The 121896-nt window shown below is 39.5% G+C and overlaps 2 protein-coding genes and 1 long non-coding RNA gene across 16 annotated transcripts in view; all 3 read left to right on the top strand.

The window, feature by feature from the left end:
• Nucleotides 1–961: 961 nt before the first annotated feature.
• On the top strand, nt 962–31104 carry KEL (Kell metallo-endopeptidase (Kell blood group)). Of its 9 annotated transcripts, none has more exons than XM_026112894.2 (19): nt 6875–7066; nt 7170–7323; nt 12486–12627; nt 13681–13884; nt 14676–14800; nt 15763–15909; nt 16460–16525; nt 17518–17706; nt 18075–18220; nt 19785–19908; nt 20429–20539; nt 21633–21731; nt 22284–22361; nt 22790–22893; nt 24172–24282; nt 26287–26354; nt 26602–26768; nt 27685–27780; nt 29092–31104. In XM_026112894.2, exons 1-19 carry the CDS (start codon nt 7038–7040, stop codon nt 29266–29268), a joined length of 2337 nt encoding a protein of 778 aa, XP_025968679.1. In that variant the 5' UTR covers nt 6875–7037; the 3' UTR covers nt 29269–31104. The 9 variants fall into 9 exon arrangements, 8 of the variants coding, with proteins under 8 accessions (XP_064374979.1, XP_025968680.1, XP_025968677.1 ...); XM_026112893.2 differs by having other exon boundaries at nt 26584–26768; XM_064518909.1 differs by lacking the exons at nt 6875–7066; nt 29092–31104 and adding exons at nt 962–1107; nt 2025–2268 and having other exon boundaries at nt 26584–27814.
• A 22553-nt stretch (nt 31105–53657) lies between these two features.
• Nucleotides 53658–83456, top strand: LOC112990871 (transient receptor potential cation channel subfamily V member 6-like). 4 transcript variants are annotated; one of them, XR_003261178.2, is made up of 16 exons: nt 53658–54255; nt 64774–64871; nt 65469–65591; nt 66493–66633; nt 67161–67259; nt 67511–67686; nt 68601–68747; nt 73853–74065; nt 74358–74444; nt 75597–75673; nt 75990–76155; nt 76451–76517; nt 77127–77395; nt 78460–78566; nt 80080–80688; nt 81584–83456. XR_003261178.2 is itself a non-coding variant. In XM_026112899.2 (15 exons), the coding sequence occupies exons 1-15, from the start codon at nt 54125–54127 to the stop codon at nt 80351–80353; spliced, it is 2001 nt and encodes a 666-aa protein (XP_025968684.1). In that variant the 5' UTR covers nt 53658–54124; the 3' UTR covers nt 80354–83456. The 4 variants fall into 4 exon arrangements, 3 of the variants coding, with proteins under 3 accessions (XP_025968684.1, XP_025968682.1, XP_064374937.1); XM_026112899.2 differs by having other exon boundaries at nt 73853–73891; nt 80080–83456; XM_026112897.2 differs by having other exon boundaries at nt 80080–83456.
• Nucleotides 83457–116698: 33242 nt separating this feature from the next.
• The window catches only part of LOC112990858 (uncharacterized), a 10005-nt gene continuing 4807 nt past the window's right edge, over nt 116699–121896 (top strand). The window contains exons 1-4 of one of the 3 annotated variants that reach the window (XR_010391220.1): nt 116699–117632; nt 118102–118236; nt 120504–120639; nt 120752–120845. This is a non-coding gene — a long non-coding RNA (uncharacterized LOC112990858). The remainder of the gene's footprint in view (nt 117633–118101; nt 118237–120503; nt 120640–120751; nt 120846–121896) is intronic. The other 2 variants (XR_010391222.1, XR_003261175.2) reach the window with 2 other exon arrangements.

Below are 121896 nucleotides of genomic sequence, written 5' to 3'. Positions count from 1 at the left end.
CCTGCCAGTCAGAGGTGCAGTTCCACAGTATCTGAGCAAAGATAGCATAACTATGGGTCAGCTAGGGTCAGTCAGCAGTCCAGTAGTTGCCAGACAAGTCCATAGTGGTGAGACAGGTTTAAAATCAATCTAGGAAGTCAAGTCTGCAGGTCAGGGTCTGGGTCCAGATCAGCTAAGCACATAGAAAGGCACAGGCATAGCTGCAAGATAGCTCAAGTAGAAGCCAAGGGCAGAAGCCCAGCTTTAGAGCAGCTCCTGAGAGGAGGGGCAAGCACTCGCTGAATCTTCTCGCATGTCTTTGATTCAAGCTCAGACAACTGCACTGTGAAAGCTGGCCTTGAACCCAGGCAGCCAAATCCCAACAGCAGTAGAGAGGTAATGCACTCAGGACAATATGCACTATGGCAGTTTCTGGGAATCTGTCAATGAGTCCATTCCAGTACCATCTTTCTACCATCCGATGGTTAAAATGCATGATACCAGTGCTATTCTACACAGATAAATCCCAAGGGTTTGACCAAGAAAACAGCATGTTTGAATAGAATTAACCACCAAAGTAGATAGGTAGTTGTGTGCATACATTCATTAGGTAAGTGCACAGCTCTGTTTAGTTTTTCTTTCAGTGTGGTGTGATAAGTAACTGATAACTGTGCTAACTGATAAGTTAGCAGTTCGCTCAAGACCACACATTAAGTCAGAATCAAACATGGGAGTGGAACGTGAAATTTCCAGAATCCTGAATGTAGATCTTAACGACTGAAACACAGTGCAATAGCTTGAGATTCTGAATAGAATAAAAAGGGTAGGAAGAAAAGATCTAAAATGACCACTTGGTGGAAGCAGAGATCAAGGAAAGGGAAGTTTCTCCTCAGCAGTGATGATGTCACTTCTTTTTTTTTGGGGGGGGGGGGGAGAGAATACGTCAATACCGTCTGTATTTCACAGGCATTATTTGTGATATTGCAAAGAACTGTAGTGATATTGAAGAGCTGCAGTATTACGTATGATCTGAAAGACAATGGGGAACACAAGATTTGGGGACTGAACAGGAGGGAAGAATTTTTGTGACTGAAGACACTGATATCTGGTCCTCAGTGGTAACCAAAGGTAAATAATATGGATATACCGCTATCCAATAAAATATTGAAAAACAGTGTTCTTGCTGACACCTGCTAAAGCATGGGCAATGGCCTTGGATTTGTTATAACATCTAATTTAACTGTAAATACTGTGCTTTTTCATAATTTCTTGTTGTGGTGCTACAGTTAAATTATGAGTGTTGGGACAAGTCTCTGAGTTCATTAACTTTTATACAAATGACTATTGCATTTTAACAGTCATGACTCAAGTCAGCTTAGTCAATAAATAATAGAATAGCTAAAATGTGCATGTACTCAAGGTCGAGTACCTGCAAAAAGCATATATGCAGGCTGAGGGTTCTATCACTCATTTCCTGTTGAAGCCTCTTGGCAGAAAAGTACTGCCAAGTCAGAAAATACTATCCATGTGCCTGTGTGCCCTCTGTTCTGCTACTTAGAGTTATTAGGTTGTTTTTGAAGTGCGTTAGTGGATGCTTAGCACTTAGTCTAAGTCAATTGCCTGTTGGCAAGGTATTAATTTTCTTGCAAAATCCTTCTGGGCTTTCCCTCTTTTTTTCCTGGAGATTGTCCTGCTCGACTTTTGTCCCTCTGGTAACAGAGCCTCTAAAAGGCTCCTAAGGATTTCCAGTAGCTTCTTAAGAAACTAAGTCAATTGCTTTCTTTTGCTGTTCATAAACATTTTTTTTCTGCAACACAGGCATTCTGTGACAATGTTTGGTATTTGCAGTGATTCAAAGAGCTTTGAGATAATTGCTGTTTGTATTGTTCATCCTGCATTCCTATTCCTGCACATCCAGTTCTCGAAACCCCTTGCTTCCTTCCCATATGTAATACTAACTTTTGCCAGATGAACAGTGATACCAAGTAGGGAAAAATTAACTCCTCTCAAGCCCTGTCCTTCGCTAATTCTCAGTTTATTAACAGGTACAATGTGAGGAACTTACTTAAACTATACTGCTTTATGAATTATTGGTCATGACCATGACCTTAAGAACATAGATCTCTCCTGAAATGTCTCTTGAAATGTCTCCGCGATGGAAGTGATTGACTATACTACTAGTGGAGTAAACAAAACTGAAATGTTTTCAAGTCTGAACTCCAAACAAGTGCTTTTCCTCTACAGTTTTGCCGCAATCAGAGAAACAAAATAAAAAAGCAATCATATTATGTAAGTACTCAGCAAAATCTAATTTACAATAGATTTAATATATGGGTGTGATTCTCACCTGAGAGTGCTGTTACATCAGGACAACTCTTTTGACAACAGTGATATTATTCGTTAAATACACTTACACTGGCAAAATAAGAATATGAACTGATTTGTGGGTTTTTTTGAAACTTTGATGCTTTCATTTTGATTCATGAAGTGCCATTTCACAAAATTTCAATATCAATAATATCAGAGCTACAGAAATGCTGTACTTCTCTCCTCATGTTCTTTTTCATCTACTGTTTAGAAGTATACATCCCAGGAAATGACTGATTCAAGACAACCAGCTTAAATTGCTCTTGTAATTGAAAAGTGACTGTGTTTAAATGGCATAATTATGATTCCAATTTATGATTTTCTAGTGGCTCTGCATCAGAAGAGCTTACTGTACTTGTGAAATATAATTGTTTCTTCTTTTCAGCCCTTTAATCTCTGAAATTCAAGGCCCTTTTCTCCTCACACATTAACATCAGTGCTCCTAGCTTAGGTTATAAAGCTTAGTTCTATTTTACTCTCACCTGCACAGCTCCTTAATCTGAGTTTGCCACAGGTAGAAATCAGTGAACAATTCCGTACCTGATGCATAAGACCACTCATTTTGTCTCTCATCTGAACTATAGATCTGTTTACTGCGTAAACACAGTAAAACACTTGATGTACCTGTTGTACTATTAAATTCACCATTTTTGATTCTGTTGAATATGAAGAGGAACATTTATTTTCCAGTGACTTTTCAGGATAAGAACTGAGTTTTAGAGCAAGTATTATTTCAAATCAGCCTGTAAACAACTGTGAAACACAAAGTATGCTATGTGTAGGTAGATGTACTTTAAAGAACCATAGAAAATGATTTGCTAGGATGTGTTTCTGGAGGTGCACTCCAGAAGTGGTGCACTGTGAAGAAACAAGAACAGAGTTAGTACACACTCCGCAATTCTAATTGAGTCCCCCTAGCTGATCTGCTGGGCACAGACATTTCACTTACCTCTTTCTTTATTCAGTTTCTCTGTCTATGGCTTGAAACAATATTTTTTATCTACTGCACTTGTAGCTTTCTAGAACCCCTTCAGAGACAAGGATCTATTTTATCCTTAGAGCAGCCACACTGCCTGTTATTGAGGAGACATGAACAAATGTGTCTGCTTATTCAGGGATTATGTTTTTGTTCTTGCTTGTCCTCTTTAATGTAAACTAAAAGTTTCAAAGGATAGGGTTTGCTTTTCTGAACGGAAAATGATGCCTCAGGGACATCTTGGCATGGCTTCAGAGATAAGAAGGGAATTAGCCGATAAGGACTAATTTTGACGCCTCCTCCTCACACCACCTTAACTCCTCTTCCTACCTCAGTAGTTAGAAAAAGTATCCAGGGAAAACTTTTTGTCTTTGTATTCACTTTCAGTTGTTGATAAAGGCATCTTCAAAGCAATTCATGTGCTAGCAGGAAAAAACAGCATCACAAACACAGCACCTTTCAGTGCACAAGATCCCAAAGCTTCGTAAGCTGTATATTCAGTAAAGACATTAGGCTGCACATTGCCGACATGCAGTCTCCTTTGGGCTAAACCTTTTTCATGGCTTAAATGCATATACAGACATTACACTGTCCTGTGGTACCTAACCTGAAGAAGAGTTCCATACCCAATTTGTTGTGTGGAAAATGTAAGATATGTTTACATGTTTTTTTGTTAGCAGATGCAAATGTACTCTGTCCTTACTCTATATTAGATAGATGCAAGCAAGCTCTGCTTGAAAAGGCACACACCTACAGTATGCAAATTACTGAGCTTCAGGTAATGACCCCAGTCAAATAGATTTTTATGAAGTGTGAGACATGCAATTTTTGGATAAAATACAGCTTATACCTGGATGTCTCAGAGCACAAGCAGAGAGATCGTGTCTATGCGCAATGAATATGTAGATGTAACTTGAGAGACACACATGAATTTTGGAATAAATAAAAGATTTAATGTTCTGATTCTCTCTATAACAGTGCCACTTTCCTGTTGAAGTATTTAGTGAACCCTGTTGCAGCAGAATGCATGAGCATGCTCTCCAGAAGAAACTGAGTGTTCGTTAGCTCCAGTATTCAATATTGTGGTCTGTGATGAATTAGGAGAGGAAACATCACCTCCTGCATCATTTATACCAGTCCTTGCAAGACAGCTTTCTCAACGTCACAGTACCATTGAAACATGTACTAATTCAAAGAGTAGTGTTCTTCACTGAAAAAGTAGCACCACTTTCTGAAACATCCTATGCACACTTACAGTAAGGCTGTGATCCAAGTACTTTTCAAGAGCTGTCCTACTTAGTTTACAAGGTCTGGAAAAACTGACCCATATACATACACATTCAAAGTATTTCTAGATAGTATGTGGGGGAGGATCCATATGGTGTGGCAATAACAATGCAACTTTTTGTCAACTTAAGTGGTACAATTACATTTAACCATGAGGAGGCGGAGAATCTGTTTAAAAGATACTGGCTTATGAGACCGTATTAACTCCAATAACATCCCATCAGCATATTGTCCAAAAGCTTTCTTGGTCTTCTTAAGTTTCATTTCTAAACTGAATACCTCTGAGGTTTCATTTTTACAACTGTTGAACAGTTATATACCTTTCGTCTTCAAATAAAATCATCAGAGTCCAGCACCTCTAAAGGGCAGACTCCTCTTGCCTTATGTTGTGTATGTTTGTAATAGTTTGTGTTAGCTCTTTTCCTTTAAACTGTGTAGTCATCTTACTTTTGTTTAACAAAGAAGTGGACAAATCTCAAGAAAAGGAGATGAACTTTTCTTTAAAATGCAATTAGAAACTAAATTACTGTGGAGACCTATAGTCTAGGATATTTGCTGCAGATCGAAACTGTCCATAATTGCTTAGCCAAGGTTTCGTTACTCCATTTTAATTTAAATTACATTGTGTTCAAATTGATCATACTCATTGTAAAATCCAAAAGGAAATAAATTCCTTGCCCAAAGAGCTTAAAAAGCCTAGATACTGTTCACTAGAGGAGAGAGATAAAGTTAACTTCATTACTTACAGTTTGTGAGCTACTAAATGTCATAGTTATGAAGATGGAAAACTTCAAACACATAGCTGACAGATGAATAAACTGTATATTGCCATGAACAAATTTGTCCAGTCAGTTGACAAAGATGCCTCCACTGTAAAGTCACTTACAGTTAAATCTAGTCAGCTCTCAACATACATTTTCATACTGGTTCTGTGCCTATACTAATGCAACTAATGAAAAACATTTTTGAAAGTGAGCTAGAGCTGTAGCTACTGTAAGAAAAGATGTAAAATAGGAAAGACTGGAAAAGCCACAAAGGGAAAGGTGGAAGAAATACATGAAATACTTGAAGATGTGTTAAAGCAAAGGATTACAGGGCAGAAATTTGTTACATAATCCCAGTTCCTCATTCAAGCTCTCAGTTTGCATAAAGATCTGCGATTGGACCAGCTATAAATTACTTTAGGCCACAATGAGCAAAGCACTTCTGCATCTGCTGGACAGATTAGATCACATCAATGCCCCTACCAGTGAAACAGGAGTTGTGACTATCTGGATGTTTTGTTACTTACACTAAGTTAGAGCTCAATCATTTACTCAAAGAGTATTTGCAAAATAAGCTAAAGGAAGCTGGCCTATTGCAAGGAGTGTTGGGTCAACAAGGACCTTTTTCACATGAGGGTTGTTTGGTAAGTGTAGAAATATATAATTACCAGTGACCTAAAAGGTGGAAAGAAGATGGAATAAGGAACTGGCTTGAGCCATATAAGAAGTATTTTGTCACACTATAATCAAAGTAAGATGTTGAGAAGTAAGATGTTGGGAAATTATGCAAGCACTTTTGGGATAAGGAAGTAATATGATTGGTGGAGCTGGGAAGAAGATTTGTATTTTAGAAAACACACCAAAAATTAGGGAAGCACTGAACAATTGAACAGCCCTCTATTTATCTTCAGACTACTGAACCAAGACACCATAGTCCCATGAGAGACTAGCCAGGTGGGGAGGTAAACAGTCCTGTCCTGGCCTTCTGCTTGTTTCAGTCATTTTGTAAGCTGACTCCAGACTGGTCCCCATGAACTCTCTGCAGCAGGTCTCAGCTGCAAACTTTCACCACTCAGTTTCTAAGGTCTCAGGGAACTGATCCCTGTTCTCAGTCCTTAAAGTAGAGAAAATTCCCTCCTAAATCTTTCCTATATACATCCTTAGGGAAGCAAAGACACATAGACTGCAGTCTCCTGAGAAGCAGCAAACAGTGGAAATAAGATCACTAATCAATGATTTTTTTTTTTATGTCTCTCAGTGTAAAAGAAAAGAACCAGAAGCAGATTTCTGTTCTATCTCAAACGGATTTTTGGGTGCAGTTGAGAGCAAAATGAAAGTCAGCACATCAGACTTTCCCCTGGGGGAGGAGGAGCACTAGGATGCAAAACCCACATTATCTTGCAATAGACAGAGGCCTCCGGGCCCCAGAGCAGCAGGTTGAAACAGGCTACTAGCAGTAGGAATATCAGAGCAAAACAGGCTCGCTGGGTGGGGAGGGTAGGAGGACTGTTGGAGCAAAAAGCAGCAGGAAATAGTTGAGAAGAAAGGTTGGGGGAGATAGAGAATCTCATACTTAGGTTCAAAAAGTTTTACCTGTAGCTTGAAGAGACAGAAACACACAGGAGTTCCAAGGAAAGGCAAAAGAAAACAATAAAGCCAGTTTTATGGGAGACAGAGGTGTTAGGGGGAGAAAGTGGGTGGAAAGATACAGAAATGTGTCCATTTCTCTCCCTCTCTCCTGTTTTCTTTAAGGGTGTTCTTCATTGAGCTTTTTCTCTCTTTTCTCCTCCCCACAGCAATCAGCCAAGCTGGGAAAGAGAGATTGTCTCTGATCTCAGCAGCGTATCTTGGGCATGGGAGACTGATGGTAAACAAGTAAGCAGAGGTGAGAGCTGCGGTAACCACGGAGGCAAAGCCTGCTCAGTGAAAAGAATGGCGACTCTTCCAGAGGTAGGGAATGGCTTTGTCTCCTGGTCTGATGAATCACCTTTGTTGCACCCACTCTTTTTCTTCTCCTCTCATAGCTTTGCTACTTACTGCCCTAGGGAACTGGAGCAGTTGATTTTTCGAGAGTTGGTGCCCAGAAAAGTCCTTCCAAGATCTCAGAATTAGTGATGTGGGGTGTGGCATAAGGATCTGGGACTTCTTGCCCTATCTATTGGTCATCTTAAAGGCCATCCAGACGTTTCAACTATTTCTAATAAATAGTAATAACAGTCTGATTATTTTATTCTTTTATTGTATCCTCATCTTTCAACAAACAAATTATTTTCAGAAACTCTTTATATAGAAATATGTGCAACTTTTTTCCCCCACAAATAACTGTGAGTGAAGATGGTATAGTTTTCTGAATGTGAGAATGACATGGCAAGGCTAATTTCTCCCCATGTAGTGTGGTGCGATTTACCTGATTTGATGTCTTATATAAATAGAGCCAGTAAAGTGTTAATTGCATATTTACAGACAACACACACTGAGCTGTTAGCTCAGGGTTGCTAAAATGCACAAGATATTCAAATACAATAGATGTAGTAATATTTGTTATGTAACTAAATTATAATAAAGATAAAAGGTTTTTTTTTATATTGTATGCTGTTCAATGCTGCAAAAGCTGTGGTTTTATTGCAAATGGTCATTCACTTCATATTTATCTCAACTGCATTTTGCTGGCTCAAGAATTTGCAGAAATGTTTGGTTTGTATATACATGTTCATATTCCTGTAAGAGGAGTCATCAGTCATAATTTTAAATAGTTATTGGCTCTTGCTATGCTTCTAACTTTTAGTAGTCCAGACCATAATTCAGCAAACTCTCTGTTTAGTTTCACATGTTAGCAGGTATTTTAGTTTCAACACAGGCTTAAACATTACTTCTCAAATGGAATTTAATATGCTTAATTTTATGTACTTAAATGATTTGCTTAGAAAAGATAGATTTAAGAAAATGCTTAAGTTCTTTGAAAATTAGTCTGAAAACATCATCCACATGACTAATGTGGTATACATAATTTGGGCAACAGTCAGAAGTGAGTAATTTGTAAGTAATCTACTGGCTGAAAAATTATACCCTTAAATTGCCTGGCAAATAATTATGGATAACAGCTCCAAATCTCCCTGCCCTTGATCTCTTTATTTCATTTGCTTTTCCTCAAAGTTAGATGCTCAGTGCTTCTTTTCTGCAGCAGTACAGAACACTGGTGAAATGTGAGGTGAGGGAGAACTGGGCCAAAGAACTTTAACCTCTCTGCAGAATTCAGGACTGGCTTACAAACAGAAAGAAAGAGATGTTGATGGAAAGTCAAATTCTTTGCCTGATTCAGCTGCATCAAACAGCTTGCTTTAATCAGTATGGACCCTGTCCAGATTCTGCTAGCCTAAGTCATGCTCTCATTTGCATTGGATGATTCATGGAGTAGACTATTGCAACACAAATTCAGTTGTTCATTTTACAGTCAAGAGGACAATTAGAAATCAGCCTTTAGTGATTTTACAGGCATTTGATCTCACAAACTTAGCTACAGTGAAGCTTTTTAAATCTGAGCACTTGCACATTCTTAAAAGAAAAGCGTGAAAGAACTGAAGCTATAATGGAAATAACATTCATCTTCATGTAAATACTAACTTCTTGCTTACTCATAAACGAAGCTCATATGGAAGAACTTTGTCAGAGATTAAAGGCTCTTTATTCTCTTCCATAGCCTCCTTCAAACCATTTGCCTTTCTCTTTATGTCGTGCATGTTGGATAAGGCAACCAAGCTATGAAACATGCCATAAAAAGTGCTTCTGTTTCCTACAAGCTGTGTAACATTCCTTCATCCTCTGCCCTGAACATTTGTATAGCCCATCTCCAGTTCCATCTAGTTAAATCCATGCCTCCTTGACCAAGGTCCACTGAATTTGGAAGGGCTCTGTATTCCATTGCCTCTGTTTTGAAAACCAGGTAGTTCATTTGCAGCATAAAAATAAGATTCATAGCAGACTAAGAATCTGACAGGGATATTGCCTAAGTTAGTGTCTTTATCAGTGTACTGAAAGAGCAGTATGTGCCTATATGGATTTCTCCAAGCTGTTGTCCTGACAAGGATATAAAATATGATTTCCCTCTTCTTTTTCTCTATTTATGTAGGTCCAGAAGTTCTCTCAAACCCAAACATAGTGACAAGGGCCAGATTAGAAAGGCATTTCTTAGGAAAGGTGAGGCACTTGAAGAACAGTTTTTATCTTATGGCTCACAGAACATAGACCTTAGAATCCAGTTTCTGAGCAAGAAGTATACTACCAGCTTACACTCCCCTGTCTGTTCTCTTATGATATGCTATAATCTGCTGTTCTCAGCCAGGTACACGCACACTTCTCTAGTTGTTTCAAATTGGAGTCTTGAAGGGGAAAATCTAGTTTTCTTACAGCTTTTTAAAAAAATCTACTATTTGATGCATTTTCCATTTCAAAAAAACCATAATGTATAGGCTTGATGTAGACCTACAGTTAATCAGAAGTTGCGGAAATTGCAGCAACAGTTTTACAGTATTCTCATTTCTCAGCTTCATTAATATCTGCACAGCCATGCCATTCAGTACTTGAAAGAGAGAAATAGACATCCTCCAACAAAATGAGATCAAAGAACTCCAAAGTTGTAAATACTTCATAACTGGGATAGGTCAGATTTCCAGTGTGAAAAAAAGCAAGTCTGTTGTGTCAGAGAAGCCAAGAACACAGTGAATGATTTAGGTGAGAGTTGAAGGCTCACACATCAAAGGATACTTGTTCTTCCCCCTTTTCAGCTGGACAAATTTTCTTTCCCTCTCTTCCCCTGCCTTACTCTCCACTTGGAGAGTAAAAGCTAAAATGTTTAACTGCAAGGGCATATGAAAGGAATTCAGATTTCTTCCTTTATGTTCCCCACAGTGTACTGTATGTACGGTGCCAGTATGGTCATGTTTTGTATTTTGCACCTTTTAACATCAGGGTTCACTTGTATGTGCTTGCTCTTCACCTAGTTATTCTGTACCCTGCTTTATGTAGTCAGAAATAGAATTTTAAAGGGACAAAGGCAGTTAGGCACCCAACCATTGTTAGAAGTTCGCAGGAGTCAAGTAGGTTGCCATTTGCTTTTCAGAGGCCTCTATTAATACTCAGAACAACTGCCTGTTTGAATGATATCACATATTAAGCTCTGCTTTTCTGTTTCTTTCTGTGTTCTCTGTTCTGTTAAAGCTTTTATACAGGAATCCCCACCATAGTGTCTGAGCATCCTCCATGCTCAGTACAGTAGTATATTAGGCAGGATGATTAACAGCAGACTCATTCATTTTCCTAGCCTTTCCTCATGGGAATGGATATATGCTGAGAGGTGCTTCATTTCTTGTAGGGTTTTGCTTCATTTCTTCTTGCTATTTTTGTACAGATCATGTGTTCTGTTTTTGTGGTGAAGAAGTTAAATACTGAGCCTGATGACAAATGAAGTTTAAGATAATCTTTAACTGCTTTGTGTAAGGGAGCAGCAAGGACAGGCAAGGGAAGATTTGCTGGGGGCTGAGAGTCCACGACAAGGCAGGCAAGGAGCAATGACCTTACCTATAAGGGATGCAATCCCACAGTACTGGAATGAGGGGAGTAAAGCAGATCTGGTGATTGCAGCCAGGTTCAGCTATGAGTCCAGATCACCAGGCAAGTCCACAGCAAGGAGGTAGGTCCAAGGTCAAGCCAGGAAGTCAAGTCTGCAGGTTAGGGTCAGGGTCCAAATCAACGGGGTACACAGCCAGGCATAGTCATGGTTTTAATGCTGCTGCAGCATATCTCAGATGGAGTTCAATCATGAGAGCTGCAAAAAGCAGCTCCCAAGTGAAGGAGTAGGTGCCTCCACTGAGGCTTCTTCTAGTTTTTTTCTCAGAGAGTTGCAAGGACAGCCAAGGTTCCTCAAACAGCTTTCTCTTGTCAGATAGCTAGTCATAAGCATTGGAAGCTAAACTTCTAGGAGAGGAGGAGTGCACAGCAGGCCCTGACCCTGCGGGAGTCCATGTGAGTCTCAAATTAGCATGTCTATCAGCTCCCATGCCTACTAGAGTTACCCCTTACTTGCTATACTCTTTCTTCCCTATCCCTCTTCCTCAAGGCTTTTCTATTATCTTCTCTTTTCTTTTTTCCCTTCTCACTCCTTTTCCTCACTGGGTAGTATCATCCAGTCATTCCACATTTTGTTTTTTAGTTCTTTCACTTTCCTTATACCACCAGCTTCTATTCCCATGTCTATTTTCTTGTGATATGCTGTTGTCCTCCAGCTATATGCACATCAAAATAGGTGGAAGCAGTGGACAAACACAGTAAATTTAATCTTATTGAACTCTTAAATCAACTTATTTAACTTTTAGGAGAGTAGCCTAGCATAGTCATACAGCTTCCCTTGTAGTCAATGGAGAAAAAGATCAATATCTCTGAATGATGCTTCAGCTTATCCTAAGACAGATGTCTGAAATAGAAGGGCTACTCATAAGGAGCCGAGGCTCCTCCACTGACTAAAAAGACAGACCTAGATTACTAAATACAAATAAATTTAAGTGAGATAAAACCTGTCTGTATATAAGACATCATTTGTGACTTGCAGCTTACTGCAGTTTTTAGAATGTGATAAGTCTTTTCTCCCATGTGAACTGTACTCCAAGGCTTAAGATGCAGGAGTTACATCTTGCAGAAAGACCTCAAATGAATGATCAGCCTGGAAAACTGTAACAGAGATGGTGAGCAATCATTTCTGAAGCCATCAGACACAAAAAGGCTTTGATACCTCCGGGAGGTATATGCAAGGTGATCCCATTAACCAGAACAGAATTATGGGGAGACAGGCCCTCACATAGAAATTTTTATGGTTTTCAGATGCATAATTTTTAATGTTGTGCAATAGCTTTATCTGGAAAAGCAAGGGAAATGAAGCAAGTGAGGAAGCCTCTAGGAATAGACTCACCTTGGAGACTTGGACCATTATAGGGCTCTTGCACTAGTCCTATCAGTCATTTCCCATTAAAATAGGTGAAAGTTAGAGTGTATGACCAGTACTAACCTTAATAGCAATTTTTCTCTCTTCATTTTTTTCTGCTTGTCTCATTTTCCTTCTTCAGACCTGTGACCTGGAGCTGAGAGCAGATGCAAAGAAGGAGCAATGTCTTCGGGGGAAAAGCCTACTTCTGTGTGCTCTGATTCTCAGTATTGTCCTGGGCTTTACACTGCTTATCACCCACATAATGATGAGCTGTGGTCTAGGTATAATACATGATATCCTTTTCCCTGCCTCCTCATCCACCCCATTTATAAAACCCCTTCCTCTTATCTCCCTCCAGTGCTCATTGGGCTTAGCATGTGTGTGAGAATCAGACTTTCAGAATCTCAAGTAAACTTAAGAAGATAATAACTGTAAACAAGGTATATTGTTTGACCTCCTCCCTGGGTCATAGCTCCTACCTGAAGATCTCCCTCCTCCATCTCTCCTCCTCTGTCTGCCTTTTAATATGCTTGGGCCCAGCTTTGAGGGAGAGCAGCATTATACTGCCCAGCAAATGGGGTTTTTTTTGAATATCATGCTCCTGACCTACAACTTCTGTGTGACACTGTAGCGTCTTGCTTTGTCTTTAGTTGCCGCCAGGAAACTGAGGCTGAATCTGAGGTTTGGCGGTCCTCCACTTTTCCATCCCTGACTTCATAAGTCCAGTCCTAGTTTTCTAGCACCAACCAGTGTAGTCATATTATAGAGAGAAAAGTAAGAGTCTCCTGCTCAATGGGGGAGCTGTGAAGAGAGACCGGAAACATTCAGTTCCCTTTCAAATTCACTAAACAGTTATTTGCAGAGTGGTTCATGGACATGTTTTAAATTTATCTCCTCTACCTTCTCTGTGCTATGTCCTTCTCTTGTTTCATGTGTTGACACCATCAGTAGCTTCTTGTTTATATTTGGCCAAATCAGTGAATGCTGAATCAGAGAACATACATTCAGAAGGCCAAGTAATCCAGTTTGTGATTGCCTAGATAGTACCAACACAGGACACTAGCTCTGGATGGACAGTCTGTCCTTTATTTATAGAATCTCCCTTATAAAGTGCAAAAGCAATCTTCCCATAAAGTCAAAGATAGCACATGCTTTATTCCATATTCAGCAAAAACTTAGAGGGAATTCAGCACTCCACATTCAAAGGAGTTTGTACCAAAAATAAATCTTTGGAGGGAAATGTCCCACAGATAACTCCTTCTCATTTTTGGTTTGGAGTTGTTCTTGCTCACCATTGTTGCTACTCAGTTCTTTCCTGTTTTCTTCTTGAGCAGGATCCTGTGATGCTGAGGTGGGTCTTGCACTGTTGGCCAGACTCTTGAATTCTAGGAATGACACAGTAGACCCCTGCAAGGATTTCTACAAATATGCCTGTGGCAGCTGGGAAGGCAAACGCTCAAGCAGAACCACAGAAGAATCACTAAATGTCTTTGATGTGTTGTTGGAAGAAAACCAGCTGATCCTGAAAAAACTTTTAGGTAGGGACAGGAGATGACTGGTGTTACCTTCAGCATCTTCCTGAGTTAGAGCTGAGAGTACTGATAACTAAGAGCACAATCATTCCCAACAGAGACTGATTCCAGTCTCTTCATTCCTCTATCATTACAGGTACAGATATATTCCTGAACATGTCGTATCATAGCAGCCACATTTCAAACATTTGAGTTCCTCTTGCTGAGTGTTATAGAAGTCATACTCCAAATTCTGACAGAAAACCAAGCCATTTTTCTGTTGCCTTGTGAAAGTAGCCCCTTTGGCTGTCTTTGAATCTATACTCGGGCCCTGTCCTGACTCCATGTTGGACTGAAGCCTAGATATGAACCATCTTCCTGTTGTACTCCAGTTTCAATGCAAAGAGACCCATGTGTTTGGCCTCAGGAAGAGTCATGGCAAACACTGGAAGATCTCTTGCTCTGTGTGCCTGGGGGAAGAGGATCCTTCATGCATTCTGACATGCCCTAGCAGTAGTCCAGGCACAGATTTAAGATGTGGACATTATTTCACAATGCTAGATGGATTTCTAGAAAATAGAAGGCAGCTTTTTCCTTATTCATAGTTAGAGTTCCTTGAGCTTGGATGGTCACAGATTAACTTTCCTGTTTCCTGAAGGTTCTATAGTAGTGACCAGTGTGGATGTATTTGTTGAATTGTTCTGAATCACAGTGCAATGTAATATTTTATTATATCCTTTTTCTGCTCTAATAGTGCCCCTGGCTTTCTTAATTGCTGCTTTTGTAGTTTTTTTACCTACTCTTTTTTTTTCTCTCAGAGGCCCCACAGTTTGGGGTAAGAAGCTTATCTAAGGAGAAAGCAATCTTGTTCTATCAATCCTGCATGGATACTCAACAGATAGAATCCCAAGGAACTCAGCCATTGAAGGACCTCCTAAATCAGGTGAATGAGTATGTTATTTTCTCTCTCTATGGACGTCAATTCTTGTAAGGAAAAGGAAAGAGTGAAGTGTTGACTAGATATTCCTGTATTTTCTATATTCCAGATATTCCTATATTTTTTTTCCTATGCATTTTGCTAGCATCTGGCCCTGAAATAAGCTGACAGTTCACAGCCCAACTGCTAAGTAATAATAGCTTCTTGCTTTAAATGCTGTCTCCCAAACTTGCCTTTCTGGCATTATGTCCCTGAATTTGTCCTCATGACCTTACATATTACTTTAGGATCATGCAACAACCAAGACTACAGAGAGGATAGCACTTTAAATCTCGGAAGCTCAGTTCAGTAGGATACAACTTACAGGTCAGGGAACATCATGGAAAATGGGTGAGCTTTTGTGCTAAGATCTGATAGCGCTCCACTACTGTAGGCTTTGGGGAAGCTTGCTTGAAGAAGAAAATACTGCTCTTCCCAGGCTGAGTAGCAGGGAGGAGTGTCCCTCTTCCTGTCAGCAAGGGACATTTATGCCCTGTCTCCAAGTAGGATGGGGGAACCTTTCAGCAGAAGGAACAGCAACTGCAGGCCCATCTGTGAATCTGCTGTTAGGGAGGTGGGACCCTTAATCCCTGATTACCACTTGTCATTCTCAAAGGCTTTAAAAAAAATGACCTCTTTCCTCTTTCACTCCCTTCTTTCCTGTACCCTCTGTTCTGTTGATAATTATCAGCCCTTTTCCATGTACTGTGTCATTTTGCAGTTTGTCACTTTGCTTAAGTGAAAGTGACAGGTCATTTTAAAGCCAACAGGTTATATGGAAATTTTCATGGATTTCACCTGTTGCCCTTTGCCTTATTTTTTCTCAGTTGTCATAATGACTGAGCTCACAGGAGTGAAAAAAAAAAAAGTAAATAAGGATCAAACAAGTATGTTTTTCTCCTGCTCTCATGCTGCGTCTCTCTCTCTAGGTTGGCGGATGGAATATCACAGGCATTGGGAGAGCAAAAGATTTTAACAAAACTCTTCAGACTCTCATGGGCAAATACAACACCTTTCCCTTTTTCAGAGTCTATGTGGGACCTAGCCCTTCTGACTCAAACATCAATATAATTCAGGTGAGTGGACTGAGAAAATAGGACTATCAGGAAGCACTGGGAATAAAGAGTCAGTTACACAGCCAATGGGATCTAGGCTCACTCATGTTAATTCTGTGTTCTTCTCTGAAATAAAAAAGTTTCTAAAATTTTCTGATAACTTCTTACTTTTTAATTACCTAAAAAAACCCCTTTATATCTTCTGCAAAATTAGGAGATGATGAAGAATAAATTACTTCCTTTCTCCTATCTCTTCTGCCTGGCCAGTGTAGATTGTATTTTGTCATGGAAGGAACTGGTTCTTCTTACGTGCATGGGTATGAGTAGTGCAATAATGGTGCAATAGTGCAGTAGTGCTACTGACATAGTGCTACTACTTTTAGTACTGTGTCCCATATAGAAATATTTAACAATGTGACTTACATTTGTCACAGCAGATTTAAGCAATTTATAACAGTTGACATTTCAAATTCTGTGACACAGAAATAAACAAAGACTGCTGAACATATTATTTTCATGTTTCCAGTGTTTCTGGAAATAGTCAGATGTTTTTCCTTCACTCCTTTTGCAGATTGACCATCCTGAGTTTGAGATGCCACCTGAGAATAAATTCAAAGAGAAAAAAAGTTATCTTGAGGTAACATATCAGAGGCTGAAGCAAGGTAAAAATAGCTGTTTGGTGTAGGGATCTGCTTGAATTGCCTCCTGGTTCAGAGTGGCCTGTTTCCATGGGGTATGGACAGTGACCTCTAAAAATGTCTCCAGAAGGAATTTGTTACAAAATTGTCTACTTCACTAAGAAGTTATTTTGTAAAAGGTAACCTATTTTTGTCTGACAAGTTTTAAACTTCCAGAAAGCACTTGTTACAAGTTTAATATGTGTTTGCTAAGTAATAGGAATCTAGGCTTCCCCTTAGGTTTCATACTGAGTAAATCTTGAGTATATCTCTCAAAAAATTTTTCTTGTCCACAGCAAGGCTTTATAACATATTAATTAAAATGTGTGTGTATTGGGGGAGGGGTAGCTAATTTTAAAGCTAATTGTAAAAGTTTTAACCTTAAGCTGGGTGGAAAAAAAGCTCTTTGACCTTGGGAGTCATTGCAACAAAATTTATTTCATCACAACCTTCTCATTTTTCCAAACTGCATAAAAACTGAGTTGATTTCAGTTTCTGAGCCTCACTCTTCCAGAGTCCTTAAAAAAGGAGCCTGCTCACCCATCACAAACATTTCCTTGATAGCTCATGAAAACAGAAGCAAGAATCTGCCATTTCATCTCCTTCCAAAATACTGACTCCTTGTATCACTCTCCACTACATTTCTCTCTCTATTCCAGAGATGGCAGAGCTGTAGCCCTAAAATAATACTGGTATTTAAAATGATAGTAAGGTGAGACAAAAATAAGATTATTATTCGTTGGGAATTCAGTGTTCTTCATTGAGAAAGCAGCTGTGCTCAGCAAACTGTGCACATAAAGAATTAGGTAAGGATTTTGCAGTGAAAAAGACAGTTTTACAGGCAGGACTGAGGCAGTTTCGAGAGACTGAAGCTTATGTGGTTGAGATGGACAGATGGGGTCACTTAATTTCAGTCATGTTTCTCCCACTGGTCATGTGATCTGTATTGCAGGTTCTCCGTGTGTATCTCTCATATTTGGAGAAACTAGGGCACTTACTTGGAGGGCCACAGGATGTTCCCCCTGACTCCTTTTCCCTTACCTTGTCCTTCATCTCTAACCTCCAGCGAGTTGTCACTCCACTGCAGGAAAGACGGCAGAGAGGGATGCTGTTCTATCGCACCACCATTAGGGAGCTACAGGTATTCATATCTGGAAGATCCAGATCAAAAGAGATATAAGATACCTTGTTTAGATGCCATTTCCTTGCAACTTGTATGTGGAATCTGTTGAAGTCTCATGAGCTCTCAATAACCCATTAACTTACTGTCTCTTATTGGTAGCATGTTGGGCTTTTCAAACTCCCAGCCCCACCATGCCCCCCAGTTAATTTGATAAAAATATGTCTTCTCTCTTTTTCTACTACAATCAATACCCATCCGATAACCACAGCTCAGCTGGTTTAAAATATCCCTTACTGGTATTAGGGAATGTATCCCAGTTTCCCTATTAATTCTTATCAGTTAATCCGGGTGTATAGTTCAACATGTAAGCTTTGTTTTACTTTTAGGAAAAGGCACCTGCGATTGACTGGCTGCTGTGTCTCCAGGCAGCCTTCCATCCTGTGCCAGTGAATCTCTCTCAGCCAATTGCAGTGCATGACATGGATTACTTGCAAAGCATGTCACGGCTTATTGAACAATGGCAGAAGGAAAGGTAGGAGTTAATATCTGTGATAGTAGCTGTTCATGCCTCAAAAAATATTAACTTCAGATACCATAAATTAAAGAGGTCCGTGGTAGAGGTTGCTGAATTCAGTAGCATAATGGATGTAAGGCAACTGTGGCTCCATATCCCCAGGTTCAGCCAATCATGAGGCTTAACACATACTCCCAATAGGCTTGCACATGCACACACTATATATATAGATATAAAAAATATATATATTATTTTGTGTATATATATATATAAACAGATGGACACATAGATGAAGAGAGACAAAATGCAGTGCCTTTATTGCCACTCACACTCACAACACTCATAAAAACATGAACAGTCCCAAGTGGCCCAGTCCTGTTCCTAATCTCCAGCTGATCAGGACTGAAGTCTGCTAGTGGAATATCTATTTGTCTCTCTATCTGTCGGGATAGATATATACATACAATACAGATCACTCCGGTAGCTGATCTTTGATACTTAGTCTAACCAGTAGCTGGTCCTAGACCTCCTGGTCTCCCCAGTGCTGGCACTTGGACTTAGTCTCCCAAGTTTCATGATCTGACTGCAGCTGAGGGTACTCAGACCTCTAATCCTACTCACTGGCTGGTCCACTTGAAGTTCACTAGCGTTCTTACATACCTGCTCAGAACAAAAAGCACACCCACACAGAAGATAGTTAGAAATGGAATTTAATGAGTAGATAGGACAGACTGCAGTGATCATGTGGGGGGCTCAATCAGGCAAATATATTAGCAAGCCACATGTTTACACTCAGCCAACCCCTCTTATCCTCTTTGCCATATATTTTCTCATGCTTGTTCCTCCCAATCCACCGTGATACCTCCTTTTCTCCACCTTTGGTCCTTCCTCCAAACACCCCATAGCAAGTCTCACAGATTCCCACAACCCACTTAAAACAGCCCATAGTAAGTTTTGCACTCCTTAAAAGATGCTCTTCCACCTGCCTCCCGTAATGAATCCTATAGACCTGTAGGCAGTAACCCCCTTTAGACTTCAAGGCATTCCAGGGAGAGAGTTTCTGTCGTTGGGTGATGTCCCTGGATTTCACACCTCAGTCAATCGGCCAGCTGTCCTCCTTTGATAGCCCTAAGACTAGCCCATTCAGGGTGCTCTGTTTTCACTGATTTGGCTAATGGGGTAGCTCTGCCTGTCACTGTTCCTCTTAAACCCAAAGGCTTTGTGAGTTTTTATGGTGATTAGCCTTCAGTCTCATAACCTAACAATCTAGATGTGGCTGTTAGTAAAAAAAATTCACCATATTGATCTTGAGCTCCTCTTGTAGTCTGGCACTCTCCGGCACTTCCAGTAAGCTTAAACACTGTTTTCTGCCCAGCATTATTCATATTCATGTGTAATTCATAACATTAAATACTATTTGCTGTTCTGTGCTGAGGGGTTTCTTCTCAGTTTTTTAGACCTAGATTGTTAATGGTATTACTGTTTAAATACTTACCTTGGTCCAGCCAGGAAGTGACCTCACTTTAATATGGGCTTAAGTGGGCCTTTTATATTGGTCTTTTTAAATGCCCTTTTCTTACAGGGTCCTTCACATCTATATGATTGTTTGTCTGGTTGGGAATCTCTCCCCAGCCCTTGACAGTCGATTCCAAGATGCACGCCTGGAGCTATCTAAGATTCTTCATGGAAAAATGGAATCTAGAGTGGTAAGTTAGCCTTCCTCCAACTTCTTCAGCCTTCACAGCAGCTGAACACCCTAGGACACTCCTTCTGGATGTTCTCTTCATGTGTCTTCTGGATGGAGTTTCTTAGATCTGGGGAGGAAAACCACTCTCACTCCATGCCAGTAAATTCTTTCTGTTTCTCAAAGAAATGATAATGTGGAATTTGATGTGACACCCGAACCTTTAGAGAGCTGGTTGCTCTATATCATGGGGCAGGAAGCAACATATAGAGGTCCATCTTCCTTCTTTGTATTTGTCTCAGCTCCTATATGAGTCCTCATCATGTATGAAAGTAAGTAGGGTAAATCAGTTGTTTTACTTAAATAAAATTTTCTGAGGTGCCTTAGATGGAACTACATCACTTATTATTTGTGGCTGTCATTTCTAAATAACAGCATATATGCCACTGATTCTCTGTTTACATATCTTTCTACTGTCTTCCATCTTCCTATCTATTCTTTCTCACTCTCATGTGTCCCTATTTCTTTCTGTATTCTTATAGATCCCAGAAGAGCGCTGGAGGAAGTGCTTGAGTGAAACCAGTTCTTTCTTTGAACCAGTCCTAGGGCAGATGATTGTGCAAGAAATTTTCCCTGAACAGAACAAGAAACTTGTAGGTATTCATCCTCTTCTCCTCCAAGCACAGCTCAGCTTTATCTCTTTCTTTCTTTGCCATGCCAGCTTAGAACAATATCAAGGAAGCAAGGTTGTGTGTAGGTTGTATACCTGTTTAGATGTTCCTGTGCATACATACCTCTCCTGCTCCTTTGGGAAGGAGAGCTGTTGTCAGAACATCAGTACTTTTATTGCTAGAATAATCAATACTAAAATACCAGTAATTATCTTCATTATGTCTGCTAACAAAGTCATGCATGCAGCCCCAGCACCTATGAGAACCCTACAAATGCATGCAGTTTCCATGTGCTTCCTGGAATTAGTTATTATGAACAGTGTTCATGACCAGTCCCAAAATATTAAAATACAGGTTGCAATATCAACCCAGCAAGCCATCCCATGATAGCTAGCATCGGCTACATAAGCTTTATGAACAGTTATACAAAAACACGTCAATGACAAAATGTTCTGAGTGGATCCACGATAGAAGGAACATCTGCCATCTTCTTTTCTTTTCCTTTGAGAATGAGAGTTCCTTTTTTAAAGGAAAATTAATATAGTCAGTGAGGTTCATGAGGCATTTACAGTGTATAAATGTAACAAAAAACAATAACCCCCCAAAAAGATAGTGGGAAACTAAAACTTTGTGTACTTGAAGCACAAAGCTGAATGAACAAAGTGTAACTTTGTGAAGGAGAGTATCACATTGCTCTAACTTTGGAAAGGGAGACACCAATATGTAATACTTGTGGATCTCAAATTTTCATTTCACTTAAGAAGTGGGGAGAACTTCTGGTTCAGTGGCATCCCAATAGGGATTGAATGCAAAGCAATTATGCGTCCCTCTCACAGTGAGAGGCAAGAGGAAAAGGTGTATGGGAGAGAATGCTGAGCCCAATGAAGAACCACAGTATGCCTAAGAAACCTTAGAGTAAACAGATGTAGAAACTGAATTGCCTCTCTTCTTGAGAGAAGAGGAATCATCCCCCATTTGTTTTGTGGTTGAATTGTCAGAACATAGGAAGACATCAGCTAAGGCTAAACAAATGTTTTTCTGCAGTCTTGACAGTACTTTCTTTTCTCCATGGCAGGCTGAGCAGATGTTCTCTGAGATCCAAGATGCCCTCTATGGCCAACTATATCAGTTGGAGTGGATGGATGAGCAGACCCGCCTAGAGGCTAAAGTTCTGGTACGTGCAGAAGGTATAAGTTACTGAGGCTTTCCTTTCCCTGAAGCCTTTAGAGAAGAAATGGAAGGGACCTGCACCTTCACACATCCCTAACTGCTTCTACAGACACATGATATTAAACAGATCCCTTAAACACACTAAAAATTGTAGGTGGCTTTATAAGTGCAATCACATACATGCGATCATTCACTGATGGATAGATAGATACAGAGAGGCTCAGTGTTTGACCATGGACACCCCTAATTAATTGTATTGAGATACATTGCACCTGTAGATTTGCACACAAGGAGAGGTTAAAAACTATAAAGCCGAATATCAGAAAACAATGTTAAAAAAAAGAGTAGAGCTCCACTAGGCCTCAGGCCATTTAGTTCAGAAAGCAGAGTAGCAAAAGGAGATGTATTGCTCGAAACAGTGTAGCTGACATTTTAAAGGACTGATTTGTAGATCATATTTATATTATTCAGAAATAAAGCTTAAAAAGGACTTCCAGAATGTAAAGCCTTCTATTGGTCATGTTTCTTTATTTTTTTTTATTTAATATGTTTTCAGGTTTCCAGACTACAAGTGGAAATTGGCTATCCAGCTCACATACTCCAGACTGCCAAAGTGAACGTGGAATACCAGAATGTGAGCTATGTAATGTAAACATGCCTGCCTCATTACTGGCACTTTACCGGTACCAATTGCCTGTCACTGAAAGCAGCTAGGATCTCTGCAGCAAGGCACATACTCTACTGTTCTCTTTCTGAGAACAGACTGTCCAGAGAACCTGTGTCTATTGCTTCTGCTTTGTTGTCTATGCTTTCTTCTACTGAGAGGTTAGGAGTGTGAGGGATTTACAATTTGGATGTATGTTCTGTCTGGCCTGTGGATATCTTTCCTGTCATACCTTAAATCAAAGTTCTTTAGAAGTGGGAGAGGAAGAAAAGTATTTTAATGGTTTGTCTTTTGATGAGCTCCTTTCTTTTCTTCTGGGACTTTGCTCTTTCTCATACTGTCCAATTCGTTCTTCACTTATGCCCTGTGACAGTCACATTGCCTGTCTCTTCCCGTAGCTGGAGATAAACCAAGAAACTTTTCTTCTCAATGTGGTGGCTTGCTTGAAGGCACTGAGGGAGAATTCCTACCAGAGACTCCTTCAGCATCGCTCAGAGGATAAGTAAGTTTCAGACACTGAACGGAAAAAAAAATCACAGAATCAAAGACTCACAGACTTGCAGATCAGTTGAGTTTGGAAGGGACTTGTAGAGATCATCTAGTCCAACCCCCTGCTCAAAGCAGGGTCAACTATAGGAGGCTACTCAGGACCATGCCCAGCCAGGTTTTGGACATCTCCAAGGATGGAGACTCCACAACCTCTCTGGGCACCTGCTCCAGTGTTTGACCACCCTCACAGTAAAATATTTTTTTCTTATGTTTAAATGGAATTTCCTATATTTCAATTTGTGGCCATTGGCTCTTGTCCTTTCCCTGGATACCACTGAGAAGAATCTGGCTCCATTGTCTTTACACCCTCCCATCGGGTATTTATGCACATTGATAAGATCTCCCTGGATCTCCTGAAGGCTAAACAATCCCAGCTCTCTCCACCTCTCTTTGTATGACAAATGCACCATCCCTTAGTCATTTTAGTGGCCCTTAACTGGACTCCATCTGGTATGTTTCTCTCTTGTACTGCGGGGCCCAGAAATGGATGCAGAACTCCAGATGTGGTTTCACAAGTGCTGAATAGAGGGGCATAATTAACTCCCTTAACCCACTGGCAACAGTTCTCCTAATGCAGCCCAGGATGCTACTGGCCTTTTTCACTGCAAGGGTGCATTGCTGACTCATACTCAAAAAAGCGTTTTGTCTGGCAGCCTCTCTTGTAGCCAATTTGCATTCAGTCTGAGCTCATGCTACCAAAGGTGCCACGGTTGTGGAGGGAGCCTAAGACCCTGAAAAAAACCCTAACTTTTTCTGCCAATTATCATAAAGCCTCGAGTAAGGGGGATAGCTGGTGGTCCTGGACTTAGTTATCTGACAGCAAAGCACTGCACTGATATGAATATTGGTGTGGTTACCTCAAAGACAGCATACAGGATGTTTTTGAAGGCAGGCAGTATAGACAGGCATGCTTAGGACCTGAGGCTGCCTGAACAGTAATCTATGCAGCATATTACAGGGGGTTAATAATTATGACTTACTTGACAGGGAAGCTGTGAAGGGGGAATCCATTAACATGTATGAAGACTAAGGTACTAGCAGTGACTGTGTGTAAACAAGTGAAGATTTATTTTAAACACCTTTTACTCTAGATGATGTGAATTTCAACATTTGCCTCTGCTGCATGTAAGTGGTATTGAGGAGACCATTCCTGCACACTCAATGGAGGAAAGGAGCAAGGTATGAAGTAAGGAGTTAATATGTTCTCTTATTTCTCTTTTTCTGCCTCTAGCTGGAAGATTTTCCCCTGGGATGTCCATTCATACTATTCACTAAGGCACCACATGGTGGTCTTCCCTGCCGGAATGTTTCGCAGCCCTTTTTTCAACCCAGAGTTTCCCAGGTATGGAGAGACTGAAAGGTGGAAGCTGAACACAGTTCCCTTTGCTGCACCGTGTTTCCAGGAAGAATCTTAATGAGTCTGTCTTTACCTCTTTTTCTTATTGCATCTCAGAAAGAAACCTCCACTAATAGAGGAAAGAAATAAAATTTAGCTTTTTCTAAGGCCAGATGGTTACTGTTTATCAGTTCTGCCCTGATAAACTCTGAAAGAGTTTGACCATTGACTCTGCTGGAGCAAAATCAGAATCTAGAAACTAAGCTGAGCCTATTTGCATCTGTCACTAACTGCTTTCGGACTCTTAGATTTCTTGGCATTAAGTATGAGTCCAGAGCAAAAAGGCAGACATCTCATGCAGGTTAACAGCAAAGAAGATAGTTCACCTCTGCCCCTTATTTTCTAGATTCAAGAATTCCTATGAAACCCATAGAAAATAGGACACTCACAGAGTAACTTCTTGTCAGATGTCTCTTCAAATAGATCAAATACAGTTCTGCTCTTCTCTTTTTTTAAAGAAACCTCCTCTAATAAGCAAACGCGTTTTGCATTCTGAGGCTTCCCTTGCAGCAATGATTCTTATGCAGTTCTTATAGTTGGGTTCTTTCATCATATTGAACAGTTCTGTTTAGCAATATTTTTTCTGATGTTAAAATCACTAAAAATAGTTGATCATAAGTCTTGTTTGTCCTTTCTTCTTACATGATAATGGATAAAGACTTGTCAAAATCTGATTTTATTCCAGACATAAGCTCACACTGTGGGAAGAGGCTTAAGTTTGAAAGAAACAGATGTCTCAGTTAAAATAATTCTTCTTTTTCCGTGGTGATCTTCTACCACTAGTTGTACAACATCCTCTAGTGCTTGCAGTGTTTCAGAAATTCATTATCACATCAAGAATAAGACACTGTGAAAGAATAATAGCAAAAAAAATGTTTATAGTGATATATGGATTCTCAATTGCCATATTCTTTCTGTCTGAAAAAGTGTCTGCAGCATTCAGTGTTAGCAAAATACATTTTTCTCACTGTCCTTCCAGTTCAGTAGACTCAGAAGTCAAACTTGATCAGCTTTTGGTGGGTTGGCACACTAGCATGTTTTCAGGTGATGCTCCAAATGTTAAACTTTACTGCCAAAAAGAACTCTCCAATTCAGATGACTCAGGATATTTTTAAAAATAACAATTCAGTAAAGCAGCACTATTGTTATAAGCTACAGAGCTTTTGAAAGAGCAGCTCTGAGAGAAGATGAGCTGTTCTGTTTTTGTCAGTGCTTTATTGACTTCTTAGTGATATAATAATGATCATCTACTTTCATTTAATGCTTCTGCAGTGTGAATCAGTTCATGTGAGGAAGAAATGAGCTCATCATTTTATATTATGGAAATACATTTCAAGTGGACTCTTGCTCGTGAGAATATTTGTAAATTCGTGGCATAGAATCATAGATGACCTCTGAAGGTCTCTAGTCCAACCTCCTGCTTGTAGTGGGACTATCGCCAAGGTGCAGTCAGAGTATTTGTAGTCAAACCTTCATGATTTTAATTTGTCTTGCCAGTTATATGTGCCATTTTTAACTACCCTATTGTTGCAAGATTATTTGTCCAACTGTGCTGCCTTTGACAATTATCATTGCCAGTTAATGTTAATGTAACAGTTCAGCAGGTAGTGGGTAACTAAGGACACATCTCAACAACAATACATTTCATTAGTCAATGTTTCAGACAGACTCTCACGGTTTCTCAACAGACTATTATTATTATGGCTTTCAAGCTGGAAATACTTTAACTCAAACCCATGGGACAATGTTAAGCATTGGTAGAGTAATTTGTACTTTTATTTGGATTTGACAGTGTGCTGCATCTGAGAGACAATGAATAGAAAGTGTGTCTGTGTTCTTTCAGAGCTGAATGCTCCTGCACAGCACATGGTTGTGCTCAGTGGCACAGAAAAAACACTTACCTATCCTCCTTTTCTTTTCAAAAGCATTCTTTTCATGTTTATTTTTCAGTGCTGTGAACTTTGGAGCCATTGGGGTCTTCATGGCACATGAACTTCTTCACACATTCTATAGTTATGGTGGGTACTGCCTGGGGGTGAAGCTTACCCTCTTCGTTTAATCTCCAGGCCCCCAGTGGTACTTTCCCTCAAGCGATTTAAATCCTGGTCCCTATATCAATGCATATACATATTATTATAGCAGGTGAAGCTAAGGAAAACCCATTCCAGATCAAGTGGACTACTAAGAGGATCTCAATGATTAGTGTGGGGAACATAAGTGAACAGCAGAAATAACTTTACTTTCTAGGATTTTTTTCCCCTGCAGTGCTACCTGGGGGCTGTCCTACCTGCAACAGGAGTGCACTACAGCAAGCTATAGATTGCTTGGTAAAACAGTATGAAAGCTACTCCATGTTTGGCTTTAAGATCAATGGGACTTTTACTCTGTTGGAGAATATAGCTGACAACGGAGGGCTTGCCATTGCTTACCAGGTATTGCAATCTACGTACTTCTCTAATCTTACAGTCTCACCACACAGCTCTACCAACATGCCGCAAGATTGCCTGTGCATCTCTGTCTTACATGCTGCTGCAGACATAGGCTTCTTGCACATCTCTGCCAGTGCAGTGTGTGCCCTGCATGTCCTCTGCTCTTCCAGTCATAGGTTTACCTCACTACTACCATATAAGGCCACTCCTCCCCTTCACCTATTTCGGGGTGGGCCTTTTTTTACTTCCCCATGCATACAAAAGCAGGTAATTATTATGTCACGCTTATGTCATGCCTAAGGAACTCAGATGAGACATTTGAATTCATTTAAATTACCCCCAAGAACTAGAATTCTGTGTGGTGTTAAAACAACTCCATAATAATCCTTTCAGCATTAACTTCTGTCTAAAAAGAATCTTTGACTTCTTCATGCAGGAGTTCAAAAGTTTAATTAATTAATAGGCACAGTGTGCTCTGAGATCTCTTAGGTCTCAGATGGTACTTTCTTGCACAAAGAATGTTGAGATGGTTCACATGCACAAAGGTTTATTGGTGGCATCTGTGGCAACAACATGCAAAATATTTTAATTTTTATTCAAATATTGGTGACTCATTTTGAAAGTAATTTTCATTCTTTCATAGTGCAGTTACCACATGTCCTCTTCTGACACTCTGTGTGTGGTGGAGTCTGAAATGGGAAGCACAGGAGTTGTATTGATATTTCCCTTCTTAGACCTATTAGGAGCATGGTCATCACCATGGTACTTGAGAGTGAGCAGAGAGAGATACATACATACTCGTTAAATGAACTCGTTAAATTAAATATTCATTAGATTGATATATTTAATCAATGGAAGACATGTTTTGGGGAAACTGTCTGAAGAGGGGGTTATTATTATTAATTTTCTTTGTCCACAGGCCTATAAGAACTGGCTGAAAAAGCACAGACAAGAGAAGGATTTACCTAAGATTGGACTTTCACATGATCAGCTCTTTTACCTCGGTTTTGCTCATGTAATGAATTCCAGGCTAGTCAGGCATCTGCCTCCCTCTCTATTGTCCTCCACATTGTTATAGTCTTTCTTTCTTAATGTTCAGGTCTCTTTCACCTTCTTTACAGAAATGGGCATGATTAATGTTGTTGGGAGATTCAGAATCTCATTTAGAAAGCCAAAATTCACACATGGGACCCCTATTCTGTAGTGAGTCTCAAAGCTAACAAAAGGCCTGTGTATGAACATATCCTAAACAAAGCTCTGAAATCTACCAAAATTAAATTGTAGTAGACAAGTTGTGTCAGAGGAAGTGTGCATCATAGCCAGCCTCTGAGTACTTCTTTGCCATCATGTTCAATCTTACAAATTGAAAGTAGAATTTTACGGGAAAAAGCACATATCCATCTGTACTTTTTTTTCCATCCACCACTCTGTCACAGTAAATGACTAGATGTCATTCAGAGTGAATGATGGTGAAAAAGAAGGTTTAGAATGTCATTTAGAGACAAGGAGCTAGAAGTACATGAGCGCATAGATGGTGATTTCTGAGGAAATCTCTTCTTGTTTAAAGATTTGTGCATAGATGTGCAGTTGAGCTGCTGATCACAGATCATTGGACTTCTGTGCTCAGAAAAGTCATTCCCTTATTAGTTGCTGTAATTCTGTGAAGGAAAAACTTTTGTGCATGTAGTGACCTGAGGTCAGAGCAGTGTATAGAAAAGAACTAATCCAGTCCTGAAATCAGATGGTTGGATCTCTGTGGCAAGACTTGCATTTCAGAGGCTATGTGGCAGCTAGTGCATCATTTGTCAGTGAAAGAAGAATGTACTCACCGGAGTGATGACCTGGATTTTCAGCTGTAACACCAGTAAAATCATATAATATCCTCACCACCACCTCTCTAGTCATAATAGGATGTCATGTAAGCCCTCCTCTTTCTCAATGAGCATTAATTGCTTTTATGTAAGAAACTAAAGATACTGAGGCTTCATCTATATTGTCACATTAGATGGGGTCATCCAAGATTGCATGAGTCTGAGCTCCTAGATACTCAACATTCCCTGTGTTCTGGACTAGCTAGTTTAGGAAGAGAGCAGATGGCTTGTCAGAAAGGGAAACTGAGACACAGAAGTGTAGAGAAAGGAAAGACAGTGGGAAATTGTGATTGTGAAGGGAAGGATCTGAACACTGTTGGCCCCCATGTGTGTTTCCTTGCCTACTTCAGCGGCCTCAGGCATGCAGAATGTGTGGAGACACAAAGGGGACCCTTAAGACTTGTTCACATGAGGACTTTCAGGCAAACTGACTTTTCTGTTTTGCTTCTCTTCAGACAATGTGTGGACACCAGGACCCGGAGAAACCGCAATCTTACGTGCACACAGATCCACACAGCCCCTTGCCACTTCGTGTCTGTGGGCCTGTCAGCAATAGCCAGGACTTTGCCAAACATTTCCACTGCCCCAGCAGATCACCAATGAACCCAGTTAAGAAGTGCCACATCTGGTAATCTGCATGGCAAAGGAGGAAGAGAGATATGACTCCGGAGAGATGAAAGCCTGAACTGTGAAACTATGGCCATCTTATCTGGGCTCATGGAGAGACATAGTGCTCTTATTCATTCATCTGAATTCCTTTTCTTGTTATCCTTTCCTCAGCCTCAACTTGCACCTCTCTCAGCAGTTTATTGTAGCAAACATTCCAAGCTGAGTTCATATGAGAAGAGGGTCTCTTCCTACTGTTCCCAGCACTGTGTCCCAGCTGGGACAGCTCTGGAGTCCAGCAAGTCCCAAGGTAGCAAGACGACTAGCCAGTCACCTTGGGGTGAACAGTCCAGAAAAGGACTGTTACACTTGTAATTCCTCTGTTCAGTGTGTTTCCCTGTCTGTTCCAGCAGCCCCACAGCCATGTTGAATGGGCAGGCCAACAAGTTTTAACCTAAGACCTGTTAATATCAGAGAGGATCTTAGGGAGATCCTACGGGTTACTACACAAACCACACATTTACACTACCGGAGAAGGAAGAATCCTCTTCTTCTGCCAACAAATGGAGACAAAGAATAGGAAAGACTCAATAGCTGCAGCTTCTAGACTGGCAGATGAGTCACATAATAATGCAGATTACTAAAGGCCCTTCCTGGTCTCTCTTTGTTTCATCAGCTGACACGAATGAAATGTAGCAGAGTTTTAGCTTTATGCATCATCTGTGCCCTTTTGTCCAAGTTCACTGAGACCAGTCATTCCCACATATGGTCATGCCAGACTCAATGTATTGTGTTGTGCAGGAAGTGTTTTCCTCTTGCTAAGTCCTCTACGAAGGTGGCAGCAAACAACAGAAGTTGTAACAACAATACTGTTGCTTGCCTTTCTGTAAAGGAAGGCAGAAAGGATAGTCTGAGAGAAAAGAGAGACCAAAACTCCTAGAATACAGAAGAGAAAAGAGAAAGGCATCCCTGTTGGTGGGAGAGGGATTAGGAGCTGAGAAGAGAGTACTGCCCAACAAGATTCTCTTTCTTCTCAGTCTTTAATTTAGGGTGAGGATATGTGTGAAGGTGGAGTAGGGGACAGACACAAGATCTCTGAAGACTGTTAGCCTGAACACTCGGAATTCCTTGAGAAATTCTTGACAGATTCTCTCATCCCTTCAGGTTCTCTAATCCCCACATTTGTAAATATTTACCCTCTAAACAGGGGAGTTCAGCTGATGTAGGTTTTTACTATCTAATCAAAACTGAATTTTAGAGATTAATATAAGTACAATGCCATCATTATGAAAACTGAAAATCATAATAATTCTCTTAATTCTTACCAAGTACTGACCAATGCGTCAGAAAAATTTCCAAGAACAGACTGTTCTGTGATTTTATTTTCATTAATTAAAGACTAAAATATTAATAAAGTACTATTTGCTTCAGAAAAAAACAATATCACTTTGATTATAAACTCTTTATGGCCAGGTCTGTTTCTTTGTTTTATGTTTGTACTGTGCCCAGCATGACCGGAGTTCTTAGCTGATATTTCAACACAAATAATAAATAATAGTATCTTAAAATATTGTGATTTATTTAGCCATCATAGAAATAACAAAATTAGGCTTGTGCTTTTCTTTCCAAGGTCACTTTTAAACAATGTACACTCTTCCACCACTCTTTTAATCAATTTTTTCCCCAGAAACATGTTTATAGCGTTCGGTCTTTCTTTCAGATGCTATAATAATTAATGATCTATAACATTATACCAGACTTTGTGTGTAATATATCAGTTAATTCACTATATAAAGATTTGGCTTCTTTGTTTGTAACGTATATAGAAAGCAAAAGCTGTTTACAGTCTGCATTTTGATGAATTTTTAACTTTTCCTGTATTTTGTTAAGTAGAAGGGGGAAACATTTCTCTGGAATATGCAGTTTTTTCCTGCTCTTACAATGTATGACAAATTTAAGAATTTGCTGTTTCAAAAGCAGGATCGCCCTTGAAGCTGGGTGAGTTGAATCCATTCTTGTTTGTTACTGATGATGGTTTTACATGAAGAGTGGATGGGAGGTACAAGAAGGGAGATCTGACGTAGAAAAAATTGCGTGAGCCTTGGACTGAGGGTATATTGTGTTTCTCAAGAGAGGATGGAGAAGAAGCGCTTTCAATATTTGTGCAAAGTTCCTGCTCTTGTCCTCAGTGTTGGAGGTTCCCTGGGAGATGTGGATGGTTGAAGAGAAGCTTTGTTGCCTAGTAGGTATTATGAAATGCAAGTAGATATTCAAATTGTCTTCATCTGTGATGATAGCAATGATTTCAGGCTCTATGTCACACATAAAAGGAACAGCACAAAGCTGCCAGTGTTCAGGGAGAGGGCCAGATCCAAAAGCATATCCTTCACTGCTGAATTTCTCAACCTTTCAGAGTCCTCATCCTGCACCATGTCAATCACCTCCATGCCTTCCCCTGTTGATGAGGCCACAAATGTTTCTTCCATTTGCTCCCAGCCTGCAAGCCGGGGGGAGGGGGTGGGGAAGGGAGGGGAGTGTTGCAACATAAGTTTTCTTCTCATTCTCTCCTTTCATACTTGGACTCCTTTGACCTCTGATTTCTTCTCTTTCTTTTTTCTCTCTGCTTTCTAAATTTTCAAGTCCGTTTTACCCTTACTGTGTGTCGCATATTCCTCCATGCTCACCCTCCCCATAGTGTTCTCAGAATTCCCAAGTGTGGTTCCTTGATGTGTGTGGATATGAGTGTGCAAACCTGGCATAAACCTCTCTCCTTTTGCCCTAATAAATGCATGCTATTGCTGCAGGGTAATAAGTCACTCATTCAGGAAGGGAAGATCATCATCACTGCTTTGTAACATGAGGAACTGAGCTACAGGGAAGCAAGGCACTGGAAGAACTGGGACTGGAATCTGGGTCTTGTGGTTCAGCACTCATTCTTCTCCTTTTTCCTGCAGTATTTTTTTCCCCTCTTCTCTCAATACAGTCTTTCCCATCATCTTGCCAAAAGTGTCTGTCTTTCTTCTACTGATTTTCTCTTTCCTTATTTTCTCACTCTTGCATTTGGCCAACTTCCCCACTTCATCCTCTTCAACGCACTTTGTCCCTGACTTTTGCCTATCTTGCTGTCTCTCTTCCCATGTTGGTCCTACTCCTCGGACTATTCTCCCTGAATTAATGCACTTTGGTCCTATTTCCTGGGTAGGTGTGTGCTAGGACAACATCTCATTATTCTTGCTCAGTTTCATTGCTGCACGGCAGCCAAGAGAAGGGTGGCCAGTGGAGGGAGCAGAAAGACAGAAAGAGGGAGAAGGGAACAGAAACTTGTCTCTGACACTTTCTGGTATACAGTGTTTGAATAGGCAGCATGTCACAAGCCACAACCTCTGTTTTTTAAAGATGGACCCATTGTCACTTCAAGAGGAACTGACCTCTTCAGGAAGGGCTCCAGCTATTGGAGCCATTGCTCCAAATTTAGCACACACAGCTGGGAATTCTTGTCTTTTTCAGGGCACAGCCAGTCAGGTTTTTTTTTCAGGCATTAGAGGCAGTGGTTACTGGTTTGCCACAGGGCAATTTCAACCATTTAAGATACTGCTCTGTCAAGCTGTAGTGTGATCTCAGAGGAAGTTGTATGTTGGGAACGCTGCTTCACACCATAGGTAGGATCTTGTGAGAATTTTTCTCCTCCTTAGAAAAGCTCTTAACTCTTGCCCCAAAGACTCTCACAGGACTCCTGGCTCCCTTGTTCCAGCACACTGTGAAGAAGCTGTGCTTTGAACCCAATGCCTACTTAACTGAGAAACTTCCAGTTTCTGGGCAGAAAACTTTAATATTAGACTGCGTTCCATGAGTAGTACTAGGAGAGGCAGCATGAGAAAGAATGCATTTGCAGTGGCAAATGTGACTATCTCCCCCAAAAGAATGAGAAACTCATCAGGAGTAAAAGACATTGTACCAGACAAGTACAGGGCCCAATGGAAAGGGCACCCTCTAAAAGAAAAAGAGCCATTTCTTGGCTCTAAGGAAGCTGTTTGAAATCTCCTTTTTTCTCACTTTATCCTCACTTTCCTTCCTTTACATATTCTTCTTTCCTTGTCTTCTTGCACTTTTCCATTACAACAATTGTCCCAGATTCTTTCTTTCATCTTCTCAGGGCCCTGAGTGCACTAATAGGCCTTAATGGCTCTATCCAGCCTCACCTGGAGCCTCTACCCCCAGCTTCTGACCATTCATTAAGGTCAGGCCTGGATCTTCAGTCCCTCTCTGAGGTATTTGTAGGTGTACCTCTCTCCAGCTCCAGCTCCATCACCATCACAGCTGTGCTTGGTCATGGACCCTGTTGATCCAGACCCTGACCTGCAGACTGCCTTCCTGGCTTGACCTTGGACCTCCCTCATCATTCTGGACTTACGTGGCAGTCACTGGGCTGTGTCTGACCCTGCATTCCCAGCTTGACATTGGACCTGTATCATAATCATGGACTTGCCCGATGATCTGGATACTTGACCGACCCTGATTACCTTCCTTAGGACTGCCCTGCTTGCCTTGCTCAGGGGCTGTGTGGACTGGGCCCTGACTGGTGAGGCCCTTGCCCTGTAGGCCTTGTTATCACGCTTGGCTACCGGCTCTCCATCACTTAGCAAGCAGCCAGCCATTGCTGCTGCCTGACATGTCTCTTTTTATCCCTCTTCTGTTTTTTTCTTTGCAAAACCCATCTTCTATGTCCAGCCCCCATCTCCAGCTTAAGTGTCTCTCACCCATCTCGTTTTCTGTCTTTATTTGCTCTCCTCTTCCTCACCCTCTCACTTCAGCCCCTCCTCTCACCTGCTGAAGGACTGTTCCCCTGTTTTTTCAGTGCTAGGAAGGCATCAGAGAAGACTAGGCAGTAAGTTGCCAGGAACACGGCCATCAGATAGACTGTAAATCGCAATGAAAGCATCAGGGTTGGATTACCCCTCATCCAATTTTCCTGTCCAGTAGGAGATACTTTTGCTCCTCAGCCTGTTGAGTTAATGGAGTCAGGATTTCTCTAGCACTGCAGTCTTCCTCGTGGCACATTGTGACATCACTGGGCTCTCTGACATACAAAGATTTCATACTCTGTTAGGCAGAAACACTACAGACTTTGCCTTACAGCTAGCTAAAAAGATCCTAAGGCACAGAAGGAATATGAAAGCATTTGTGGACCTGTGAGAGTATGTTTTTGTTCAAAGTTAAGAAGAGATAAAATAAGAAAAACCTACATATGATAGGATCATAGCAACAGGAGACCATCTGATGTGAAAAATCATGCTTCATCCTGAATACTTTGGGAGTGACTCCTTAAAAGTAATGCCTATGAATAACTCTGAATGAAACTGGAAAATGGTATTTTATGATGCAGGTGGAGAGGGATGAGGGGAAGGGAAGATTGTTATGCATTTCCCACTTCTACACTTAACTAGTTACTAGTCTTTTGTGCTGTTTGTGTCACACAGCCTCAGTGGAGAGACATAAACTGAGAAAAAAGTCAAATAACAAGCTTGGGTTTTAAAATGTCCTCTAGACGGCGATCTAACACCATCAATGCAGAAACAGAGGCTCTTACAAAGCACCTATTCTGTAGATGAAAAAAAAAAGCAAACAACTCATGTCGTATTTCCCCCTTGCCATTCACCTTTCCTAGAATGAAACTGCCCACTTCTATCTGGACTACCTTTTAGGATTCTGTTGATGACTTTACACCATGTAGCCTGGGGGACAATTCCTTAATTATTTTCAAACTCACATTTAACCCCACTACCATTTGTTGTACCAAGTGTCTTCCACACTTTCTGACTTTACAAACAGCTTTATGTTATCACTGACTGTATTGTCCCTTTCTCTCCCTACTCTTAATAATGGTATTTCTTTTCAAGATCTTCATTTTTTTTCTGAAGTGCTCGAACTTGTCTGGAATTTAGGCTTGTCAAATCAAGATAATAATTCTTCCAGGCCTATGAAATTCAGTCCAGAACATTGAGACCTCGATGCCAGGTTGTGGTCTTGGGTCATCTTCAGCTTGCTGTCCAAAACATTCAAAGGATTTTTCCAGTCAGTTTTCAAAAGATTTTAAGCTTAGTCTAGAGGGTGCTGATCAGAACAAGATTTCAGGAATTTAAGATTAATTTTTCAGAAACACTCATTGAGCTGAATGGCATACTTAGCTGTGTAAATTTCTCAGATACTGTCCCCTACCGAGTGGTGTGTTGTATGGAGTGAGATCAATATTCCAAATATCAGTAGGTATACACTTTAATACAGAGGAGGGCAGAAGGCTCAATAGATCTGAAGACAGTTCATTGGACAAGGTAAGAGAGAGTAGGATAGGAACACGGAATTTTCAGTCCTGCGGTATCTTGTAAAGTAACTTCCCGGGGCATGCTCCCTAAAGTGTTCTCTGTGGAGCTAAAGGCATCTGTACCTAAGTCAGTGTAAGACTGTATACCTAAGGTGTTGTGCATTCCTCACAAGGAATGTGGAATACTTTTGAAGCCCTCACCTGCACCTCTGAAATTCTTTATTTAGCCGAAGTAGGTAAGTAAATAGATCCCAGATCTGAAAACTCACACGAGTACTGAGATCATGGTGACACATTTACTCTGGCGTATGTCTAGGTTCCTGCCTCAACAAGGGACCCTGCGACAGGGCACTTCTTCATACATCTTTTCTTATTTGACATGAGTGTTTGTGTGGCTCAGTTAATGAGACAGATCAGGTGACCAAGACATTTTAAATACAGGGATTTATGTTAGTTTTCTGATGGGTGAGTTTTGGATGCAGTTCACTTGTGCAGTCACACAAACACTAATCTGGGGCTATGCAGTAGAAACAAATGATTGCAGAGGAAAAGAATTAGGCTAGACTGCCCTTACATGAGCAGTGTACACTATAAATTAATAGGAAGCTGTGGCCTTAAAAAGAGCTAGGGAAAATATGCACACCTCCCCTAAGTTTAAAGAGTTCTAACTCTAGTTTTCGTTCACTCGCGGTTACATATTTGTCAGCAAAGAATACATGTTACTGAAATAGAAAAAAGATGTACTGAGATGAAATGCAGAATGACAGAGTTTCAAGCTAATAACAGAGCTCCTTAAATACAGCTCCACAGCTGATGAGTTTGTAAAATCAGAAAGTAAAATTCCTAAAAGAAAAAAAAAAGAAAAAAAGTACAGAACAGAACTGGACTGTCTAGCAAAGGGGTTATTACTCAGTGTGGCTGTCAGTAGTAGGATATTCAGCTGTCCCTTTCAGACCTTGTTTGTGTATTTCTCCAGGATCATCCTTGATACAAAGTGGTTTACATGTGTATATGTGTGCGGGGGTGTACATGTGAACACTTCTGTCTATTCAATTTTAATGCATTCAGCACAAGAAAGAATTAAAAAAAAGTTTGAAAGGAAAGATTTAAAGTACTATTGACTTTTTTTCATGTCGCTTCTATTCCTATAATGAAATCACACTTCTTCAGTACTGCCATCCTGTGTGAAGGCAGAGATTCCTCTATATTATACAAATCTATGTACAATAGATTCTACTGATGAAAAATAAGCCTCTCACTCAAATAACTAGCCAATAACCAAACAAAATTAGATCAAAAATTATTTTTAGGTGTAAATAAGTCTAAGAGAGAGGTTGAGTTATAAGTGATAAATGGATAATAATGTTTAAGAAACAAAGTGATGTTAGGATACAGGATGGAGAAGGAAACTCCACTGGTTATAGCACTGAAGAAGGAATAGAAAAATGTAGGTAATTTGACACTAATGGATACTGAGTCTGAGCTAAACATACGTGGAAATTAATCTTTGGGGGCTTGGGCTCCCCTGGTCTGCACACTGGCAGGTTAACACCACTTTCTGCTTCTGAAGAGGATTGGCTTCCATTCACATCTCACATCACCTCTCCTGGTCCTTCTCTCATCATAGCCTGTTCTGCTTATAGCCACACGAACTGTACTGGACAATTGATTTCCATCTACATCTGGTCTTTTCTAACCAGACCAAGAGACACAGCTGCATTCCTGTACCCAATAGAGTGGATTCTTGGTGTAGTCTGAAGGACTGCACTTGGATGCCTCTCAAGTAGATCCTCCGACACAGAAAAGAAGCTTAGATGAATTCTCCTGTCCCTACAGTAGTTCGAGAGGAGCTGGGGGTTAGCAACCTATGAGAGAGATGAAGAAATGAAAACAATTGGATAAACCAGAGCCATAGCAATAATTTCTCATTCTAGGGGATTTTATTTCATATTTCATGCTTTCCTGCCTTAGCTAACTCAGCAATGTGACCCAGTGTGAGGTGCAAAGAAAATCAAAATATCCAAACCAATACAGCATATTGGCAACTGCTCTCAGCTTGGGCTGGGGGGAGGGGGATAAGACAAACTAGTTAATGTATGCTTTTCCCCCTGCCAGGCTGAAAGAGCTGGTGCATGAAATCTAGTAAAGCAGCTCTCCGGTCCAGTGAAGCACAGGACCAGTGGCAGCACCAGGAAGGTTATCGCTGTCTACATCAGATGACTCCCCTATGTGAGGTCAAACCCCCACTGGATTTGTAATGGGGAGGTGGAGGAGGCTGTAAAGTCATTCCCAAGATGGAGCAGTGAGGGCCTTGAGGCAAGAAGGAGCCAATGGAGGGAAGAAAGGAAATGGACCGAAAGATCACAATCAGTGAATTTCTGCATCCTACCCCTAGGCTGTACTCCTCAGGGGACAGGATAGTGCCAGGCAACTAAAGACACACCCACTGGCTGATTTTGATGCCACAGATCAGAAAACTGATAGTGATAGAGAACTGGGGGACACTCCAGCCTGTAATGGTGGACTCTGGAACGTTACTGAGAACATATTTGGGAGTACTCAGAACTAGAAAAAACCAGAGAATAAGGTAAGAGTGAATATCCTAGAATAGAAATAAGTGGAGGGATGCAAGGCAGGAAAAATAGGAATTGGAAGATATTTTTGGGGATCACAGGGCAGAAATATGTGGACAGCTGCAAGACAGGAATGATGGATATTGGAAGTTCTGGGTTTGAAATGGATGAAGTGCTGCAGGTCAGATGGCAGACTGTTGTGAATGGAGGCAGTCAGAAAGTGTGGTGAAGTGAATGCAGACAGTTTTGCATTATGACTACTGATCTGGTGTTGCAAGGAGTCAACAAGTGCACTGCAAAGTCTGAGCAACTGGTTCCCCTCTGGCAGACAGTCCCTTACATTTTTCTATCATGCTTATTATCAGGACGGTAAGCAGTTCTGCTGGAATCTGTTTTTTCATGACTTGCATATGCATTCCACATCCAGGTATGCACTCTCGTTCTTTGCTTTCTCATGCAGAATTCTCAGCTCCTAAGGTCATCAGTACACAGTGTACTTGGGAAGGAGAGGTGAAAAGGGGCAGGAACCTGATGGGGTTTTCAGAGCATGGCCCTTTTACATGACTAATACTGTATCCTGAAAATGAACATGTCCTGCTTCTTCTAACATAACAGATGCTGGCAGTCAGGTGGTATTCTTCTAATGCAAGAGTTGAGCATAAGACTCCATCTTATCGCAGAGCTTGCATCTGTCTCACCACACACAGTAACAAGAAACTGAAAGCTCCTAAGCTGGCAGTGAAAGTAACAATGGCTGATGGTTATTTCTGATATTTGCAAATTAGACTTCCACTGAAGAACAGGCTGTAATTCCACTTTCTTTTCTCATTCTGTGCTTGTGCCATTTCTGTTTTCATCTTTAATTGCCTTGATTGTTTTTAATTATTTAAAATAATAACAGTGGAAGCATGTGAAAGCTACTTAGTATGACTTATGGAAAAGGAAATAAGACTATCTACAGAGCTTCACACTTGTGTCTATCTCTCATTGTGGTAGCAGCTTTGAAAATTATATGGCATTTATAATTTGTGCTGAAGAAAAGTAGTTTGGTTTTTACTCAAGATGCTAAGTCAAAAGTTGACTTGGGAACTTAGAAATATGTACAAAACATTAACGAATAATTGGACTTAGCATTTTACATGCTTTAGACAAATGATGGTCCTTAGGGCCCAAAGCCATCTCCTGAAAATTTAGATGTGTATTTGTTGGTTGTTCGAACCTGCGTTAATCACCTAGTCTTTAATAGCAAGGGGAGAGTAACAGTCACATTCAGGGGATGACCCTTCCCAGCTAGCTCAAACAGCTGTATCAAGACAGGATAAATTACTCTGTGGACTAAGTCAGACTTAGCTAATTTTTAAATATCTGGATTTAGGTCAGCTGAGCACCTCTCCTTGGAATTTTGAAAAAGCAAATTCAGTCAAAGGAGAAAGTCCGTTCCACAACTGGGAGCTACTAAATTAGACTACTCGATTGCCAGGCCCCTCTCCCTTAAATGAATGAAGAACCTGATGCCTTTACCAGCAGCAGAGGAGCCAGTGTAGCCTAACAAGAAGAATCAGTCTCCCATACAACAGCTTTAACTGTTGAAGCACTTTTCTGTATGGTATGTCAAGCCCCACATCACTTATCTCGGTATCTCTGTGGCAATCATCAACCACCTTCCTATGCTAGCAATAAAATTTGGAATCTTCTTTACAATGGTTTTATTATGTTTGCTTTAAAACATTCCTATGGTTTTGTTCTAAAGTACTTCAGTACCCTGGCCAAATTTAGACACAAGGTAAAACCTAACTGACTTCAAAGGAGGTTCAGGTTCTTATACTCCTTCACTCAGAAAGCCACAGTTCTTAAGCAAATTCTTAAGAAAATTAAGAAATTATCTGTAAGATTATAAAAAACACAATCTGGGAACTTTCTATTTGCCTTCTGCTCTCTGAATCTGCTAGCTTAATATTTTCAGGATTCTTTTTTTTCACAAAGAAATCTAAAAATTCATGCATTAAAAAGCCTGAAAAATTCAGGGACTCAGTCCAATATGCACTGTAGGCCTCCAAAGCTTTGTTGCAGGATGCATTGCTTGTAGGACTCAAGATGTGTTCCATTTCCATGGAATCTGCATGTCTCCTCTGTCTTTGGTTCACCATCAGTAAATAATGCAGATATTAATAGTTTTTTTTTCATTTGTGAAGAGGTCTAAGGTCTGTGTGGGAAAAGATACAATTTCATGATTATTTCATTAAATTAATGAATATCCTTAGTAATTATTTTTATTCAGTAAGTTAAGATATGTCATTACAGCAATAGAATGAATCCTTTACATAAGTGGATGCTACGTATTCCTGGGGTTCTTGCAGATTAGGATGTGAAGCAGCTCTGCATGTGCCTACAGATATGGCAGAGGAGATGAAGGATACAGCTATCTTGGGAATGCAAAAAGTAATTTGGTGCATTGTCAGGGTCCTGTATTCATTTCTCCCCAGGCAAAACATCAGTGACATTTTTCTGACATGTTTCCTTTATGAACGGGCAATTATACTAGATTCTGTCTTAATTTCTCTTGAACCTGTTCCAGAGTTGACCACATGATATAACTATTCATTTGATAAGCTACACAAATCACTGCTGCAATCTCCTTCCAGGCTGTAATTTGGTTTGGGATAAATGAGGGCAGTAGAATGATAAGATTGAGAGCCAAGACAATTAAGTTGTTCGAAAGAGGGGCTGTGATGGTTCACTGCTGCCAAAGGTGTTACTGTGAACTGCCCCTGAAGCTGCAAGATCTCTGTATCATGCTATATATTTCAGTCACTTTTACTAGGAAGGAAAAATATTTAGTATTCAGAGAACTAAATAAACAAATAATTATGTGTTGAAAAAACTAAATATGACTATTAGAAGATTATTCTTATTACTTTAATGTTTTCTACATAGCCATGGAACACTGTATGTTATCCCCAGTGACTTTCACTTCTGAATTTGCCATGGAATAGATACCATTCTAGTTTCTCTCTGTTCAGAGAAGTTCCATTCTTTCAGTCTCCACTGGAAATCCACTATTTCTTGCTTCTGTATTCATAAGCCTGTTTGCAAAACTAACTTTTTTGTTATGGAAACAACATATTTGTTCTTTGTAATGGAACAAGCAAATGTAAGGGATTCCCACTGCCCCTTTTAATATAACTGAATCTTGATTTTGAAAAGAAGTAAATAATTGCAAAATACCAATGGCTTCATTTAGAGCCAAGATTTTGCTTAAGTAGTATCTGCATGTGTATTAGCTAAGTGGGAGTATTACAAATAGTATTCAAGATGTCTGACGCAGGTAGTTACACAACATACTACTCTAGAAATTTTTTTTGCTTTCACTTTGGTGAAACAAAACCAGTCAAACCACAATTGAGTATTTTAATATTATTGCTTGGTAAATAATTTGAATTGTGTAAACAGAGGTGTCTGAAGAGGGAGAGAGAAATATCTGTGTCCCACTGTAAAGCCTTTTGACTGAGAGGACTGCTTGGCAGGATGGACTGGACAAATAATGGCTGCAAATGCAAAGATATGATCTTAGATGTTTTGCACTATCTACATCTTCTCTAATGTGCTTGACCGTCTCTTTATCTACCTCTCATAAAGCTGGGGCCCTGCCTTCTACTGATATTTCTTTCAAATAAGCATAATAAATATATAATAAATAATAAATAAGCATGTACTGATACTGCCAACAAATTTTATTTCCTGTTTATAAGGCAAGTGAACATGTTCTGGAGGTGTAGTTATGGCAGAAGTACTCCCCAGTATTAAAATCCTTTTACGCTTTCTCAGAGAGCAGAACTGGCCAGAATATACATTCTTCCCGTAATACTCTTGATAACGTGATGCCCAATCTCTAATGTGATCTGTGCATTTGGAATGTGAACCATACTCATCACTGTGGCACTTGGACTCAGCAATATGTTGAGTTTCTTTGTGTGTGCCTTGCAGTCTAGCCCTAGGAAACAAATAGCAGAAACTGTTTTGAAGATTTTTTGCTGTTGTTCTTCCTTCGTTCCAAAGATAGCAGATTCAAAAGTGTTTTTGTTGAGATGATCCCCAAAGGTGGGGAAGTTCAAAAGCCTTATATTTAGTAACTTATGTGACTGCCCTCTGAGCTTGTTTTCATGTTAAATGACAGCTGAAAACCCTATGGTTCTGCATAATTAAAAGGTATATTCATAGTGTTTTCTCTCCATGACTTCCTAGTTATAGTTTTAAAAGTTCGCTGTTTCTGCGCAATATAATAAAGATGCTTTTAATAGAAAAAACATTTTATGTGGTTTCATAGGAAAGAAGAGCATTATACAGAACATAGGCAATATTAAAGAACTGACACAAAAGATAAAGTTGATTCTAAAATACCAGAACAATATTAGCTCACTAGTAGCAAGAGGTGTTCTTAAAATTGCAAAATGATTTATCTTTTCTTAGTCTGATAGTAAGTTATTCCTGTTTTTTAAAGTCATTTTTTCATTTGGGTAGGGTTTCTATGTAAATCACTCCTCAAGGATAGATACAGCTGGGCAAAAATCTCTGGCCATTTAAACGATTTAGTTTTAAATTATTTATATTATCATTTATTATCAGGTTGTTTATTGTTTCCTTATTTATAATAAAGAAATATATCTCACACAGGTAATACATAAAACCAGAAGTAGCTGAGAGACTCCCCCAATTTTTACTTCATAGAATCATCACCCACATAACTTCTTGAAATATTCACTGTTTGGCAGCACATGAACTAAAAATGCAGCTAAGAGTTTGCATTATACCAAGGCAAAGAAATCAGTATAGGTAGTTTGAGACATAACTGCAGTAGCTGAAGGAAATGTAACAGTGCAGTTGAGAAGTTTAGTGGTACAGTTTAAATTTATACTGTCAATACCACTGGCTGCCAGCTTTTTAAAAACAATGACTATCAATCACCATTTTCTCCTCGACCAGAATGTAACCTTTTCAACACACTTTTAAACTAAAATGGTATAGAGGTGAAAATGTCCATGAACTATCTACAGAGCACTGTATGGCTCTGCAAATCAGCAGGGTTTTGTGAACTGTGCGAATGACCTGGCAAATTAAAGCCTACAGATTTTATAGGCATTAGAATATTGATTATATGTCCATGCTTCCCATACCACATAAAGTTCTGATTACATTATTTTTGAAAAGGAAACAGATACCAGAGTTTCAGTACTGGATGGTGAAAATGAAAATGTCTCAAAATGTTGGAAAAAGGAAATTCCTAGATGAAGAAAGTTTAAGAAGACTTTAGAGTCAAAAAAAAAAAAAAAAGAAAAAGAAAAAAAAGAAAAGAAAAAAAAGAAAAGAAAAAAAAAAGAAAAGAAAAAGAGCAAGAGATGACATTACAAACATTTTTTAAAGATGGGAACCAAAACACGAAACCTATGATCTGATCTGCAATAGAAATAATTAGGTTTCAAGTTAAGTTTATATATGGCATCAGATGAGAATGGATTTGGAGTCAATTATAGTTGCCTTCAGAAGGTGCTTAAGAGGCAGAGAAAGCTTTCACACAGATAACACATTTCTCTGGCAATCCCACATAGAGGAGGAGCCAAATGAAGTAAGTGTATTCAGTCAGCATTTCTTTCTCAGTAAACTTGGTGACTCCACAGGACAAATTATGGAAAAATGCCGTGGGTGCACAGGGGATGTTCAGGTGGAAAAATACTTTGTGGTCTTTCCTCAGGGTCTGGATGAAGGTCACCCAGACGCTGTATTCTTATAGTAGTGCTAGAGAAGTGGCCTCTGATCTTACAGCCTTGAAATCACAAGATGGGCAAAGAGAGAGGCCCTAATGCTGGCTACTCTACTGTATTAATGGGAAATCAAGTATGTATGAGCTTCAGCTGATCTGATTGAGTATTTGTGAAAGTCCAATGGGAGGTTGCACTGGAGACCTCCAGAGGTCTCTTATGAAGTGGGATTCTACCATTATATTTTCTGGAGAAAGATGGGCTTGAAGCTGCAGCAACTTAACTCTGAAATCATGAGGAGCAGGTAAGAAGTTGCTTCTTCCTGACTAAAACTATGGAGGTTACACATATTTCAAGAGACATCAGATTAAAAAGCAAAATGGATCATAAGACACTCTTGTATGTAGAGAAAGCTGGAAAGGGTCTTTGATGGAGTAGGTGTCTGCAGTGGTGAGATATATGAGCTAGCTTTAAATTAGCTGGCTTGGGTGGTGGTAGCAGCATCAGTTAGTTTACACTGAATTCTGTGCTGCTGTGGCTACTTTGTGACAGGTTCCTGTTCCAATTCCTTTAACTAATATGCAGAGATACCACACTGACTATAGTGAGGTTGTACCCTGAGTGTGAATATATTCCAAATAGGTCATGGTTAAAATTATTTTGTAGAGGAACCAGGGATACCTCATAGGAAAACAGTAGTTTTTCTAGTGTTAGGGAACTCCTCTTTCTCTCCTGTGCTGGGGAGCAGTCTTCCAGATGCAGCCTCACCCCTCTCGAATGCAGGGAAATAATAATTTCTCTTGACATGCTGGCTATGCTCTTGTTTACGCAGCCTGGCCTGTGGTTGACCTTCATTGCGGCAAGGGCACACTGCTGGCTCCTGTTGAACTTCCTGTCCATCAGGACTCCCAGGTCCTTATCTGCAGAGATGCTCCCCAGCCAGTCAGTCCCCAGCTTGTACTGATACACAGAGCATTTCCATCCAAGGATATAGGACTAGGCATTTGTCTTTGTTGAACTCCATGGAGTTCCTATTTGGCCCATTACTTCAGCTTGTCAAGATTCCTCTGAATGGTAGACCTGCCCTCCAGCAGATCAACCACTCCCCACAATTTGGCGTCATCTGCAAACTTAGTGAAGGTGTCCTCTGTATTTCGAATGTATTTGTAAGAAAACCATTAAAAATCAGAGTGAACTCTCAGCAATCCATGGAGCACAGAAGAATGTCGAAGGATACAATTCCACCTCTGCAGCAGCAATTGTTATGTTTCATAGCTAAGTACATTAAAAAACTAGAGACTGTTAGGAATTACATTGGATCTTGAGCTTGTGTTTAGTCATAGTCAACGTACAGTGACCACACCTCGCATAAGGGTCGGAACTAAATCAGGGAGAAACTAGGCTCCTACTGAGTCACCTCCTAATGCCATTTTGTGGTATCAAATTTGTGCTGCTTAATTATGTTGTGACCTTTGTGTCATATAATCTACACTCCTTTCAGCACCAGCAGAAATATTTTTGTTGTTCCCTCAAGAAAAAGCATGTCATTTTGGATAATCTAAACAACAAAAGAATGAAATCCTTGGTTGATATGTAGTTCAAAGAAGTTTGAAATTTATATTTAATTGCTTGGTCCATGCCCGTTCACAATACGAGGCTTCAGAGTGTGCCTGGAAAATGCTATGAATCATACGTGAATATGGGAGCGTAACTTCTTATTTCAAATTCTGTTCTCAGAAGCCCTCAGAAAGACAGAACACTTGCTGTAATAATTTATTTTCTAAAACTCTGCCCTATTCAGAGTTATATGAGTGAAGACCACCTCTTCCTCCTTTAGGAACCTAGCTAGTGCTTTCTGCAAACATATCCTTCAGGAGACTTTTCATAATAGAAAAACTTCAAAAGTTCATAGAGAAAAAATACCCAGAAGCAACTGGATATAAACTTGGCTCAGCCCAAGTAACATCTGGAGTATATGCAAGTACCTGAAGATTTGCTTCAATTCAAAAGCTTAGAACTTTTGCTCTGTACTTTGTTTTCAGTCAGTGCAGGTTTGTTTCAGGGAGCAGCTTTCCAGGATGTTTGCCATTTTCAGGGGGCAGAAGGGACAGTGTCTAATTTTGATGATTCATCATGTTCCTAGTTATGTGGTTGTAATGACAAGTTGTTTCTGCTATAGAGTTAAACTCAACTTAAAAAAAAAAAAAAGTCAGCAATGGAAATAGAGCTCTTCTGGCTCTTTGGGTGTCATAGTAGCTCAGGCTCATATTTAATTAGCTGATGAAGTCTAATTGGATAGCATGAATGTGAGGAGAGCCTTAACATATTGCAAAAAGTGCAGAAGAATTATAATGAAATGAAACTCTCTGATCCAACACAGTGGTAAAATGACAAAATAAATAAATATCAAGTTTTTGGTTGTGACATTAGGCACACACAGAAATATCAGCTAAAGAGCCCAGTAAAGTTCTTGCTGTCAGCATGCACTCATATGCCTGTTTCTTTAAAAGTAGAATTCTGCATTATTGAACTGGGTGAAACCAACAGAATCCAAGGGAAAAAAAAGAAATTCAAAGAAAGGAAAGTAAAAACCCACCACAACCTCAAATATCAACTTACTACTGTAGCAGAAACAAAGAGAAAAATAACTAGATAGTAATAAATGAATAAATAAGTTTACAAATAAATATTAGTAAATTATTTTAAGAAATACATTAAATAGAAAACAACTAATTCTCTCTTACTGAAGGTTTGTCATTTCCTTTCACAGTGCTGTCAAAAATTTCATATAGTGTTTAGTTCAGTGCTTTCTTCTTCAATCAGTTCTGCTTTGCATTCACCACTCTGCAGTTTCTACCATAAAATTTTCCATGAGGTGTATAACGGTCCTTTTCCCAGAAGCACAGGATAGTGAGTGCTACAGCTAAGTAGAGTCTGTCTTAACTACTGTTGTACTATATCTGCACAGAAGGAACAGCTTTACTCACCCAGTAACACAATAACCTGGACCTTCCCCAGGCTGACTAACCAAAGCTCATGAACAAACAAAAACTTCCTGTCTATAGGCAAGTCCCTTGATAGATGGCCTTCTCTGAGGATAATCTGCCTGAGAGAAACATTTCTAGCCTCTCTACTCTTACCTGGAAAGGACCTTTAAGTCTCTCTGCTTGGGATCGGGTTCTGATATGTCACCTGATCAAAAGTCTTTCACTGGTTAATGCAATAAATGTGGGCTCCTTTGTCACTTCTCTACCGGGCAAATTCTGTAAACAGTCTTTCAGATGCCTTAAATGGATATTACAATTTTCCACTGGGTATTTCTTTTGCATTGATGAAAGCAACAAGTTCACATATGCAGAGATATTTGTTTCTATTTTAATACTGCTTGTGGGAGTGGTGGGTTAACCAAATTATTTTTTTTTAAGATAACCAGTCATATCTAGCCTCTTCCTGTGATCTGTTGCTGCCAAAACTTTCACAAGAGGTCAAGACCTCACTAGGACAATCTTCAATACTGTAATTTGAAGAATAAGAAGCCCAAAGGTGTTTGGAAGAACTTCCCAGTGAGGGAAGGCAAGTCTGAGGTCAAGCTGGGAAGTCAATCAGTGGGTCAGAGTCTGGATCAATGAAGTCTATAGACAAAAAGAAGTATAGCTAAGCTAGAAACTAGTACTCCTATAATATAGCTGAGACAGGGACTGAAGGCTCAGTCCTCAATTTAAATTGGGCTTCTGTGCCATAGACGGGGTGTGTGGGTGTAGAGCCCAGGTGAGGCTGGTCAGGGCCATTATGGCCTATTAGTGCTCTCAGGGACCTGACAGTATTCTCCCCTCTCAGAAAGGTGTGTCCTCATGCCTTACAGGTATCTGTATTCAGAAGGGACTTATGGAGTGTTTTAATTGTTGTGGGTTGTCATGGGGCTATTTCAGGAGACACAGAAACAGGGAACTGGGAAAGGGACATGGCAGAAGAGACTTGGGGCTGGGTGGTGGTGGTGGTGGGGTTCAGACTGCATATGACATCCCTAGAGGCTGGAGAAGCTTGGGAGCAAGCAGGTATGTTCAAGTCACCCTTGACAAGTCCTGGAGGACAGGTGGGCTTGGTGGGAAGAAGGATCCAAGCCACTCCTGGGGAGCCCTGGAGGCTGGGCAAGCTTACGGAGAAAGGTCCAACCCAGCTCTGGCAAGTGCTGGAGGCTGGTGTGTGGGTGGAAGCCCCAGGTGAGGCTGGTTAGGGCCATTAAAGCCTATTTGTGTATTCAGGAACCTCATGGGGCAGGGCAAAGACTGAAATTTTCTGGATCTACTCTGGGATTTCACAGATTATAGAAGTCTGTGGCATGTCCTGTAACCTGTGATGTACAGTTGAAAGACTCCACCAAGCAATCAGCCAGCAGTGAATCTTCCTGACAGAAATTTTAACAGGGCCCAGATTTCCCATATTAGTCAGGATAAAAGCTGAGCTCTTGTAATCAATGCTTACCTTCAGAATTCTCCCTCCTCCCTCTCCCACCAAAACATATTTTCAGGAGTTCCCTAATGATGACTTAGACAACAGCATAAGTCAGAGCTGTGGATTCCAAGTATTGGGTTACATCATGTATTGTAATAAAAATAAACCAGACATAATTCAAATTTCATTTCCTGATATCTGTGCTGACATGGTAACACATTTACTACAACATGGGCTAGGACTCAACCAACTCAAATCAGGAAGGTTTCATTTCTCAGAGGTCTCAGAGTCTTTCAAGCCTGATGCAAGCTACAAAATCAGGAGTCAGCCTACTAGACCCCAGTTTTAATTCAACGCTATAGGATATGAACATCAAGCAGCTGTTACACTAACCTCATCATTTTTCCTAAATGCAAAAAAGTTGCTGGCTGTAGAATTTGGGTTAACTTTCCAGTAGATGAATCCCAGATACATGCTCTGATCCACTTGTAGAGCAATGAGGTCTTCTACTAATATTTGTAGAAAATGAAGTTCTACCAATTGTTAGACTTACACACAGAACTCCCCAGTTACTGAATTAAAGATTGGCTATTTTTGTGGCACTCCTGACCATCAAGTAAAACTAGTGAGGTGTTCTCTGCTAATGCTTTCTTTCACTGTGTTACAGGTTGGTTTAGAGATTCCTCATAACACCTGGGGATGTCTTAAAGTCCCAGTCCTCCTCTGAGGAAACCCAGATGAGAAGGGTCTCATAGCCTGATTTCAAATTCTTACAACTTCAAATCCTACTGTCTCAATTTTTCTGCTAGTTTACAGTTCAGGTGATGTTCAAACTCCTTTTCCACCAGTATACTACCTCTTTGATGTTAGGATCCACTTCCAGGTCCCTTTGTGCAGGACTAGGAAATCTGCTTCATGTTTACTCATCTCACTTTTTCCAATGGAATATGCTGCTGCTTTTATTGAGTATGTGAGTCCCTGAGACACTATTCCAAAGCAGGAGGCTGGGTGATTGATCTCCAGTCTAAATCACCAACAGTAAGTTTCCCAGTTCACCAACAGAAAGCTTCCTGACTTAAGCCAATAGCCCAAAACACAGCAATAGGAAAACATCCAGGCCATTTTTCTGAGCTTCCTCAGTGAGAATCATACTGACTCACTCATTTAAGGTTACTTATGGGTTAGCACTGATCCCTCTCCAGGAAATTTCCTTGGTGACCTCAATTTATTATGGGTTCTCCTAGAAGTACCTATATAGCTGCACTCACCAGAGGTCTTCAGTTCTTGCTGTCATCCCTTTTGGCTTTTCCTGGAAATGCTATGACTGTAACTGTGCCAAAGTCTGCTGCATATGTTCACAGAACCAGTCTTATAATGTCTAGTGATATCTTTGCTGCTGCATCAGAACTTTCTATAACAGCTGGTGGAACTACTGCTGATCCCTCACCCAATTCATCAGTACCTTTGGAATGCATTTTTCAAAGGAATTTGTGTCTCTGCTGGCATTCTACACCACAAGTAGCTGGACTTGCTTTCTGCTACCTCAAACCAAGAAGTGCAGAGCCACTCCACTTTAACTCTCTTCTTAACCAGGCTTATTGCATACGCTCATTCACACAGAACACACACAATTAATTAAGATGGTCCAGCGTAACATTGAACTAAAACAAAGCTTACCTCCAACCTTCTGCAGTCTTTCAGGCCATGAGACTGATTTCACAGAATTGCATATCAGAGCTAGTTGTGTAAAATATAGTAGATCCTTGAAGGACCCCTATGCCCTGATACAGTTTATAATGCATTGTTATGTCACTTCTGCTTCTGCGTTATCTGTGATATACCGGTGGTTAAGTAATTCAATTTTACATAGTAGATGAGGTCTCATGAAGATAAGAATTTCTCAGAACTGGTGGAGATAACATTACTAATATGCTTCTCTGGGAATGGCTAGTTATTTTCCCATGTTGCTTAGTTTTGCTTTACATAGACATATATCATCATTCAGTTGCATGATGTGAAACTGTACATAATATGGAGCATTTTCATACAATCATCCACAACTTTGTTTTGCACTGCTACACAAGTATGATGCTATAACTTGAATGACTGGAAATATCATGGTCCAGTAGAATTCCCTGACATATCTGCAACATGCCAAGCAGTCATTGGCTAGTCACTATTACATTTTCAGATGGAAGATTATCCATTGTATATATGGAGAAATTATACTACTACTTGCTGAAGGCATGTGTCTGAGCAACAAGAGGATCATAAGCTGACCTCATGAGTTCTTGGCTTCCTCTCCTGTTTTTTGCTTGTTCTCAGAAACTGTTTTTTATTGCTTTTTAATGCACTGTTGCTTCTCTCATTCTTTTCTCTCATGACTCACATCTTAGAGCCTTTCCTGGATGCCACTCTTCCAGAAAAAGAATTGCAATGCAACCGGAAACGTACAGCGGAGCTGTTAAAAGACCGATGGAAGTCTGTTTGTAGGCTGCACTTCCACTCTTGCTCTAAAGATGGTAGCCTAAGCTTGGGTATACAGATCTGTGCCTGTGTGCTTTGCTTTGCTGATGCTGGACTGATAGAATTTCTCTTGTCATCTCTGAAGTGATGATTTTTTAAAGAGGAAACTTTTATGAGAGGCAAGGTAAAACGTATTTGTTACTTGCAGCAAAAAATAGAAAATATCATTTTATTTTTAAGATTTGAATGTATACCTTCAGAAAGAATGTATGGAACAAGAGATAGAGAAAGATGCAGTGGAAGGATAAGAACTTCTGAAATAGCCTGTAAGCTTTTGGCTCTGATGCTCTCTCCCTAAGACAGCAAAACAGGCAAATCTCTGTGCTGAAATTTGTCCAAGCAGAAGGGATGAGATGATACTTATCTCTGATACAGACAACTTGGGTGCTTGCTAGCTGCTGGTTATGCAATACTTTGAAGATGTGTTAGATATCTGGGCAGCAAATGTGGAAGGCAAATGTGGGGGCAGATTTCAAATCACCATAAACAGTAAAGAGGTTGACTTCACTTTCCCCCTAAAGCCAAGTTGTATAAGTTTTGCTGATACCATTCTTTACTCACTTTTCTGTGCTAAATAGAAACCCTTAAAATCTTTTCAGGAGATATAAATGAGGGACTTTTACCATGTGCAGCTTTCTCCCTTAGGTTGAACAACCTCACTTTTGCAATGCCTCTTATCATCTCTACTTCCTGGTAACCACATTTCACATCATTGTGGATTTTGTGAAAGAATAGGGTTACATTTGTTTCTTCAGAGTAACCTTGAAACATCACCTGGCTCTTGCAATTTTCACCCTCTAAAGAACCTGTAAGTGAAAACCAAAGAAAGAAATGAAAAAGAACATGCACTTCCATCATGACTTGTCACCAGATAAACATATTGGATTCAATCCTACATACCTTTGCCACTCAAAATTTCCAGGAAGATTAACAGGAATTTTGTGAGAACATGGAATGCAAGGGTCAGGGCCATTCAGAAGGAAAGGAATCCATGCCACGTACTGTGCAAATCATGCCTGTCTCTACATTAACACTGAAATTACTTTTATAACAGCCAAGGTAATAGCCATTTTGATTTATATTTGAAAGAATGAACAGAAGAGTTGAGCAGGACAGAAAAAAAATGGTGACAATGTAATAATTGTTCCTGTAACTTTTTCCTGTAATTTTTGTGTAATAATTTTTTCTTTTCAGCTATACTGCTATAAAGGGCTAACTGGAGCTCCAGGGTCACTAAAACTCAGTTCATTCATATTCAGGCTGTTCAAATTTAGGATATTGGTTTGAAAATGTATCCTGACCTGAAAGAAATACAGTGTGGTATATGGAAGTGTAGGGCAGTGTCTCTGGCAGTATGACACTTTTCAGTGGCCAAAGTGGCTTTCTGCTTCCCTTTTATTTGTAGCAGATGTGTGAAAATGGGCACTCCTTGGTAACTGCTGCAGTATTGGGTTTTTTTTTTTCCTTTCTCTCCACATATTGGCTTACACATGCAGTCTCCACAGTTCCACAAAGGGCAGCATGTACTGACTGTGCCATATGCAATGTTCATACATCCCCTAGAACCACAGGGGGACTGAGCTGCAAAGAACCAACACCATCCTATCATTACTACTCAGCTCCTAGTTTTGCGTTGTTAGACAATGTGGTGTGAGGAATACATTTGACCAAGTTGTGCTTGGTATTTTTCATCCTTACTTTGCTACTAATGGCCTATAGATATAGGAGAGAAAGTGTGTGTAAGGACATTTTGACATCAACTGTCATATTTTTTTGATACGGCCAAGCTGGAATCAAAAGATGAAGCCAAATTTTGCAGTCAGAATGAGCCAAAGTCAGAAACAAGAGAAGTCAAGATGCATACAAGGAAAGAGCACGACTGACAGCCAGCCTAAGGACCCTACTAGCAGTAGGAGTTTGGAACAAGAAACAAGTAGAGGTAGAATAATGTCAGGAGTTGAAGGCAGACCTTGAAAAGCAAGGCTAGGACCTATAGTCACAGTATGACTCAGTTGCAGTGAAAAGCATAGCATACTTCAGGAGCTTGCAGAAGTTTGGATGTGAATCCTGGTTTGACAAGTCTGCATAACCTCTAAATAAACCTGAAGTTCTGAAGGGATAACTCTGTTTTATGGTTATCTCATTGTTTTACATATTTTCCTCTCTTACCTACTAATTCTGTGTAGGTTCAGGCACCCTGAACTCAAGCAAAACCCTGTTCCACTACAGCAGTATTAAGGATGAGGGAAAATTTCTGTTGATCCAACCTACAAGAATATTAGGAGAATTATTTAGGAGAAGAAGATTAGAAGACTAGGAAGGTAAAAAATGGTTCCCCTCCTCCCAAATTTTCTTCTAGATTCTTCACAGTTCAGCTAGAAAGATCTCTCCTCTTTCAACTTTGAAATATTGTCTGCTGCTTCACAGACTTCCCTAAGAGCTGGCTGATGCTTTTTTATACCAAAAATTAGATTGGTTAAATAGAAATTTTAATTCATTTCCCAAATATGCTTTTCTGGAACAATAATATGAAGAAACAATGAGAGGATACAGGAATTAAAGGAAAAAATGCAAAGCTTCCACATCAATCTACATAAACTCTGCTTTCAGCCGCTAAAGTGAATGTATTTTGTTTGTGTGAAGCTGAGAAGGTAGGATCTATAACGACTGTGTCTTTAATGGGATTTGCAGACAGCTGCGGTGGGAGGTGTGTCCTCCTCTATACCGCCTTCCTAGAGCACAGTGTCTTTTAGGGCACGTTCCCACAGGTTCATTCAGGTAAAAGGTGTTTCGCCTGGCTTGTTCAGCTGCCTGTTGCAAGGTTCCTTATGCTTATGTGTTGCGTTTCAGAGGGAGCCACAGATGCATGAGAGGGAAGATTACTTTAAATTCTGGACTTTAGAAACAGAACAGAAATACTAGAAGCCTAGGACATTGGTCATGTACTGACATCCTCAGTGCTGTATAGGGTCTTTGTGAGGGGAAGGCTGCTGGTGAACTATTTCTAAATCAGACACACCTTTGGGTTGGGCTATTTTGGAAACTAAGTATCTGTTGATGAGGCTAGAGGTATGGACTGCTAGGCAGAAGTGATTTTATTTTGTGTTTTTACATGTACTTTGATCAGCTGATGCATCTGAAGGACAGTCTCCTGTGAGAGAAGAGCAGTGCTGCCTTGTAGTGAGCCTGTCCTGATTTTTATCAAAGTGAGGATTGCTGACTTTCAGGCAGCTGGGCAAGACAGGAAAAGGGACGTGCAATGGGGTTTCCTTTATTTGGGGACAGCAAGTCCTTCTATTTCCGGATGTGGAATGGACTGAGTCAGATGTTGCAAGGCAAAAAATCCTGGGATAAACATCTGGACGAAATCTACCTCCTCCAGCAGAAAAGGTACAGTGCACTTCAGGTTTCTTGTCTTTCCCTTTCTTCCTGCTGCCTCTCCCTCTTTTCACTTAGGCTTTCCTGCCAGCAGATAAGCTTTAAACTGTTTGGGTGCACTTTTCTGTATAGGATTTCTTTTTTCAAGTTGGAATGTTTCTGGAGTTCCAGTCTTATTTTCTTTCACAGCTAGGTTTACTAGCTCTCAACTGAGTCATCCTGAGTGCAGCATTTCCATCACAAATTCAAAATCTATGCTCTGTCTTTCCTGCTTTCACTTGTAAAGCTCACAAATTTGTGAGCTTTATATAAGGGGCTTTCACAATTAAGAGTGTATGTGACTTGTTCATGCTACATAGAGCTATGTTTGAAATGATGGCTTGTTAGGGGGGTTCTACTTTCTGCCTCTCCAAAGCTTGCCCTTACTCTGGGACCCAGTGAGCTCAATGTTTTTCCACATTTTGGTGGTCATTCAATTCCTAGGTTGGACTGATGCTTCTCACCTCCTTGGCCCAGATGCCAGTATCTTCAAAGCATATAGGGAACCCTCTTGGACCTAACCTTATCAAGAAGATTGCCTGTGTCTTCACATGTAAATACTGGATCAAGGCTGTTGATCCAGTGTTTGATCCTTGCTGCTGTGCAAGGTTGCCCCTTCCACATACAGGGATGCAGGATTGTTCAGGAAATGGAGCTGTATCTCTGGTTTTCATTGTTCCTTGCAATTTCTGCATGCACATTTATTATTTGAGTACTGCAATCAAATTCCTTCCATTCCCTTGTAAAAATCTTTCTTTTCTTTCCCTCCAAAACTCTGAGCATCTCTGGGGACAAAAGTGTGGCTACATGGAACAATATAGATTAAATATGTGATATGTATATGCACACATATGTACAGAAATAAGTAGGATAATACCTTAGGAGGGACAAATGAACTTATCTTGTTTTAGGGAAAGAACTTCCACATAGTAGCATAATTTAATTGCTGACCAAATAGCAGAAGCCTGTTTTATTTTACTTCAGAACAGTAGGACATATATAGACTTAAAATGGAAGGAGAGGGGACAAAAAATGTGTCTCCATGAAGTTCTGAAATGTTTAAATTTGGTTATGATAAACCAGATCTTTAGGAACATTCATGAAAAACCATAGGCAACTAAAAAATAAGCTCTCAGCAAGTTCTGTAGATGTCCAAGTGAACATATGCGATGTAAAAGTCTGAAGATATTAATATTTTTATAGTTACAATAATTTTTTTTAATTTTTAAATAATAGAAATGTGGGCTGAAAGGGACCTTGGAGATGTCTAGTCCAACCTCCTGGTAGAAGCAGTGCTATTACCAACACTACATCTGGTTGTTTTGACTTTGTTTGGCTGACTCATGAAAGCCTCCCAGAACAGGGATTCCATCAGCTCTCTGAGTATGTTTTCCTGTGCTGCAATAACCTATTAGTAAAGATTTTTTTTTCCTAATGTCCAGCCTGAACCTCCCAAATCACCATTTTCTGTTGTTGCCTCTTGTTTTTTTCATGTGCTATTGCGAAGAAGGGTTTGGCACCTTCTCCTTTGTCAGTCCGCTTTGCCTAGTTGTAGGCTGCTATTTGATTTGATTGCCCCTCAACCTCGTCTTCAGCTGACTAAACCTAGCTCCCTCAACCTTTCCTCATATACATGTGCTCTAGACCTGTGAACATCTAGCTTGTTGCTGCTGCTGGAGGAAAACAGAAAAACTGTCAAGCATATAAGCAATTCATAATTTTCTCATAGATCATTACAGTGTAACCCCAGTGGTCCCTATCTGACATTTCTGTGTTTCTTTATAAAACTCAGCTTAAGAAACATATGTACTGCATATGATTTCCCTGTAAACGAAATCAGAGTTGCATAGGGACAGATTTGTTCGAACTCATTTTAGGTATGTACGTTTCCCACTGCTTTCAAGTAACATAAAATAACCTTCTGCTATTTGGTCATATTAGATGTTGCCAATATGTAGAAGCTCTTTCCTAATGAGGGACAGGTGTATTTCTCCCTCTTATTATGCTGTTCTTTCCTTTCTATATGCATATTTTTTTCTCATGCAGCCATATTTTTGTCCCAGAGATACTCAGAATTTGAGGTGAAAGAAAAGGAACATTTTACAAAGGACTGAAAGCAGTTTTATAGCTTTCATATTGTTAACTATGTACAGACAGAGATGAAAAGTATCAGGAAAACCTTCTGTGGTGGCTTCTGTATGGAACTGTCCTCAGAAAACTTTTGCTTTTTGTGGAGAAGTGCTGTAAGCCACTTTTACTTCATCCTGCCATTTCGTTGTGTGGAATAGCAATGTTGTGGCCTTAGCTTGCATTCTTCTTAGTGTTGAATTCTTCTTAGTGTTAACAAGGAATACATACAAGAATAAGCAGCAATTAGTTGTCACTATTACTGTGTTGAAAGCCAGTGGAAAATGTGAGAGCCATTTTTTGATTTTTTTTTTTTTTAATCTGATTTTCTGTGTAAGACTCTCTAAGGAAATGTGAGCAGAATCTCCCTAACATGTAATTTTGGAAATTCTACAGTATAAGAATTGCAGTGTTCATCAAAAACAATTGATACATAAATTAGAACAAGTGAGTACATGGAACCAGGACAGTTAGGCTATATTCCTCTTTCTGCTATTGCCTGCCTCTGTAACTTTGATTGATAAGTTGTTTATCTTACTTGCGTCCCCTTTCTCTCATAGCTATTGCTTAGGGATTAGTGGTATCACCTGACTTTCCTGGGATGCTGTGAGAATTAATTATTTTAATAACAATAATTTAACTTGTGTAGTACATTTCAACAGAAATATCAAAGTCCTTTTACATATATTAATTAATTATAGAAATCTGTTCCACCAGAAATAATCAATTAGCAGTGTTTGGGGCAATTTGCATAACTTTGCAGAGAGCTGTGCAGCTCATTCCAAACACGTGTCAACAAAAAATCTGTATACCTCTTCAGCATCACTACTTTTATTCTTCTGGGGTTTTGCGTGGCTTTTCAGTTTCACAGACAGATTAGTCTTTCTTGTACTTGAAATGCTTGCTTACCATAAAAACAAACATGGTGAAAACAAATGTAACTCAGCCTAATGCTACTGCCCTGAACTGCTTAAGAGGGGACACAGTGAGCCTTGAGCTTCTAGACCAATCTGTCTCAAGCTGGTAGGGAATAAGAGATGTCACCTGAGGTTTGCTTTTCACTTGTCTGAACAACTTTATTGAGATTTCAGAGCAAAAACTAATGTACTACTGTCCTGTCTTAATATTGACAAGCACTGTGGATTTTAATTGGTTCCTTTGCTCTCAAAGATGACAGTGACACAAAGGTGCCAGCTCCCAGTTGCACTCCATCATTTGTAATATGTTTCAGTAACAATCCTTCTGAGTAGTCAAGGTGCAAAGAACAGCCTGTTGGAAAGTGCTGCTGCATGTATGACAAAGGTATCACTGACAGCATTTTTGGTCTTCTTTTCTTATGCTGTTAAGCCCTCACTGTAAGAATTTTTGAGCCTAATGATGGAAAACAAGCCACCTTAACTTCACAGATGTGAAGCTTATCTGGAGCTCAGATCTCCCCCACAACACACAGGCACGCACACATCTGACCCTGGTGCCTAAGATGTGACTTAGGCCCATAGGTCTAGCAAGCCGTTTCCTTTCTTAAACTTGGCTATAGGTTTCCTCATGAAAAATTAAACATGGAAGTTCTTCTCTGCAAAAAACAAACAAAATATTATTAGAGAAAACCAATTAGATGCAGAGTGAGGAAGACAACCTAGGAAGAATCTGCATGAAGATCCCTATTGACAAAGGCTGGATTTTTTGTCTTAGGGTGAGGTTATGTTTGAGAGAACAATTTAGTTTTATGAATAACTCAGCGAATAAATAACCAGTGCGGGAGAAATAAACTGTTGATCCAGTTTTAGCATGAGATTATTCTTGTAGTGCTGTCAGATGCAGATTTTAAAAGTGTGTTCTTGCCAGGAGACTGCCCATTGGAGGTAAATGAGTAAGCTTTCTGCTACTCAGTGTGGTAGATAGTTTAAATGTCAAAGGAGATAAAACTTTGATCTCAGTTGCTTGTCTAGTAACATCTGCAATTATTAACCTGACTATACAAAATAATTTTATGTATTTCCAGTTTATTGCTGCATTTGGTGTTCATATATGCACATTAATAGGCCCCTCTAGAGATACTTAAGATAAGCGAGTACTGATTAATTAAGTAAATTAAGACTACAGAACTGTCACAGGGCTGCTAGAATCTAGTGTTTTTAGTATCCTACAACAACAGGGTCTTTTTCCTGGCAGAAAGAACCAATAAAGCCCATCACTGTAGGAGAAGCTTTGTTTACTGTTGGCTTCCACACATTTACAGAGGAGTTTCTAGTTAAATTATTGATTCTTGCTGTTGGTGCTGAAGAAATTTGATGACATTGTTCCTGTTTTACTACTCCGAGCCCCTGTTATTGTAATCTGTCTCCTTTTCACTTTGCGCTCTTTGTTCATAACTCATTCTTTGGTATTGCTCCTCCTTCTGGCTGATTAGCTTTCTCTGATCACTCCCCTGCTCTCCTGAAGGCTTGCAAACATAAACATGCTGGTACAAGGAAGGGAGAAGATGACTCTCTTTTGGTGATTTCATGATGAAGTGCTGTAGAATGGATATTCTGAGTACCACAACAGGGAAAGAAAAGAAAGCTAAAATAAAATGCTGCTGCTGAGTTTATAGGCCAGTTTGAAAGAACTGCCTTAGGCCTTCTATAATGGACATGAAGATAGGAAATGAAGCTAGCAGATGCCAAATTTAAACTGTACCCAGCAATAGGAATACTCAAGTTTGGGAAAGCCTCAAGCAGTAGAAGGGAAGGGAGGAGAAAGAAATGCTCTTTTTCATCTCTGGTGAACTCAGTTTTGAAAAGAAAGGCTTCAGATTGTTTGGTGTCAAAACAATTCACATATTTAGCATAATTCCTTCATTAAAAAAAAAAAACCCCTGTAAATTCAAATTCCTACTTTTGTAACTAAGCCTTATGGATTTAGGAAGTGCCTATGAAGCTGTAAATGCAGAAACATACATATCACCAGCAGAAAGTGCTTATGAAATCCTTAATCTTCTTTAAAGGTATTACATATGACTCCCTCAGTCAGAATCTGACCTACATTCTATCTCCTCTTTGTTTCACAATGGATTTTCAGGTGTTGCTTACTTTGCCCTCACCTATATCGAAAAACAAATCACAGCTTCCCGAGCCTATCATTGAGTCATCTATTAAGTAAACTGGATGACAGTAATACAGGATCCAGAATCATTGAGTGCCTCAAGACAGCTACATACCTTAACTCAGTAGAAAGAGCCTAGATGCAGTTCCAGTTGGATATTGTCATGGTTCTTGTTGCCCATCAGAACTACTATTTGTGTATATAACTGTGTTTACCCTAAACTGATCCTATAAGGAGACATCAGTACCACCTAGTGTTACACACATAACTTAGGTGGATGCATTAGGAGCTTATTGTCCCTTGATTACACAGCTGACACAGGAAATGATATAGAATAGCATCTTAGTTTAGCTGTGCTGAATTGTTTTCTCAAAGTGCCTAAGTAGGTCCCTGTGCTGAATCATTCTCTGAAATTTCCTTCTCCATCCAGTGACTGTAATGGTAATTTATGGAAACTAAGCACCTAGTGTAGGAAGCTCTGTTAAGAATCTAAAGTTATAGTTTTTACTTCGTGGCTGCTTTGACACACAGAAACTAGAGTTGTAACATGTAGAATTCATGCTGTGTTTGATGAGTCAGAAAGAAAAATGATTAAATATCCAGAGCTATTAAAAATTTCAAATTGTAATCCAGTGTGAAGATTCAAGATTCAGGTGATGTAATTTGGATTTTTTTTTGCATTAGTGAAGGTAGTTCATCCAGTACTTAACACTTATACTCACCACACTGCAGTAATGTGTTAAAAATTGTCTCATAATTATAATGATGTATTTTAAATGAGAGTAAGATGTTTTCCCAATTAGGGGCCATAAAATTAAGAGATGGTAAAAATATAGTATAAATACGTAAGTCATGGATTTCTGAGGCATTGGAGGCAGTGTGCTGTGACATTTATCAACACTTCTGGGTTATTTACCAGCTTGCTATTTGTCCTGGTACCTCTGCTTCTGCGAGCGCAGTTGGAGATCAATACAATGAGTAGACAGGTTTGAAAATTTTGGCCTAAATTTCTGAAAGCTGAGTATAATAGTTATTAGGTGTTTGCCTCTTAACAGGCTTATAATTTAATTAGTTGTTTACAAAGGTTTTGGAGAATTTTGTGAGAAAGGTATTGTGTTTGTGTCCTCCCACATTGTCTCTTGCCCAATCCTTCCTCCTTCCTGAGGTCATCTGTGGAATAAAGGCATACCCAGTAAAGCATCAACATAGTAATTGTGGCATTGTTTATACTATTCAAACCCCACCTCCTTCCCACTTCCTGCCTCTGCAAGTTACATTCTTCAGAAACACAATCTTCCTCAGCCAAAATAATGGCAGAAGTGACAAACTTGCTTCACTTACATTAAATCTTACAAGTTTTGCTCCAAATGCCTCTTTGTTTTCTCCCTATCTGTCTAATCCTAGTAGTAGTGTTCTCATCAAATCCGCTTGTAGTTAGCAATTAAAGCAACTAACATATAGATAAGATAAAAAAGAAATACTTCCCATGGCAGCAAGGCCAAGAGTCTGAAGGACACATACAAAATATGTCCGAATGGCTCTCTGGTTTGATCAGGATGGTTCTTTATATTCTGAATATTTATAGCTATATTCTGTTCTTTAGCATTTTTCTAGTCTAGTTTCTAGCAACTTAGGAAATGGGGTGCTCTTGGTGACAGGAAATGTTCCTTTTATGAAATGACAAATATTCCCTTCAGTCATGCTTTTATTAGATTATGTAATATTATATGCCTGTGCCACTTAGCTTACATTTAGTCAACTGATTCCTATTACTTTATATACTTCTGATATCTCTTTGTTTTGCTTTATCCCCCAAATTCTCTCAAGCATGTCAGTGTTTCTCTCCTATAAAGCTGTCCAGAACTTGGACACGTTTCAGTGGATTAAATCCAAAGATAACTGGGTATCACAGAAACTGCTTTGCTTCAAGTTTATAAAGTACTATTAATAAAAGAATAATTTAAGACCAGAAATATATATTTGCATAAGACATAGAAGTTTTTGGTGGTTTTCTATGGTTTTGTTGTTGAATCATCCTATACCTATTAGGCACCAGTTCTGATGGCCATGGATCATTCATTCTCTCTCTCTCTTTCTTTTTCTCTATCTCTATCTCTGTTCCTCTGTTTCTCTTTCTCTCTGATTTCCCTATGGCTTATTATGGAGTTATATTCATAGGTAATGGGTTCTAACATCAATGTTATTAATCAATGCAAAACACCTATTGTTTTGTATAGTACTTGTCACCAAAAGCTGTATCTCTAAAATCTTGCAATTAAATAGTACCATAATACAAGGAAGAAATCTGTGACAACACAAGGAACAAAGATTGAATATGTCTCCAAGTTTATAGTTTTGACTAAAGTATTTGTCCTGTGTGACTTTTTGGGGGTACGTGAGACTAGTGTCCATTCCACTAGCAGTTGTTCCACTGTGGTAAAAGGACAGTGTCCTTTGCCAAATAGGTAGGGAAAACAAGGCTGAAGTTCTCCTTGGTCATAGCAGCATTGTCATTGCTCTACAGTTTTCCTTAGACTTATTCCATTCCATACATTACAGCTTGACCTGAGCTGTGCTAGGTATTTAAGAATAATTAAAATCTATACTATAAGAAAGTAGAGGTGAGATAAAAGAACAAAATTTGCCTCTGAGCACAGGCCTAAAGCTGAACTTACCCCATATGGAATGAGGATTCTTTTGCTATTTCATTCTGAAAGTTCAGGAGACATAGCCTATTTCTTTTGTTCTTTGGATTTCTTCCCTTAAAGCTTTAGCTCTTGAGCTTGGGCTACTTAGAATTTTTATTTGTATACAAACAAAAAGCAAAAAAAATCCACTCCAAAACAGTTCTTGAATGAAAAGATACCTCTGAAAATACTATAAGATAACAAGAGTAATAACCCCGAAATAGTAGTATTTGTTCCATCTTTTGTGATTTTTGGGTGCCCCAATTTTGAACATTAGCAAAACTTGTTTGGATGCTGATCAAGCAGGCATGGCAGGTAACTAGCACAGTAACATTTGGATTGAAAAGAAATTCCATTCAGGAGGTAATAAAAAAGAAATCTTTAAATAAGATCTTATTTATAAAGTATTTCCTATGATAGGTTGGCACATTCATGGGAAGAGACAAGATCAGTTAGTCAGGTTCTCCATATCAGTTTATTTTTTCCCTCTGCAAATCCCTCCCTTATTCATTACCCAGAAAACAGTGTCTGTTTGGTCTCAAGGTTTTCTTAATTACCCCGGAAAACTGGGTCCTTTTTTTCCCAAAATTGAAGCAGGTGTGTAGTTCATCTCTGTCACAAAGTTAACTCTTCCATGCTCCACAGAAAAGACCATAACCCATATAGAAAGGTTAAAGGTCATACTCCTATTGACTATCCTTGATCTCTTTCTACAAGAACCCCAAGGCTAGAAAGCTTTCTGTTTCCCATCCCCATATTTTGGAGTTACAGAACAGGATGAAACACTAGATGGGAGGTCAGTAGAGTTTTCCTCGCCACCTACAGGGGCAGCTTATTCTTTATATTTTAAAAGCATAAGCCTGGTCCTGCTTAATGAGTGCAACAGGACCCATGAGACCTGGGGAAGAAAGCCAGTTGCTCTAGTCCTATGTATCTTTTGAAAAGAGATTTAACAGCTCCTTAAGCACCTTAGCTTTCAGATAAACTATGCTAAACCTGTTTCACAAATTTTTTTGTACCTTGTTTACCAGTTAGATATGACCTTAAAATCTGAGGCCACCAGTCCATCTCAGCCTGCTACCCAAGGCTAGCATGGGCAAATAGGCAGCACAGGTGGTAGCATAAGTGGTAGAACGTAAAATACAGTGCAAATAGAAGCTGTTACTCTGTATGTGTGGCAAGCATGGCTGAGGGCTCCGATTGTTCAGCTTCCCAAGGCAGTGGAAAACCCTGAGGCAGCCTGATCAGGTGTGTGAAGAATCAGACTTTAGTTCATGTAGAATCACTTCATGAATGAAGTTCATCTTGCCTGACTTCTTATCTATCTCTTCCTCACAGACAAAGCCTTCTAGCACCTCCAGGAAAGACCTAACCTACCCATCTCTATATACTGACTGTACCTGGAGTGCAGGTGGTCAGCTGATATTGAATACCTAGCTTTTAGAGAAACACAGTTGGGTGAAAGGAGCCCTACTCAAAGCATTCAATACTGATGAATCAGGCGCCTAGAAAAAAAAGACCATCTTAAAGTATTTAGACTTTTAAAAATCCATTTTGGATTGGGAGGTGTGCTTTTCAAGTTATAAGATTGATGTTTTGTCATTTTTACATCAAGAATTGAGGGCTAGTAGCTTATGGATATTATCATGTCCAAACAGGAGCTTTAGAAGAAGCATTCAGCATTGCAAGGACCACACCAAATTACAAGAGTTGATTTTTCACTGCTGTGACCAACTTTGCATTGTCCAGGATATTGTTTGCATCAAATGACCTTGCTGTAGTGAAGTACTTGTAAATTCTTGTTTGACTCCAAAGAATCTACTGAAATAAGCAAAAGTCTGGTGGAGGATTCAAGGACATTCTTCAGCTATAAATGTTGCATTGGTCTGGGACTTGTTTGATGGCATGCTCTTTCTCAGAATGGACATAGTTTTCACTTCTCATCGACTTCCTCAATTCTCTCAGTAACAAAAAAGGAAAAGCTAAGTTTGTAAAAGTTGCAGATAGGTTTGTATGATAAGCAATTACATTTCAGATCTCATTCTTTTAATTATACCATAGGAAGGTATATTCAGATACAGGAGGAATTCTTGTTTGTACTTTCTCTTTTCCATCCATTATGTGGATAATTCAGATGGAAACCGCTTTTTTTATTGTACTCCATAAAAACCTGCTGGCTTTTTTTGCTCATGAGAAAGCTAGTCTGTTCACAGGAGAAGTCTCAAACGACTGGTCGTCTTTTATCTTCTGTGCCTCAAACTGCGGGCTACGTAAACCAGAATCAATTTGGATTTGGTTATTCCTTTCTCCTTTCTTTCCCTCTGCTGCCACCGTATGGCTATGTGTCAGTAAGGCAAGAGCGGGTGAATGATCTGTTTTTTAGCATTGGGTTTGTTTGCTTTTTCCAGTTCTTTTATTGCTTTGGGCGGTTATATTCAAAAATACCTCAGATAGTAGGTGTGCATTACCTACCTTTCAGGGCAAAGTCATTTTTGAAGATTCTTACTGGCTTGAGCAAAGTTCATTCTAGTTCTGCAGAGAGGCACCATGTGTTTGAACATGTTCTTTAATAGCCACTGCTTCTTTATTGTAGGATCTGGGAATCCCCACTGCTCCAGGCTGCCAAGGAGAACAACCTCCGAGCCATTACAAAACTTCTCACAGATGGAACATGTGATATCTATCAAAGAGGTTACTCAATTATTTGTTACCAATCGTTCTTTGGGGAAGACAAGACCCTCCTGCAAAAGTCAGAGTAGCATGGGTGTGTGCGCCACAACATTGGCAGCAGAAGTATCAAATTACCAAACAGTGTATCAGCAGCTGAGAGAGGTACTGGCTTCTAGAACAGGTGGAAGAAAAATTCAGTAGTCTCCATTTTGCAACAAAGTGAGATTTCTAGCTCAGAGACATGGTCAACACCTGAGTGAGTTGTGAAGATTGTAGATAATATGGTTTGTTTACAGCTTGACCAGGTCTCTTTTCTAGAGGGACTGAGGGAGGTCGTTTCCTGAAGGAGATGGTCAGGGTGTGCTTATTTTATTTCCTGCCACTCAAAAAGCATTCTCCTTTTCACAGATACCTGAAGTCTCTGCTCAGCTTCCAGGTTTTGAGGGGATGAAGGACAAGGCTATGCTGTTAGCGTGTTATACAATGAGACAGCACCCCACAATGCTTAAGGGAGGACCCAGCACTCCCATAATTCTCCACATCAATAAACCCATATCTGCTTTGGTCTCATATGGCTGAATGTCTAGATGACCCACATGCTTCTGTTATTGTCTCTAGGTGCAGTGGGGGAGACAGCCCTTCATGTGGCTGCCTTGTATGATAACGTGGAGGCTGCAGTGGCTTTGATGGAAGCAGCTCCAGAGCTCGTCAATGAGAGGATGACATCAGAGCTCTATGAAGGTAACAGCTCAGGGCAGGAGGATGGTCAGGGTTCTCTGCAGGGGGAGGGAGGAAGCATTGTCTGCACATTTAGGAAAATGGCTTATACTGTTCCTGGTTCAATATATTGCTAAACTGCTACATTGCAAAACAAAGATACAAGTGGCTCCTGACCCTTTGCGGAAAGGTGGGATTGTATTAAAACCAAATGCATGCACAACATGCAAAAGTATGCAAATAAGTAACTCACAAACCCTAATCCCTGTTGGGCTTGTTGGCTATAGTGCGATGACAAGGATAGCTACAGTGTTTTGGCTTCAGCTGTAGACACATCTAGTCCTTTGTGACAAAGGGGTTACCTACCTGATTTCCTCTCAGAAGTGAAAAATTGGTTGTTTGGTATACAAAGACTTAAAAATAAATTAAAAAGAATGAACAAAAAAATAAATGTGTCTACATTTTCTTTGTCTTTCTTCTGAAGAGATATGAACATGTCCTTTTTCTATTTATGAGTCTAGAACCAGAGCTAGGTCTGAAATAATAGTTCTGGCTGACTATTACACAGCAGTACTAGACAGATTCTTGAAGCCACTAAAATAATAATTACAGCATATAATAATAATAACAACAACATCTAGAAAGAGCATCCTGTTGGTTTTGTTGGCAGATTGTAAAATCCCTTTTCATAGATTCACAAGAAGATTTAAGTAGAAAGGGACCTCTGGAACTCTGTAGTCCAAACCTCTGCTCAAAATAGGGATAACGTCAAAGCCAAATCATATTGCCCAGTTACCCTATGGATGCAGTCACGCTAAATTTAGATTTGCCATATATGAAATGTGAACTGCAGGCTACTGATCTCTGCTCTGACAGCCTGAAGTTACTTTCTCAGAAGGCAAGTTTTTATTTGTGTGTCTTACAGGGCAGACAGCTCTCCACATTGCAGCAGTGAACCAGAACATCACTCTGGTGAAGGCTTTACTCAAGAGAGGGGCCAATGCCTGCATGGCACGGGCCACTGGGCAATTCTTCAGGCGCAACTCCCAGAATCTCCTCTATTTTGGTACAGCCTTATTTCCTCTCCTTGCTGTTATGGGAGGGGACCAGCAGAGTGATGAAGGGAACGTGAGGGAGATTTGTTTTGGTCCCCACCTATAATGGATGAGCAGAGACTCCTGTCTCCAGGGTCCTCAGTCACACACCTTTTAGCAGACACTCCACCTAAGTATGTAGATACTATATAAATATCTAAAATCTTACACATTTTTTACATTTTGTGTGTATACAAAACTTATATATTGCATAAAAAGTATAATATAATTTATTGCATACTGCAACTCACTTGTCATCCATTACTAAGATACTCTTCTGATAAGGATACTTTGTCCTTTCTGGTGTTGTGGGCTTGTTATTTTCCTCCTTTCTGTGTAGGACTGGGAGTGGGGGCAGGAACCTTAAAGGTTAACTGGAGTAACTCTTCCTTTCCCAGCCTCAGGCTGAGTAGTATGGATAGCTTTCCCACTAAATGATCTGACCTCCCATGCCTGCTGGATCATTAATATTGTTCCCCCCTGTTCCTTTTTTTTGCAGGAGAACACGTTTTATCATTTGCTGCCTGTGTGGGAAATGAGGAGATTGTAAGGTTGCTCATTGAAAATGGAGCTGACATTAGAGCTCAGGATTATTTGGGTATGTGCTGTGGGGCCCAGTGAATTGCATACAGCAGACCTGGACACTTCAAATCATACTCTATCATCCGTGCAAGCACATATTTTTCTCTCATTACAAACAGCTGTTGGATGAGGAATGTGAGGAAAATGAAAGCCATTGTTAATGGCATCAGTCAAGTAGCAGCTTATTATTATTGTTAAGCAATAATTACTTTCCTTCCACAGGGTTGAGCTGTTCCATATATTTTACCTGTACTGCTTCCTCCACAGGTAACACTGTTCTTCACATCCTGGTTCTACAACCTAACAAGACATTTGCCTGCCATATGTACAGCCTGATACTTTCCTATGACAGGAGCAAACAGGGATCAGGATCACTTGAATTGATTCCAAACAATGAGGGGCTTACTCCATTCAAACTGGCTGGAGTTGAGGGCAATACTGTGGTGAGTTTGTGTGTGACACAGTTGCCCCCATATAGGCAGAGGTATTCACAAATGGAGAACTTGAAGTAATCTCACCCAGATCAGGGGAGTCTGTACACACTGTTAGTGGGCAGAAGATGCATAACAAGTCCCTCCTTTTTCTTCCAGAAGTCTCATGTATGACCAGAAAACTTGTATAAGAAATTTCTTAATCCTAATGAGAGGAACTACTGCCTAAAGAACATGTGTTTCTACACAATTTTTGAAACATTTGCATTATGTAGGTGTTAACAGAAAGATCCACCAATCCACCCAAGTCATTTTTTAAAAGTTGTCTCTGCTATCTAAATGTTATTACCCTAAATATGACACACAGAAAAGTTCTCCAAGAAACAACATAAACAAGAACTCTATTTTTAATATAAAATCTCATTCTTATGCCTAACCTGATAGAAGGTATAATTGAAGGTGATTAAGGCCCCATTGCACTACTGTTATTTGTCCACTGCCAGAGACAAGATACCGGACTGCATGGATCATTGGTCTCCTCCAGAGTAATAGTTCCCATCTGTATTCTTGATAATGTGTGTCTGAAATATTTGCTGAACAAATAAAACAAATATTCACCCCAAAAGATTGCTCTTTTTTGTGTATTATCTTGTTTAAAAGTGGTAAGACCACACATGTTAAGAAGAAGGTTTTAAAATCATACATTTTGAGAATATCCAGTGTCATTTTTGTAAGTGAAAGAAGAACTGTTTATCATCATTGTAGAGAAGCAGGTCCTGAAAGATGTGAGAATGACAACAACAACCAAGAAGTTCAAGGGAAATATTTTGTAAAGAAGGATTTTTAACAATGTTAATGTGTTGCAATGAGAATGAATATATAATGGGTAGTTTCTGATCTCCTCAACTCCTTTCCTTCCTCCTCAGATGTTTCAATATCTCATGCAGAAGCGGAAGTACAATCTCTGGTCCTTTGGCCCCTTGACCACTGTGCTCTATGATCTCACAGAGATTGACTCCTGGGCTGAAGATCAGTCCTTCCTTGAGCTCATTGTCTCAACCAAGAAGAGAGAGGTACTGTGAACATCAAATGCTTTCTCTGTGCTGACAGTGGTTATTATGGACAGTGGACTTTGTGCCATGTGCTGCAGGGAATACATGAAAGGTAGCCGCTTTTTGATTCTATGGCTGTATCTGATGCTTTAACAGTTACTCTAGAGATATGAAGCATGCAGATGGTTGAAGGATCTTAGCATTAGCAAACAACAGGAAATGGCATTGTGTGACTCAACAGAAGGTTCTTTTTCTTTCACCAGACTCAGAGATATAAACAAGTAGTTTTAGAGTATCTCTAGTAAATAGCTTTCTATAGCTGTGATACTGATTAACTCTCACAACATCTCTGTGAGGCAGACAGTGTATTCAGAAATTGTAAGCTAAAGAGCAATAGAGAAACCTTAGAAGTTGTCCAGAATGCTAAGCCATAGTCCTTTAAGAAAGAAAGAAAAAAATCCCTTTGTCTTTTCCCAAACCATATAGTGCATGTAGATCCAAGATTCCTAATTTCAGAGGGTAGGGTGTCCCCAAATACCATAAGATATGACGACTTCTTTATTTTCTAGAACACTGTTAAAATATGAATAATGGCATTTTTTGCATGCATAACTAGTAGTTCTATTTTGCATTTGGCCCAGAATGTTTGCTCCTCTGGAAGAATGTTATGTGTTACCTCATCCTACTCTAACATAACCTCTCAAACCTATAACTGGACTAGAGTAGCGTCTTTAGGCACCAATCAGAAGCAGGTTCCCCTTGCATCCTCTTTAGAGGATGCAAACACAAATAGATACTAAGGCATAGTTTCTGACCCTTTACCACTTAACTGGACAAAATGTGGAAGAAATAAAAGGGAGCTAAGCTACAGGAAGACTATAGTAAGTTTCCAAACTTACTTTCACCCATTTGAAAATGAAATGTGAACATCTAAGGATAGATTGCTCTAGCTAGATTCATTCTCTCTCACTTTCTCCTGATCCTTCTGGATATTTCTTAGGTAATTCAATAGTTCTCTTAGAGTCATGCCCATTTGCTGAAACATACATATTCCTTGCAAAGTGCTCTATCTTTGGCTACTTAGAGGAAACACAGCAATACAGTAAAGGAAAGAAAACATCTAGGGAGCAATAAGTTGTTATTTAAACTAACCTACTCATGCCACGTTGGCTCACTTCCCCTTCTTGCTCCTTGCAATTGTCCCCTAAGCAGTACACTAGGAAATAGGTCCAGAAGAATTTAAGTGTATGCGTCAAATTCAGATGCAAGGTGTGAGGTAAACCCTGTTGGTCCTACTTAGGCTCTAAGTGTCAGTCTTCTAGCAGAGACTGAAGGCTACAGATAATTAAGTATCACTCCCAAAATAATACAGATGCTTAAAATGTTACATTTTTACATTACCTTTGGAACTTTAGTCAAGTATTAATTACATTTGGAAAAAAAATTGACAATTTTCTTATCCTAAAACATCTGATACAGAAGTTTCCTGTATTGCTGTACTGATGGGAATATCCTGTCATCCTTAGTTCTGTATTTCCACATATGAGAAAAACATTTCAAATGTTTATCAGAGAAATGGTACTTGCCATTATCAGCAACTTTTATCCTCAAAAAGTAATCAGAACTCAGGCTAATTTTCAATGAATTAGATATAGCTGTTTGTCTCCCTTTTACAGAAAAGGCCTCATTGACATCTTGGTACTCAGCTGGCAACTTCAGCCAAGATTCTTGGAAAAGTAGCTTATTGCTCTTGTGAACCCTGCCTATGTTCTGTTACAAGAGCCAAATAAATTCTTCCCTTTTTTATAGGTAAAGATCTGCAAACGAAATAACACTGACGATCTTAAAGCAGCTGAATTCAACTGGTTCTGACTGTCTGTTAAGTAGACTGAGCTCCTTGACCTATAAAGCAAACTTTGATCCTCCATAAATATGCCAGCCATGGACCTGTTTCTGGAACTTGAGTATTTGCATATTCTGCTTACATCGGTGGGAACTGCATTCGCACATACAGAAGCCAGACAAAGGGCCACAGGCTAGCTCTTTAGTTGCAGGAAACCTGCACAATTATAACCTAAGTTGAGCTAAATTGATATCTTCCAGATTAGGAATGGACCCTAAACTTCTCTAATGAGCTGACAGAAGAGTATCAAAAGACTCTAAGGTAGTCTTTCTGGGCTTGCAGGCTCAGCTAGGCAAAATATCTTTGTTTTACTTTCACTGTAACAGAATAAGGTTCATAACTGAATGAAAAGAAAATGTGGCTTTGAAAATACCTTAAGGTAATCTATTTGATTCTAAAGTAGAAATCTAGTTCTTCAACAACTCTAGATCTTGGCAGCCATGATAACTGAAGTCAGTATTATCTATCCACTTTGAAGGATCCACTTTCTGTGGTACTTACTTCCTCTTCATGGAACTCTGTGGTTTGTGATCACTAGGGAATCATGGTCCAAAGTTTTCAAAAACTCAATATGAAAAGACGGTTTTATTCTCTCTTCCATTTTTTTCACATCCTCATAGTGTTGTCACTACCGTGTTGAATACATCCCAACAGTGCATTACATACTAAAACTAGTATCTTTCCCATGTGGTTCATTCTTTCTTCACAGAGTCATTTACTAAGCAGAGCATCTAGTTCTGGGTGGGCTTGGAAGTGGTTACTTTTTTGCACAAAATACTGTGTGTTCACATTGGACAACTTAAGCTAAACAAATGCACTTGACCAAGATTAATCCCATCTCATTTTTGTCACCAGTGGAGGTGCTTAAATACAGGTACAGATACCATCAGTTTCACATATTGTTGATGGGGAGCTGCACGTGATCTGAATGACCATCTGTATGGCCCTATTACCTACAAAGAGGGAAAGCTTAGGACAACTACATCACTAATTCAGGAACCTCATTTAGTTGCCTAAGGTTCTGTGATTGTGTTGTTTATAGTAGTGATGGTCTAAGGACATACATGAAGGAAAATTGCTGGGAAGAAGTAATGACATTTATTACATGAGTTGATAGACATGTAAAAATCAAACAAGCTTTTGTGCATACATGCTGAACTTCAGGTCTTTAAACAGAAGCCATAGTTTTTAAACTTAGAACAAGCTGAGGATAGTTGCATTAAGTTGAACTCTGTACGTTACAATTCCAGGCCAAAATGTACAACTTTCACATGACTTGCATACATTCCTAACATGTAATTAGTTATCTCTCCAAACACATGATATGATCACATTGATAAGTACTCCCTCAAAAAGAGTACAGATGAGATTTTTCCTCAAAACAGAAAACTTTTTCTCTGCAAATATCTGGTCTTTATATTGCAGCCAGTGACATGTTTTATTTAAAGAAAATGTTTGCATACTGCTCCTGGGAAGAGTGATAATGCCTTACCAATGTAGCCAGAATTTCATCTTGTCCTAGGAAACACAATTAAAAAGAGCAGAGTGGTGTTGATCTTTCCATATTTTATAGTTGTCATCAGAATAATCCTAGCTGCAAATCAATATATTCACAGGGAGAAAGAAGTTCAATTATTGTTTTCAAAACATGCCTGGGTTTTCTTTGTCCTTTATGCACATGTGTGTAAATTAACCCAACCAACCATGAGGACACTTAAGAAAATTTCTGGATTCCTCATGTTTTTTAAATGGAAGTGCACGATGGGAGAGAATTGTTTCCCACCTGTGCTCACAACTCCACTGATCTTACTTTTTAAAGACCCTTTCCATCACTTCTAAAACTATGGTCTTAACTTTTCTGACGAAGCTTTTTGTTTGTATATAATTCTTCAGATACACAGTATGTATGCATATATGCATATCTTTGACAGAAACACAACCTTAATGTATGCAGTAGTGCTATTTTTCACATCACACAAGATGCTTGATGAAGCTTCTATTTATTTCTGGAAATGTATGTGGGCTAGGTACACTTGAGCTGAACCATTGAGATTTTAAAGAGGACCGAAACTTTGAATTTGATATAAATAATTTAGAGGTAGTAAGCTGAAAAGCCTGGATCCTCTCACAGTATGTCTCACTGTGGGTATACTGCATTTTTTATCATTGTCATAGCTGAATAGTGAAAATTAGAAAATCCAGGCTATACCATTAAGATGCTGCCTTCAGACGGAAATCAAGCAACTCCAGAAATCTTTCCGAATTCTCTTAACTGTCTGCTAAGCTGAGATAATGTCAGAACCAGCTTTTCAAAGAGGGCTAATGATGTAAAGGACCTTTAGATATGTTTCCAAGAAATGAAGAATTTCCACAATTGCTATTGAAGTTGATAGAATTAGGGGTTGAAGTCACTGTTAATTTAGATGGATAAATGCAGAACTTGAATTTTGAAAGAAAAAAAAAGGTAAGAGAATTCCATCAGGTTGCTCAGCATCTTTGTTCTGCAGTTGGAAATAGAATTCAAATGATTTTATTTTCAATTCTGTTTTAATAATGGTGTATATTTCGCACAGAGGGGAGTACCTGTCTGGTATAAAGTGCATTGTGCTGTCTTGCTTAACATAAAATATTCTTCAAAATGGATTCCAATTACAGTAAAAGACAATTCATGAAGTAGAATAGTTTTGTACATGTTGGAATCCCCAAAGTTCACAGGGTGTATAAACCTTCTGACACTAAGCCAATCCTACTATATACATATCATATACTTTGTAGATAGCCCTGTAAAAAAATAATGAGGTCATTCATAAAAGCTATATTAAATGATATCTTTTCTTTCCTGCAATGCAGTCTCATAGATTTGCAATAATAGACTTAAATCACAGCTCAAATGTTTATATGCATCCAGGCCTACAGAGAAAACAAACCTATTTCAGTATCTAACGTGCTTCTCTTGTGCTTTCCACTTGTACTCAAAAGCCATTTGCTGCAGGGTATATTTTTCTTACTTTTTCCTAGTGCTCTTTACTGGCAACCTGGGCTAATCCAGACAGACTTGAGCATTCTCATTTTTGCATAATAAATTCGGCTACTTAATGCTGAAGAATATAGGCAAGAAGAATTTTCTAATGTTGTCTCAGGGAACAGTGTAAATGATGCTTATAGACACAATCCCTTATGGCAAATAACTCCTTTTTTTCTGTCTTTTTTTAATCTTCTGCAGGCCCGCCAGATCTTAGACTTAACACCTGTGAAGGAACTGGTGAGCTTGAAGTGGAATATGTATGGACGACCCTATTTCTGTTTCCTGGCTTTATTCTATGTGCTCTACATGGTCTGCTTCACTATGTGCTGCATCTACCGACCACTGAAACCCCGAACAGACAACAAAACAAGCAGTAGAGACAATACTATCTATATCCAGAAAATGCTGCAGGTACTTTGTCTGTAGGAGTCATAGTCCCATAGGCAGAACTTGGTAATTCTAACCTAAGCTACTCAACTGGAAAGTCCAAGCACTTCTCAACTCCCAGTTATTGCATCTGTCCTTTTCTCTCCCCACCTTGGTCAGTGAGGAACATGGGGTGTTCTCTGTTCTCTGTGCTCAGACTGGGCTGGTTTCTGTAGCCTCTTCAGGCCTTGGCATGTTTCTTACACTAACAGCAGACCTTCTTTTCCCCCATTGTTTTTTTTTTTTTTAATTTGTTTGACTCCTTTTTTCCTTTTAGGAATCATATCTGACATATGAGGATGAGCTGAGGCTGGTGGGGGAGCTGATCACAGTCATTGGTGCTGTAGTAATTTTGATCCTTGAGGTAAGAGGAACGGTGAACTATACAGTCTTGAGTTTATTCAAGACAGGTCTGACTTACTGGACAAATACTAGTTTGTGTTTAGGACTTGGTAGGGGTTATTTGCTGAGTCTAAGTGCTTCAGTATACACCTATGGCAACCGGCACTGGCAACAGCATCTTTTACAAAATTATGACAGTTTACTAGTAAGATTCCAGGTCCTGAAGAAACAGTTAGAAGGGCTGGTCCCAGTATCAAATACTATCTGCAGAGTAATGCCACAGTTCCCTTTAGGATCATCTGTGGTTCCAGCTGAACCCCTGCAGTTGCACGAGATTCTTAGAGACTTTCTGTACTCATCTATTTGGGGGTGCTTGGTGAAATGATCTCTGTACGTACAAAGGAAAATTTATCTTTAACTGGAGATCAGTAACTGTATGGACCTATGACAGGACCCTCACTCAACCAGAATTCTGAGATGGACCTGTCTAGGTGTTCTCCTTACCATGAACTCTCCCAAAAAAAGAGCAGGAGTTCTTTATATTAGAATACACACACACACACGCGCGCACACACACACACACACACACACACTTGATTTTATTACAATATGAACTATAAGACTGAACTTTTTAAATAGGGAAAACTCAAATGACAAAGTCAGAGAGATCTGAAATAAAATAGGGCTGGTAGGCAGCTCGCTCTCTGCCCATATACATTCCAGAAGGACAGGTGTTTGGTCAGGACTCTGGGACTACACTACAACTTACACAGTGAATCTGAATTATAGCAAACTCCTCTGGTCTCTAAGAAGGTCTTTTTTTGTCACTTCTGAGGCTGGGCTGTTTGTCAACTCTCTTTTCTTCTCAGTAGTCTACAGGAACTTCAGGCTTACAGTTCTGTGCTGCAACATCTCTCTGTCTCATCCCAAAGTCTCTCAACCTGCCTGAACATTCTCAGGTTTTCCAAGAAATGAGCAATCTCTACCTTATCCAGAGGGGCCAACCTGACTCAATCACTCTGTTTTTAAAGGAACATAATACAAAAACTGTGAACAAGCAAACAAAGCAGATATGGCTTGCTCCAAGACTGTGTGATTATTAGGGGTTACCAGTATAATTAATATTATAATGAACTCTATCTGAGTCTTAAAGTCAATAGAGTGTCTCTCTTAGATCCCAGATATCCTTAGAGTTGGAGCAGCAAAATACTTTGGACAAACCATCTTAGGAGGCCCTTTCCACATAATTATGTAAGTACACCATCTGTTAAGTCTAATAAATACATTGTATCTCATTATCCCCTCTGCAATCTTTTGCCAGATGAATCACCTTCTCTGTTCTTTTAGAATATTCCTTTTCTTGATTTCTTTCTTTTACTGACTCAAATGTTGTATAAGAAACCAGATAAGTGGGCAGGTAGAGACACTGATAAGTCTCTAAGTAACTCTCCTCTGCCTATGAGGCTGGTGACTGTGTGTGTCTGTCTTGGAATTTTTAGAAAGAAAAGAAAAAGGAGGGTAAGATTGCTTTACTGAACTTCATTCACCTTCTCTTTTTCATTTGCAGTATCACATATGCTTGCATGATTCTGGTAACCATGGTGATGCGTCTCACCAGCATGACTGGTGAGGTGGTGCCCATGTCCTTTGCCCTGGTGTTAGGATGGTGCAATGTCATGTACTTCGCGCGAGGCTTCCAGATGCTGGGACCCTTCACCATCATGATCCAGAAGGTATAAGAAACAAATGTGGGCTTTTGAAAGACATCCTGACAACGCTTTCCAGATAGGGAGAATTCAAAGAATGTTCTTTCTCTCTCAGGATTTGAATTAATGGCAAAGGGTCAAGTTCTTGTCTGCATGAAGGGTTTGGAACTTTCACATTCTTTCTCTAGTAAAGGAAGTAGAGGGATGCATAAAATGCAGAAGCTTCCTTTCACCCACCTATGACCTTAGAATCTGGAAAATGGTTGCATGGTGGCTTGGTGGGACAGTTGGACCTTACAGCAGTGCTGTCTTTGCTCTACAGATGATATTTGGCGATCTTATGCGCTTTTGCTGGCTCATGGTTGTGGTGATACTGGGCTTTGCATCAGGTGAGTCTACAAAAGGGAAACTGGGTTATCTTATCTCTGCCAACTCCTCTCATTTGAATCAAGTGCAGTGGGTTTTGGTACACCCAGGTTGCCCTCTCAGTTAGCGGGTAAAGGGGTTGATGATGTATAGTTTCTATTTCTTTCAGTATGGTGTCTTTCCCAGCATTGATTTCTGTTCTGATGGGTTTGGTTATCAACTCTTGCTCTTTCCAGGATAATAAGTATTAGGACAATACAGATAATGTGAATATATATGTAAGTCAAGGTTTAAAAATATACTGCATTTATTATAATTGTGTTTGAAAAATGGTATTAACATATGTAACTATTCTATCCATGAAGAAGAAAAGATTGTGGGTTTTTTTTTTTTTTTTTTTTTTTTAGCACAAGTAGCTAATCAAAGTAATTTTGAATTGTTTTATAATGGTGACCAGTGACCCTACTCAGGGATTTGGTCTTGTTATGCTGAGTGCTGCACTAGCATAATATGTGCAGTACCTTCCCAGGCCTTCTTGTATTGTCAACATCTCTCATAGGACCTTGTTGCTGCTCTTGGAACATGATTCACATTGTTAAACTTTTTTTTCTTCCCTCATTGCTCTCCTCTAGCTTTTTACATCATCTTCCAGACTGAGAATCCTGAAAACCTTGGCCAGTTCTACAACTATCCTATGTCCTTGTTCACCACCTTTGAGCTGTTCCTCACTATCATTGATGGCCCTGCAAACTATGATGTGGACCTGCCCTTTATGTACAGTGTGGTATACTTTGCCTTTGCCATCATTGCCACCCTCCTTATGCTCAACTTGCTTATTGCCATGATGGGTGACACCCATTGGAGAGTGGCCCATGAACGGGATGAGCTCTGGAGAGCCCAGGTAACCTAGGTTACATAGTATGGATTCTTTCTGAATAAAGAGGGGGAAAGGTTGTCCAAGGGAAATGCGCTAAATAGTCCAATTACTTGCTCCACCCACACTGCACTAAAGGATGTATTTTAAAACCCTCGTCAGGCCTTTTTTCAAGGGCTAATAAAGTAAGCCATGTCCTTTTAATTCTGTTTTACTGCCTCTGTACATTAGCCCCCAAATTTCTTTCATTTTTTCTGTGAGTCTGAACTGTCTCAGTGCAAGACTATTTTGCAGCTTTTCCCATCTGCCTTCCAGAATACCTTTGCTGTACTGGTATCCCTGTCTTATTTCAAATAGCAGCTAAAAGCCTATCCAGCCTTTCTTGTTCATCCTGTGTCTCCATAGCTGTTTGTTTCTTACTCACGGAATCTCTTGTTAAAAAGAATTAAAGGTGCCCCTGTCTTACACATCACATTCCTGTGTAATTGATAGTTAAATAATAATTACAGAGATTGACTCCAAAGAGATAGAATGCAGAGCAATGGTTACAAATAGGTCAATTGTGTCTTTAGATTCATTAAGAGAAGTTGGCCTGCCTCTCTTGGTCAGAAAGCTTGTGCTGCCTTTTGCTACATTGAACCAGATCAGTTATCTGGCTGCTTAGCAGCAAACACACTTCCCAATATTTTTTTGAGAGAAAACAAAAAGTCAAATGATTAGCTGCAATTGTGTGGCTAGGATAGCAAGTTTTGATGATGGTGAATAGACTCTCAATTTCAGTCAAGGCTGTGATACTGATATAAGTAGTGTCCTTCTCTCTAGCTTGTAAATTGATTACCCCACACCTTACTACGAGCTATAAAGGGAAAGATGTTTAACAGTGTTTTAAGAGTACCATTGCTTCCTCAAATCATGGCACAGTTAGGACCAAAATAATGAATTGCTGCATAATAAACAGGGTATTGACTCTGCATTTTTCCCTCAGTATTTATGGACCTGATCAGTAGTAGCGAAACTAATTATTTTTAAGAGAGAGATTTGGTTTTTTCCCCCCATTCATCCAAGCTCTTACCTTGTTTTTTATTGTAAAGGTTGTTGCTACTACTGTTATGCTGGAACGGAAGCTGCCACGATGTCTCTGGCCTCGCTCTGGAATCTGCGGTCGGAACTATGGGCTAGGGGACCGATGGTATCTCAGGTGAGTTCCCTTCAGATGTGTGTATGAAAGGATCCCAGAAGAAGCATTCAGTGTATGGATGTGAACAAGGGGCCATTTCAGTGGCCTGGGGAGGAGTGTTTGGCGTCCTTCCTTTCTAGAATATGGATCCTTGTCTGGTTTATGTGTACGGTGGACAAGTGCTGTTCCCCTCACAAAGCAATGCCTTGTGAAATCTGTTGATGCATTCTTATCTTGTAGTCCCAGGAGACAAATCCCAGTAGCTGCGTGGGTTATAAGGCCTGGATTTTTCTTTCAATCTCCTCGTAGTATCACAAAGCTTCTTCACATCTTTGTGGTTGGTTGGCTGTCCCTATCCAATGGATGCATGGAATGGCAGAGGCAGAAACAATTAAGGCTGTCAGCAGCAAGTAGCTTGAAATGATTCAAAAATAGAAGCTTGCTTTCTTCTGTGAGCCAAGTAACTGTATTATGCTTTGCAAAGACTACATCAGGTTGCAAAGTCTTAGACCTAGGCTTTCCTGAAATAATAAACAAACTGCCTGTAGTCTAGATAGCATGAGATTCCTTGCTATTTCTGATTTTCCTCAACATTTATACCAGGGTGAGAAAAGAATAAATTTTGTCTGGGGATGTGTCTTTTCTCACTGCTTCATCTTTTGCTGATAAAGCCAGAAGGGGGAGTGGCTGCTCTATGAAGTAGGACTTTCTGCAGGCTTTAGCAGAGAAATGAGGTTTGCAAATTTTTTTGTAAGTTTTTCTTGCAAGTTTTCTGGGCAGAACAAACAGACTTAAGATGTTGGCAGTATGCAACACATTCAGTCTGAGGTGCAGAATAAAACTCTGCAAGTGCAACATCCCAGCACCGATTCTGAATTGGATGCTAGGAGAAAAGAGTGATGATGTCATCTTATTCTGTTAAATCACATGTATGCTCATTGTATTTAGTGTGGGACAGTATTTCAGAAGGCAAGATATGAGCAATGCAGAGAAGGATTGGTGGATGTGGAGAAGATAAACCAAATCTTGGTGAAAAATAAGTGACATCCTGAGGCTTAAAAACATGCAGTAGCAGAGGAGGAAAGACAACAAAAAAGGAAATAGATGAATATACATGTATATACAGACAAAGGCTATAGATCTGGAGATGGAGTCAGATGGACTGGGTCTGCCGATATCTTCTAGCTGGTAAAATGGAAAGGGCAAATCTTTGCTAGGAAATGATTTAAAGGGACAGAAAAATAAAGAAGCAAGAAAGGTAGTGAAACCAATAACAGGGATGAAGTCAAGGGGATAACTCTGTGACAGAAGCTGAGAATGTGGGGCCACTTGCATGAGAACATGTATTAAAGGCAAGAAAACTAAAAGGATTGTTCTTAAAATCAGTTTCCTGTTTTTGTGTTGATGATTCTCAAATGTCTGGGTCTGCAGGCAGATCTTTGGGAGAGGACTGCTTCTTGTGGTTGCTCATCTTTGTTGATAAGCTGGCACATTCCTACTTCATTGAGTTTATGTTTTTGTAATTCTCCTACAGAGTAGAAGACCGAGTTGATCCCAACAAACACAAGATGATGCGGTACACAGAAGCATTTAAGGCTCAGGATAGGGATAATTGTGACAAAGGTTTGGAAAAGATGGAAATTGATAGGAACGTCCCATACAAGAAAGAACTGTCTGCTCTATCATTGTCACGGAACACATCCAGGACTAGTTCTCACCGTGGCTGGGAGATCCTGAGGCACAACACTTTCCACCAACTTCATGGGGAGGTCAATCATGCCATGGAAGAGGAGGTCTATAATGTCTAAGAAGCCTCTTTCCTTACTCCAGAACATGGATCACTTTTGCCACAACAGTTGTCTGCTCCAAATGTTCAAGCATGGTATAGCAGGCCACACACATTTGCCAGCCTAGAAGAGTTCTGCTGGTGCATCATGAATGGTTGATGGCATCTATGGATATATGAATCCAGTCTTCTCTCTCCTACCTTTTAGGTGTCCCAGTTGTTGCACTGATATTTGCACCAAGTTGGTGGGTTTGCTGAGATAAAGCCCGTGGTGGTTTGTGATGCTCTGTAATGCTCTAAAGAAATGAACAAAAGGAGCCAGCACTGGGATTTCATCCATTTACAAAGAGATGATGAGTAAGTCTTCTCCTAGACTGCTATATATGGTATATTCTCTCCCTTTAGTCTCACAGAATCCCAGTGCTCTCAGAGCAAGGACAGCTGACTGAAGTTCTGCTTTGTATTTTGGTAGAGAACTGAAAAAAACCCTGTAACTAAACTCAGGAAAGAAGTAGTTGCTGACACTGTGATGATTAAAAGGACTGTAGCCATTCAGCTAGTATTCAGGGCCTGCCAAATTTTGCCCTCTGAAGAAAGGCAAAATCTATTAGCTGCACTGCCAACATTACTGTCTTAGCAAGACTGTTCTGTTTAATTTTTTTTGCCATGTGAATGCATTTTAAGCTATATTCCTTTTTAAAAAAGTGATTGGTATTTCTAGGAAGATCTTAAAGGTTCTAAAGTGGTAACTTTTTTCCTAATGAGAGGACGTTATGTGACTTTCAGTGGTGTGTCCTCTATTAATCTTCCAAGTGAGCTCCAGATGGTCTCTGTTTTCTGTGGAAGAGTAGGATTCTGAACAGCAGTGCTCTGACTCGCTATTGAGCCCTCAAGGTTGTGTAGTGAGCAATAACATGGCAGTGAACGAAATGGAGAGCAAATGTTGGATATATGAATAAGAGCTATTGCAGAGGCAGTATAGAAATTGGTAGTCTCTTTCTTTCAAACTCAAAACCATTCAATGCACTCCTGATGCACAGTGACTAAGCCATCCAAAAAAACTGCTCTCTAGGTTTGATGCTGTTTCAGTCTTGTCATTTTACTATTTGCCAAGGGCCTCATTAAGAAAAATGACTGTTCAGAGAAATGGACTGCCATTTTAGGAGTTTTCACATTTTCAGGAACTTGGAATTTCATTCCAGTAACAGAAGTGAAAAGAAACAAATGGTCTTGACATTTCCTTTTCCAACAGGACCAGTAACAGAACTTTTCTTTTTGAAGAGCTGACACTATTATTACTGACACTGGACTTTGAGCCAAATCACCTCATGATAATCAAAATCAGACAATGAGGAACCTGGACCCTGTGGATTTCTGACTGTACTGAAATGTCACTGCAAACATCTCCTGCCTCTCCTCTATTGCAGGAAGCTGGGTACCATAATCAAAATCATGATCTTTGCAATTACATGGGTTTATTAAATGTCCTTTTTTCTCTTACTTGAATGGATAATTATGCTCCGATGGAAGACTGACAGAAGACTGTCTCTCTTGAGCTCAGCTACATATTTCTGAGTTGACACATTTTGTTGAATTGAAAGTATTGCTTGATCTGTGTCAATTAAGTATTGTAACCACCTTGCTAAACCTTTGGGGATTGCATTGGTGATCTCTGGAGAAGGGAAAAATGTGACTTGACACATGTACCAGAACTGTGAATTGCTGCTCTTATTGTAGATGCATTTTCTTTCTTCATGAATGGGAAACAGTAGGAAAGGGAGAACTGATATATAGCAAGCTTTCCACTAGCTTGAAAACCAACAGAAATACAATTAAGACGGAACTGCATATGTCAATTTCTATACAAGGATTCCTCTTTGTGAATATTTACAAACAACAACAACAACAATAATAAAAAGCTAGTTAGAAGCATAAGCTGTGTAAGCCCTCGTTCTGAGAATGAGTTTGTGCTCTTTTGCATCACTGTAAACAATAATGAAGCGTAGAACTCAAAACAACATGTTGATATTGCAGAAGGCAGAATAGAACTCATTTAACACTACTAGACCTTCTAGATCTGCCCTACATTAAAAGAAAATGTAGCAGGTATTTTTAAAGAAGTTCCTTCTTTTTTAAAATTACATTCTGTAATAGTCAGCTTTCAAACTCCTTGCACAGAATGCATTTTCTCTCCATTAAATCTGCATAATTTATTTACCATTCTTTTAATTATTTATATTAGTTGCCTGATACAAATATGAGTGGAAAACAGTTGGTCATCTTCGTTCATGTTGTCTTAGTAATCAATGTACAGCAATTCTGTTCTATTTCAGAACTGACCAATTGCTCTTGGAATTTTGCTTCCAGTTTCCTGAGGTGACTTGTGCATTAAAAAAAAAATCCACGAAAAAGACTCCAAAGCGGGTAGAATCTTTTATCAGTATTAGACAATTCCCCAGTCATATTTTGCCTAATATTTTTTGTTGATGATGAGTGGTGCAGACTGTCTTTAACATAATTTATTTGATCTGGAGGATCAGCAACTATAAAAGAAAATTTGGGGTCAGAAAAGTCAGCGGATATAATGGGCATGCCAGGTGCTGAAAATATTAAATGTGCTATGTAAATGTAGAATACCTACCCTCTTATATTAGGGCATATACAAAGGATAAATGCTCTGCCCACATGAATCTCAGGTGACGAAGTTATAGGAGGCACCAGAAAACACTTGAGCTGCTTCAAAAGGATCTGTCTCAGATTGGGAAACAGCAATGACTGCAGTCACACAAAGGCAAAGCACTTCGACTATACTGTGCTGCAGGTATGGACTACCTCAAGATTTGCAGCAGTGTGAGGCATTTTGTGATGTTGGTATATCCTAAGATTCTGAAACAGTATGGCTCCTCTCTGCTGTTGTGAGGTTTCTTTCCTGTCCCTCCCAATGATACTGCAGTAACTTCAAGACAGGCGTTCCTTCTCCCATTGAAATTATTGACCTCAAATGATCTTCTAAGCCACTAAAGCAACTTCTGAGTTTAAGATGATGTGTTATGGATGAATGCTTTGATCCAGTTTCTTAAAGAGAAAATAGGATTATTTTGTTGAAAATAAAAACATTAAATATATGGAATGTCTTGTTTGCTTATTTCCTTCTAAAAATAAATATTGTGGGCCAATTTTTGTGTTTGTTTCTCTTGTAGCAATCATGAACATTAGTTGACAAAATGTTTGGATCATCACACTTTTTCATTAAAACTTGGTTTTTCCACTGCAATCCACTTTGAAAATTCCTTTATACAAATTAGCATAGAGTGTCAAATACTTATTTCCAGTAGGAAATAAGGACTATAAAGGTTCTATTTTTTAAAAAATTATTGAGTGTTTAGAGGAAATTGCAGTACAAGCTCTTTGGAGAAGGAGCCATATTTTCATCTAGTTGGAACGAGCTATTTTGGACAGTGGAACAATGTTTCTTGCTGTAGCTGCTTGCAATAAAACACATGTAGGTACAGGAAATTGTCTCTAGTCATACACCTGCAAAACCAGATGAAGACAACTTGGTTTTGTTTTCATAAAAATGGTTCTTTGAATTTGATGTTTACATTGTCTCTTAAAAACATTTGCTGTGACTTCTCTTCTAGCCTAGTTAAGGGCTTCATATTCTATTATGCATTCAAGAAACCAACACAGAAAAAAATGCAAGTCAGACTAATGGGATGAACCCTGCTAGATGAATTTCCATAAACTCCTATTGACATGCATACTGCACTCTTAACAGAGCCAGCTATAAACAAAGGGTCAAGCTAGAATCCTGCTTGTTTATTAGATATCAACCACAATTGCTAATGAATTGAAACAGTAGTTCAATTTTGCCTTGTATTAGCACTTGCTTTTCTTATTTGCAATATCTAACTTTAGTCCCAGTAATATGTGCTATTTTTCAGATTTGATAAATCAATACAGTAACAAAATCATCCTTAGCTATGTCTTGTACGGAAAAAGTTAAAACAAAACCCTAACTTGATTTTTGGAAAGCTTCTAAATGGAAATAAACCAATCCAACAAATACTTGGCTTGTATAAGATTAGGACACTATTTAAATCCATTTACTATTGCTTTTAAGGATGAGGTTTTTTTTTTTCTGAAATGATAGCATTTTAATCAAGTTCTTGACTGTGCACAGAGAACTCTTGGGCAAGAATTTTCTACCTTCCTTGAGAAAGTCTGCAAGTCAAGTAAGACAAGAAACCAGTGAAGACGTAAGAGTCCCAGAGATGGACCATATGTTAAGCCTGTGGTCTTGCTGCTGTTTTATGATGGGTTGAGAACTGCAAAATTTGTTAAGTTCTGCTGCTATTTATTTCACTCTTCTGCCCCCGTGGAAGAACACTTTATCGTCATCTGCCTTCATACACAAAAAACTTGTCCTTAGGCCATCTTCCTACTCATTAATCAAATATATTAGTTGGCTGAAGTTCTCTTTTTGCTGCAGAAAAGATGAATTAATTGAGACTGTACCTCAGAGAGAATGAGAATAGGGAAAGAAGATATTAGTGTTCCATAAGCTCAGCCAGCCTATAGCATGATAATGAATGATTTAAAAAAAAAATGCCTGAGAGGTCATAAGGTGGTCTAGGAGTTTTATATTTAAAATATTAATAAATAGTAATATTCTAGGGGGAAAATATCTGCAACACAACCTAATCAACCATATTATTGGTAAAGCTAAGCTGGACTGACAGCCACTTGGCAAAATCACGGTGCTGGGCATTGATTCTAGCCCCATCTCTCTTGGGGAGTAGAAGGGAAAGTTGGAGAGAAAATGGTAGCTTTCTAGACTTTCCAAGCGGATAGCTAGGCAAATGAAATGTCAGCAACCAGCTTGAAAAAAAAAGTGACAGACTCCTTGTCAGAAGTGTTGATTTCTGTGGCATCTTGAAAAAGAAGTTGACAAACTGCCCAGCTGCTTAAGCAGAACATATAAAGCTTTGCCTGAGATGAATGAGGCACTTCACACCTCTTGTGGCTGTGGTTTCAGGCTTCCAGCAGACTCAACCACATGTCAGGGTATTAGTTACTCTCTCCTCACAGTTTCAAGATTATCTCCATAAATGGAAAATTTAGAAAACTTTTTTAATTAGAAAAAGATGACATCTGATTCTGCAACAAAGAGAATCTTATGGCAAATTCTATGGACCATAATACACAATCCTGTCTTTCAGCAAATAACAGCAAATTAAAGACAGAAATTGCCCTGTGTTATTGTCCTCTTCTGTTGTAAACTGCTCTCTGGCTTTTCCCAGCATGCTTCAGAGAAACAATAAAAAAATTCACCAGCTTTCCCAGGAAACCTCTTCTAGGAGGAAGTTTAGTTCATTCACCCTTTCTTTTTTTAGTGTTCAGTGCTTGACAAATAAAGCACTAGGGTTTCACCTAGAGGTGAAATAAACGGACTAATTCTTTCCACAGATGAATACCAGTGATTCTGGTCACAAACCAGCTACATCCTCTATGGGAGAATTTTACAAGTCAGCGTGGCTTTATAAGTTACAAGAAAAGCAAGTGACAAAGAAATGAATGGAAGATTGGATGGAAGATTGGAAAGAGTGGATTTCTCTTAAGAATTATCCATAGACTCATAGAAGAACTGAATGGAAGGGACATCTGAGATCATCCAGTCCAATCTCTGCTCAAAGTAGGACTATTACCAACATCAGATCATGTCAGCTGTGACTGTCTAGCAGAGTCTTGAAAATCTTGAAGGTTGGAGACTCCTCCACCGCACCAAGCACCTGCTCCATCTCTGCACTACCCTTGTGGTGAGATTTTTTTTTCTAATATCCAATCTGAACTTCCCAAACCACAGTAGAACATTTACCCTTGTTATGAAGTCATGACACAATTGCAAGACACAATATTTTTTGAATCCTCCTCTCTACCAAAAATGAAGTTTTCAAATAAAATGAAATTATAAATCCATCTTTACTGTGTCCCCTGTCAAATCCCGTCTCCCATCTGGCCTTGTGCCTATATTTTCTCCTCCACAAGCATTTTACTGCATAATACAAATTAGTAAAGCCATAAATAAATACATATACAAATCACATTAATTGCTACAGTACTAAAAGATGAGTTTCATTTTTACAGGTGAAAAATCAGAACTAAAAAGAAAAAATGACCTAGTGCTACATAGCAAGTAATATAAAGTAGGACATTTGGCTTGGTGTTTTCTGATCCCCAGTATGAACAATAATCTTGTGTCCTCTGGGTTAGGAGCATACATGATGGCTGTATTCAGACAGCCTTATGAAGCACCTTACAAACTCTAGTTCAAAGCAATCCCATAGATAGCTGCTGAAAGACATTAACTGAAGCATCTTGAAAGACCTCTGAGGTCATCTGGAGAGTGTGAGTCTTCATAAAGTTCCTAGTGGGCTTCACATAAAGCATTGTATATTGATAGTTAGGACAAGAACCATGGGGAATTTTGAAAACTGAACTCCTGAGAGTCTTGTTTCAAGCACATTGACAAGAGAATAGGAGGCTGATTTTGTTTTGTAGACTCAGAAAAGAGTCTACAAACTCTGAGGTGTGAAGCTTGCCATATTTTGCAGTGCTCACAGTTCACGTGCTGCAGAAGATAAGACTGAATGTTTTGGACTGTCATTAGAGAAAGCATGGGTGTTTCCTTCCAGGTCACTGAATCTACACCCCCACCTTGTCTTGACATCTTTTTCCTACATTGAAGTTCATGCGCAGTTTTTCATGACTCAGCCTTTCCCTGGCTTCACCCAGCTTCCAGTATATTTACCATGTATATTATAGCATGTTTACAGTATCACCACAGTCATAAACAAAGTAAATATACAGTATATTTACAATGTCACCACCCCAGGGTCCATGTCAAGCTCACTGTCCATGGCTGAGCTCAGACTTATGAAAAGATGCCAACTCTGTCAGTTTGGCATGTATATTCTGGCCAAGAAACCGGTTGCGCTGCTGTACTATCACTCAGTTTCTCTCTTCAGAGTAGTGTCCTTATAAGATAGGGTAGCTTTTTAAACTTTGTAAACCTTGTTTAAAAACTTTGGGACAACAAAATCAATAAATGCTGAAGAACCACTATGTAACTCCTGCTTGGTGAGGCCAGGCTTATTGCAATTCTCAGATAATATTTTGCACTGCTATTCTTTTCATCTGACAACACTAGCCACTAAACAAATACGAGAGTTTTCAGACCATGTGTGAAGAGAATTAAGCAGTATAATAGTTCAGTCTCCCTCCGCTGATAGAGGCCAACCTGTTGCAACAACAGTCAGGAATTTAGAAGTGCAGGGAGGAGAAAGGAAAACAGTATTAAGTTGCTCACCATTTTTAAACCTCACCTAATAGCAGGAATGCATCTTCATGATATTGCAATGTGGTGGTGCACTTTTAAAAACTTTGAGATGATGTGTCCCCCAAAAAAGAAACACTTTCTCAGGTGGAATATGGCTGGAATTCACTGAGCATAACAATTTAGGAAGTGCTGACATAGGCAATTGTGGTTGAATGAGGGACAGTTTCAGACATGGGAGTTCAGATGTCAGGGAGTTTGTGATAAAAGCAAACCATAGAGGGAGGAAAGAAGGAAAGAAGGGAGGGAAGGAGGGAGGAAGGAGGAAGGAGGGATTGAAGGAAAAAAGAGGAAGCAAGGAAACAAGGGAGGGAGAAAAGGAAGGGAGAGAAGGAGGGAAGGAGGGAGGAAGGAAGGAGAAAAAGAAGGGAGGGAAGGAGAACTATAAGACTTATTTCTCATCTGAAGAACTAAAGCTGAGTTGATGGACCATTGCCTTGTCAGGGTGAAATGCATCCTTGGTAAATTATGACAGTAGGGATACTTTTCCACTACATAAAATGTCCATGTCTCCTTAAAGGCTTTTTTCCCTCTCTCATTAGAGAAAGACTTTCATAGTATTGCTATAGGCAGAAAAGGAGAAAACAGTCACAGACATCGAATTCCTGAAGCAATTTCTATCCTAAAGCAATGGGAAATGTGCATTATAGGCTGAGAGTTGTCTCTTCATTATTTAAACTGCTTATAAACTGTGGTTTTTGAAGAATCCTGCTACAAGCTTTTGGCTGTAAATGATAATGATGATTTACATAGCAAATACCAGAAATTGAACTAAACTTGGCAAATCTGAACATCATTGCAAAGATGAAAAGGCTGACAGGGATATAGTTCACTTTCTTGCACTGGAACTGGAAGATAATACAATGGCAATTATAATTTTTAAGGAGGTATAAGGCAGATACAAGCAGCAGATGTTTGAATTATGGTTCTGAGCTTCTATTTTTTTAAACAAAGAAATGTGATCATAGCTGCTCATAATTTTGCCCACAATTCCATGTATGCGCTTCTGCACACAGATGTACATACTGCTTCTACATGTTATTCCTTATGGCGGTCAAGAAACAGAACCTAATTGATACAGATCAGAGTTAGTTCTTTATTCAGATTATGCTCAGAACTACTGATAGCTTGATTTGTTTCCTGGGGACAGTGCTTTGCACTGTGCAAACAAGAGACTGTCTTGTTCTAACATGATGCACTAGGGTGATGCTGAGATGCTTGCGGACACTGGCATGCTCATTCCTCCTATGTCTCAATGTTTGGCGTGTGCCTTACCAACACCCATTGATAAGGTCACATCATCTTCCACATATGAAATGATCAGGAATGGGTCATAAATGTCAAGATGCAAAATGTCACCTTTCTTGTATTGTGTCAATAGCCAGCACTAGCTCTGGACAGGCTACACACCCATATCTGGGTGTTCATCATAATCCTAAAGCAAGTGGCCTTTAACCAATACTGATCTCACTAGGGAAGGGCTGATGGAAGGAGTGGTTTACTGCTTGCAGATGGTGATGGTAGCTGAGCTTATAGTGTAACAATTCCACTAAACTCCCTTTCAGCCCATGCTGAAAGAAGGCATGTGGTTAGTCCAGGCTATTTGGATGTACAAGATCTTTTGCTGCCGTCTTTTCACAAAAAGCCTGGAAGTTTTCCTCCAATTTTCTGTGGAGGGCAAAGATGGGATATCTTGAAATACTTTTTACATAAGGTAGGAGTGACTTTCCCTCTCTTTGTCATTCCAAGTAGGAGCTGCCATTTATGACTTTATTCAACATTCCCATCTTCATTAAGAGGCTACCTTGAATACTGCTGAGGTTAGGCACCATTCGAAGTGTTTCAAAGAGTGTTTCAAGGGCCTTCTGGTATCAGCAGCTGTTGAATTAGTTGCTAGAAGAGCCTGAAGGAGCACTCCCTTAGGAAATTATAAATGCAGCCACAGGTTCTATGGTTCTGTTATTTGCAGAACAAACGAAGCAGACTGGATTATCTAGTTTCAGAACTACCTCCCACAATGCAAGACAGGTGACTGACTTAAACCTGAAGACACATGAACAGTGAAAAGTGAAGGCATTTTCTAACTGTTGCATAACCTTTTACTGTTATAAGGAAAAGGACAATTCTGTATAGTCAGATATTGTATATTCTCTGGGAAAGGTCTTTTTTAAAAGCTGACATCACCGATGCCTTCCAAAGGCTTAGCTAAAGACTCTAAAGGCATATGGAAGTAATTAAATGCTAAAGTAATAAGAACTCTATATGTAAGTGTGTCTGCCTCTGGAGGCTAACTCTCTTATTGACTGTTCGGAGGATGTTGCTAACAGATAATTAAAAAAATCCTTTAATAAATTCTGACAGGTCTGGGCTGTGATGAGTGGTTCTGGCATGCCTGTTGATAATCTATGCTAAGAAATATTTGCTCTACATGTGCATCTACCTTTCTTCAGATTTTAACTTGCTGGTAGGCTACATTTTCTTTAGTAGGAAGAAAGAGGTATTTTTCTGTTTATGCTGTTCTCTTTGTTCACTACTCAAGGAATTCCTTCCCTTTATACTGCCATACCTTTCTTTGATCATGGAATAATCTGTCAGCTTGTCTTTTAAAATTCTCTGTTTTCATTCCAGAGGTCCTCTTGTCAATCAGAAACACTGGGAACACTCCCTGACAGGAAAGACATGTTAAATACTTTCTCTAACTTTATTATATGATAGACTTATAAGCTGCTTTAGAGAACTTTGTGGCTTCTGAATTCTCTCACTTTTTACATGTAGACCTCTGTGCATGAGGTCCAGGCAGCCATAATGTAAAGAGATTGGAAAAATGAATGAACATACTACTGCTAGTCTAATAGAATTGTTTGCATGAAATAGATCTTTACCCTGACTCCAGTGGACCATACTTCCCACTCAGTGATTAAGAAGAGAGGCTAAATCCTTGCTCTACTACATTGTGAGGATGAAGTGCAATTCCACCTGAAATGCTTTTTCTGGGAAACCCCAGATCTGTAGTTTCCTACCTAGTTAGTATTACCTATAAGATTCAACTGTGATAAATAAGCTGTAAATAAGACAGTCACAAGAACAGGGAAACACAATGAAGATCACCATATAATTGTTTCAGGAGAGAAGGCAGCTATACAACCTTCAAGACTCAGACCCCCAAAGGATGGACACAATAAATAAGATGCTCTCAGGAACACACTAGTAAGTCTAATAGACAACTCTGATAGTACTTGGGACTGAAGAAAGAGTAAAAACTTAATGGTAAAAGTGAAAGAAGAGGTTAAATCTCTTCCCTGCCAGCACAAGCAAAACTGCACAACTGAATGTGACATTATCTCCACTCAGGAGCATTCTACATGTTACCTCTGTAAGGAAACACTTGAAGAGCTTTTCCATAAGAGTACTGCAACTGCTGCTCAGCAGAATCACAAGAAACACCCTCCAATTCCTTGTCAGCTCTCTTTAAGACATGACATTTTTTCCCCCACTTCCTTTTTTTCCGCATAATCTGGCGGCTCTAAGCACCTTCAACTTTCCACTCTGGACATCGCTAGCATTCCACATTCTTACAATGTAATGTTTTTGTTTGCACAAGAACAGAGCAGACTTCCAGTGTAAACAGAACAGTCAAGGCAATGCACCTCTTCTTTGCCTCCCATCGCAGCTTCAGCAATTAGTGTTTTCCACTTATCAGGTGCATCAGCCAAAAATAGCTTCATGTCATTCTCTTTGTGACCCAATTCAAGGAAAATTTCCTAGGTAACTGCACCACTAAACCTACTGTATCTAAATGACTGAATGCAAATTCTTACATTGAACTCATTTTCACTGATTTTCTCCAGCATGTTCAGTAGATATCAGACCCTGGTAACTCTGCAATGCTCTGTATTGAGCATAAATGGCAGAGTTCTGGTTGCTGGGAGCTGCAGGAGTGACCTGTGTGGGAAGAGGTTATCAGCTGCCCTGTACTAGTCACAGCTGGTTCCAGCCAGCTCTGCAATGGATAAAAACAACCCACCACACACCAAAACTTAACCAATCAGAAGAGCATGGGATGCCTCTGGTCAAGCATATTTAAGAAATGGCAGTAGCTGCTAGTGGCAGGAGACATACAAACTACAGCTTGCTATATGTTGGTATTTGATAACATTGAGAAGAGTTTCTGACCCTACAAATGCAAGAAATGCATGAGGAAAGCCACAACAGACAGTGAAGCCTTCAGATACCACTGTATCTGCTTGTTGCAGTCACCTCCTGAAGCTGAGCCAATCTGCACAGTAGGATACTCCTCTAGGAAAAAAAAATCACATATTCAAGTGCTCCTTAGGCATAGTATTTCCTTTGAGTCTTCTCTTTTACTATCTGCAGCTGACCTTCAATTTCTACCTCTTTCTTCTGTTTTCAGATTAGTATGTTTGTTTTATGAGTGGCTCCTTTTTGAAGTAAAATTTCTGAACCTTTGGAGGCACTTGGTTAATCTATTTCTATTTCTTTTGATCACGGCACACACACCCACATACACACTAGTGGGAATTGCTTGGTTGTAATCACTCAGCATTTTCTTCACTTAAAAATTTCACTATGGGAACAAGTAACCCTTTTCTGTTTGTATTTGCATCCTACATGTTTATTTCACTTTTGAGACTGGGAAAGTCCTGTCACACATAAAGAAAGTTGGCAATAGTGAGAGTCCTGTTTGACCAGTTCTACATATCACCAAACAAAAGCAAACCCATCAAGGACAGAAAAGTTTTTAAAAGGTGATTCCATGGAAGACATGAAACAAAACCAGAAGTGATTAACCATGATTTAACCATTCTGTGAATGATGTGTCGTCCATTGTCTTGGCACTGAAAAGTAAGATGAGAAAAGAACCCTAACCAGGTGGAGCTACTTAGTATGGAATAGCTCCACATTTCATGATATATATCATAAAGCTACAAGAGATGACTTAGCTTTCAAAGAGAGTTTGATTTTTCAAAATTAGGATCTTGTTCCTATATGAAGTCAGAAAGAATTGTCCAGAGAAGCCTATGGATATGACTGAGAATCTTCTCTCTACCCATCTGATCCTGTATCTTTTGGAGGTGGTACAGAAGATAGATAAGAGTAGGGTACAATCTGTTGTTTGACATAGTCTCTGTTGGGACAAATTCCTGTGATTAGAGAACTAGGATCATAAGATCATAAGATAATTCAGGTTGGAAGGGACATCAGGAGGTCATGATCCTGCTCCAAGAAGGGTCAGCTATGAGGTCAGACTAGGTTGCTCAGGGCTTTATCCACCCTGATCTTGAAAATCTCTGAGGATGGAGACTGCACAATCCTTCCGAGAAACCTATTCCAACATTTGATTGTCCTCATAGTGGAAACTGTTCTTCTTGTATCCATTTGGAACCTCTCTTGTTTCAGCTTATGTCCATTGCCTTTTATCTTCCCACCATACACTACTGTGAAGAACCTGGCTCCACCTTCTCAATAAACCTCCTTGTAGGTACTGGAGGGATAGCGTTAGGTCCCCTTGAAGCCTTCTCTTTTTCAGGCTGAACAAGCTTGGTTCCTTCAGCTTCTGCTAATAGGGCAAGTGCTCCAGCTCTCAGACCATCTTGGTGGCCCTATAATCTCATTCCAGTTTAGCTTTCTGGTATTGGGGAACCAAAAACTGGATGCAGTATTATAGATATACTCTAACAAGTGCTGAGTAGAGGGAAATAATCATCTCCCTCAATCTAGTTGCTATGCTCCTGTCAGTACAGCCTAAGACACTGTTGTGTTGGCCTTCTTTTCTGCCAGGGTACATGGCTGGTGCATGGTCAAAACTCCCCAGCTCCTTTTCAGCAGAGCTGCTCTCTAGCCAGTCAGTTCCCAGTCTGCACTGTTGCTTTCTGGTACTGGGGAACCAAAAACTGGATGCAGTATTATAGATATACTCTAACAAGTGCTGAGTAGAGGGAAATAATCATCTCCCTCAATCTAGTTGCTATGCTCCTGTCAGTACAGCCTAAGACACTGTTGTGTTGGCCTTCTTTTCTGCCAGGGTACATGGCTGGTGCATGGTCAAAACTCCCCAGCTCCTTTTCAGCAGAGCTGCTCTCTAGCCAGTCAGTTCCCAGTCTGCACTGTTGCTTTCTGGTACTGGGGAACCAAAAACTGGATGCAGTATTATAGATATACTCTAACAAGTGCTGAGTAGAGGGAAATAATCATCTCCCTCAATCTAGTTGCTATGCTCCTGTCAGTACAGCCTAAGACACTGTTGTGTTGGCCTTCTTTTCTGCCAGGGTACATGGCTGGTGCATGGTCAAAACTCCCCAGCTCCTTTTCAGCAGAGCTGCTCTCTAGCCAGTCAGTTCCCAGCCTGCACTGTTGCTCCTTCCCAGATGAAAGACTTTTAATTTACCCTTATTGAACTACATAAGCTTCCTTTTAGCCCATTTCTGCAGCCTGTCTAGGTTCCTCTGGATGTCAGCCTTGCACTTGCCTGTATTTACTGGTCCTCTCAATTAGGCATCATCTGCAAACTTGATGGGCAAGCAATCCATCACCTCCCCCAGGTCACTGATAAATGTATTGAACAAGACAAGTTCCAGGGCAGACCACTGCGGTACTTCACCTGGGCAGAATATGACCAATTAACCAGTACCCTCTGAGCCTGACTATCCAACCACTTTTTTGCCCATCTGGTTGTCTGCCCATCTAGACTGCAATGACCTAACTTGGATACAAGAATAGTGAGGGAGACAGTGTTGAAGGCCTTGCTAAATGCAATGTAAACGATGTCCACTGCTCTCTCCTCTACAAATCTAGTCATTTTATCACAGAAGGCAACCAAACTGGTCAGGCAGGATTTACTTTTGGTAAATCCATGCTGACTGTTCCCAATAACCTCCTCCTTCATGTGCCCAGAAACATGTCCAACAGCAATTGGGACTTGCTCCGTAATTTTCCCAGGGACTAAAGTGAGGCTGTCCAGCTTGAAGTTCCTCAGACTGTAATCACTAACTCAGTCTTCATCCACTGCTGCTAGTTCTTCTCCTTGAACTCTCCTGCTAAGCATAGAGGCCTGAGAGGCTTGTTTGTGAAGACTGAGGCAAAGAAGGCATTGGGTCCCTCAGACTTATTTGTGTCCACTGATGCTATATGACCCACCTCGTTGAGTAACAAGCCAGCATTTTATTCGTTCAGGCTTTTACTCCTAACATAGCAGTAGAAGCTCTTTTTGTTGACATTGATGCCCCTTGTGAGGGTCAACGGTTGTATTTTCTTCCTAAACAACATCTTAGTCATGCTCAAGATCTTCATCCTACACAAGTGAGACCTCCAAAAGATAAAATAAATATCCTGCTTCATTAGGCTTAAAATCATAGCTGTTCCTCATGCAGATACATCCAAGGTAGCACAGGTTATTATCTTGCAAATTATTCTACATGTACAAATCCCCCCAAGAGGTGATTTCTGCCACCACCACTTATCTGAGTACCAGTCATAGATGGCAGATGTGGTATTGCCACACCCCTAACTATTGCACTAAGATTTTGTCTTTCTGGTCATTGATTTGGCTGGCAGTGAACTGTATTGAAAGCCTGTACAGTGAACAGAGACTTTAAATTTGATTACTCTGAAGTCTCTTGATACTTTGCTATTGCCTTCAGCAAAGCCAAGATTGTGTTACACAATCCTTTTCAGGTAAGAACCAGTATCCTGTTGCACATCCTTCCATGTTTTATTGCTGTTGCTTATTTGTTGCTGATGGAGATGAGTAGGAGGAGTTTCTGTGAAACCAGTCTGAATTGCTCTCTTATGACGGAGGACACTCCACCATTCACAGATCTCTCCTGATGATGTAGTTGTCAACCTTCTACTTTGCAGCCAAACTTCTTGCTCTTCCTTTGGCACCATCTAGGCTTCTGTACAAAGACTGCTGTGCTTTGGGCTGTTGACTACTCTGCATGGGCAAGGAGAAAAAATTCCACGTGAGAGAAGTTTCAGGGCAGGCACTTAGTGGTGAATGGAAGATAAATAAGCTTGTGTTTAATTTCTTTTTTTCATTGTTTCCCATGGAGCTATAATTTAAAGACATTCCTAGGTAATTTATTGGAGGCCACAGAGAAAGCAAAGGGAAATTTTTCTGTGTTCTTGGATGCGATTTTGCTCATTTAGTCTGTGGACCAGGCTTTATGCAAATTCTCCTACTGACCTACATAACAAAAGAGGTCTGTGTTCCCTAAGGCATACGGAAATGATTTAAAGTTTTGGGGCCAGATTTCCAGAAGTATCTAAGGCTCATATCCCTAAAGCACTAGGCTGCCATTCATGTCAATAGCACTTAGTTACCTAAGGGATTTGGGGGATTTGATGTCAAGTAAAATAAATAAACACAAGTTGTTGACATGAGTCAAGCCACCTTGATAGTAATCTCTGTTCTGTCTCCAGATGGTATTCTGTTCTTTCTGAACAACTACGCTAGCCAGAGTAGAGGAGTGATGTTGTGGTGTTCCCAAAAGAAACTCCCTATTCTCCTATATTCAGGCAATATGCCATAACAATCATGAAAATATACTGAATGTGTCCATCAGATATACTGAAAGTAATACCAATAGAAACAAAGTGTCAAGAAAAATGGTGTATTTTATTGCTGCTGGAGGTTTCCAATGTACATTTTGATAGGTCGCCTTGGCTGCGTCTATTTTTTCCAAGATGAGCTAAAGGATGGCTTGTCCTTTGGAAAGCCAAATAAGCCAAAGATCTGTGCAGAAGTACAGCATGCTCTTGCTAATTGTAGGCTGCCCTGTTTACCTCATAATTCTTCGCTGCATACAGCAACTAGGAGGGAGCATCCACAGCATACATGCACTGTTACCCAGCGCTGAGCAAGGCAAAATATTATGAGATAGACTTGGCAGCAGACTTCAACTAAGGAAGGGCTGTGTCTGACCCATCCATACTCCAAACAAGGGCATGCTTGGGTCTGTGCTGTCTGTCCTGTCCCCTTGTCCAAATTCTAACTGGTGCATGGCCTTCTCTGCAAACAGCCTGAATGAGCATGAGGTAAGTCTGTATCTGAATATGGGCTTGGTGATGTGCTCTGAGGACAGACTAGACTGGGCTGTTTGTGCTATTTAAACACCTTCTCGGGGGGAAGGAGATAAATAGGATGATGTTTGCCTCTTCTTTAAATCCTCTGTTAATTTATCCACAGCAAACACACAACTAGGTAACACAGCATGAGGATTTTATCAGCCTGAGTTTGGTGTAGCTGAATTACTTATGAATACATTACATAGGGAATGTAGGGTTAATGTTCCATTAAACTTTTTATAGTTAATTGCAATATATATGGCAGTATATGGATTACAGTAAAGCTATCCTGGGGCATAACAAGAGTTGTTAGTCCAGTTGCTCATTTCTTTCCACCCATAAAATCTTAGCTTTATGAATCCTACTGCCAAAGTCAGCAGAAGGACAAAGAGTGCCAAAGACAGCAGAAAATAAATTTTTATATTTAAAAATATCTATAATGTACCTGCACTACCCTTTCCATGTAAAACATTATGCACCTTTTGTGACTAGAAATGAAACCTGGAGTTTGCATATGTAGAGCTTTGATATATATTTTATAAGCTACAAGATTTATACTGCTATATATTGGGATAGTACTTAAGTACATCATCTTATTATTAATTGGCAGTTCTCTGGAGGACTTCACAGAGTCTTTTGCTTTAGATGTCTTTGTTAATATTGCCTAGTTAGTTGGTTGTTTGCAGTGGTCTCTTTTCTTTGTATTTGTCTATTTTTTCAAGTTTTGCAGAGTCACATATGAGTAGAGGGATCTGCTGGTGCTGACCTTGCTGTGGTCACTACAGGCTGACAGAAGTGCAGAAGTTGCATGGCAGATAGCTCAATGGGCAGAATACAGAAATATTCCCAAAACTATTTTAAAAGAAGTTTATCACATGATAATACAAAATATTCTGGGATTATTTTTAGCCTTCTGAGCCCTATTTCAGATCCATAAATATGTTAAGTGCTGATGAAATCAGCAGTATTACATCAAGAATTGTTTGGTACAGTTCTTATTAAACAATATTGTAAAAGTTATCGAGAAGACTATCACAGATAAGTGCATTTGTCATCCAGGCTTTTCTACCAGTTCTTTCTCTGTGAGATTGGGGAGCCACAGATTAGCTTCAAAGTTCCTTCAGAAAGTGATAATCAAGTCAGTATCTCTCCTTAATGGTAGAATGAGTCAATCATTTCAGCCCAGTTTTAACACTATTTTCCCCAGTCTTCTTTTTTCATTAAAACCAACCAACCAATCAAACAAAACCACTTTACCATTACCTCACTTTTCTCTCCCCTTCTTTTCCCCCTTTGATGAAAGCAAGTTGGAGATCACAATCCTATGGCTGCTGTTCTGAATCCGGATGACACAGAAAATCTGAAAGATGCTCCCTCAGCAATTTGAACACTACATGTGTATGTGTAGTTTTGTCCTGGTTGGTCACCAATGGATGAGTGCACATTCCAGCTTGCTTCAGCACACAAATGTGCTCTTACTTTCTGTTTACCTAACGGATGCACAAACATTTGAATCACAGTCATGCTACCAGTAAGTAATAATGGATCGCAAAGGCTGAAAGTCAGCTTTTCTTCAGCATCCCACATGATCAATAGTATTTTAAGTCTATTCCAGAGTGAACTTCATCATAGGATCATGGGAATATATTCCTACCACTGAACATTTGTTTGTAAAATATTAAATGTGTAAGATCAACTGAGAGGGCTGGTGAAATCTGAGCAGAAATCAGAAACACTAAATCTGGTTTCTATGTAAGGGTGAAAACCTGGAGAACTCAGCAATATAGAACAAGTAGAAATGAGTGAAAGCAGACTGAGCATCCATTCTGCTGGAGCTTTAGAGAGGAAAGATGTCAAGCAGTTCAGAGACAAAATGAGGTTCAGTATAGCTACACACTGAGGAGACTGCACTTACCATCATCATTCATACTATGATAGAGACAGTCCTTTGTTACAGCATTTACAGCCATAAGACTCTACTCACTCTGGACTGATTACAACAGCTAGTTATGTTGAAATATTTAATATAAAGCAGTGTGGAGAGAGACAGTGTTTTGGATCCATGACTACATTAAAAAAAAGAAAAAGTAATCTATTTATTCTAATAAGACTCAGATGAGTTAGAAGTCCACATGCAGTCAAGGGGAATTGTAAACAGTAAGATCTGACAAGCATAGGACGAGGTATACACCCTGTATATCAGAGCAGGAAGAGATTCCTTAGACAAGAACTCACAGCTATTAAAACAGCTGTGGAAAGATGTCACACCAGACTGTCTGCAGATGTAACACTGTGATGACCATGTTTAGGTAAATTAAAGCAATGAGAATTTTGTGGAAAATAAGTATTTTGCAAAATGCTTTGGAAAAAAATGAATGTTTTTCCAGATGCTAGCGAGTGCAGAAGACATACTTACAGGGAATGCAGTGAGGGACTGCAGCTTCCTGGTAATTAGATTTTAGATGGTAGTTGAAGCAGAGCCCATGATGAGTTCAGATCCTTCTGGTGTAGGTGTTTTTACAGGGTGAAAACTCCATGTGTTACTGTAATATAAATATTTGTTGAAAATAAGCAGGAAGAAGTACAAGTTCTTTTATATTGTCGCTGAGGAAGAACATGGAATTATTCTTATAACATGTAACTCTTTTCTGGAGAATTTAGAAAGAAGTCATATATGACCATTTAAATGCTGAGAAATGGAAAATGTAGTGATCTGTTGTGTTGGGAACCAAACCCTTTGTGCTTCATTCATACAGATGCTGGGAAAATCTTCTCCCAGTATAACATCAAAGTTACAGCCTAACTGCATTTAATTGACATTCAAGTCTTGTCAGATCAGGTCTTAAGTATCACTAGAGAAGAAAAGTAACAAAGGCATCCAAAAATGATGAGGAAAATAATATGAAGATGATTGCTTGCAATTTGAAAATGGTAATAAAGACTTTGGCCATTTCTTTGGCAGAGCATCTAAGGGCTGTATCCACAAAATGACTTAGGTACCACAGTCCAATACTTGAACGCCAATGTGACCATCAAAACCTTTGCACAGGTGCAGTCTAACACTGGCAGCTCCTATATATTCTCAAACCCATGTTTCTGCCCACGAGGTACTCTAGTCTCCAGCATTTCTTCCACAAGGCATGCATGCAATCACCAGAATCCTGGCAACACTGGGTTATAGAATACCTAAACCCTGAAGGGATTCTTAGAGTTCCCTATATACCTCATGTGTGAAACTTGAGGTTTTTTTCTCAAGTTGTGCTAATGGCAGCATTTAGCCTTTAGCTTGGGAGTGAACATAGTGCCACAGCTTACATCCAACATCCTGTTCGTATTTGAACTGAAGTTTTCCAGAATGACACAAGATTCTTTGACAACTCTCAGTTCTTTAAGGCTATTCTCCTTACAAAATCTCTTCATGTGTCTCTCTCAAAACATTATTAAGAAGAGCTTGTTTTCAAGGAAGATGAGAAAGAAAGTAAATAATCCAGCAGTACCAGCCCCAAGTATTTCACAAACCTGAATAAGCCACCAAACAGTGACAGTATTAATATTAATGTTAGAATTTAAATATTGATGCTAATGCCTGTTTATTAGGGCTTATTCAGGCCCTATTTTCCAGCTTCTCCAATAATCAGTGGCAAAACTTGAGGCCTCTGACTCGCAAGCCTTCTAAATGTACCAGTGGTTGTTTAAGACACTACAGCCTCCAGCAGGCTGTCCTACTCTTTTACCTGTAACTGGAGCAACAGAAACCTGTGTGAAACAGCTTCCAGCTGTTTCAAATCACAGCCATGCAAAACCAGTAAACTAATATACTGGGTTGTGAACTGCATCAGCTGAAAGCTGTTCACATTCTCATGAACCTGCTTCGGGGCCAAGAGCCCCTTACAGGTGACAGTGACTTCTAAAACACTACTGCTAGATTCATTATTGCTTCTAAGTCATAGCCATCACTGCTTAAAAAATGAACTGGAATTTATCTGTAATCACTTGCTGTCACGGTTTAGGTCAGGACAGACTGGACACATGCATGAGTTACTGTACAATAACTGAATCCATGAGAAGGAATTTGGATGTTTATGGTCTCTCTGAAAGACTAATTATTAATTCAGAGAACAAAACAAAGGTGGAGAAATGTGGTTAGCTCTACTTCCCCTTTTCTTGTTGGCAGTGGCAGTGTTTGTCAGAAGTCAGGAGAAATAGGGTGTTAAATGTGTCAGGTCAGGATGCATGGACTTGGTCTCAGGCATCCCTGGAGGTCCTTCACAGTCAGGCACCCCTGAAGGTAGAGTCATGCTGTTCCCCTTATACTGAAGTGAATGGCTTTTAGAAGGTGGAGAGCAACTTCCAAATTATTTGATCTTTACTAGTTGGTGCATGGCTTCAAGCTGTCACTTGTTGGTGTAGTGATTTACTAGGAAAATATTCTTGTAGAAGTTTAGTTTTATTATTTCCACCAGTTATGAGGATTTTTCTTAAATTTCATTAATTGTGTTTATCTAATGAAAGTGTGTATCCTTAACACATACTGAAGGTCAAACTGTTGGCCTCTGCCATTAGGTTAACTGCTGAGTTATGCCAGCTCAGTAGGCCAAGACACTTGCCTCTAGAAATCACAAATTAATGAGTGTGACTGACCAATAATCCCTAAAATGAGAGAAGGCTCAGAGGGCAAGGTACCCCATGAAGTTCAGGAATAATGTGGGATGTGGCTCATTAACCACAGCTGTTGCACAGAGAACTGACTTTCTCTCAACACAAAGGGGAGCAGAGGATGACTTTATCTGTTGAGTGGATCAACAGGTGTAAACTCTTCCTGAATTTATCGGAAGAATATGAATGTTTCCCTGAGAGAGCTGGAGCAGTGTGGGGGAAGTGTATACATGGCTCAGCCCAGCACAGAGCATAAAACCTGAGCAACTACCAAAGGAATTTTGAAGAAAGCAACAGGCTTGAGCTGGCTTCAACTCATGTATTCCTTCCTGGTGACTGGGGGTGCCTGGTGTTGTGATGGTGAGCATATTACAGAGACTGGTAATGGGAATCACATTGGTATTCTGTTTGAACTGTATATTGCAGTTGCTATTTTTTATATTGTGTATATACTTGTATTGTGATTTCAGTACATTGCTGTATCACTCTGCTAAATCAAAAATCCCATGTAACATTAAATACTTTTGAAGTAATCTTTTATATTAAACACTACACTCTACATGTGTGGAATATCTAAAAGAACCTGGTCAGAGAGTACTTGACTGACAATGAGAAATTTTGTTTGACAAGTTTCATCATTTTTATTACATTTTGCATTTCTTGTAACTAACCAGAAAGATGTTTGAGAAAAAACAGAGTTATAGACAGTAGCGTGCAAAAGAAAGCACTTCTTGCTAATAAATGAGGGAAAACATAGGTCTCAGTAATCTCTTGCTTATGCCAGATTAAGTCAATAGCGATTCTTGATTAGAGATCTGCCTTCCATCTCCACCTTCTTTATAACACCTAGCAGCAACAATAGATAAGCCAGAGGACAGATATTTCCAAAATAGGCAACTAGAATTTAAAAATTCAAAATTGCTGAGCACAGAGTAACTATGAAAGCCTAGGATTTCTTATGCATTCAAAACTCCTGAAGATTAGGGCATCATTATACACCTGAGTTTAATTGTTTACACACTTAGAATTAGATAAAGATTATTTAAATAAGTGTGTATGTATGTAATTATTAAATTTCACTATATAGACAATAAAATGGCTACATCTATGTGCAGAGAGAGGGCTTATTGTCTCCTTGTTTTCAAATTTTGGCCTTGGAATTCTTTTATTTCTTTTTGTTGTTTTAGGTATATGGGGGGAGAAAAAAAGAAGTAACAATGAAGAGAACTAGTGGAAGAAGAATTGGCAAAGCAGAAAGGCCAGCTTCCTGGTAAAAGAAGGAAAAGAAAGGACAACCTGCAATTTATCTAGGCAGTGTCAGGGCTTGCTTGCTTCTTTCTTGTTATGTGACACATAATGGCAACTGTCCCCTTTTTCATTGGCAGAAAGAAGAAAAATCTAATTTTTTTGGCCAGAAAGAGCTCTACTTTTTGGAAAAGATGCTTTTAAGCAGTGAACATTGATCCTTTTACACAGAGTCTACACTAGGAAGTGTAATTAAACTCTTTTCTCTAACTAACTCAAGAAAAGATGCTTGTAAAAGCCTGTTATACAAGTGAAAAAAGATAAAGGCTAGTTGCTATTAGCTCTGCAAACCCATGCTTCCATTTTCAATCCAGCAGTCATTAGAGTTGTGCTGTTATATGTAAGAATAAAAGGGACGTAAGTATTGTGCATCATTGTTTCTGTGCTTTAAAGACATTTCATGGATTGAATTTCAAATTAAAATATTCAGGCTAAGTTCTGAAGTCATTCAGAGTTTCATGCATCTTATTGGTCCAGTTTGTACAGTTTGATCAAATGATGAGTAAAGGTCAAGATCTCATGTGGTCTGGAATTTAATATTCCCAGTAATAAGGTTACAGAGGTGGTTAAGGGTGAAAAATATAATTTACTTCAATATTGGTAAGTTGTCAACACCAAAGAAGAAGGAAGCATTCAGAGACATACAAAGAAATATAAGGAAAGAGATAGAAGAAAAAAATATCTGTGTCTGCCTGTTCATAACATCCTTCATTAAAGTAATTAGAAGGCTGATGCAAATTTCGCTCATGATGTATGATGATATTACTTCATTGACTTCCTGACTTCTTGGTTTATGCATGTTACGAGGTCTAACACTCAAGTGTTTTGCCGCTTAGCACAATATACCACAGTTCAGATTCAGCCTTATATTCTATTGTCTGAAGCCGACTTGCTCATGTAGTTCAAGCATCTGGTGAAAGACAGACTTCAAAAAGATAAATTAAATGATTTTGTCACTTTGCTCCAAAATAATGACCATCTCTGCCATTTGCACAACAGTACTGGATCGTGCTAAGGCACAGTTAAAGCTGTAATTCATGCGCTCCTCATCATTTTTATATTTTCATAACATCACTTAACAAAACAGCAATGTGGATGTTTCATGAATAAAGGAAAGAGAAAGGACTCAATTCTAAGTAACAGGGAAACCAAGCAAATTCACAAGAATTAAGAAATTAAACTAGTCAATTCACAATCAGGACAATACTTCTTTACATTGCCACAGAGATAGAGAGCAGCTAAAAATCCTTATTGTTAGAAGTTTTTCATCTTCAAATCAGTGTGAAGGTACAAGAACCTCCTCTATTTCAGGATTTATTAAATTCCTGTTTATTTAATAAAAATGTAATTTAAAATTGGGCTCAAAACTCTTACTGTCTCATCCAGGAACTGCTGTACAGCCACAACCTTGCACTCCACAGTGATGCTACTACCTAAATATTTTCAAAAGGCTTTACATCTCAATGACTCCACTATGTGAGAATACAGATGTGAAAAAATCCTGAAGGATGTAGAAATGGAAAACAGCTCTGATTTCTCATTAAAGACAGAGGAGTGGCTATGAGGAGATGGAATGAAATAGAGAACAGCAACCTAGAAACACTATTGACTCTTCAAAGCACCAATGACTCTTGGTGGTCTAGATGTCCCCATACTGCTTACCAGGGACGGCAGCCTTATTGCAGAAGACACCACTAAAAATATTATCCCTCAATAAGCATCTAAATGACTCTGAGCTTCGGCCTCAATTACACTCATAAGAGATAAAAGTGCTATGTAGGCATAAAATTGGAGGTGCTATGACATGTTATTTAGACCATGCTTTTCTCATGTCTACCCTCTTTTGGTTGTAAATTTTGGCTGAGCTTTTCTGCTATGATGCTAAAAGCTCCTGAGAAATGTTTATGCTACATGGTAAATTTGCAGAGGATTTCACAAGTGTAGAGCATTGTCTATTGAGAGATTTTTACAGCGTAAGCAAGAAGACACAAATAAGATAGAGTATAAGAAGTCTAAGTTTAAGGAAAGAGGTCTGAACAGATTCTTTCTGGGGAAAAGAAATAAAGACAGTAATGTTTGAAAAAGTAGAGAGGGAAGTTATCTGCAGTTGAGAAAAGAGATTGTCCCTCTTATGAGACATAGTGACAATCAAGCCAAGTGAGAAAATGAAAACGGAAATATCTGGAGGCTAAATTTAAGGCTGTAGCTGAGGATGATGTGCTGAAATCTGATGTACTGTGTAAACAGAATTCTTAGTTTTGGTCAGTTTTGATTTTTGTTTTAAAAGGAGAAGACAGTTCTGTATATATATCTGAATATATATCTGTGTATGTATAATATAACCGTACATATATATATATAACTATATCTGTAAATAAAAAGGCAGTTCTTATATATAGCACTAATAAAGCTTGATGATTTTTTTGAATATTTAATCAAAATGTTATTTTCCAGTGACCTTTATTTTAAAAAACAAAGATCTGGTTTTACTTTTTGTCTTTTTCCATTGTTTTAATCACAGTAGTCAGCAGCCTTCAACATTTACATGCGCATGTGCGTGCGCACACACACACACGCACGCACAAATTCTGTTCTTTCTTTCTTCTCACAGATACCTTCAAAGTTGACTTCACAGCTGTGACTGCTAATTTATTGGCTTTAGCAAATGCATTTTGTTGTTGTTGTTTTTGGTCCACTCATCCGTTATCATTTTATAGCATTCATATTTTTCCTCAGAGTAAAAGCTTGACTCATACTCTCTTGTATTTCTTTGAAGCTTGGAGGTCTGAATACTAACATGACCTAACATGAACAGCTCCTGAATCTATCAACAGTAATTTAACAATTTATTAAGTAAATTAGGCAGTATTATGAGAAAGAGCTTTTGATATGACACCACCCAGTTACAAAATTATTCCTAACAGCCTAACACCTGACTAACATCCACTTTACACAGGTACTGAAAGGAAAAATATTATGATGGAAGCTGAAAAAAAATTTATATGCATGTACGCACACACACACATAGCCATTCAAAAACTCACAGGCACACCATTTAGAGGACTGCAACATTAAAGAAAAGGAGAAACTTTTTCCTTAAAAAAGAATGCATTGCTGCATAATTGCCTTCTCTCTATGTGCAGTTTCCTCAAGACCTTGGACAGAAGGAGCTTTGTAAGTGTAAAACATTGCCTTGAAAACTTTGAGCATTTTCTTTTAACACCCATCTCTTCTGTGATATCTATCTGTAAAAAAACAATGCAAGAATGATCCCTTTTAGGGCAGTGGATAAAACTCATCGAAAGTCTCGGGCAATAGACCTCCTATTCCCTGGGTCCCAGAAGAGGTTAGAGATGTACTACACAGTAAACTGCTCAGTCTTATTGGAACTGGGGCATTACGGGACATGTGTGTTGCAATAATTCTGGGCACTTGTTGACTATTCAGCTAAAGGCTTACTACAATAAACAAGTAGAGTGCCTATGGACAGTGGATGCTTCCAGTCTCCAGGTTCAGGAGAAGAAAAGTTCTGTTTTATAATGCTGGACATGTGCTCTTGAGTTCTACTTATATCTTAGTCTGTAAGACCAAATCCTTTAGTCACTCCAGCCCAAATTATTCCTCTGCATTTTATTTCTAGATCAGAGCAAGTAATATATAGCAGGTTTTCACTTAGGAGGATCATTCTTTACTGGCAAAGTTATCTTGACAATAACATTTTCCATTTCTATATTCTGAACCATGAAAAGATTTCGAAGTACTTGAAATCTCCCTTATAAAATGGGACTTAGTTTTTCATCTTAGCAATAATAGTCATTTTAAGGAACTTAAAAGAGGACTTGTTTAAAATTCCCAGTTTGGAGGGAGCTTAGTTAATAAGTTTATCAAATTAGGCACACAAAAGCTGAAGATCCCTGAGTACTGAATATAAACGTTGTCCAAAGTTGCAGGAGAGACTACTATTAGACTGCAACATAGAAAATTTCAGTTCTCTTTGCTCTGGTATATTCCAACCACAGAACCATCTTCCTTTCACGACATTCCAGGACAATGTCTTGTGGCTTAGCTTTACTGAGATCTTTAATTTGTTTCTCTGTAGACAGCTAATCTAGACTAGACTATGATTAACTAGCATATCCATTAGGAAAGTGAGCTTTTCTTGTACCACAGCATCTGACTTAGCATAGCAATTTGGTACTTGATTTCCAGGACCTGCAGGTGAGGGTGAGGTCTTTCAGGGGCAATTTTCCATTCTAACAGTGCATTGCTTCCTTCAATCCATAAATCTCTGAGTACTTTACAACCCACTGTTATTCAAGCATTGTTATTCCTGTTGAACATATAGGGAAGTTGAAGTGCTGCTGCTCACAGATACAAGAGAGGCTGGTGCCAAGCTCTGGGTTAGAAATTAGCCCAGGCTTCCAGAATATAGAGCCCCATATACACTGACTATCCTTATTTGATTTGATGTAGCCTGTGCTTTCCTCTGAAGAACATTGGTGGTCCATTTGTTGAGAAATGGTGTCTAATGTAATCTCATTTTTTTTCATGTTGGTGCTACTACCTTGTTTTTAGCACTGGAGATCTGGTGCCAAGCTATGAGTCAGGGACACTTTGACCAGATTTTTTTTTAACTGAATCTCCACTGGACACTTAATCTCAATTCCTTCAAAAGCACTTCAACAACACTCTCTTCATTTTCAGATCCTCTGTTCAAGCAGTTACTGCTCCATACAAGAACATTCTAAACCTTTCCTTGTATAGAAAACAACTCTCTGACTGCATGCAAACTTAAAGGTATTGCTGTCTTCTCTATGGTGGATATAATATGGCCAGACTCATAATTTTCTAGTCCGAAAGTTCAGGCACTAACTGAGTGATGCTAATGGTGCATAGATGAGCGGATGTGTTTCCATCTGGTAAAAGGTAAAACATTGACATATTAAGCCACTTGAATATGCCAGTACTATACAACTGAGTTATGTAGAAGCTGAGATCACTCTAAAGGTGGTGAAAGACTTTTCTTTGCACAGGGCCAGATTCAAACGCAGTTTGAGGACAGGAAAGGGGGAACATACTAACACAAATTTAGAGTTATCTGATAATAAGTTGGAAAATTTTATGTTGCAGACCATATCTTAATGTTGGTTTGTGCATATTAAGCCTTATCTTCAGTTACACAGGAATTCAAGTAACTGATACAAATATGAAACAAGGATTCCACTGCTTGTTAGTGATTAACCCAGATAATAATATTAAAATAACTTTTTGTGGGCCATATTTTTACATAAACAATGTAGGAAGGTTGATCATGCCAAATGCTGTGTCTTGATACTCCCATTTTATGGCAAGAACTCGCAGTGAAGCTAAAAGTTCTTTTTGATCTTCTAGGCAGTAGCGGGATGGAAGAGACGCACTTCATCTTAGGTCCCTGCCCCAACCCAGGCTGGCATCCTGGCTACATCCAAACATTATGTCAAATTGTAGTCAGGGTGTGTGCATAGGGATCATGACTGTGGAGCACACCTTGAAGCAAACCTGGTTTCTAGCATGGGTGAAGTCACTGATGCTGAAGAAAAGAAAGATGTTAGAGTGCTGAGGCAAAGTGTATGGCAGGGAAAAGGTGAAGATAAAAGTATTTATGGGAAGAAATCTGTAGATGTAAATCCCACTTGCAGGTTGCTATAAATCATCATATTAGGGACCAAGGCTGCCAGCTCTGTGTAATGTTAGCTTCAATCTGGCAGGTAGTTCAGGTTAGGGTAATTGTCTCTTTCATACCACAAGCAGATCTTTTTCTGTTCAGAGCAGTGATGACATAACCTAACAGTGCACTCAGTGGATTTTGTTTCCTCCAGTAGCCCCTTTGTAATTGCCCTGTCCAAAAGCTCTTTTTCCAGGAAACAGATGTAATCAAAGAACACAATAAAATGCTTTTCTTTCATCTCTTATATACAGATTATGTCAGGGTTTGTTCATGTGAGTGTATTCAGAGGTTGTTTTCAAAGCTAAGAGGTATGTTAGTTTTTTGTTTAGTGCAGAAAGGTGAAGAATTTCACTGTAAAAAACTACATAGCCATAAAAGCTATATATACTGTGGGCCAGGAAGGGTCACCAAGTTTGATTCCTCACTATCAGAAGACCATGTTACCATATAAAGCCTTTCATAAACTTAACAAGCTTTAAAGGAATCACACACACAGTAAAAAGTGAGGAAGTCTCATAAACCAATGCATGACAACAAAAAACATATTCACCAAACAGTTATAGTGGAGAAATCAGATGAGTGCCTGGCCAGGGAACACAGGTATATTTCTGTGCACAAGGTCATTGGCATGATTCTGGCTAAAACTACTCAGAAGTCCATTTCTGACATCAGGTGGTTAATTTCCCTTAACTTTAACAATGTAAATATTAGGCAGCTGCTCTGTGTCAGGTTTTCTCAATGGTCAACAGTGAGAGACTGTCTGCTCCAGATGTGAACTCATCCTGGCTTGGAAACCTCTCTCTCTCAATTACAGAGGAAACTTGATGATTATCAGACTTCTTAATATTTAGATGTCTACCATTTAGATTAAATGTATACCTCTGTGCCATATCAAGACCTAATAAGTTGATCTTCTAGGAAGTTTCTTTATTACCCATGTGCTTACTGGGATTTTGCTGCAATAAGATACTTGTTAGCCTTTACAACATGTATGGGAGGCTTCTCTAACTAATAGTAACTGCAGGTTAATGATTACTTAAGACTTCTGAAAGCAGCTACAATTAGTGATTTACATTTGAGCTTTGATTCCTCTGTAAGTGATTGACTTTAACAATCATTTCACCAACTTGGGAGCTTTTTATTTTTGTAGATAAACATCTAAACATCTATTACAAGTTGAGAGAAACAGAATAGCATTGAGAGACTGGGTGAATTTTCAACTTTCATGCTTTGCCTTTTGATTGCCATATAAGGGAAGTTTATAGTAGTTCCACTTTCTAGCTGGAAGTGCAAAACTGCTAAACAGATAGCACTCCTTCTTGGGGGATTATACCGAAAGTATCCATTTGTTTCACGACTGATGTTCACATTTAATTTATAACTGTAGAAAACACAAGGAAGTTAACTTTATTGCCTGGCTGAGTATCACTTCGGAGAACTACCTTCTGCTTCCGGTTCAATAGCCTGATCTGCAGGATGAGCTGAATGCTTCGAAATCTCAAAGTTAGCGCCACTTTTCAGTCAGAAATCCAGAGTGGATTTGTAGCACCACCTCCTTGACACCTTTGACACCAGCTGGTCAAGGATGTGTACTGGAAATGGCTGAACACATTCCAACTCTACTCTGATGCAGAACATAATTCTGGGGGAGATGAGGCTTATATTCCCAATGAGCAGCCACCTTTCAAGTAAGACCCAAGTTTAAAATATTGTAAATACGACCTCTCTAAAGCATAAGTGGGAGACTGTACTTACATTGACTTCCAGGATGGTTTCTTATTTTTATTCTGGTTTCTTAACTTATTTCTTCAGATTGTTTTGTTTGCTTGCTTCTAAATTTTTCTGGGCTGTGTCTTCACTGCTGCTTACTCACTGAATGTTTTCCTCATTCTGAAGTGGCTTGGTTTCCTTTCTGCCCATCAAAATCCTTCCATTGCCTATGTGTTTTTCATTTGCTCAGCTTGCTCTCTTCATCCACAATTTGCTATTAGATTTTACTTTTGCTTATTCTTCCCATCCTCTACTTCAGAGTAGCAGGGCTTGCAAAGGTAACTAGCCTTATTAATGTGGTTAGCACTTCACATTTTTGGGAACCTGTTGACACAGCATCTGGTGATGTTCTGCCAGTTCAATATGATAGCTAGAAGTAGCTGAATTCTGCAGCCAAGGATATGTGAAGAAGCATCACAACTGTCACTTCATTATTATTCCTGGAATTCTATTTTCAGTTAAGCAGATTTTTATACTCATATATTTTTATAATTTCTTAAATTGCTCTAATTGTTAGGGTCTGAAAAGTTGCATCAAAAAAGGTTAGATTTCTTATATCAATGTTTAAAAAAATTCAGTAATCCAGTCAGACAGCAGAGCCATTACTGTATGAATATGAAGATTCATCACAATAGATAATTATATTTGTTCAACTTGCTACCGTGTAAAACCATTGTATCAGAGCGTGAGAGTTGTCATAGTGCACTGGTGCTCTAATACCCAGCATGTTTTGCAACATTTTATTTTATATCATGACTGAATTCGGAGAGCAAGAAACAATGTTGCTTGCCTCAGCCTACAGGCTGAAATTGTAACGTTAACAGTTAATGTAGAACAAGATACTTTTAATTTTCAGCTAAGAAAATTGAACTGTGAGAGAACTACAAAAGAGACGGTCCTGGGAAGGCTTCATATTTAGGGATCACTTCCCAGAACTGAGTTACATTTTGAAATGGCTGAATAAGAAAATAGTAAAATCAGGATCCTCAAATATCAGATTTTCTCTCTGAACTGTATTTTTACAGAGAGAAGGGAAGGCATTCCTGGGAAAATGAATTCTCACTTTAAGATAGCTAACTAAAGGTAAAGTTCTAATTGAGAGGAGACTTTTGTTAGGGTTAGTTAGTGTTAGAAGGTAGTACTATAACTGACTTAAGCTTAACTTGCCTTTCTAACTCTCGTGCAAACTGTAACCTCCACAAAATTATATATTCCTTACTCTTCCCCCTCCCCATCCCCCCTGCAATAGTTCTTACCATCAGCCTGGAAAATCCGTATGCAATTAATCCATATTTTTTGAGTGCCTTGCACAATAACTCAGCATTTCATAGCATTTCTTGCCTACAGAGAAGTTACAGTTGCGGGTGCCATAAAAGTAATTTACCATAGTGATATTGAAGATTGTCATTGAAGGCTGGGAGCTAATTGGTCATACTAAGACAAATTAAATTTAGTATTATTGTTCTCATTCTGCATGCTATGAAATTGAGATACAGAGAACAACCTTCACAAAGAAATAGAAGTATTTGGCAGCACAGCTGCTGTTCTATCAATGTTAAACACATTAGTATAACATCTGAGATAAATACAGTGCATTGTGTAGTAAGTAAAAGAAACATCTTTTCCTCTCTCTCACCTTCTCCTATATAAACAATATATACTGGGTGGGCTCAAGTCAACTTCAATTCTTTTTACATATTATAATGGTACAAATTGTATTGGATATAGACACACATTAGAAGTTTGAGCATTTAAATCCAAACTCTAATATGAAGTACCTTGCCATGCAAATCAAAATCATCTAAAATCTGGAGAAAAAGGGTCCATTTTAAATTTTAAGGACAAGAGCCTATCAACATTGAAGTAATCAAAATATTTATTTGAAAACACTGGAAAAGTATTTTGATATTCCAGAATATTTTCCACCAAACTGAAGCAAAATCAGTCAATCAGTCTGTTAAGCATTTGTTGCATAATCTTTTTGTTTGGACAGAATCCCATTTTCCTCTCTGTATGTGTTGGAGCAATCTTACTTGAAAGAATAATTCTCAGTTTGATGTTGTAAAATGTGCTTCAGCTCCCATCACTGGTCTCTAGGGATTCCCCATTAGTATATGCACCAATCTGCTGCTAAGGCTGTGGCACCAAAAATGTGCCCCCTTTGTGCCCTCTCGTGGATAAGTCTGTCCTTTGATTTGGTGGTTGCTGAACTGTGAGGAAAGCAATTTCTATATGCTATGTCTTATTTGTCCTTTCCAAATAAAGATAGTGGGCCAGTTGTTTCAAAGTCAAGTGGCTGATAGGGAGTGAGAGAGAGTTTGTCTTGGGAAGGCAAAACAGGATTTTATCCCCTCCCTAGACCTTCTCCCTGTCAAACGTCAAATCCTTGATATTAAGCCACTTTTCAAAAGACTATTCACCAGCTAACAGAACTGGAACAAATGCTGTTTGTCTGCTGTTTCTGAACAAGTGTTTGTGGGAATGCAAACATTATAACTGTCCTTAATGGAAAGGAAAGGTTGGTCACAACCATCAGCAGAGCAGTTATATGTAAAGTGGCTTCCTGGTGTGAACATCTGTTCCCATCTTACTAGAACCCACTTACAAAAACCTTCCTTCTCACATGAGGCAGCTATACAGATTGAGCACACATATTTTTTTCCCCCACCTTCATGCCATTCATCTGTTCACACAGAGGTAGCTCTATCATCCTGACTAACCCTGATGCTAGGAAGAAATAGAGGTTTATGGTCTTGGCCACTAAGGTTCTCACACCTGCCCATATAATTCCCCTACCTCTGGAATTCCTTTACAAGAAAGCAGCCATCTTTTATCTGTCAGGCTGGTGAAATTCTCTGAGTTCATGGGGTTTAGACTCACACAGTTCAGTAGTCAGGCTGCCCTGGGAGACCAGGATCAGGCCAGCCTGCCAAACCTGCAGCAGTTTTATGATCATTCCAATCCATGCTTCAGTGCATTATGGGTCACTGAGTTTTCTTTGATTTCTGGTCGTGATCAGGGAATTAGGCTGCCCTCCATGGTTTATGGTGACAACTGGACCATACTGTGGCTTTGCTGTTTCTGTTTAACAGGAGACTTGTCACCTAACTCATCCTCACATACCTCTTTTAGGTTGGTGTGCTTTTTATGTCCATGACCTCATTTGGCTGGGTAGCATGGGAGAAAAGAAATGACTACCTGATTCCTGGGTCCTCATTTTTTTTGTTGCCAATCTAGCATGACCAAATTTTCATCCAGGGATAACAAGTTCCTGCAAGGATAATGTTGTTGATATAAAGGAGGTCTGCATTAAGGGGAGCTTCTGGAGAAAAGGCAAATGAGTCCTTTTCAGTCCCTTTGCTACTATGCTTCTAGTTTGATGACTCACAGAGGGGGGAAAAGAATAGGTCAGGCTAGCTGTAAGGCTTGGGTATCTGTTCTCCAGGACTAGGTTTTAAGCAGATACATGTGGGTTTGCTTGTGGTGGAAAGGGCCTCTAGAGAGAAGTTTGTGCCTGGACCTTAAAGGAAAAATGCTTCAAAGCAAACTTTTCCATTTGTTCCTCCTTCACTATCATTCTTCCCTCTTCTGCATGCAGGGACAAAATATACCAGAAAGAGAAAGAAAGGAAAAAGAAAAGAGGCAAAACCAGCTCCTGACAATTTTTGGCACTGTTCTCAAAACTATTTCTCCGCTGTTTCTCTTAAAAAAACTGTTATTTGGAATATGTACTGGAAATCCTGAGCAGAGTATAAACAAGACTTCAGTGAGCACATAAGACTTCATAGAGCTTCCAGACAAAGCCTTTTCTCTTTAAATCAGGAGTTAATTTGGAGAAGTGTGTGTTTGCTTTCTCTCACTCAGCAAATCTCCATCAGATTTTATCCATCTCTAGAACTCTGCCAAGTTGCTCATCTTAGCCAAGTGCTGCAGCTGTCTGTCGCTCTTCTGCACTGACCTTCTCTGCAGACACATCTGTTTTCCACTCAGGTTGTCATATCCCAGGCAGAACAAGGGGAGAAAGAGTGTCATTTACAGAAATACATCACAGGGAGAAAGGGATGGAGTTGACAGGTTGAGTTCAGCTGAGGGGAAGAGGAGGGCACAGGACAATGGAGATGTTCCTGCCTGAGAACCATGGGCTGCTCCTCAGGGTCCAGAACTCCCTTTTGCACAGCTTCTAGTGTGAGAAAACTCAGGCTAGGTGCCTGGATGAAATTAACCCACTGCAGCAAAAAAGATATATCCAAGACTTCCTGCTCCCTTCTGCCTTTTGCTTCAGTTATTTTTCTTGCCTGCTGTGGCCATCTGTTTTTCACCTGTTTTCTGCAGTAAGTTTGGATGTGGGGAATAATAGCTGTGTCCAGGCACCTTGGAAGCACTTCTTTTCATATATTGTTTGGTGTTAGGAAGTGGACATTCCAAAGATGCTGAGGACAAACTAAAAGGCACTCCAGCAAAATAACCCAGCTGATTTGACAACTGGGACTTCAGCAGCTCCAAGTTGCTGGGGAGAGTACAACAGAGGTCGTAGGAATCCTTTGCCATCACTAGTCATCTGTTGTCTTGAGGGAGCCGTATGCTGCCTTTTGGTATATTTGGAACATGGAAGTTGATGTGTCACACCTGTAATTATCACATACCCCTTCTGTTACATCCTTTCTCCACTGAAATGTTTGTGGAGGGGGCATATTTTTAAAGCATTTTCACTTCGTTCTGACTATGGAGAAGAGTATAACAGAGACAAGAATGTTCAGCCACCCAAAGACAAAGTCTTAGGAGAAGAAAATCAGCCACTGAGAAACTGTATAGTCTCTTCAGTGAGTCAGTGCTACTTAAATCATTTTTAGGAAAGGTGGAGATGCTCAGCAGGACCTGCTGCTCTTCCAACTCATAGCTGAGAGTTCAGAATATAGCAAGAGGGAGAAAAATTTTTTGTCTAGGGGGAAAGTTTTCACAATGCTAGTGCAGCAGCTGCTGTAGACTCTTCTGATGTGAGATATTGGGGGAAACTGAATACTGCACTGAGAACGATAATTTCCTGTGGGTGGACAAATAGGTGAATCACATGACTGGACTGGTCAGCAATATATTCTACCAAGTCCTAGGGTGTGCCACTGTAATTATATTTGGCCGAACTGTGATGGCTTGCACCTGAAGAAATTCACAAGCATGAAGGCAGTAAAACTTGGCCTGAGATTTGCATTTCCATTTTACAGTTAGCAAAACTGAAGTCCAGAGAGCCAGTAATTATACAGTAACTGAAAGGGTATCAACTGGAAAACTTGTCTCTAAGTTCTCCTACTCTATTACCAGACAGTATTCTCTACCACCAATTTAATGAACTGTTAAAAGTCAATAATTAAAGTAACAAAATGTTTGAAAACAGGAAAGGAGTGAGATGTTAGAATATTTCCACTGTTATTCAGTCACTATTCTATATCTTAGAATATTTAAAAGGAGGAAGGGAATAAAAACAAGAATACTCTAATGCTTAGGGCTAGAAGCAGCCACAAGCTGAATGGGAGGAGTTAAGAGTCACAGAGGCATCACCCCTTGGAAAACTCGCTCCCATTCTGTAAATGAGTGAGAGAACTTTCTGCTGGAATCATGCATTCGGCCTTGGATACACTATCTCAAAAAAAAAAAAAAAAAAAAAAAAAAAAAGAGGGAGAGGGACCTCAGATTGAGGCATGAAGCAATTGTGATGTGAGACAGGGTTGAATTTGTTTGGTTCAGTGAGAAGACGAATAAGTGGGAGGGAAGATGTCCTAAAATAATGAATGAGATAGAGAAGGATGTTCCTATTCAGCCCTTCATATAACAGAAGAAAAAGGAGATGTTGCCAGCTAAAAAAAGAGTACTTTCTACGCAGAGTGTAATTAACTTATGGAACTCATGGCTGTAGGATATAGTGATGTAAAAATCACAGCACAATCGGAAAAAGAAGAATAGAGCAGCTGGAGTTTTGTTACTTTTTTTAAAGGCATATTAAATCTCTTGCATGGTTAACAGTGTAAGCATACTGTATAGTCTGAGATGTACCTTCTTAAGGTGAAGCTCTGACAGGAAAGGGAAATTTAGATCTACTGCAATCCTCCCATCACCAATGCTGTTATATTGGCTTACATGATAACCCCTTCTCCTTCCCCCCATACACATCTATTTAACTAACTGCCTCATATACTTCATTGGTGGATCTGATTCTGACAGACATTTAAAAGACCTCTGGCATCTTCCTCACACGTATCACTGGCCACATTCTCTGAAAGAACACTGAGCTAGTGGGCTGCCTTTGTGTCACAGTATAGCAATGGCTAGATTATCCTATTTTCAGAAAATAAAAAAGGAAATCATTTTGTTTGTTGTAAGGAAGTTTGTGTTTCCTAAGCATCACATAACCCTGAATTTTAATTGTGCTGTGTGGCCTTGTGTGGCGGACAGACGAGTGAACTTTTGCCTTAAACATTTCTTGGTACATAAGGTGCAAGCAAACCAAAACGCCAAACAAGCCATCTGTTCCCAGCGGAAACAGGACTGAGCTGCTGCGACCCCTGAAATGGTCTCCCTGCGACCATGCGGGACACACCGAGCCTGTGCTGAACCGGACCGCGATTGGACAGAGACTTTGGGACCTGAACTGCAAATTACTGCTGCTTAACACAACTTTTATAAAACTTGCTTAGCCGCACTCCCTAGTTCAGTGAGAAAGGGCCCCAGAGCTGGTGCAGACTGGAAAGATAAGGGAGTTACAAGCAGTTTGCATTCCTATGCTTCACACTCCAGGAGGGAGGATGTCAAGGCTTTGAAATAAGGCCTGCTTGGGCGCCAGGACCCTGGGAAACAAAGCCTCCCCTCAGTGCTGAAACAGTGTTAATTAGGGGGGGTCTGGATTATATCCTCCTCGTCAGGACCTTGGAAGATAACACCTACTGTCACTGCTGGGGCAGTGCTAATTGCTGGAACAACACCTGTTTGTCAGGGCCCTGAGAAAGAAGGGCAGAACCCGAGGAATCAACACATTTGTCAGCAGAAACCGCAACAGTAAAGATAAGGGAGAAAAGCAGCCTGCCTGGGAACAACGATGAGACCCAATAGGGAGCAGGAGACCCCAGACCCAAAAATTACTATTGGTCTGAACTACCGCGTGAGGGGTGGGAAACTTAATTTGAAAAAGCTATAATTGCCCAGGGATTTCTTTGTTCAGGGTCCCTCTTTGGAGGCACCCAACTCGAGCTGTAACTACTGCACGCGTGTCATTCCAAACTTTTCAGCCGGAACCTAGGGTCGGACCCTGCTCGAGTTGTAATTACTGCACACGCATCGCTAAAATTTACACCCAGGGTGAAGAGGACCAACGGGACGCCGCTGGATCCACGGGTGGTGATATCTCTTTCTCTCTCCCCCTTTTCTCTCTCTCTCTTTCTCTCTCTCCTCCCCTTCGCCTTCTCCCCCCACCTTTTCTCCCCACTCCGTGGAAAATAAAGTTAAAAGGTTGTACGATATTTGACCGGTTTTAGCGTCTTTATCTCGTCCTTGGGATCATAACAAACCCCCCCCCCCCCCGATATTGGATCGGGACACCTTGAATAACTTGTTTTACTTCTCCTCATTTTCATCTTCACAGTCTGGAGGTTAGAGCTTTCCTCTTTGGCTAATTCATACTTTCCAGTAGGTCAACAGTGATTAAAGGCTTTAGCTGTATCATATGTGATAACTTATATTGTAAATCTTGGATGCATTGGAAATCGGAATGACTTGGTCTTCCAAAGGCTTTTATTTCTTTAAATATTTATGTAGTGTTAGATTTTGGCATAGCACTTTTTCCACAGTACATGAATTTGTGTTGCAGGTGAGGCCAGCTGCTATCAGTCGTGAGTTCATGTTTCATGCTACACTCGTGCTGTTTATTTGGGTATCTAAGAAGTGCTCCACTACATAGAAGGAACTGGAAATTCATGTTGAACTGTCTGACACATTCTTTTAGGTGATTATATAGATAATATACTGAGGAATGCAGCTCTGCTAATAGAGTTTTAGCAAGGTAGTCATGACTGCAAATGACTATTTTTAAGAGTGACTTTTTCTAACAGGTTTATCTAAAGGTTTATTATGTAACGCAAACAGCCAAGAGCCATTGCATTTTTATGCCTTAAATACTACTCTCAGTGACACTGTCTAACCCCATTGACCTCAGTTAGCCTGTCCAAGTGTATTTGAGAAGAATGTTTGACCTTTTGACCAATATTCACCCCCATCCCATTGTCTCATGAGGCTACACCAACAGCTGACTTTTCGTCCTTGTTTGAAATCCAGTTTGATTTTCTTTTTAAATTTTATCAAGTAAACAGAAATGCATAATAATTATAGTGAATTGAAATAGATGTGATAAAAAAAATCTATTTAAACACAGTTTGGGGCTCTATTTGACATAACTGATGTCTTTAGCAGGTCTACTTTTTTGAACAAAGGCTGAAGGAGAGCTTTATGAGTCCTATAGAGATGAGCTTTCCCTGTCAAACACAGCTGTGTGAGAAACTCAGGTCCTAGTATTCTTTATCCTTGATTCAGAGTAGGGAGACACTGAGAACAGTTTAACATGGATTATTATGTAGATGTCTGGTCAGAGCCATTTCCTGAGGCTTTGATTTTAATCCTGCTCTGAATCATGTAGTGTTTGGTTTTAAATTCAGTGCTGCTGCAAAGAAGGTGACTGGGTTACACAACAAGGTATCGTTTTCCTTTTCTTTCAGATTTTGTGTATGATAGTTCTGCTTGTTTGTGCCTTAGTCCAAAAAAAAAAAAAAAAAAAAAAAAAAAGATTATTCATATTTTCTTTGTTATAAACCAGTTGTTAAATTAGTTCCAAATTCCTGAATAGTTTTAAGATAACTCAAACTGCATTTTTCTGCAAATACAGTATTTGCAAAAAGTTACAAAACCATCTCCAACAAGTCCTGGTTTCCATTAGCTTAATTGGACTAAACCCAAGCCTGCTTGTTAAGACATGCTGAATATTTTTAGTTGTGATAGATTTCAAGAAGTTTGATGTACTTCAGCAGTCAAGAGGTCCTACAAAGGAATACCAGAGTTATCTGCAAAGATATTCTCTTCATTTGGAAAGCTACCCCTGGTTTTTGCAGTGACATTCTACCAACTTTGCTATAGAAGAGGGCTGTGGCCGAAAGAAAGATAAGTCTGAGTCCTAATTTAGGAGTATTAGGTCTCAACCTTGACCTAAGCTAAAGTTTATTCTTAAAAAAGAAGTAGCTCTCCAGTGCCCCAGGTCAAATATCAAAGGTGTGATACTGTTTTCCTTGATAGCCGCTTACTCCATAAACATTTTATTCCCTCTTCTATGTTTTTTTCACTAAACATAACATGATTAGGATCTCAAATGTATCCACTTATTTGTTGCATTTATGTATTAGAGGTTCAGCATGCAATCTCCTGGTGCAAAAATCTAGAATTTAAGGTTATAGAGACCAGTACCTTGTGATGTCATACAACCTATATTCCTTCTAATACAAATTCCTTCCTCTTTAGTGCATTTCTCAAAGAACTCAACACCTAAGACTTTTAAAACTGAGATATATTGGAGATGAAATGATTTTCCAGGGGAGCTGAAATTCTTATCGCCTGAGTTACTTAACCTGGAATAAATAGAGCACTGAATACTGTATTGCCAGCCTAGCTGTATTGTATTTTGGAAAAGAGCTCTGGTCTAGTAGGGAGAGGACATACATTTTACTAGGAACTTTCCTTGTTTCTAATTTTGATGACCACAGTGAAAGGTTTTTAATGCCATATTGGTATTGTTCCTTAAAATTGTTTTCATGGAAGGGATTTTAAATGATTAACAAGCATTGCAGCAGTTTTAAACTGCACGTATGTCTGTGGTGTTGGAAGCCAAAGAGGTAAACTTTCTCTCTAGAACTTGACCAGACAGTCTAGTGGCTACACCAGGGCACCTATGGCAGGACATCTTAGAGGCAGGCATTTTCTTTTCATTTTATGATTGACTTTGTGAAATTTGCAGCATTTTTTCGCTCTTCACACCTCTGTTTCCTCATCTGTATAGTAGAAAAACAACAGCCAAGTTTTTAAGAGATTGATGTACTCAGATGTAAACAGCAACATGAACATGAAATATATAACTTCATACTTCAAGTTAGGCTAGAAATTCCATGATGATAATTTGCGGACAGTTAGTCTGACTTGCACTAAGATGGCATGAATCTAACTTGTTTTCAGCACTGGTTCAGCTTTTTTTCCCAGTTCCTGTATGAAGACAACTCTACTTGGAATATGGAAGAATGGAAGGAGCTGGGGCGGAAATAGAGAAATTGGACTGGTGTAGATATACCCACACCAATAATGCATCAGGAAGGTAAATGACACTTCACTCCATGTAAAAGTGTGGGATAGTGATTTGTTTCAGTTATTTCTCTATTTGTCTGAAAATATAAGCTCATCTATTTCACTTTCTCCTCATTCTCTAGGGATTTTAGGGATGTCAAGGTTTTTTTCATAGAACAACATTTTTTCCCTTAAAAGATGGATCTACCATCATTTCTCAGCATTGACTCTATACAGGTATTTATTCTGGGAAACTCAGTGGGATAGTAAATCAGAAAGAATTTTTTTATCATCAATGTCTTTTTCCCCCATATATTGGAATAACACTTTCCCCATGTAATTGTAGTAAGGCATACCCTTGTTTTTTATGTTTGTATATTTTTTCATTATTTTCTACTGTTGTATGTATTCCTGGAACAAGAAAGAGGCAGTAGGTCTGCATGGCAAACGTACAAGATACATGCACTGCTGGAACTCTAAGTCTCCTTCTTCTCACTGCATGAGACTTAGTGAATCTGTATGCTGGCCAAACCAGACACAATGGTACAACTGGATTTTGAGAAAACTGAATTAAGGGGAATTACCATAGGTGTTCTGACCAGTGGCTTTTCTAGTCCAGCATACCATATCCTTTGATACCCTGTGCTATATGGTTCTGAAGAAGGTACAAGAGTGCTCACAATTAATACTTTGGGGAATAATCTATTCACCTCTACCCTTCATTTTGAGGCAAAGAGCACATTTTTGAAGCAAAAGCACAATGTCTCTAAAGAACTGTCCCAGATTTATTATTTCCAATAATACATTTAATATAGTGTGCTGGCAATGCTGGTTTCTTCTGAAATGGTGATGAAGATCATGAAAAAACAATTAAAGAATAGCTGTCTTGTTACTTCACTCTTCAGGAGCTGAAAGGATGAAGTAAGAGCTTATCCATGCAGGCAATTTGGCCTGATGCCCCAAAAAACCACCCCAATATAAATAAAATAATAGCCACTGATGGATAATCTTCTCTGCACTTATCCCTGAAAGGCTCCTGGTGATGTAGTATTACCACAGAATAAATGTCGTTTTGTTATCAAGCAGTGGGTACACTTCCAAAGCAAAATATTTATTTATTCCAGAAAAAATCTGTGTTGTTCTGGAATGGACTGTTTGGAGTATCGTAGAATAGGTACCACATAAGAATTTACTGAGATAGTATTTCTAATCAAATTCCTTGTATGGACATGTCCTAAATTACATGTAGGTATGTCTGGAGGAGCACAGCATGTGGGGGAAAGATTGT

The sequence above is a fragment of the Dromaius novaehollandiae genome, chromosome 1, assembly GCF_036370855.1.
Source record: "Dromaius novaehollandiae isolate bDroNov1 chromosome 1, bDroNov1.hap1, whole genome shotgun sequence".
NCBI lineage: Eukaryota > Metazoa > Chordata > Aves > Casuariiformes > Dromaiidae > Dromaius > Dromaius novaehollandiae.
This window is presented reverse-complemented; position numbering and strand designations above follow the sequence as displayed.

What these genes read in the sequence shown, in the direction of transcription:
- LOC112990871 (XM_026112897.2), top strand. Translation starts at nt 54,125, where the DNA reads ATGGGGTTTCCTTTATTTGGGGACAGCAAGTCCTTCTATTTCCGGATG. An exon ending in GACATCAGAGCTCTATGAAG is followed by an intron (nt 65,592 to 66,492) that starts GTAACAGCTCAG and finishes TGTGTCTTACAG; the next exon opens with GGCAGACAGCTCTCCACATT. An exon ending in TAGTAATTTTGATCCTTGAG is followed by an intron (nt 74,445 to 75,596) that starts GTAAGAGGAACG and finishes TGTCTCTCTTAG; the next exon opens with ATCCCAGATATCCTTAGAGT.
- KEL (XM_026112891.2), top strand. Translation starts at nt 7,038, where the DNA reads ATGGGAGACAGAGGTGTTAGGGGGAGAAA. An exon ending in AATGATGAGCTGTGGTCTAG is followed by an intron (nt 12,628 to 13,680) that starts GTATAATACATG and finishes CTTCTTGAGCAG; the next exon opens with GATCCTGTGATGCTGAGGTG. An exon ending in GAACAATGGCAGAAGGAAAG is followed by an intron (nt 18,221 to 19,784) that starts GTAGGAGTTAAT and finishes CTTTTCTTACAG; the next exon opens with GGTCCTTCACATCTATATGA.